The 144,179-nt window shown below is 40.9% G+C and overlaps 2 protein-coding genes, 1 long non-coding RNA gene, 1 other non-coding gene and 2 pseudogenes across 4 annotated transcripts; 4 read left to right on the top strand and 2 right to left on the bottom strand.

Annotated features, from left to right (window-relative positions):
• Positions 1-28,179: 28,179 nt before the first annotated feature.
• Nap1l2 (nucleosome assembly protein 1 like 2) lies at positions 28,180-30,499 on the top strand. Its single transcript, XM_051140873.1, has one exon. It carries the CDS (start codon positions 28,337-28,339, stop codon positions 29,723-29,725), a length of 1,389 nt encoding a protein of 462 aa, XP_050996830.1. The 5' UTR covers positions 28,180-28,336; the 3' UTR covers positions 29,726-30,499.
• An 11,220-nt stretch (positions 30,500-41,719) lies between these two features.
• Positions 41,720-41,820, bottom strand: LOC127186104 (small nucleolar RNA U13). The gene has a single exon (XR_007830338.1). It is a non-coding gene; the product is annotated as a small nucleolar RNA U13 (small nucleolar RNA).
• An 18,801-nt stretch (positions 41,821-60,621) lies between these two features.
• On the top strand, positions 60,622-97,399 carry LOC127185281 (nicotinamide phosphoribosyltransferase-like; annotated as a pseudogene).
• A 3,685-nt stretch (positions 97,400-101,084) lies between these two features.
• LOC127184550 (60S ribosomal protein L19-like) lies at positions 101,085-101,658 on the top strand (annotated as a pseudogene).
• A 3,974-nt stretch (positions 101,659-105,632) lies between these two features.
• On the bottom strand, positions 105,633-118,887 carry LOC127184553 (uncharacterized). Its single transcript, XR_007830160.1, has 3 exons — positions 117,984-118,887; positions 105,861-106,017; positions 105,633-105,771 (listed from the first exon to the last, which is right to left on the bottom strand). It is a non-coding gene; the product is annotated as an uncharacterized LOC127184553 (long non-coding RNA).
• Positions 118,888-129,637: 10,750 nt separating this feature from the next.
• LOC127184549 (polyadenylate-binding protein 1-like 2) lies at positions 129,638-130,468 on the top strand. Its single transcript, XM_051140876.1, has one exon. It carries the CDS (start codon positions 129,755-129,757, stop codon positions 130,442-130,444), a length of 690 nt encoding a protein of 229 aa, XP_050996833.1. The 5' UTR covers positions 129,638-129,754; the 3' UTR covers positions 130,445-130,468.
• Positions 130,469-144,179: the final 13,711 nt, after the last annotated feature.

The following is a 144,179-nucleotide window of genomic DNA, read 5'->3' as shown; positions in this document are numbered from 1 at the left end:
TGTTGAAAATGAAAAATGATATACCATACCACACAACAATCCAAACAGAAGTAGAACATTTTTTATAGCATTAATCAAAGAGGAGTTTAAGAGCAAATATTGTCACTAGAGATAAATTTTAAAATTACTTTTGACATAATAAAATTACATTTCTCTTTTTCCTTTCTGTACTCCAAGTCCTCTTATATACCCTTCCTTGCTCTCTTTCATATTCATGGCCTCCTTTTCACTAACTGTTAACACACACACACACACACACACACACACACACACACACACACACACACACATTCCTAAATAGAACCTGCTTAATCTGTATAATGTTACTTGTATGCATGTTTTCAGGAAGAACCACTTGGTATTTGATAACCTGTTAGTGTGCTCTTCACCAAGGAAGAGCATTTCTCCTCTTCTCAGCATTCCTTAGCTGCCTTTAGATCTTTGCTGAGGGTTGAGCCTTTTTGGGATTTTTCTCATCCAGAAGCACATCTGTTGGTGTTATCCCTGTATAGCACATACTCAGGAAGTCTTGTTAGTGAGACTTTATGGATTTAGCGTCTAACATTACTAAGAAACAAAACCTCCCAGCAAATGCCCTGATCCTCTGGCTCTTATAATCTTTTCTTTTCCTCTTCTGTAATATTCTCTGAGACTTAGGTGTGGAGATTATATTATAGATGTATTTATCCTTTGGGACTGGTCACAACTCTGCATTTTGGTTGGTTGTAGTTTTCTTTCATGGTCTCCATCTGTTGTAAAGAGAAGATTCCTTGATGAGGGGTAAAGACTACACCTACCAGTGGGTATGAGGATAAATGTTTAGATTGTTGTTAGGAATTATGATGGTCTATTAAAGCAGTGATTGTTGGTTCTTCTCCAGTATCCATGACTTCACCAGCATTGACTAGTTAACTAGGTTTCCAGTCCTAATCATGGTTCTCCTTTTGTTGAGTAGGTCTTGAGTCCAATTACAGAGCTATTGGCTACCACCAAAGAATGTGTGCCATGGTTGCACCCTTAGGGTGATTGTGCCATTTCCTTGATGTGGTTCATAGGTGTCATAGCTGAGTGGGACTACTGGTTGCTTCCCTCTTTTAGAAGGTTGCATAGCACCTTCTGGTATGGTGAAAGCTAGTCCTCATGGAGGGGGCATACAGGTAAATTCCTGTTCAGGGGTCTCTGGGCCCTGTTTTTGAAATGCATGGCGTCTTCAGCCATAGGGACTTATTTTTGACCTCTGAAGGGTAACCAAGGGCAACAGCAATAGGGTGTATGCTTTAGTAATTTTTTTGAACAGTCCTAGTTAACAACTCAAAAGAGGTCTTCTTTTGTCTGGGTATTGGGGTTTTTCTTATGTCATCTTTGTCTCCTGAAGGGCATTCTATCAAGCAAAAAAGAAAACTTCATTTAACTATATATGTATATTCATACACAAAATTACGTGTATTATAGTTTTTTAGGGAAATAGTTAATAGTATTATTCCCTGTGGCCTTTTCAGATATCTTTACTGTTATTTTACCCATCTCCTGCCTTCTCACATATTTACCACCTTCCTCCTTTCCTGCAGTCCCTCCCATTTCCCATTTTTAAAAATTAGATCATTTGTGTCCTGCTATTCCCCTTTATCCACCTCCAATTTTCCTCTGTATTTCCTCCCCAGCCCATCCCTAAGAAGCCATCTTGCCATTTCCCCAATCATATCACTTGTACCCTACTATTACCCTCTCTACTGCTCCCCAGGCTATTCACCTTGGCAATAGTTCTATTTAATTTTTCTGGTTTCTGTACTTATTGTAGGCTATGTATGTACTCCCATCTAAAGATTTGAATCTAGCAACCTCTAATAGAGAACATGTGATTTTTGTCTTTCTGGGTCTACATTACCTCACTCAATATGATCTTTTTTAGTTTCATCCATTCACTTGCAAAGTATAATTTCATTTCTTTTTACAACTAAATACTATTTCACAATGATGTACCACATTTTTATTATCCATTTGTTGGCTGTAGAGCATTTAGGCTGTTTCCATTTCTTAACTATTATGAAAAGAGCAGCAATGGATATGGCCAAGCAGGTATCTGTGGAGTAGGATGACAAGTCTTTTGAGCATATGGCAAGGGGTGGTACATCTGGGTCATATGGTAGATCTATTTTTTAGCTTTTTGAGAGTCCTCCACGCTGATTTCCACAGTGGCTGTACCAGTTTGCAATCCCAGCAACAGTGAATGAGGTTTCTCTTTTCCCCACATCCCTTCCAACATTTGTTGTCAGTTGTTCAATTGATCTTTGACTTTGACCTGGGAAAGATGAGATCCCAAGGTTATTTTGATTTGTATTTACCTAACTGCTAGGGATGATGAACATCTTTGAGATATTTCTTAACCATTTTCCCTTCTTTTTAAAACTCTCTCTTAACTCAGGCCCCAAGTCAATTTTTCAAATGGTTCATCAATTTTTTTGACTCTGATTTTTAAGTTCTCTGTAGATTCTGGATATTAAACCTCTGTCAAGTATATAGCTGACAGAGATTCTCTCTCATTCTGTGGGCTTCCTCTTCACCTAGTTTAATTGTTTCTTTAGCTGTGCAGAAGCTTTTTAATTTTATGAAGTCTCAGTTAACAATTGTTGGCCTTAATTCCTGAGATAATGGAGTCCTAGTCATGCAGTTTTTTCCTACATCTATAAAATGTGGGGGTACTGCCCATGCTGTTGTTTTTAGTAGTTTTAGCTTTTCAGGTTTCATATTTAGATCTTTGATCTATTTTGAGTTAGTTTTTGGGCAAGGTGATAGATACAGGTCTAATTTCGTTCTCTTGCACATGGGCATCCAGTTTTCCCAGAAATATTTGTTGGAGATTCTTTTTTTTTCTGCAGCATATATTTTTTGAAATTTGGTCAAATATTAAGTGCCTGGAGTTATGTGTGCTCATGTTTGGGTCTTTGATTTTGTTTCATTGATCTCTGTCTATTTTTGTGCCAATAACATACTGTGTTTATTACCATGGGGCTGTAATATATCTTAAGATCTGTAATTGTAATCCCTCCAGCATCATATTTCTTTTCCTTCAGGATTGTCTTGGCTATCTGGGGTCTTTTGTGGTCTATATGAAATTTAGGACAGTTTTTCTATTTTTGTGAAGAACAGGATGGGGATTTTGATTGCAATTGCTTTGACTCGATTGTTTTTGGTAGAATTGTCATTTTCACAATGTTAATTCTACCAATCCATGAACATGTAATGTCTTTCCATCTTCAAGTGTCTTTCTCTATCTCTTTTTCAGAGGTTTAAAGTTTTCATTGCAGATGACCTTTGCTTTCTTGATTAGGCTCATTCCTAGATATTTTATTTTCTTTGCAGCTATTGTGAACGGGAATGTTCTCATGATCTCCTTCTCTGTATGCTTGTTGGTGGTTTGCTGTTAATGTTTTTGCAAGTTGATTTTGTATACTGCCTCAGTACTGAACTTGCTTATTATTTTTAAAAGTTTTCTGATAGAATTATTGGGATCTCTAATGCATAATATGATACCATCTGCAAATAAGGATAGTCTAACCTTTTCCTTCCCTATTTCTATCTTTTTAATTTTTTTTAAATCTTGCTTCATTGCTCCTGCAAGCACTTTGAACATAATGTTGAAAAAGAGTGGGGATAGTGGACATTCCTGTCTCATTCCTGACTTCACTTGGATTTCTTTAAGCTTTTCCCCACTTACGATGATGTTGGCTGTGGGTTTCTTGTATATAGTTTTTATTGTACTCCCTCTAGCCCTAAGTTCTCCAGGGCTTTAATGATGAAGGCATGATTGATTTTATCAAAGGCTTTCTCTGCATCTATTGAGATGATCATATGATTTCATCTTTAACTCCATTTGTGTGGCTTATTATATTTATTGACTTGTCAATTTGGTCAAGGTGTATAATATTTTTTAATATACATCTTCATTGTTTGCAAGTATTTTATTGAGTATTTTTGACTCTATGTTCATCAGGGATATTGGCCTGTAGTTTTCCTTTTGTTATTTTGTATTTTGGGTGTTAGAGTGGTACTGGTTTCATAAAAGTGTTCCTTTTGTTTCTATTAAAAAACAGTTTAAGAAAGATTGGCTGTAGCTCTTCTTTGACTGTTTGGTAGAATTCTGCTGTGAACCCATCTGACCTTGGAATGTTTTAATGTTTCCCTGATTATTTCTGATTATGTTAATTTGAGTCCCCTTTCTCCTTTGGTTAGTTGGGCCAAGACTGGGTCTATTAATCTTGTTTATTTTTCAAAGAACAAGCTCTTAGATTTGTTAATTGTTTGTAGTGTTTTCTTCGTTTCTATTTTATTGATAACTGCTCTAATTTTTAATATTTCTTGTTGACAAGGTTTAAATTTGGCTTCTTTTTAGTTTTCCAACTTTTTGAATTGCATCATTAAGCCATTTATTTGTGCTCTTTCTGATTTTTAAAATGTAGTCACTTAGAGCTATAAATATCCTAAGTAAAACTGCCTTCTGTGTGTCCCAGAGGTTTTGTATTCATCGTTTAGTAAAGAGTTGTTCAATCTCCCTGAGTTTGTGCATTTACTAAAATTTCTATCAATTTTAAGTTTTGTTGTATTGGGAGATACTAGGACATAAGAAATGACTTCAATCTTTTTTAATTTGTAAAGATTCTTTTCTTGTGTATTCCAAGATGCAGTCTATTTTAGAAAAGCTTCTGTGTGCTGCTGTATGGAATGTGTAGTATTTTGTATTTTGTGGAACATTCTATAGATATCTTTTAAGTTCATTTGATCTCTGATGTCATTTATATGATGTTTCTATTTTTTTTATTCAAATACCATATTTATTGGAGAAAGTGGGGTAATGAAGTAATTTACTATTAATGATTGTTGTTAATCTATGTCTTTAAATCCATTAGTAGACCTTTTTCTTTTTTATATATTTTATTAATTTATTCATATTACATCTCAATTGTTATCCCATCCCTTGTATCCTCCCATTCCTCCCTCCCTCCCGCTTTCCCCCTACTCCCCTCCCCTATGACTGTGACTGAGAAGGGCCTCCTCCACCTGTATATGCTCATAGGGTATCAAATCTCTTCTTGGTAGCCTGCTATCCTTCCTCTGAGTGCCACCAGGCCTCCCCATCCAGGGAACGTGGTCAAATATGGGGCACCAGAGTTCCTGTGAAAGTCAGACCCCACTCTCCACTCAATGGTGGAGAATGTCCTGTCCATTGCGTAGATCTGGGTAGGGATGTGAAATTTACTACATGTATTGTCCTTGGCTGGTGCCATAATTTGAGCAGAACCCCTGGGCCCAGATCTGCCCATCATAATGTTCTTCTTGTAGGTTTCTAGGACCCTCTGGATCCTTCTATTTCCCCATTCTCTGGTGCTTCTCTCACCTAAAGTCCCAATAGGATGTCCTTCCCTCTGTCCCACTTTCCTGGTAAATGAAGACTTTCATGGGACATGCCCCTTGGGCTAGTGTCCAGATATAAGTGAATATATATCATTTGAGTCTTTCTGCTTCTGGGCTAACTCACTCATTATGATCCTTTCTAGTTCAATCCATTTGGCCACAAATTTCGGGAATTCTTTGTTTTTAATAGCTGAGTAGTATTCCATAGTGTAAATGTACCACAGTTTCTTTATCTATTCTTCTACTGAGGGACACTTAGGCCATTTCCATGTTCTGGCTATTATGAATAAGGCTGCTATGAACATGGTTGAGCAAATGTCCTTGTTGTGTGCTAGAGCATCTTCTGGGTATATTCCAAGGAGTGGAATAGTTGGATCTTGAGGAAGCCTTATTCTCAATTTTCTGAGATAGTGCCAGATAGATTTCCAAAGTGGCTGTATTAGTTTGCATTCCTACCAGCAATGAAGCAGTGTTCCTCTCTCTCCACATCCTCGCCAGCATGTGATGTCACTTGAATTTTTTATCTTAGCCATTCTGATGGGTGTAAGATGGAATCTCAGAGTCGTTTTGATTTGCATTTCCCTGATGACTAAGGAGATTGAGCCCTTATTATGTTGAGGTATGTGCCCTGTATCCCTGATCTTTCCAAAGCTTTAAACATGAACATTGGATTTTATCAAATGCTTTCTCTGCATCTAAGGAGGTGATCATGTGGTTTTTAATTTTCAGTTTGTTTATATGGTGGATTACATTGAAGGATTTCCATATATTAAACCATCCCTGCATGCCTAGAATGAAGCCTACCTGGTCGTGCTGAATGAAATCTTTGATGTGTTCTCGTATTTGTTTTGCAAGTATTTTATTGAGTATTTTTGCATCAATGTTCATAAGAGAAATTGGTCTGAAATTCTCTTTCTTTGTTGGGTCTTTGTGAGGTTTAGGTATCAATGTGACTATAGCCTCATAGAATGAATGTGGTAAAGTTTCATCCATTTCAACCTTTAGGAGTAGCTTGAAGAGTATTGGTATTAGCACATCCTTGAAGGTCTGGTAGAATTCTGCACTGAACCCATCTGGCCCTGGGCTTTTTTTTTTTTGGATGGGAGACTATTGATGATTCCCTCTATTTCTATAGAGGAAATGGGATTATTTAGCTTGTTTATCTGTTCTTCATTCAATTTTAGCAAGTGGAATTGATCAAGAAAATTGTTCATTTCCCTTAGATTTTCAAATTTTGTGGCATATATGCCTTCAAAGCAGGACCTTATGATTCTTTGTATTTCTTCAGTGTCTGTTGTTATGTCTCCCTTTTCATTTCTGATTTTGTTGATTTGGATATTGTCTCTCTGCCTTTTAGTTAGTTTGGCTAATGGTTTATCTATCTTGCTGATTTTCTCAAAGAACCAGCTCTTGGTTTTGTTGATTCTTTGGACTGTTCTCTTTGCTTCTAATTTATTAATTTCAGCCCTGAGTTTGATTATTTCCAGTCATCTACTCCTCTTGGGTGTTTCTGCTTCTTTATTTCCTTGGGCTTCCAGCTGTGTCATTAAGTTGCTTATGTGGAATGTTTCCACTTTCTTCTTAAAGGCACTTAGTGCTGTGAATTTTCCTCTTAGCACTGCTTTCAATGTGTCCCACAAAGTTGGGTATGTTGTTCCTTCATTTTCATTGAATTTCAGGAAGTCTTCAATTTCTTTATTTCTTCCCTGACCCAGGTGTCATTAAGTAGAGAGTTGTTTAGCTTTCATGTGTGTGCAGGCTTTTGTTATTTCTGTTGTTGTTGAAGTGCAGCCTAGGACCATGGTGATCAGATATGATACAAGGTATTATTTCAATCCTTTTGTATCTTTTGAGACTTGCTTTGTGACCTACTATGTGATCAATTTGTAGAAGGTTCCATGGGGTGCAGAGAAGAAGGTATATTCCTTTTTGTTTGGGTGGAAAGTTCTGTAGATATCTGTTAAATTCATTTGATTCATGGCATTGGTTAATGATGTTATTTCTTGGCTTAGTTTGTTTCAGTGACCAATTCTTCAGTGAGAGTGGGGTGTTGAAGTCTCCCATTATTATTGTGCAGGAATCGATGTGTGGTTTAAGCTTCATTAATAGATCTTTTACAAATGTGGGTGCCCTTGTATTGGGAGCATAGATGCTCAGAATTGTGATGTCATCTTGGTTGACTTTACCTTTGCTGAGTATGAAGTGTCCTTTCTCATCCCTTTTGATTAATTTTGGTTGAAAGTCTATTGTTAGATATTAAAATGGCTACACCTGCTTGCTTCTTGTGACCATTTGCTTGGAATATTTTTCCACCCTTTTACCCTGAGGTAATATCTATATTTATGGGTGAGATGTGTTTCTTGAATGCAGAAGATTGTTGGATCTTGTTTATTTATCCATTCAGTTAGTCTATGTCTTTTTATTGGAGCATTGAGACCATTGATGTTGAGAGATATTAATGACCAGTGACTGTTAGGAGTCTTAATTTTGATGTTGGTTTCAGTAGAGTGTTTGTGTGGTTGTGTTTTTGCGATGGTGTAGTTATCTATTTCCTGTGTAGTTTTGGTTGTAGCTTGTCCCTCTGGGGTGGAGTTTTCCTTCTAGTACCTTCTGTAAAGCCAGATTTGTGGATGGGTACTGTTTGAATTTGTTTTTGTCATGGAGTATTTTGTTTTCTCCTTCAATGGTTATTGATAGTTTTGCTGGATAAAGTAGTCTGGCCTGGCATCTGTGGTCTCTAAGGGTTTGCACGACCTCTGTCAGGGCCTTCTGGCTTTTATGGTCTCTGCTGAGAAGTCGAGTGTAATTCTGATAGGTTTGACATTACATGTTATTTGGCCCTTTTCCCTTACCACTTTTAATATTTTTCTTTGCTCTGTATGTTTTGTGTTTTGGTTATTATGTGATGAGAAGTTTTTCTTTTCTGGTCTATTCTATTTCGTGTTCTGTAGGCCTCTTGTGTTTATAGGCATCTCTTTCTTTAGATTAGGGAAGTTTTCTTCTATGATTGTGTTGAGACTATTTTCTTCTATGATTTTGTTGAGAATATTTTCTGGGCCTTGGAGGCTGGCATCTTCTCTTTCCTTAATGCCTATTATCCTCAGTGTCCTTGATTTCTTGGATGTTTTGTGTCAGGATATTTTCCAGACTTAGCGTTTCCTTAAATGGTTGCTTCAAGATCTATAATTGTATCTTCTAGACCTGAAATTCATTCCTCTATCTCTTGGATTCTGTTAGAAAAGCTCGCCTTTGTGTTACTCGTCTTCTTCTCTGAGCTCTCACATTCCCGCTTTTCTTCTCTCTGTGTGTTTATCATTGAATCCATTTTCATCTACAGATCTTGAACTGTTTTATTTATTTCTTTCATCAGATTATTTGTATATTCCTGAGTTTCTTTCATTGCCTTTTTATAGGCCTTCAGAGCTTGAATAGTTTTATTGATTTTCTTTGTCTGGTTGTTTGTATTTTCCTGAATTTTTCCAGTGCCTCTCTATAGCCCTCTTTTATGTTTTCCACCTGTTTTGCTGTGTCTCCCTGCATTTGATCATGAATTTTATTTGTTTCCTCCATTATCATCCTCATTACTAAGGATTTGAGGTCATTTTCTTGTATTTTTGTTGCATTTGAGTTCTCTGGTATAGCTGGGATCTGGAGATGCCATATTGTTTTTTTTGTTTTTGTTTTTGTTTTTTTTTTTGCATATGATTTTACGCTGTCCTCTAGTCATCTTGCTGTCTCTGTTTTTGGGAGGTAGCTTCCGGAGTTGGGTGGAGGAGTCTGAGGATAGATTCACCTGTTTTCTCACAATTTCCCTAGGCTGGAAGTTCTGGTGCTTCACTGGTCTGGATGTCCGGAGGTCAGCCCCATAGTTTAGGTCTCTCACAGCCAGTGATCCCCAGCTCCCTTGTAAGGTGGGTCCTGTAACTGACCTGGGACTCAGAATGTGGCTGGGTCAGGCCAAAGTGTCCACAGCCTTCCAGGTCCCCTTGTGGCACCGGAGCTCTCAAGAGACTCATGCAGTTTGGGCAGATGGGGTCTGATGGCCACTCTACTCCATGTCTCCCCGAGATTTCCTTAGTCTAGGAGCTCCACTGGTCTGTGGTCCCGGTAGCAGAGTCCAGGTTAGTGTCACGGGGCACAAACCACACACACACTGACTCTAGCTCCCATCTCTGGACTCAAACAGGTCTTGGGGCCCAACCCACACACTTAGTCCAGTTAGTGTTGAGTTCAACCAGGGTCTCAGGCCCAACGTGCACACTGAGCTCACCGAGTTCATCTAGAGTCTCAGGGCCCGGATCACACTCCAAGCTCAGCTAGAGCCTCTGGACCTGAACCATGTGCCAAGTTTAGCCAGGCACTCTGGGCCCAAGCCGCGCACTGAGCTCTGCTAGGGACTCGAGGCCTGAACTGCGTGCCAAGTTCAGTTAGAGTCTCAGGACCGAAGCACGCACCGAGCTCAGTCAGGGTCTCTGGGCCCAAACCCTGCACTGAGTTCTGCTAGAATCTTAGGGCCCAGACCGCATGGCAAGCTCAGCTAGAGTCTCTGGGTCCAAACTGACAGCCAAGTTCAGTTGGGCTCTCTGGGCCCAAACCACGCTCTGAATTCAGCTGGAGACTCAGGGCCCAAGCGCACTGAGCTCAGATAGAGTCTCAGGGGCAGAACCATGTGCCAAGCTCAGTTAGGGTGTCAGGGGCCAAACCATGTGACGAGCTCAGCTAGGATGTCAGGGGCTGAACCATGTACCGAGTCCAGTTTGGGTCTCAGGGTGCCGAGGTGAGCTTGGGTCATGGGGTCCAACCGTGCACTGAGCTCAGCTAGGATTGCAGGGCCCAAATCTTGCACTGAGTCCCCTGTCCCACAGGAATTCCCACTGGTTACCATGCCAATCACCTGTGCTGGAGAGTTCCCAGCAGCAAACCTCAGCTGCCACCACTGCTGCTCTGGTCTGAGAACATCCGCATTCCTTCCATGTGCAGGGGTATGCAGGTTCTCTGTATTTTGTTCCTTACAAACTGTGGAGTACTCCCGCTGTAATGGGGCAGAGAGCTTGGTGTTCCTGGTCAAGAATTCCATGCAATTCACTGAATCATTTACTGGAGCTTCTAAACATGGTCTATGCTGCTTGCCGTCATCTTGGAGTCTCTCCCAGTAGAAGATTTTTAAAAGTGAAGTTGGGCACCCCAAAATTTTGTCCATATATGTTAAGACAGTAATGTTTTCTTGGTTACCTGTTTCCTTGATTAGAATAAGATATCACTGTGTCTTTTAATTGGTTTTAGTTTGAAGCCTATTTTGTCAGATATTAGGATAGTGACACCTGCTTGCTTCCTGGTCTCATTCGATTGGAGTGCTTTTGTTTACAGAATAATAGCTGAATGGATCAAGAAACAAAGTCCATCTATATGTAGTCTTCAAGAAACACATCTTGGTTTTAAAGATGTGCACTGCCTTAGACAAGAAGAATAAACAAAAGTGCTCATCTTTAAAACCAAGATGTGTTTCTTGAAGACTACATATAGATGGACTTTGTTTCTTGATCCATTCAGCTATTATTCTGATAGGTTTGGTTTTTTTTTCTTGCAAATTTCAATATGATTTTTTTGTTATGTATACTTAGCAATTTAACAATGATATGCAGTGAAGATTTTCTTTTCTGATCTTGTCTATTTTTGTGTTCTGTGTGCTTCTTGTATTTGTATGGACGAGCCTTTCCTTAATTTATGGAAGGGTTTTAAATTATGATTTTGTTGAAGATATGGTGGGTCTGTGCCATTGACCTGGGATTCTTTTCCCTCATCTATGCCTTTTAAAAAGATTTATTTACAATGTTCTGCCTGCATGTACACCTGCCCGCCAGAAGGGCATCAGATCACATTATAGATGGTTGTGAGCCACCATGTGGTTTCTGGGAATTGGACTCAGGACCTCTGGAAGAGCAGACAGTGCTCTTAAGCTCTGAGCCATCTCTCCAGCCCAGAAAGTTTGTTTTTAAAGTAGTATCACACAGTTTCTGTCTGCTCCTTTCCTGTTTTTGTTTTGTGTGTGTATTTTTTTGTTTGTTTTTGATTTTTTGATACAGGGTTTCTCTGTGTAATAGAGATTGTTTTTGTCATCTCCAAAGCCTTATGTTTCTTGCGCATCACTCAGGTATTAACTTTACTTAAACTCTTCCTCCTTAATTTCACTGAAATGTTTCTTTGTGTCTTCTTTTAACTTCTTGGATTCTTTGATGAAGTTTATGATTGTTCTTTTAAAGTCTGTATCCTTGGATTTATGTTGGTAATTCTCATTGGCAAATATTTCTATAGAAACATTTTAGAGAAAAGGTACCGGCTTAATTTTTACATTGTTAGCATTTTTGCAATGAGATTTTGTCATGTGGATTCTTTTATTAGTTCTGAGTCTGTTGTGGACAGGGCAAGTTGGGGCAGAAGAAAAGATGTTAGGGCAGGTTGGACCTAGAGTTTAGAAATGGAATTAGTGGAACAAGTGTCAGATGGACAGAGAGGCTGGGCTGATATTGATATGTTTCCTGGTCTAAGCCTGGAGTGTAAGGATAGATCTGGCTTGGTGCAAAGTTTAGATATGGCATGGAGCGTGTCATGTGGGTTGGAGATAGGTAGCAAGGCTCTTGCTCAAAGCCTGGAGCTCCTTGGTACAATCTAAGGAGATCAGACTAGGCCAGGGTACTGGAAGTGGTGCCCAGGTTTGATATGATGGATTGTGGAAAAGATCAGGGAGACTCAATGGGCTAGACACAGGAGGAGATTGTGGAAAGTCTGGGTACTGAGTGGAGTAGTTGGAGACCTTTGAAACTGGGAGTTAAAAAAACAAAATAAAATTCACTCCCGGAGAATTAAAACGAAAGGGAAAGCCAAACAAAACAAAACAAAACAAAACAAAACAAACAAACAAACAAAAAACAAAATAAAATATACTAGGATAAAACAAAAACCATCACATCAGAGTTGGACAAGGAAATACAACAGAAGAAAAAGAGGCCCAAGAAAAGGCCCAAGAATCAGAGATTCACTCACCCACACACACATAAATCCTATAAAAACACTAAACTGAAAGCCATAATATATACACAGAGGATCCAGTGCAGACCTGTGCAGGCCCTGTGCTTGGTCTTCAGTCTCTGTGAGTTCATGTGAGCTTTTCTCAGTTGATTTGGACAGCCTTGTTCTCCTGGTGTCCTCCATCCCCTCTAGTTCCCACACTCCTGCCTCTTCTTCCAAGGAACTCCTGATGCTCTGAGGGAAGGGATTTGATGGAGACATTTAGAGCTGTGTGTTCTAAGGTCTCTCTCTCTCTCTCTCTCTCTCTCTCTCTCTCTCTCTCTCTCTCTCTCTCCCTCTCTCTCCCTGTGGATCTCTATATTTGTTCTCATCTGCTGCAGGAGGAAGATTCTTTGCTAATGGGTGAATAAGGCACTGTTCTATGAGTACAGCTGAATATCATGAGGAATTTTATTACTATTCTTTTTAAAAGACCAGTAGTCTGATCCAATGTCAGTGTCTGGTTCTTTTGTTCTGAAAGCATATAATTTCTCACAAGCATTATATAGTCCTAAAATAATAACTGTATAAAAGGTGTTCACAATGCATGGGACAATTAAGGCTGGATTTCTGCTCATTGTGTGAGCAGGAAAGGAAGACATCTGTAAATCTTCATTCATGCCATATGAAGAATGGCCGCTAATAGTAATTCATAGGGGTTCTTTACTCTATGCCCAGACATTTGCGTTTCAGTCAGTCTCAGAGCTAGTTCCATATGGTGGGATTAACAATATAAGTTACCTGCTTGTTCTGCAGTTTAAATTCCTCACATCCTGATTGTAGCCCCCTCCCTCATTCCCTCCTGATCCCCCTCTCTCCCTCATCCCCTCTCCCTCCCTCCCTTAGTACTCAGACAGGGGAGTCCTCTTCCCCTAATATCTGACCTCAGCCTATCAAGTCTCATCTGTATTAGCTGTAACCTCTTCCTCTGTAGCCTGGCATGGCTGTCTTGCCAGGGGAAAGTGATCTAAGTTCGATGGCCAGAGCACATGCCTGAAGTAGTCCCTACTGTCCAGATGTGGGATTCACAAGGAGACTGTGCTACTGCATCCAAGCAGTGGATCTAGGTCCACATCATACATGGTCCTTGGTTGATGTTTCTTACTTTGTTTTATAGTGTAGCTATCCTGTATTATGTGACTAATGTCTGATTATGAGTATATACCATGCAGGTCTTTATGGATCTAGGTTACCTCACTCAGGATGATCTTTTCTAGTTCCATCCATTTGACTGCAAATTTCAAGATTTCCCTGTTTTTAATAGCTGAATGGTATTCCATTGTATAGATGTACCACAATTTCTTTATCCATTCTTTGGTTGAGGGACATCTAGGTTGTTTTCAGATTCTGGCTATTACATATAAAACTGCTGTGAACATTGTCGAGCAAATGTTGTATGGTAGAGCATCATTTGGATATATTCCCAAGAGTGGTATGGCTGGGTCCTGAGGTAGAGTTATTCCCAATTTCCTGAGAAAGGACAAGATTGATTTCCAAAGCAGTTGTATAGAGAAGGTGGTGGAAAATAAATAAGGGAGAATATAGAAATGTACAGGGAAGTTAGAACAAAAAGTAGATTAGTGAATCTATTCTTCAACTTAATGCCTCAATTGTCACTCACAAGATACTTTTAATTCACTGATATAGAATTTTGTATATAATGAAAAATGAGTTCCAGATACAGTGGTATAGAATTCAAATGTAAGATTATTCTTCACACAAACACACACACACTATATATATGTATATATATACATATATATGTATATATATACTCTAATATGAGTTATTGTACCCATAAAACTCAATTACTCAATTATAATACAAGGTTTACTTCCAATGCTTTGAAAGTGCTATCAAGCTGTTTAGGAGAAATAATTTATACAAATTATATGTTAGTAGATCAAACCATGTCCATATCAATTGCTAGTCTACTTTCATCATGAGAATATACATCTTAGGTACAGCAGATAGATATGACTCTATAGAAAGACAGGGTCTTCAAAAACCCCAGAGACATGCATAATATGGCATTTAAAATATTTTTATTACTTTAAAGGTTCATTGACAATGAGACAGGTTAACTCCTGGCAACACTCAGCCTAACTCAAAGAAGATGATGAACATCAAAGAGCCTCCTTATGGAGATAGCTTCAAATGTGGCAAACAAGCCACAAAAGGTCCTCATTTCTACCACAGACAGAATTCTACCAAAAGGGGGGGGTAGGTTTGGATGCAGGCAGAGTCAACAGCCAAACTCTGCTAAGACAGGGTAAGCAAGTCCTCAATAGTCCCTGCTTCACAAATATGTCTGTCAGATATATTGGGTCAGAAGGCTGATGCTCCAACTTTATAGAGAGTTTTGAGTGACTATTCAGGTAGCAAACTGTCTCTGTCATCTTCTCATTTGGAAAGATACTAACCTGCACTCCAGGAATACTCAGATAATCAAGTTTACTCCCCCTCAAGTCTCTGATGGAGTTGAAGACCAGGTAGCTTAGTTTTACAATGAAGCTTAATTGTTTAGGGGTTAAGATGTTTTTAGGTCTAGATAGGTGTTCTAAGTTGATAATGACAATATGTGATGGAGATTGATTTACATTCAGAAATTTAGATGCACCAAGATAGAAAAGATGTCTTCTTTAAGGCTGTCAAATAAATAACCAAAACACTAAGAATGTAACATAATTCCTGATTGTGTCATGGTTCTTCTTTCCATAGGTAATCTATTGTATATGTGTGTAATAATATTAATGTATATGTACAAAAATAAAATAATTAAAAACTAAATAACTTAAAAAAAAAAGACCAGTAGTGTTCAGTTTAACCCTAGGGTCTCTGGGACATCTAGTCTCTTGTCTTGGTTACCCAAACACTGTATGATTCCATCTTGTTGAGTGGTCCTTACATCATATCAGACGTTGGTTGGTTACTCCCACAAATTTGAGTCACAATTGCCCTAGCATATTTTGCAGACAGAACAGAATGTAGATCAAAGGGTTTTTGATTGGGTTGGTGTTTATATTTCTCTTTTGGTAGCCTGTAGAGTACCTTTGCATAACAAAGACATTAGAACATGGAGGGGGTTAAGGGTCTGTGTAGACACTAGCTTAACCTTTCCATGTTCAATGAGTTGTATGGGTGTTGTTTTCAGCAATGTGGTCTTGATGTCAGTTTGTAGAGAGCCACTTAATGTCATAGCAATAGCTTAGGTCATTGGGGCCAACAACTCAATTTATTGTATCCTAGTGCTGGTACTGGAAGCTTTGTTTGGTGACAAAAGATGGCCATTTGGAACTCCATCTCCCTGGTTCTGTGGAGACTTCATTAGAATCACCTTCATATATTTCAATAAGTTTTCACCATACTAGGTTTCAATAACACTCCTCAAATACCCATTAATTCTAGCTGTCTTGCCTCACAATCTCCCCCAACCTCAATTCCCATTCCCCCCACCTGATCCTTCTGTTCTAGTTCTCCACTTCATTTTTAGTCCATCAATCAAATCTATTTTATTTCCTTCTCTCAGGGAGATCCACATATTCCTCCTAGTCACTTTCTCTACTCCCACTCTTTCTGGGTCTATGGGTTGCAGCTTGGTTATCATTTATTTAATGGCTAATATCCAGACAAAGTGAATAACACCATATTTATCTTTTCTGTGTCTGGGTTACCTCACTCAGAATGATTTTTCCAGGTTCATTTATTTGTGAATTTCATGATGACATTTTAAAAACAGATGAGTAATACTTTCATTGTGTAAATGTACCACGGTTTCTTTATTCATTTTTCTGTTGAGGGACATCTAGACTGTTTCCAGTTTCTAGCTGTTATGAGTAGAACAGCAATGAACACGGTTGAGCAAATGTCCTTGTGATAGGATGAAATGTCCTTTGGGCATATGTCCAAAAGAGTGGTATAACTGGACCTTGAGGTAGATCAATTACCATCTTTCTACAGAACTGCCACACTGATTTTCATAACAGCTATACAAGTTTTCACTTTCACCAGCAATGGAGTAGTATTCCCCTAGCTTCCCATTCTCACCAGTATGAGCTGTTACTTGTGCTATTGAACTTAGCCATACTGACAGATAAGAGATGGAATTTCAAAGTAGATTTGATCTGCAGTTCTCAGATGGCTAAGGATTTTGAATATTTTAAAAAGTGTTTCTCATGCATTTGAATTTCCCCTATTGAGAATTCTCTGTTTAGATCTGCTCCCAATTTAGTTTCTTGAGTTCTTTATATATTTTGGATATTTGCCCTCTATTGGATGCTGATACCTCTGGACATTCTTTTATTGTGCAGGATTGTTTTAGATTTTCTGGGCTTTTTCTTTTCCAAAAGAAGGTGATACTTGCCCTTTCAAGGTCTGTAAAGAATTGTGTTGGAATTTTGATGGGGATTGCATTGACTCTGCAGATTGCTTTTGCAGGACAGCCATTTTTACTATGTTAATCCTACCAGTGCATAAGCACAAAAGATCTTGCCATCTTCTGATGTCTTCTTTAATTTCTTCAAATACTTGAAGTTTTTGTCACACAAGTCTTTCATTTGCTTGGTAAGAGTTACCTAGGATATTTCATATTATTTGTGGCTGTTATCTAGGCATCTGGGTTTGGGGTGATTATAGGTCTAGGTGCTGATTTCTGGGTTTCTCTTCGTTGGGTGGGTGTTTTGTTCCTTGGTTTCTGTTTTCTCTCTGGTCTTCTGGCCAGTGTGGCCTGTAGTTGAGCAGGTGGTCTCTACCCAAGTTGGACTGGACTTCTTTCTGATAGCCAGGATGGCCTCTTGTTGAGAGTGGGCTCTTTATATGGTGAGTAGGTACCCTGAGAATGGGGGATATCCACCGATGTCAGCGGTCTACTTGAATTTCTGGTGGCCAACATGGTTGGGCAGGGGGATCTTGGCTTGAGTTGGGGACTAGGACATGGTTTTAAAGTATGGGAAGGGGTATTGAGGGTAGGGTGGGTGGGCACTGAGAGAGTGGGGAAGGCCAATGGGCAAGTGGCCTGGCTTCTGATTGAGCAGGGATCTCTGCCCGTGATTTATGCTGGCATCTGGTGTTGGGGTGACTATAGGTGTAGGCACTGATTTTGTCTTTGTTAAGCAATTGTTTTGCTCCTTGGTTTTTGCTTCCTCCATGGACGGTAGCGGAGTGTGATGGTTATCTGTTGCCTGGCAAACCTGTTTCCCTGTCCTGCTAAGCTGGTTTGTTCACAGAGAAAGCCTGCTTTCTAGTTCAAACAGTTCAAATGAATAAAACAGTGTTGGAGGCTGGGATGAATTGGGGGAGGGAAGGTTGGAGAAGATGTTTGTGATCTCTTGAGGAGCAGAGGGAGAGCACAGCAGGCACAGCAGGTGTTCTGCTACATAGCTGGCTGTGAGACTGGAAGGATTAGCTCTGGAAGAGCTGAAGGAGAGATGATCTCTAGTCACCCTACCTGCTTCTCTGGCAAGAGTGGCCTTTAGATTAGCACAGAGTGCCTGCTGTTGTTGGGGGTTGGGATAAAGCAATGAATGGGAGAAGGGAGGCTAGAAGGGGTAATATCTGTGGAATCCACAGCCTATGCGTGTGGGTGGGGGCAGTCAACCTACCTGGTTTCCTGACAAGAGTCAAGATATGGGGTTTTTAAATGGTAATTTCGTCAAGAAGATATTACAAAAGTACACTTAACATCAGGTGTAATAACATAGCTTTTTTTTTTTTTTTTCAGAACTAGAAAATTAGATCCAAACCTTTCTTCTTCGCATTGCTTTTGGTCATGGTGTTCACCAATAGTAGAAAACAAACTAAAACAATCACCATAAGAAGAAATGAAGTGTTTACTCTTACTTCAATGTGGATGACCTATGAAAGCATAAGTGAAATAATACATGCAAGAGCCACACATTATATAATGCAATTATTTCAAAAGTTTTAGACTAGGAAAAGTCACAGAGATAGTAAGCAGATGAGTGCTTGCAAGTAGCCCACAAAAAGGGAAAGTGGTATAACCAATCATTAGTAGGTACACATGTTCTTTTGAGGTTAATGGAAATGTTCCAGAACTAGAGAGCAGTAATGGCTGCATAGCCTAACAAATTCATTAAAAGTGAATTATAGAAAAAAAAGTGAATTATAGACCTTAAAGTAAATTTTGTTATGTAAGTTATATTTCAATTAAAAATGAGCTGAATTACTGATATGTATAAAATGGATTATACAAAGCTAAAGAAGCCAGTACATTTATAGACTCACAAAGGAGTCTGATAAAGTTGGAGTGGGGAAAGGTATAAGGAATGATTGCAAATGATTGAAGGCTTTCTTTTGTAATAATGAAATATTTTAGTATTGATTGCAGTCTTTGTTGTACAACTCTAAAAATCATTTTATGGTATATATTCAACTCAATAAATTATTTAAAATTAAGTAAGGCAACACCATATTATATTGGACTACCTAGTCAATATTAACAGCTTGACAATTACTAAGATTGAGATAGGAGAGTTATTAGTGACTTTTGGAAAGACTAGTAATATTATTCAATACATTATAATAGGGCTTATTTTGCATCATGTCTTGCATGTTAAGGCAAAAGCATTCAAATAACTCAACTAAGAGATGATGTTGCAGGCCAGAGAGGTGGCTCAGAGGTTAAGAGCACTAGCTGTTCTTCCAAAGGTCCTGAGTTCGATTCCCAGGAACCACATGCTGGCTCACAATCATCTATAATGAGATCTGGTGCCCTCTTTTGGCCTGCTGGCTCACATGCAGGCAGAACACTGTATACTTAATAAATAAATACTTAAAAAATTTAAAAATATTTTAAAAAGAAATGATGTGCTTGGTGTTAAAATGGATATGTGAAAAGGAAGAAACAGAAATTCTCTGGGAAAAATTCTTTCTTTGGGTAATAGTCACTGTTAGTTCTCACCCAAGTTTAATCTTATATTTAAAAAGCCCCCTGCAACAGGTAATCTATTAGTTACATTTTAGATAGTTAAGCCTGTAACTTGAATTAATGAAAACATTTCCTGGGCATAAATTTCAATTAAATAAATGGAAAGACAAGTATATTAAACTTTGAAAAGTTCTGATACAGTGGGTGGTGGTGGTACATGCCTTTAACCACAGCACTCAGGAGCAGAAGCAGGTGGAGGATCTCTGAGTTCCAGTCCAGCCAGGGCTACACAGAGAAACCCTGTCTCAGAAAAACCAACCAACCCACCAACCAACCAAAACAGAAAAGTTCTGATACAATGCTAAGGGATTTAGAAACCTACACTCATGTAGAACAGTAATTATATGACCAGGAAAGAACTAGGAAAGGAGTAGCTTTTAGTCACTCACCTTAATTGAGGCTCTGTATTACAAGGAAATGAAAGTGTGGGATAATTTGTAAAGTATCTGAAATTGAAGTCATACATTCACAAGTAGATCTTTTTGTTAAAAGGTGGAGGCATAGACCAAGGAATTTATATGTTTGATAAATTTTGGTTGACCAATAAGTTGGACTGAAATAGGGGTGAATCCTAGGAACTCATAATTAAACTGTAAACTAAATTAGCTGACAGAAAATTCAGTATTTGTATACTTAAGGGAATACAGAATCTACTGAACGAATTCAAGAAAATTACTAAATAAGCAAGAAACAACAAGAAAAGCAACAATAATAAAATGGTGACAAGAAAAAATGTGATAGATACAGCATTTTGATAAATCTATTAACATATCGATTCTAACATGTCCAATTTGTAACCAGAAACTAAGAAGTGTAGCAAAACATAGCATTAAGTCACATATTAATAGAGTCTTCATATAGAGAAAAATGTCCTTGGTGAAATCTAGATATTGGATTTAGTAGAAAAATATTTTAAAGAACAAATAATAATATACTCAAACTATTGAGCTACATTTAATTTAATGAAAGCAACACAAGCATTATCTAATTTAATATATATAATTTTGAAGTAAAGAAGGAAATTATGAAGTTGGTAATATCACTAGATGATCTTAACTATCTGATTCAGCAGAAAAAATAATCAGTGAACTCAAAGATGGATCAGTTGGGACAACCAGAGCTATCAAAGAATCCTGTAGGATATCATGAAATGGGCAAAAGCTCCATAATGAGAATTCCAATATGGAGGAGAAATAAAAATTCATAGAAAAATAATTGAAAAAACAAAGACTGAAAAGTTCCCCAACACTTTGCTGAGAAACATTGATCCATATTTTTGAGTTCAACTAACATTTACTTGAGAGAGCTTAAAATGATCCAAAATATTACACACACACACACACACACACACACACACACACACACACACACACACACAGATACATACACACACACACACACACACACCCCAATCTGCAAAATTCAAAGACAAAAAGAAGAGTTATGAAGGCAGCAAGGGAGGGGGCACACCACGTAAAAGGGATTACCATATTGAGACCCTGTGTCAAAAAAACCAAATAAGACCATCAAGATCTTTCTACAAATGAAAGCAGGAACAATTGATAAGAGTTTTTATAGAAATATAGTTTATGAAAACAATGAATATCTGCATTCCAAAAAATTGGGTAACTGAGATGAAATAGGTAAATTCCTGCACACACTTAATTTGTACAGACTGAGTTATGTAGAAATGCAAACAGTATAGGACTTATAACTCCTAAGAAGGTTGGAACAGTAATCAGATCCTCCCCCAAAGAGAAAAAGTCATCTTTATTTGATGACTTCACTGGTCAAAACAACAAGAACCTTTAAAGAATCAACAATAATCCTGCTAATGATTCTACTATTTGAAGATAAAGAAAATACTTCTTACCTCATTCTAGGATGTTCAGTATCACTATTATACTAAAAGTGAGCAAGAAGAAAAATAAACTGAAGACCTTTATCTCCAAATTATTGGATGCTGTGAAAATAACCATGACAAGATGTGTGTGGGGTGTGTGTATATGTGTGTGTGTGTGTGTGTTGTTGTTGTTTTTTGAGACAAGATTTCTCTGTGTAGCTTTGGCTGTCCTGAAACTCACTTTGTACACTAGGCTGGCCTTGAACTCAGAGATTTGCCTGCCTCTGCCTCCCAAGTGCTGAGAGTAAAGGCATGCAGTAGCATGCCCAGTTGACAGGACATTTATATGGCTATAAGCACAGTACAATAGAAGAAAAACCCCTCAAATGATCAGTATAACTTTACAAATTAATTGCAAAAGAAAAGCAAACTCAAAGCTGTTGGAGGTTGGTCTGATGTATTTTGATGCTAATAACTCCTTGCTATCTCTGCCCCACCTGTATTCTGCCTAACGGCCTAACCTGTTTGACCAATAAAAGGCCATCACACCTGGACAGGGCAAATGGGATAAGCTAAGGTTCCAGGGCTTGGGGAGACAGAGAGACTCTTGAGAGGAGAAGAGATAGGAGGAGGGGAGGAAGAAGAAATCTGCACCATAGGTTAGGTGGAGGAGGAGCACAAGGCGAGCGTGGTTGGAGATTTGGCCCAGATGAAGAACATTAGCAAGTATTTGGAATTATGGATGGGAGGTAGCTTGACAGAAATTATTTGAAGCAGATGGCATGGGATTGGGACAGGTACCCCATACCTGCCCCACTATGGGAAGTGGTTTAGGGGATTAATATCTGCCCTGTCCCAGGTTAATTAATGCTATTTAAAAATATAACAGGTGTCTGGGTCTTGATTGATTGCTAGCAGGTTAGAAAATACTGCCGTAATAATAATTATAGGCCCACTAATAAACATTATTAGGCTATACTGGTAAATTAACTGCAACAAATTGGTGCCCAACATCGGGGCTATAAATGAAATTACAAAGAAATTATTGAAATACAGTAAATAAAGCTTAAGGTTGGTTCTAAGAAAATAGCAACAAAATGTTGAAATTTTAGCTAGACTAAGAAAAAAGAGAAACTTAAATTACTAACAGTATAAAAAGAAACAGATTCAAATATCTAATCTACAGAAATAAAAATGAGCATAACACTGTGCTATGAACAATTATACATTAAGATTTATAATCTTGATTCATTCAGTTTTAACATGGCAGTTTCTACCATGAAGGGGGTAATGGTGCCGCATTAGAGTGCTGGTCTGTTTATTGCCTTTATCAGAAAAATTCCTTGGTCCGTGGTGGTGAGTGAGCTGCAAGAACATTTTGCTCAGTTTGGCCATAGGAGAAAGTGTATTGTATGCTTTCACAAAGAGACTGGCTTTCACAAAGGCATAGGTTGGCTTCAGTTTTCTTCACAGGAAGAACTTCAGAATGCATTACAACAAGAAAGTCATATTATTGATGGAGCAAAGCTCAGTCTTCAATCTTAGAAACCAATGGTTTTGCAAGGGGTCAAACATCTGATGAAGAAAAATATTTCTGAGATGACTAATGTACTACTCACTAAATAAACATAACAGACTTTAAAAAAAGATTTATAATCTTGATAAACTGAATGAATGACTGGGAATGCAAATACATCAAGACTGAATTATGAAGGAATAGAAAGTTGCTATAGATCTATAATTCATCAGGACATTAAGTTGGTATTCAAAAATCTTGTGATAAGTATTCAAACTGGTGAGTTGCACAAACATCCAAAACAGAAGTAACATTTGTAAGTCTCGAATTCTGTTGGAAAGTTGAACATGAAGGGCTACATCTTAACTCATTTTACCTCTTAACCATTGCCCTGGTATATACCAATGGCAGTAAATTCAGTGTAAAAGAAATTAGAAATCCACAGTACAATGTGCCCTATAAACATGGACAAATCACACAACAAATGACTAATAAACATTAAGAAGCCTATTAAAGGAGCTTATATCCATTACAAGTCAAAATGATATAACAAAGTAACAGAATGTGGAGGGGGAAAGTCCACATGAAAACATATTTGATGAAATTCAATAATTAATCATGATGAAAACATACAATAAACTGAGAGTAGAAGGAGAAACTACTTGAGCACAATAAAATCACAAATGGAAAGTAAACACCACATCAATGGTGAAAAGCAAACATTTTTTCTCTCAGGTCATAGATAACGCAAGGATATTCACTTTCTACTTCCAGTTAACATAATACCAGTAGTTTTAGCTTGGATTCCGAGGTAAGAAAAAGATGTAAAAGTTATTCAGATTTGAAAGGAAGAAGTGAAATGATCTAATCCTATAATGTGACTTATAAACTGTGAAGAGTAAATATTACACAACATCTCTTAGAACTAATTCAGTCAAGAAGTGAGATACAAAATCAACCATCCTTGAAAGCATACAATATTACCAAGAAATTTAAAAAGCATTCTATTTATGAGAGCACCAAATAGAATAAATTAGGTGCTAATTTCATAAAGTAGATGAAGGAAATCTACAATGTAGACTTTAAATATATCTGGAATAAAATTTAACATTTAAAAAAGTCATAAACAGAAAATACAAATTCTTTGTTTTTTTTTTATTGTAATCTGATTCTAGACTTTAAAATGTTCTACAGTGTTTTTATTTTTGTCTATACCATTTTGGAATGAAGTCTGTGTAATATTTTCTGCCAGGTGCCTCAGAGGCCTTGGCACAAGTTCTGGAATACTCACTGACACACTTGTTTGCAGCCTCAGAAAACACAAGCACATTTTCCATGCAGTGACTCAGACTCCAGTTGTTTCTACTGGTCAAACGAGGCTTACGCGTCATAACCACATAACATTTGTCTTTTATGAGGAGGCAAGATCATAGGTGAAGAATATATGCTTGGCGTGTTTGGAGGGAAAAGCTTTCTTGTAAAGTATTTAAACTTGTAGTATGAAATGCTTGAAAAAAAAAAGGGGGGCATGAGAGTGTATGCAAAATCTGCTTTATTGAATGTGCAGGTATGTGAATATAACCTGCCACGACCATTGTTGTTGGTTGTATGTGTATGGTTTCAGGGCTGACCACTTTGTAATTTGGGGGCTGATTCTTTTCCCTCTCATCAGTCATTAGTTGCCTGTAGGTCTCTGTCTAGAGGTGGAACCCCATGAGATTTCTCTCCTTCTGAGTTAGCATATCTATTTATGATGTTAGTGTTCTGGTCTCATTTATTCAGCCGTTTCCATAAGCCACAGTTTCTCAGCACACTTCTCGGTCCTCTAGCTCTTAGAATCTTTCTGTCCCTTTTATCTGCCCCTAGCATCTGTTGGAGCTGGCCTTCCGAGGATCCATTGATCTCAGTATGGTGTGTGGTTGTGGTTTTCTTTAGTTGTCTCCATTTTCTAAGCCAACCTGGGTGGAGAGTGTTTATTACATCTTGCAGGACTGCAGTCAGTCATCAAGTAGGCCAGAGTATGAGGTCAAGCAGCAACCCAGAGGCTGAAGTTGTTAAGCTGTTCTCTGCCTGGTTCTTATTTAGGGGAATGAGTAAAGTCCAACTCCCAGGACTGGCTTTGAGGATGGAATGCAATGCTGCACAAACATTTGCATGAAGCAAAATGGGTCACTGGGCCAAAGCCTCCCCCACTGTCATCCCACAGAGATCTGTCTCTCCTCAAGGGTCACTCCATAGAAACATGTTGTTTCTTGAAATATGCATTCCGAGGCTTCTGCCACTCTTATTTCCCTGACTTTTTGTGAGACCAATTGTCCTATGGCGGCCATCCATGCATTTCTAGCATGCGAGCTGCTGTTGCCCCTAATACTCTTACTCTATATAACTAAGCTCTTCATTCTTCAATATCAACTATGCTTTTCTTGAAAGATATTTTATATGATGCTTGTTGGTGAAATGAAACCCCAGATAAGCCCAAAGTGGAGAGAGCTGTAGGGCAGGGAGGTTAAAAATGCGCACGAAAGTTTTATTGAAAATATACATTAAAAAAAAAAAACCCCTATCACTTCCCCAAAGGGAAAGAAAACAGGATCTAAATAATGGTTGCTTTCCCATTCTCATGCAATGTTGTTTACAATTTACATGGAGTAACTTAAGCCCTTTTTAACTGGCGAATGCTAAAGAAAGCTAGGTATATACATACAATGATTTTTTCATCTTTAAAATAGAAGAAAACACTGCTAATGGTGACAGCATGAATGAACCTTCAGAGCATTGTGCTTTAGAGAAATGATAGCTTTAAAGAAATTAAAAAGAGACTGAAAGAATTTACTTTTGTGCATGTAAAACTTGGTATTGTTGAAATGTGAATTCTCTATTATTGATCTATTGACTCAATGCAACCTTATTACATTTTTAAGTTTCCCCTCCCCCAAACTGACAAACCAAACATAAATATATATGGTGAATTACATATGTTAATGCAAGCTTGTAATCTCAGCACTCAGGGAGCAAAGGCAGAAGTGCTGCAAATTCAATATTGTCCTGGAGTCTATATAGTTCAATACCAGCCTGGAATATGCTATGTAGTGTAACCTAATCTCAGACGTCAAGCAAGTAAATATGTATAGAATTACAAAAGTCTCATTAATAGGAAAAGTCGTTTTGAAAAAAAATTGATGAAGTACTTGTACTTTACTTTTCAGTAAAAGTTAGTTCACTATGTGGTAATCAAGACAGTGATGATAGAGTAATAAGGACAGGCACGTGCAGATTGATGGACCAGAAGGTCTAGAGAAATTCCTTATAGTTATGGGTCTACTGAGTTGGAAGATTTTGGCACTGATCAAGAGAAAAGAAATGAATACAACTCAGGCTCTAAGGTCAACAATTAATAAATGGGACCTCATGAGGCTGAGAAGCTTCTGTAAGGCCAGAGACACTGTCAACAGAACAAAGCGACAGTCTACAGACTGGGAAAAGATCTTCACCAACCCTACATCTGACAAAGGTCTAATATCCAAAATATATGAAGAGATCAAAAAATTAAAATCACCAAACTAAATAACCCAATTAAGAAATGGGGTATAGAATTAAACAGAGGATTCTCAACAGAGGAATAGCAAATGGCTAAGAAACACTTAAATGTTCAACGTCCTTAGTCATCAGGGAAATGCAAATCAAAATGACTCTGAGATTCCATCTTATACGCATCAGAAAGGGCAAGATCAAAACTTCAAGTGGCAGCACATGCTGGCAAGGATGTGGAGAAAGGGGAAATCTCCTTCACTGCTGGTGGGAGTGCAAACTTGTACAACCACTTTGGAAATCAATCTGGCCTTTTCTCAGAAAATTGGGAATAGTGCTACCTCAAGACCTAGCTATTCCACTCCTTGGCATAAACACAGAAGATGCTCTACCATACAACAAGGACATTTGCTCAACTATGTTCATAGCAGCTTTATTTGTAAGGACCAGAATCTGGAAACAACCTAGATGTCCCTCAACTGAAAAATGGATAAAGAAACTGGTACATTTACACAATGGAATACTACTCAGCTATTAAAAATAAGGAAATTGTGAAACTTATAGACAAATGGATGGATCAAGAAATGATCATCCCGAGTGTGTTAATCCAGACCCAGAAAGACATACATGGTATATACTCACTTATAATTGGATACTAGCCCAACGTGGATGTCCTCTGAGAGTCTTCACTCAGTGGGGGAATGGGACATATGCTGGGACTTGCTATTGGGAATGGGGAAATAGAAGGACCCAAAGGATCCTGAAAACCTACACAAACTGATGCACCAACCAAGGACAATGTATGCAGTAAACCTAGACCCCCTGTTCAGATCCAGCCAATGGACAGCTCATTCTCCAAAGTCATTTGTTACATAGCTGGCTTCTCTACACAGGCTTTTAGACACACACACACACACACACACACACACACACACACACACACACACACACACGACCAACATTTCACCTTTACTCATTTGTCATCAGGAAATATTAACGAGAATTTTCCAATCAGTCTGTATTTTTCTCAGTCCTGTATGGGTTTAAATTAGAAAATTGGAAAAAAATCACACAGGCTGTAAAAAAAAAAAAAAAAAAAAAAAACCCACAGAAAATCAGAATGCAGGACATTTAAACCGTGGTCAGTTACATCATTCAAAGGCCACCTATGCTTATTTGCAGTACTTTTAAACTCCAAAGAATCACTTTATAGGCTCCTCCACCACCCTCCTCTCTTCCCCAGAACCTCAGGTTATAACTAAAGGGATAGACTGAAGATGGCATCTTGCCCAGTTTTTTATTCCCTGTCACTATTTCCATATAGCTCCTTTGAAATTATGAAAGTATAGTATCAGTTGCAAACTGAATGAATGATATTGCATCTCTACAAAATTCTACAGAGTATAGGGTGGAAGATGAGCCATAAGTGAACAAATCAGCCATATTAGAGAATCTGGGAAGGTATGTGGAAGTCGAAAACTTGATTCATCTATTTATTAATTTACTGGCTCAGGATTTGTCAATCACTACAGCCTGGCAAATGAGATTAGAGAAGAGTTCTGGGAGGGAAGGGGTGACGCAGCAAACTGCATGCTCTTAAAAAAAAAAAAAGCCAAGAGACAACTGCGTAATCATACTGCGGCACTAGTTTTTTTTTTAACTCCCCACCCCCACCCCACCCCCGCAGGAGCAGGAGCAGCTGCTTGCGCAGGTCTGCCCACTGCGGCTCTCTGCAGTCTCCAGCCTGCTTCTTCAGGGTCCATCGCAGCAGCCATCGCAGCAGCCATCGGCAGCCCGGCGTCTCCGCCCAGACCGCTCGGCTTTAATACTGCGATTCCAGTTTCAGCATCGCTTTTCATCATCACCGCTTGCTGCCTGTCAACACTCCGGCAGTCCGGCCGCAGCTGCCTCTTGGTCCATCTCCACCCGGCCACCGTGCGCCTGCTATATTGGTGAGTCTTCCTGCGGAGGTCAGGTCTCCTGATCTGCGGGCGTAGCCACCGTAAGTGCAGGCGATCTTTTGAAAACAATGGCTGAGTCAGCCGAACAGACGGAACTGTCTGAATTCAACCAAGAAGAGCTTGGTAGCCAGGTAATGGCGGAAGGGCCCGGGGAAAGTCAGGACCGCAGTGAAGGTGCCTCCACTGAGCCTGGAGATGGCGGGGAACGCGGTGAAGAAGCCGCGGCTGCTGGAGTCGGGGAAGAGGGAAAGGGTGCTGAAGCTGCTGCAGGGTCTGGGGAAGATGGTGGGAAAAGCGGAGCTACTGATGAGGACTCAGACTCAGACCGTCCAAAAGGACTTATCGGTTATCTTTTAGATACCGACTTCGTTGAAAGTCTCCCGGTGAAAGTTAAGTACCGGGTGTTAGCTCTTAAAAAGCTTCAAACAAGAGCTGCCCATTTGGAATCCAAATTCCTGAGGGAATTTCATGACATTGAAAGGAAGTTTGCTGAAATGTATCAGCCCTTATTGGAAAAAAGACGTCAGATCATCAATGCAGTCTATGAACCCACAGAAGAGGAATGTGAGTATAAGTCAGACTGTGAGGACTATTTTGAGGAGGAGATGGATGAGGAGGAAGAGACAAACGGTAACGAAGAGGGCATGGTGCATGAATATGTGGATGAAGATGATGGTTATGAGGACTGTTATTATGATTATGATGACGAGGATGAAGAGGAGGAGGAGGAGGAAGAGGAGAGCGCCGGAGCCACGGGAGGAGAAGAGACTAACGAAGAAGATCCTAAGGGAATTCCAGATTTTTGGTTGACTGTTTTAAAAAACGTTGAAGCACTCACTCCTTTGATTAAGAAGTACGACGAGCCTATTCTGAAGCTGCTGACCGATATTAAAGTGAAGCTCTCGGATCCCGGTGAGCCTCTCAGCTTCACACTCGAATTTCACTTCAAGCCCAATGAATATTTTAAAAACGAGCTGTTGACAAAGACTTACGTGCTGAAATCAAAGCTTGCATACTATGATCCCCACCCCTACAGGGGAACTGCCATTGAGTATGCCACTGGCTGCGACATAGATTGGAACGAAGGGAAGAATGTCACTATGAGAACCATCAAGAAAAAACAGAGACATCGCGTCTGGGGAACAGTCCGAACTGTGACTGAAGATTTTCCCAAGGACTCTTTCTTCAATTTCTTCTCTCCTCATGGGATCAACTTAAACGGAGGGGATGAAAACGATGATTTTTTACTTGGTCATAATTTGCGTACTTACATAATTCCAAGATCAGTGTTATTTTTCTCAGGAGATGCACTTGAATCTCAGCAGGAGGGTGTAGTTAGGGAAGTTAATGATGAAATTTATGACAAAATTATTTATGATGATTGGATGGCTGCAATCGAGGAGGTTAAAGCCTGTTGTAAAAATCTCGAGGCATTAGTAGAAGATATTGATCGCTAAAACAGAGTAGATGCTTCTGAAATTAGCTGACCTACATGCAGTTACTGAAAATATAAGCAGTTAATTATAGTCTTGTGGTCTGTAATTTTTTCCTGTCATGCCTGTTTAAAATTCAAGCACTAATTAATCTGACCTTGCATTGTAGTGATTTGATGTTTTCAAGACACGTAGACTGATAAATGATTAAAGTTATTAATATAGTATGTAGTATAATTCTTCTGAAGTCTTTGTGCCATGTAACTATTAATCTGTGGCTGTGAATATTATTAGATGTGCTAAATGAGATTATTTGTTTGTTTACAAAGAAAATATTGGTAACCCCACCTAAGAGTGTTTCGCTATTTTTTCCCTTATTTTCTTAGTGCTTTAGCCAATGGGCTCAACTTTATTGTATTGTGCCTGCTTCATTTTGCAGTAAATATACAGTAGAATTAAAAATTTTAATGCCTAAGAGGCTTGCATATTGTTGAGAACTTCCAGCAAAAATTGTATTTATTATGGAAAACAGCTTGTGCAAGGCTCCTGATTGTATGTGACTGTGAGAAATAATAAAACTCAGTTATATTTGAAATTAGTATTTATCATTGAAATGTGAGTTACAGTATTTTCAAAAGTTGCAAATATTGTTCTGTGTAATTGTGTAAACTGTGATTGTTGTGTATATTTTTCTTTTATAGTGTATTGAATCATTCATTGAAATGGACACATCACCATTTCTGAACATGTATTTCATATTCTGTTAATTCACTGAAAAAATAAAATGAATAAAAATTTCATGGTGTTTTATATTTTAAAAATTAAACTTTTTAACTATAGAGGCAGTATATTCATTCAAGGAAAATATTAAAAATACACATTAAATAAAATCAAAAGCCATACACTTACTTTGTCAAAGATAAAGACTGTTGATTTTTTATTTATTTTCTACAGTTATTTTTGTATGTGTTTATATATGTATGCAAATTTATCAACACTGTCTAACAGGTATATGCTAAAATCATTTATAACTTATCTAATTTTAATCTCCAGATTGGGTTGCAGAGAAACAAGCCCCATACTTTTAATCAATCTGGTCAATTCATTGCTACCTAATCATATAAGTACTCTTTACAAATAACAGGTTCCTATGTGCTAGTCTATATTTTACATTTCTTATCAATCCTTCTACAATGTCATTTGTATATATCACCTTATGACACTGGACAGAAGCACTGATGAGGAACAGTGAGATCCAGCTGGTCAGATGTTTGACTTCTCCTTTTATAAACTCTATGAAAAAATTACATCTATCCTCCTGGGATAATGGACCCTCTTGATCACTTTTGTGTAACATAGAAGCTGTGAGTGGCAATGAAATGTTAACTCGGTTTTGTTATTGCTGCCTATCCTCCCTTCCATCCCAAATATTTAGGATGTGATCCCACTGAACTATAACCGAAATGGAACAAAAGGTCTGCTGTGACGTAGTCTTCTACTATTCACTATTGAACATGTCTCCTTCTTTAAACTGTGGCCCAGAGAGGTAAGTTTCTAGCACTGCCTATTTTTCAACTAAGGAAGAAAATAAAAGCTGCCTTTTCTAGTCCATTCCAGGCAGGGCTTTCAAAGTCAAGTTCTTCTCCCAGATATGATAATAGATGTTCTGGTGCTTTTCTTTGGAACTGCAATAAGTGGAAGCAGGGAAACAGACAACCTACTACTATAAGGAAACAGGAGATTCTGCCAATGTGCATCTTGTAAATGCAGACAGCTGCACACTTGACACAATGATTAATATTGGCCTTTGAAACTCACAGTTACCCCTAAACTTATCCCACTAATATTGGTTCTTTTTTTTTTTCTTGTGTCGATGTTAGTATCCACTTAAATTAAAAAAAAAAAAAAAAAAGAGGAACATAAACATTTTTAAAGCTGAAGGTGGTGGTGCACACCTGTAATCCCAGCACTTGGCAGGTGGATATTCACAGGAGGACGAGGAGTCCAAGGTCAGCTTCAGCTATATAAGGTGTTTGGTATCGACTTGGGCTATGTGAGACATTGTTGTAAAAACAAACAGACGAACGAATATCAGGAATGTGGGTGACTCTCCTGCTGTTTTACAGAGAATGCCTAGCACCTTGCAGCTTTCCGTGGCGTTTTTCTGCTGTCTCAGTGAATTAATGTGTTTCTTCTGGATTTACCCTGATGCCAGTGCCCTCTATCAAAGGTATGCAAGGAATGCATGGCTTACCAAGACCTTTTCAGTCCTCACTGCAGAGAAAGACAATACATATTACAGAGGACCATAGAATGGATTTGTAAGTGTTAGAACACAATGCAGAATTTGGTCTTTGTGTGCTTTGGTGAAATATTTAAAGAAGAGAGGGGATCAGGTGTGGGGAGAGTAGGGCAAGGGTGTGGGTGGGGAGGACCAGGAGAGAGAACAGAAATCAGAGAGTGGGGGCATCTCTGGGACAGGGGAGGCTCCTGGGAGTCTATGGGAGTGACCTTAGCTGATACTCCTAGCAGTAGGGGTGTTAAAGAGCCTGAAGCCACCACCTCCTGTAGCCAGGGGGGACTTCCAGTGGAGGGAGGGGGACACCAACTCATCCATAAAACCTTCGACCTAAAATTTGTCTTGCATACAAGAAGTGCAGCGATGAAGATGGAGCAGAGACTGAGGAATGTCCAACCAATGACTGGCCAAACTTGAGACCCACCCCATGGGAGAGAGCCAAGCCCTGTCACTATTAATGATACTCTGATATGCTTACAAACATAACTGTCCTCTGAGAGGCTCCACCCAGCAGCTGATGAAAACAGGTACAGAGACCCACAACCAAACAATAGGCAAAACTTGGGGAGTCCTATGGAAAATTGGGAGGAAGGATTGTGGGAGCCAAAGGGGTCAATGACACCACAAGAGCACCTACAGAGTCAACTAATCTGGGCCCAGAGAGAGGTACACAGAGACTGAACAACCAACCAAAGGACATGCATAGGCTGGATGTAGACCCTATATACAAAAGTAGCAGATGTGAAGCTTGGTCATCGCGGGGGGCCCCCTAACAATGGGAATGAGGCTGTCTCTGACTGTTGCCGCCACTGGATCCCTTTCCCCTGGCTGGGCTGCCTTGTCTGGCCTCAGAGGGAGAGGATGCACTTAGTTCTGCTGTGATATGTGGTGTAAGGGTAGGTTGGCATCCCTTGGAGGCCTCCTCTTCTCTGAGAAAAAGAAGAGTGGGGGGCATGGGGAGAGGGGCACATGAGGGTGGGACTGGAAGAAGAGGAGGAAAGAGGTTGGGATCAGGCTGTAAATTGATTAACTAAAGAAATAAATGAAAAAAAAATAATATTTAAAGAAAACAAGTAGGAGGTTGCTCTAGATTGGATGCTGCCAAAAACTGAAACTATTTATAAGTAATAGCTCAATAAATCTTAGCCATGCTGCATCTGGGAAGACTAGAACAATGATCAAGCTATGTTCAGTAAAGCAGTTGAAGCCTGGCTGGCAAGATTGCTGAGCAGGGAAAGGCACTTGACACTGAGCCCAATAACATGAGTTTGATCCTCAGAACCCACAGGGTCAGGGAGATAATGCACTCTTGCAAGCTGTGTTCTGACCGCCACAGGTGCATGTGTGTGCATGCATCAAGTGGCTTACAATGGCCTGCAGCTCTGCTTCCAGGGAAATTTATCACTGTTTGTTGAGCTCCGTTGACATTGTACAAACGATATACAGACATACATGCATTAAAATACCCACACACGTAAAATAAAAATAAATACATCTTTAAAACATTAAAAAAGCTAAAAATATATATTTTCACCTTAATTTTATTTATTTTTGCATTTTAAAAATTGCATGAGATTACTCATATGATACTGGACTCCAGAGGTTGTTTGAGGAAGAACTTCTGAGAACTTTGTCTTCCTAAGGAATAGTATGAAAAACATAAATACAACAAAGTTCCATTTTAATACATGATAATAAGTAAATTAAGGTACTTCATATTATATATCAGAGGTCAGGCAATCTGAATTCCAATCTCATTTCTGTAATTTACCAGTTAGATAGCCAAGGTGTATAAATACCATATGTATCTGTTTTTGTTATGGTGTTAATGTTTATATTTGTGAAATATTAAAAACTACACATTATTAAATTATTATTAATAATCATAATCCCCATAGTTACTTTCCAAAGTAAATAAAGTAAAAGTACATATTTTAAATTTCAATAATAGTCTCCAAGTTATCTGCAGTTAGTATCAGATGGACTAGGTGGCAAGTTGAGCAGCAGTACTTAAATTCTTCACAAGACCAGTGGATAATTTTCTGTTGTTAAGACAATACACAGCAATCCAAAGCAATTTGTGAAAGAAAGAGTTTACTTTGGCTTATGGTTTCAAACACATAAGAGTCCATCATGGCAGGGTAGCATGGAAGCAAGAGACAGTCATGACAGAGACAGGAAGCTGATGGATCACATACTCACCTGCAAGCAGGAAGCAGAGGGAGGTAGCTACAAGTGAAGCTTTGCTAGAAACTTTCAAAGCCCAGTCTAATAATTTACTTCCTTCAATAAGGCTACACGTCCTATCTATAACAGTTTAAACCACTGTCACCAACTTGCGCCCAAATTTTTAAATACCTGAGTCTATGGAGGCCTTTTCTCATTCAAACCACCACATTTGGCTCATAAAAAAGGTCAAGTCAGTTACTATTGAGGTACTTCCATATTGCCAAGTATATTTACAGATTTTGGGTTGTTGTTTATTAAGCCCAATATTCACTTGAGGCCGTTTGTTCAGTGGCTGTCATGGTTTGAATAAGAAAGGCCCCCATAGGCTCATATATTTGAATTCTTAGTCATCAGGAAGTAGTGTGGTTCTGCATTCTGCTTCCTCTCTTGGGGTGTCCGGGCACCTCTGCACACAAAGACAGAAAGGATGAAGCAGAGTCCGGAACCTGTAGGGTCTGAAGGATCCTGGTCCAGCTGCTGGCCGGCAAGGGGAGGGGAGGGAAAAACCTTCTTGGTTTTTAGTGCTATAGTTCTTTGGGGGAAATTATAGCCCTTTGCCAAGAGAGACTAGAAGAAAAAGGAATGGGGCAGTCAGGCAGCAGTTTGGAGGTGGGCACCAGGCTGGGCTCCCTTGGTAGCTTAGGCCTCCTGCAAGGTCAGGTAAATATCCTGAGAAAGTCTTCTCGGAAACATCTCTGAAAGTGTTACAGCCCAATAACCAGCAATTCTTAAACTATCTTCAGTGAAACAACTTGTACCCCTTCTTTCTTTGGGGTGGACTAGTGCCCCGGCCCACCAGGGTTTGACTAACGCTCGGGAGGAGAATTTTCCTGTATAGGGACAGAACACAAGACACAAAAAAGAGGGCAAGTCTGCATTCTGATCAAACCCCGTTTATTGAAAAATTTCACAGAGTTTATATAGGCACAGAGGCATGGGTATTTGCGTAAGCAAGGGTTGCTATGGATACCTAACTCTGGAATGCTCCAGCAGGTATCTACCTTTACAGCTGCTATAATTGCAGGAGAGAAATTCCAGGAAAGTCCTGAAGGATCTGGTTAGTCAGGAAAAAGCTCCCAGAACTGCTGCTCACAGGCAGCTGGCCTTTAATCTGATCTTATCAGTAGTCTTACTGGAAAAGGAGTAGCTCAGGGGTCTAGAATGACCATCCCCCACAATAAACCACAACAGGTGTCTAACTGCCGACCTACGACAAGGTCAGCTGGTTTCTGGTGAATGGCAGACTGCTGGAGAAATAGGAACCTAGGCTCTGACAAGATGGCTGAACATTGGCCATGTAGCCCGTCCCCTACAGACTAGGATTGTATAAACCTTGGGGCGTGGGAAGGGATTCCAAGGTAGGTGCATATTGTTGGTTGTGGTTGGGATGCTGGTGATGCTCTCTTTGTATCTAGGTGCCAGACTACGTGACTTCCTTTGACTACCTTGACTGCTGGGTTGGTGGTCACCAGGCTACGTGCCCCGGGGAATGCAGGCACGGAAGCAGGGAGGGATCCCTCCTACTCCGACTGGTCTCAGGATGATGGGCACGTCATGTCTGCCTGCACACTGCCATGATGATCATGGACTAAATCTCTATCTCTGAAACTGTAAGCTAGCCCCTATGAAATGCTTTGTTTTATAAGAGTTGCAGTGGTCATGGTGTCTCTTTACATTAATAGAACACGGACTTAAATAGTGATCAACTGTTTATCATGAATTTTATTTTAAATACGTGGAAACTTGGGGCTGGAGAGGTGGCTCAGCAGTTAAGAGCACTGAGTTCCTGAGTTCAATTCCCAGCAACCACATGGTGGCTCACAAACCATCTGTAATGAGATCTGGTGCCCTCTTCTGGCGAGCAGGTGTACATGCAAGCAGAACACTGTGTATGTGATAAATAAATCATTAAAAAATATGTGGTAACCAGAGACAAATAGAATATAGAAAATAAAAATTAGGTCAAGTTACATGTAATCCCCAGGTATATAACATTTGAACTTTTAGTTAGCATGCATATGTGTACAATACGAAGTCTGCTATTTATAAAGCAGAAGCTATTTTAAAAAGAAACAGAGCACATATGTGAGATATATTTTCTTCAAATTATTTGCTAAGTGATACATCTTAAAAAGAGAAATGAATGTTCAAAATGAATCAGTTTCTGTGTGCCATTTAAAAATAGACACTATTAATTATCTATGGCTTGTCTATTTTATGTGTTCAAAGACAATAAAAGTGGAGTTCAAGCAGACAATACGTATCCTAATTCCTCCACAGTCGCCTTGCTCATACACTGTCAAGCTCCCACTGATTCTGCATACATGGGGTTTTGTGTGCCTGCCCATTTCTCTGTGTGTGTACAGATATGCCTGAGATGAAACATGAAGTGTAATAGTACTGTGAGAGGAGGGGCATGGCCACTCCACGTAAGGGATCCCAGCCCTTCTCTAGCTTTGCCCTTTTGGGAGTAGGAAGACTAGTTTAGCCTGCCTTTGGCCTCTGACTGTGAAAGCATGGAAGCTTGTCTGCAAGTATGCCACTGAGCATGTATGGGAGCTCATGCACGCTGGCCAAACAGAATGGGTGAAATAGCACTGTTCAGGTCCAGGTGCTTTATGAAACCATGTTTTGTGTGTACGAGTACACGTGGTCTATGACTGGTGAGAAAAAAAGATAGTCCTGGTGTAAGCAGGTAGGTACCTTGAGGGGCTTTGTGGAAGTTGAGGAATGTGTATGTGTTTCTTGGCTTTGAAGGCCAGTGTCTTCTTTTGTGTCTACTAAAGTTACCATAGGTAGTGAACAGAAATATTGATGATCATTTCTTGGCTTTTGTCTAAGTTTAAGTGGAGAGGTACAGGTGGCGAATTAGATTATGCTTTGTCAGAAGTTAACCTGTCTTATTGTCAGAGAATCTTTAATAAAAACATCTTTAATGCCATATTCTGTAGGTCTCTGAGGTTTTTGAAGACCTTATCTATTTTACCTTATCTATCTATAGAATCATAACAATCTGTTGCACCTAAGATGTATATTCTTGTGATAAAAGTAGACTAGTAATTGACATAACCATGATTTGCTCAACTAACAATTAACTTGTATTTCTTAATTATCCTAAACAGCCTGCAATAGCACTTTCAAGGTATTGGCAGTAAACCTTGTATTATAATTGAATTTTATGGGCACAATACCTCATATTAGGGTAGAAATATATAGAATGTGTGTGAAAAATAATATTAAATTTGAATTATATACTAATGTATCAAAATTAAACTTATTTTGCATCAATATACAAAATTCTATACCAATGAATTAAAAATAACCCTATTTGTGAGTAACAATTAAGGCCTTAAATTGATGGAGTAGATTTAATAATCTACTTTTTGTTCTATCATCCCTATATACTTCTAGATCCCTCTTTCTTTCTTTTTTTTTAAGCTCCTATCTCCTTACTTATGAAAGGAAGATAAAGGAAAAGAGACATCCCTGTGTCCAACCTAGTTTTCTCTCTGTATAAGACTAATAATAACTTATAACCAATTCCTGATGAAAATAAACATCTGTAGACCAAGAGAGCAAACAGAAACCTGCCCAATCCCCCCGCCCCTTAGAGGAAATGGGACGTCGTTCTCTTAAGGTTTCTTCAGGCTGATTTAGGGGAAATAATACCTTTGAAGGGGCCAAATAAAATTAGGGAAAATGGTTAAACAAGCCAGGGATAACATTTGTGATCCAGTTTCTACATGTTGGGAAATTCCAGGCTTAATAGGAGTCCTATGTGGTGCAGTCTGAAATGATGGATCAATTGCGATCAGAATCTTTCTATGAAGCTGTCCTAGAAGCTGTCCTGCTCTGATGGGTAACAGCAATTGAAGCGCCTGGGGCTGGTACATGAAGGATGCAGGATGTCAGTGTCCAGCATGCTGAGAGGAATGAATCTTGTCAGGTCTGATCCAGTGTCAGAGTCTGGCTCTTCTGTTCTGAAAACATATAATTTCTCCCAAGCATTAAACAGTTCTAAAATTGTAAGTGTATGAGGTGTGTGGGATGCACAGAACAATTAAGGATGATTCTCTGCTCTTTGTATGAGCAGAAGTAAGACATCTACAAATTTTCGTTCTTGCCATACAAAGAATGGCATTTAATAATAAGTCACAGGGATTCTGTGACCAGCACAAAGCCTTGTCTATGAATACACACTTGTCTCGGAGCCTCCCATGTAGTGGGATTAGCAATGTAAGTTACCTGCTTGTCCTGCAGTTAGAATTCTTTACATGCTGATTGTAGCCCTCCCCCTCATCACCTCCCAATCCCACCCTCTCTCTCATCCCCTCTCCCTCTCTCCTCTAATCCTGAAAAAGGGGAGCCCTCCTCCCCTAACATCTGACCTCAGCCTATCCAGTGTCATATGTACTACCTGTCCTGCCAGGGGGGAGGTGATGAACATTAGGAGATCCGAGTCCATGTCAGAAGTAGTTCTTATTCCTCATATTGTGGGACCCACAAGGAGACTATACTGCCTATTTACTACATCTGAGCAGAGGGTCTAGGTCCACAACCTACATAGACTTTGGTTGGCGCATCAGTTTCTGTGTAATGTGGTTATCCTGAATTAAGTGGCTAACATCCACTTATGAGTGAGTATATGCCATCCATGTCTTTCTGGGTCTGGGTTACCTCAATCAGGATGATAGTCTCCAGTTCCATCCATTTGCTTGCAAATTTCAAGATTTCCTTGTTTTTGATACCTGAATAGTATTCCGTTGTGTAAATGAACCATAGTTTCTTTATCCATTCTTCAGTGGAAGGGCATATAGGTTGTTTCCAGAGTCTGGCTATTACGAACAAGGCTGCTATGAACATAGCTGAGCAAATGTCCTTGTTATATGGTAGAGCATCTTTCTGGTATATGCCCAGGAGTGGTATGGCTGGGTCTTGAGGTAGACTTATCCCCAATTCACCAAGATAGCACCAAATTGATTCCCAGAGTGGTTGTACAAGTTTGCACAGCAATGGAGGAGTGTTCCCCTTTCTCTACATCCTTGCCAGCATGTGCTGTCACTTGAATTTTTGATCTTAGCCATTTGGATAGGTGTAAGATGGAATCTCAGAGCTGTTTTGATTTGCATTTCCCTGATGACTACGGATGTTGAACATTTCTTTAAGTGTTTCTCAGCCATTCTACAGTCCTCTGTTGAGAATTCTCTGTTTAGCTCTGTATCCCATTTTTAAATGGGATATTTGGCTTGGTGCTGTTTAATTTCTTGAGTTCTTTATATATTTTAGATATTAGCCCTTTGTCAGATGTAGGGTTGGTGAAGATCTCCCAGTCTATAGGTGGTCATTTTGTTTTCTTGACACTGTTCTTTGCTTTACAGAAGCTTTTCAGTTTCATGAGGTCCTATTTATTAATTGTTGACCATAGAGCTTTGAGCTGTTGGTGTTCTGACAGAAGTTGTCTCCTGTGCCAATGAATTCAAGGTTCTTCTCCACTTTTTCTTCTAACAGATTTAGTGTCTCTGGTTTTATGTTGAGAACTTTAGTTCACTTGGACTTAAGTTTTGTGCACAGTGATAAATATGAGTCTATTTGCCTTTTTCTACGTGTTGTCATCCAGTTAGACCAGTACCATTTGTTGAAGATGCTATCTTTTTTCCATTGCATGGATTTGGTTTCTTTGTCAAAACTCAAATGCCCATAGCTGTGTGTGAGTTTATTTTTAGGTCTTCTATTCAATTCTATTGATCAATCAGACTATTTCCATGCCAGCACCATGATGTTTTTATTACTGTTGCTCTATAGTACAGCTTGAGATCCAGGATGGAGATTCCTCCAGAAGATCTTTTATTGTGCAGGATTGTTTTATCTTTTTTGGATTTTTAAAATTTTTGCATATGAAGTTGAGAATTGATCTTTCAATGTCTGTAAAGAATCATCTTGGAATTTTGATGGGAATTACATTTAATCTATAAATTGCCTTTGGTACAATGGGCATTTTTACTATGTTGATTTTCCCAATCCACAAACATGGGAGGTCTTTCCACCTTCTAATGTCCTCTTCTATTTCTTTCTTTAGAGATTTGAAATTTTTTTTCATATAAGTCTTTCACTTGCTTGGTTAGAGTTACACTAAGACACTTTATAGTCTTTGTGTCTATTGTGAAGGATGTAGTTTCCTTAATTTCTTTCTCACCCCTTTTGTCATTTGTATACAGCAGGGCTACTGATTTTTTGGAGTTAATTTTGTATTCAGCCACTTTTCTGAAGGTGTATCAGCTGCAAAAGTTCCTTGGTAGAATTTTTAGGGTCACTTATGTATACTACCATCTGCAAATAGTGATAGTTTGACTTCTTCCTTTCCTATCTGTATCCCCTTGATCTCCATTAGTTGTCTTATTGCTTTATCCAGGACTTCAAGTACCATATTGAAGAGATCTAGAGAGAGTGGACAGCCTTGTTGTGTCTTTGATTTCAGTGGAAATATTTAAGTTTCTCTCCATTTAGTTTAGTGTTAGCTATAGGCTTGTTGTATATTGCCTTTATTATGTTGAGGTATGTGCCTTGTATCCCTATCTCCAAGACTTTAAACACGAATGGGTATTGGATTTTGTCAAATGCTTTTTCAGCATCTAAGGACATGATCATGTGGTTTTTTTTCTTTCAGTTTACTTATATGATGGATTACATTGATGGATTTCTGTATACTCTTATATCCTGTATGCCTAGAATGAAGCTTTCTTGGTCATGGTGGATGATATTTTTGATGTGTTATTGGATTTGGTTTGTAAGTATTTTATTAAGTATTTTTACATCAATGTTCATAAGCAAAATTGGTCTGAAATTCTCTTTCTTTGTTGGTCTTTGTGTGGCCTATGTATCAAGTTGACTATGGCCTCACAGAATGAGTTTGGTAATGTTCCTTTTGTTTCTATTTTGTGGAATAGCTTGAAGAGTTTTAGTATTACCTCTTCTTTGAAGGTATGGTAGAATTTTGCACTGAATCCACCTGGTCCTGGGATTTTCTTTGATTGAGAGACTTTTGGTGACTGCCTCAATTTCCTTAGGAGATATAGGACTATTTAATTTGTTTACCTGATCTTGATTCAATTTTGGTAGTTGGTATCTACCAAGAAAAATTTCCATTCCATTTAGGTTTTCAAATTTTGTGGCATATAGGCTTTTGAAGTAAGACTTAATGAATCTTTGGATTTTTTCACTGTCGTTATGTCTCACTTTCCATTTCTAATTTTGTGGATTTGGTTACTCCCCCTATGCCTTTTAGTTAGTTTGGCTAGGGGTTTGTCTATCTTGTTGATTCTTTGAATTGTTCTCTTAGTTTCTATTTTATTGATTTCAGCCCTGAGTATGTTGCTTTCCAGCTGTCTACTCCTCTTTGGTGAGTCTGCTTCTTTTTGTTCTAGAGCTTTCAGGTATGTTGTTAAGTTAGTAGTATGGGATTTCTCTAATTTCTTTTCTTTTCTTTTTTTTCATATCAGATGGGTAATGTGCCCATGTCATAACAAGGTTTAATGGGCGGTGCATATCACACAAAGGAATGAATACTAGATCATGCTTATGAACCAAAAAATATCTCTAATTTATATATAAAGGCATTTATTGCTATGAACTTTCCTCTTAGCACTGCTTCCATTGTGTCCCATAAATTTGGGTATACTTGGATTCAATGAAGCCTTGGGATTCATTGAATTCTAGGAAGTTTTAAATTTCTTTTTTCATTTTGTTCCTTGCCCAGATATCATTGAATTGTCCAGTTTCCATGAGTTTGTAGGCTTTCTGTTGTTTTTCTTGTTATTGAGTTCCAGCTTTAATCCATGGTGGTCTGGAAAGAGGCAAGGGATTATTTCGATCTTCTTGTATCTGTTGTGGGTTTGCTTTGTGACCAACTATATAGTCGATTTTGGAGAAAGTTCCATGAGGTGCTGAGAAGAAGGTGAATTCTTTCATGTTTGGGTGACAAGTTCTGTATATATCAGTTAGGTCTATTTGGTTCATGATGTCTATTAGTTTCATTGTTTCTCCATTTAATTTCCAGTGCAATGATCTATCTATTGGTGAGAATGGAGTGTTGAAGTCTCCCACTATTAAAGTGTGGAGTTCAATGTGCTATTTAAGCATTAGTAATGTTTCTTTTATGAATGTGGGTGCTCCTGTATTTGGGGGGCATACATGTTCAGAACTGAGACATTATTTTAGTGTAATTTTCCTTTGATGAATATGATGTGTCTTTCTCCATCTCTTTTGATTAGTTTTGGCTGAAAGTCTATTTTATTAGATACAAGAATGGCTAATCCAGCTTGTTTCTTTGGTCTGTTTGCTTGGAATACCTTTTTCCAGCCCTTTACTCTAAGGTAATGTTCATCTTCATTGCTGAGGTCTGTTTCCTGTATGCAGCAGATTGATGGGTCCTGTTTTTGTATCTATTCTGTTAACCTGTGTCTCTTCATTGGGGAGTTGAGGCTACTAATGTTGAGAGATATTAATGACCAGTGGTTAATGTTTCCTATTTTGATGTTGGTAGTGGTAGAATGTTTGTGTTTGTGTGTGTGTGTGTGTATGTATGTGTTTGTCTGTGAGCTTCCTTTCTCTTGTTTTTTTGTGCATGGGGGTTATTCATCTCCTTTGTTTTCCTGTGTAAAATTACTCACCTTGGGTTGGAGTTTTCCTTCTAGTAACTTCTGTAGGGCTGGATTTGTGGTTATGTACTGTTTGAACTTGGTTTTGTCATGGAGTATTTTGTTTTCTCTATCTATAGTGATTGAAAGCTTTTCTGGGCATTTCAGGCTCAATTTTCTTAACAATTATTTTTCATTACAAACTTATTAAGTGAGAGTACCTGACTTATAACATGACTAGCCTAAACAATAAGAAAAGGAGATTAAAGAATACAATAATGAAAAAAAAAAGGAATACAATAATGAAACCATAAGGATATCAGTTCCGAGGAACAATTCTAGTGTAATCAGCAGGATTCTTCTGCTAGAACCTGGAGCAACCAGAACCCGGAGCCTCAGCCAGAGCCTGTGCCCTGAAGCCTTTGCTCAAGTGGTTCTCTCTAGGAGCATCTCAAAGTGGAGCGATGAACAGCCAAAACTATCCCAAGTCTCCAAAGACCCTGCCTCCTGTTTTTGGCTCACATTTATATCTCCTCTCAGAATTTGTTCAAGGATGTTTTTCAGCTGGTTAACAACCAATCTCTCCCACACTGTGGTTCGACTTCTAAGGGGATAAATATCACCTGCTCTCTTACAAGCCTTTTTTTCATGCCACACACTTGTGATCTAAACAAAGTATATGCTTATATCTCCTTCAGGGTATAGTAAATGGGTTGGCATCTATGATCTCTTAGTGTCTGCATGACTTTCCTCCTAGCCCTTCTGGCTTTCATGGTCTCTGCTGAGAAGTTAGGTGTAATCTGATAGGTTTGCCTTTATATGAGACTTGGCCTTTTTCTCTTGCAGCTTTAACCATTCTTTCTCTGTTCTGTACATTTAGTGTTTTGCTCATTATGTGGTGGGAGGATTTTCTTTTCTGGTCCAATCTATTTGGAGTTCTGTAGGCTTCTTGTATATTTATGGACATTTCTTTCTTTTGGTTAGGGAAGTTGTCTTCCATGATTTTGTTGAAACTATTTTCTGGGCCTTGAAGTTGGGAGTCTTCTTTTTCTTCTATCCCTATGATTCTTCGGTTTGGTCTTTTCATAGTATCCCAGATTTCTTATATATTCTGTGTCAGGAACTTTTTAGTTTTAACATTTTCTTTGACTGCTCTATCCATTTCTTCAGTCATAGCTTCTATCTGATATTCTTTGTTCCATCACTTGAATTCTATTGGTCATGCTTGTGCCTATAGATCCTGTCCTCTTCTCTAGAGTTTCAATTTTCTGTATTATCTCAGATTGTGTTTTCTTCATATATTCTATGTCCATTTTTAGGTCTTGAAACCTTTTATTCATTTCCTTCTCCTGTTTGATTGTAGTTTATTCAAGTGATTTTCTCAATTGTTTTGTCTCTTTCTTTGTGTATTCAAGTTCTAGTTTGAGGGATTTATTTTCCTCCTTGAAGGCCTCTATCATTTTCATAACCTTAGATTTGAAATACTTCTCTTGTGCTCTGGCTAAAATAGAATCTCTTTGGCTTGTTGTTGTGGTGGGACTTTCGGTTTCCTGTGATATCAAATGGTCCTGGGGATTGTTGCTTGTGTTATTAACATGATCTCTTCCCATTCTGATGACTCTGGGTCGAGTGTATTCCCAGTGTGTGGTGGTCGCGTGGGCATGCAGTGGCTGCTTAGAAACCCAGGAGCTCTCTCGGTTGCTTTTCTGGGTGTCCTGAGATCAGATCTACTTGTGATCCCTACTGTGGAGTCTTCTCAGTGCTAGAACCCATAGACACTGGTGATTTTGCAGTTCCCAGCTAGTTCTGTGCCCCAGGGAGATCAGGAGCTACCCACCAGCAGGCGTGTGGTGCTTGCCTTTGGAGGCTGTGTGCCCGTTTCTGTGGGGACTGGGGACTTTGTTGTTTTGCTGGGTGGCCAGAGGCTGGCCCCAACCATGCTCCACAAAATGTGAGCCCCTCTCACTTGTGGGTCACCAATGTGTTGGTGTTTTGTGCTCCTCAGATAGGTCCTTAGGCTGCTGAATAGTCACTGCTGATCAAAGTGTGTATTAGGCTCCGTGATCTTGGATCCCCCCTCCCAGAATAAGTATTCTTTTGGTGAATGAAATATGGCTGTGCCTTGGTCCTAGGACAGAATGGGAGCTCAGGTGTATAGCAAGTATGTACATATGCCAAGAAATGGTACATAAAAAGGATTACTGCCGTGACACTTGCTGAGCACTCTCATGTCAGTCTTTATCTGGGTGCATTTAGAAGAAGATATAGATAATATGTAATTATCTAGTTATATTTCACTAGCACAGTAAAGTGAAGTTATGGATCTATTAATGTAAACTTTGTACCAAATGTTCTGTATCTCTTTTTTATTACAATTTATTCACATAATATCATAATTGTTATTGCCTCACTTGTATCTTCCTATTCCTACCCTTGCTACCTTTTATGCCCTATTCCCCTCCCCTAGACCTCTGACAGGGCCCCTCTTCCCACACTGTCTGACTATGGCCTATCAACTACATTGTCAGGAGCCATAATTCAGGACTGTGGCTCAGTGAGTGCAAAGGCAGCCTTCTGCTAGCCAGAACCTGCTGGGAGGATCCTTTGTGTTGCTTCAGAAGGTGCTATACCTGATTGTGTGAACTACCTACTGCTGAGATAAGACAAAGGAACTTGGGCAGAGAGTCTCTCCGGGCTCTGCTCTCTTTCCAGCCCCCACCTGAGGACTTGTAACAAGTTTCTGTAACAGGAGAATTTAGTAGGAAAATACTTCCTTTACAGCCTTCCCTGAGGGCAAAGTGGGATGGAGTATGCAGGCAGGTGTCTGATGTCTATATAAACCTTGCATTGTGTTTTAATAAATGGAGGTCTGTTAAGGCATTACTGCTGAAATAATTTCATGAAGCAACTTCATGAAAATGATAACATTCATGCTCTCTTTTGATTCTGTTGCTGTTAAACCACTCTTACCAAAAGCAAATTAGAGAGGGAAGGAGTTTATTTGGTTTACATTTCCAAGTCACAGTCTGTCACTGCTCTAGAGGTGGTGGGACCTGGGAGAAAGGAGCCAAGAAATGATGCAGACTAAAGTCTCATGCACTAGCCAACTTTATTCAGAGCATCAGACAATTTATACTCTGAGGCCTAAGAAGAGTTATGTGAGTAAAGTGTACAATTACAAGGGCAAGTTGTACATGGCAGGCATGCCACACACTACAAAAACTTGTTTTTCCATAGAGCCATAGAAACCAAAACAATAGCCAATTGGAATGAACAATCTGAAGTAAACTCACTCCTATCCCCTACACCTGAGGGGCACAAAAACACAGTCCAAGAAACACTGTGTGTTTTTGAAGAAACTGAGATCACTTGCCTTGGTTTCTTGGAGTTTTCCCACAAGCACTCAGAATACTCCTTGCACGACTTCATTCTTGTACTGGGTTCTGACAACAGTCCATCATTGAGAGAATTCAGGGCAGGAACTCAGTCAAGAACTGAAGAAGAACTAGATCACCCTCTGGATTGAGAGATACCAGAAAAACTAAAATTAGATTTCAGGGTAACTGGGACAAAGGTTAAGAAATAGGCCTATAGGAGATAATCTGGTCAGCTGCAAAGAGCAGCCCCCACTAGAGATAACATTGCTTAGTGACTGACCTGAAGGGTCCTACCGGAAATAGAGTTGATAAGAGACCCAGTTTTATGGCCACATTCCTTCCTGTTCACCAGAGCCAGCGTTACCTAACAACCGACTCATCCCGTCGGGGAGAACAAAAGAAGTTGAGCCAGGGTCTTGGCACCCTTTTCTGCTTAAAGGGCATTGAGAGGATAAAAGGGCCAGAGATCAAGGCTGTGGGACACTCCTGAGACCTAGCGTTTGGAGGATAGGGTGCGACCCAGCTCGGAGCTGAATTAAAGATTCCTCTTGTATTTTACAGAGGTTTCATGTATTTTCTGGTTCTTTTTGGGGGATCAATCTGGGTGCAACAATTGCACTCTGGATCACTATCCAACTCATGATCAGCAATCCAGGTCCACTTCCTTAGGATGGTGCTGCCAACAGTGGGCTGGACCCTCTCACTTCAACCAGTTATTACTCAAGATAATTCTTCACAGAAACGGCCACAGCTGAACCTCAACCAAGCAATCCCACAGCTGAGGCTCCCTTAGGAGACTTTAGGCTATTTCAGGCTGATAGCTGAAGCTACCTAGGACTCCCTACCACTTGTCAACTTGACACACAAATACATCACTTAAAGCTACCACTTTTCAATTCTTGACTGCAAGACCTCATGTTAATAGCACAATATAAAACAGTTTAACGTTTAGATTTTAATTTTTTACAGATTTATTTATTAATTATTATGCATCCAGTTCTCTACCTGCAGGTACAACTGCAGGCCAGAAGAGGGCATCATATCACATTATAGGTGGCTGTGGGCCACATTGTGGTTGCTGGAGAATCAATTCAGGACCTCTGGAAGAGCAGTCAGTGCTTAGCCTCTAAGCCATCTTTCCATCCCTTAGATTTTAATTCTATGTTTTGAGTTTTTACTTGTATGTATGTCTGTGTACCACATGCATGCCTGAGTGTGACGGTTGTGAGCCACTACATTGCTGCTGGGGACTAATGTCAAATCATCTGCGAGAACAACTCGTGCTCTTAACCCTTGAGCCAATATCCAGGTCCCCAAGAGTCTAAAATTTGTAGGTCTCACAGCTTAAACATTTCAAGACTTTAAAAGTCCAAGGTCTATTTAAATACCCAAAGTCTCCTAAGTGTGGAATACTGTAAAATAAAAAAGTTACAGACTTTGTTATTCCAAAAGGGAACAGTGTGTAGTTACAAACAGATCAAAGCAACCCCCAAAATTCAGTAGTGCAAATCAGATCTATCAGTTCAATATCTTATGTTTGGAAACCACTAGTGGTCACCTGGGCTCTAAATCATTGCTCATGCTCTGCCATCTCCAGCACACATAGCTTGTTTCAAACAAACTCAGGCTGGCTCTATTCCACATCCGCCACTGTCCTTGGTGAAAAAGCCATGGGCCTGGCATCTCCAGTATACTGGGGCCTCTCCACTGCCACTGAGGCTCCATCTTCACCAGAGATCACTCAGGGTGTCTTTGCAGAGATCCCAACTCTGCCACAAGGTCACAAAGTGCCAAGCCTCAGCTGCTCTCCATGACTCTTTCATGCGTTCAAAACCAGTCCCATGTGGGAGACTCTTATACATTAATCTCTTTCTGTGGGCTTGTTGTATAGTCTTGCTTCCTTTAGGTCACAGCTTCTATATGCTGACCCTACAAAATACTGCCCAGATTTCACCTTAATGATGCTGACCTCTTATTAACCTCAACTGATCCTGACTCAAGTGGTCCTGAGAGAGTCTTTGCATCCTTCTGAAGTTTTACGAGCCAGGCCTCAATTATCTACATTTCTCTCAACACTCTTATCTAGCAAGTTCACCCAGCACTCCATTAAGCTCCGAGTACTTACCAGCGTTTCTAGTTCAACATTCTGACACTTTCCACAACCTTTCCCCTTAAACAACATGGTCATGCCCATTACAGAAACACTACACTCCCAGGAACAATTTCTATTCTGCTTTCATTCTGTTGCTGGGAACAACCACTCATACAAAAAAAAAAAAAAAAAAAAAAGCAGCTTACAGAAAGAAAGGGTTTATCGAGCTTATACTTACAAGTCCATCCTTGAGGGACGTCAGGACAGCAACACAAGCAAAAATTGAGGCAGAAACTATGAAGCAGCACTGTCCACTGACTCATTTTCTGAACTGCTTTCTGCTTTATTCTTTGATTCGTGTTCAGGTAGACTTGTTTTTTTCTTCTTTAAAAATTTTTAAATTTATTAAAATTTATTCATATTACATCTAAATTGTTATCCCCTCCCTTGCATCTTCCCTTTCTTCCCTCCCTCCCTCGTCTACCCTATTCCCCTCCCCTAGGTCTGTAACAGAAGGGAACCTACTCCCCTACCATACGATTACAGCCTATCAGGTCTCATCCTGGTAACCTGCTTCCTCTTCACCAGGCCTCCCCACCAAGGGGAAGTGGTCAAATTGAGGACACCAGGGTTCATGTCAGAGTTAGTCCCCGCTCCCCCCACAAGTGGTTTCTTATATAGCCCAGGGCCACTTGACTGGGTATGGTATCATCCAGCCATAGTGAGCCGGTTCTTCCCAAATGAATCATGAATCAAGACAATCTCCCCCAGACATGGCCACAAGCCAATCTGCTCTGATCAGTCCCTCACCTGAGACTTCCTTCAGTGACTCAGGTTGTGTCAAGCTGATAGCAGAAGTTAATCAGGGCAAGAAACTATATTTTCATTGAATTTCCTATTTCAGACTTAAATTGCTTTTATATGATCACATTCTCTCTCTACCACCCAACCCCACACATCTGGACTGGATGATCCAGAATGAGAAGCTCATAGCTTCTCAGAAGCAGCCAGTGTCAATGAGTGCATTGGCATTGAATACTTCTTCCTCAGCTGTCAAGGTATGCATTAGGGATAAAATGTGATGTTTTGTGTATGTGTACATGTTTGCATCTGTGCAAATGTGCTTATGTCATTGAAGAGTACATCAGTAATAAGTGAAAATAATCAGATAATTTTTTCTATTCCAAATATTGCCTAGACTTTGCCATGATCCTATGGATAAGGGAAGAATGAGTAGTAATCTGTGATGCTTTTTTCTCCCTTTTTTTTTCTCTCCCTGGGATAGGGTTTCTCTGTTTAACAGCCCCGGCTGTCCTAACTAGGCTGGCCTTGAACTCACAGAGGTCTGTCTGCCTCTGCCTCCCAAATGCTGGGATTAAAGGCTTACTGTATTTCCCTCAGTACTGTTTTGGAATCCATAGTGTACAAGTTTCCTGCTTTGTTAATTAAATTAATTCTCAAATATTTTATTCCTAGCCAGGTGCCATGGCATACACTTTTAAGCCTAGCACTCAGGAGGCAGAGGCGGGAGGATCTCTGTGATTTTGAGGCCAGCCTGGTCTACAAAGTGAGTCCAGGACAGCAAAAGCTACATAGAGAAACCCTATCAAAACAAAAAAACAAAAACAAAAACAAAAACAAAAACAAAAAAACCCAAACCAAACCAAACCAAAGTTTAAAAAAAACTCTTTCTAATGCTATTATAAATTGAACTGTGGATTTTTTTGGTTGATTTACTGTTTAAATTTTTCATTGTCAGTGCATGGAAATGGAACTGTTTGGCTGTATATTGAAACTTTACTGAATTCTGTATTATTTTGTGTAATATTTAGGAGTTTCCATATGTGTTCTATCATTTATAATTTACTTTTTCCTTTGTAATATGGATGCCTTCAATTTCAGTTTTTGGCTAATTATTTTCTCATCTATTTTATTTTATTTCCGTCTTTTATTAAAAATAGATTCCTTTCTCAAACAATATATCCTGATTACAGTTTTTCTTCCCTCTTCTCCCATCTGGATCCATTCCCTTTCTGTCTCTCATTAGAAAAGCATGGGTTTCTAAGAGATAGCAACAAAGCATAGCAAAATGAAACATTATAAGATTAACACAAAACCCATCACATTGAAGTTGGACAAGGCAAATCAACAGAAGGAAAAGAGATCAGGAGAAGGCACGAGGATCAGAGACCCACTCATTCATACACTCAGGAGTCCCATAAAAACACTGAACTGGAAACCATAATGCACACAGAGAGGACTGACCTGATGCTGATCCATGCAGGCCCTGTGCTTGCTCCTTCAGTCTCTGTTCAGTCTCTGAACTTTGCTCAATTGATTTAGAGGGCCCTGTTTACTTGGCGTTCTCCATCCCCTCTGGCTCTTACACTCTTCACATATCCTCTTCCTCAGGGTTTGCTGAGCTCTGAGGGGAAGGGATTTGAGGGAGACATCCCATTTAGGGCTGAGTGTTGCAAGCACTCTCTCTCTCTCTCTCTCTCTCTCTCTCTCTCTCTCTCTCTCTCTCTCTCTCTCTCTCTCTCCATAATGTTTGGCTGTGGGTCTCGGTATTTGTTCCCATCTGTTGTTGAAGGAGGCTTCTTTGATAATTTCCTTAACTATTTTAACTGAAATTCTAATATCGCCTTGACTTAAAATGGTGAAGTGAACATAACCATCCTTTCTGATGTTAGAGGAAAAGCTTGTAGTCTTTCACTGTTGCACCTGATGTTAGCTATATGCTGTTTACAATGTCTTTAATATAGTCATAGTGGTTTCTCCCTAGTTTACTGGCGTTTTTATTATGAAAACATGTTATGTCTTGTTAAAGACTCTATTTCTACTGAGATGATATAATCTTTGTTTTTCACTGTTCATCTGATATCCCATATTGACTACAGATCACTGCATATCAAATCATATGTTTATTACAAGAATAAATTCCATTGGTTTATAATGTATAATGTATAATGAATAATTTTCCTTCATTTGTGTGTGTGTGTCTGTGTGTGATTTGTGTGTGATTTGTGTGCAAGTGATTACATGGAGTCCAGAAGAGTATCCTCTTTTACCACTCCCCAAGCAATCTTTTGAGGCTGGTCCCTCCCAAACCCATGGCTCACATTTTGTTGGTAGTCTAGAAGCTGGTGAGTGCCTGAAGTGCTTTGTCTGTCTGCTTCAATGCAGGTTACAGGCATGCACAGTATGCTTGTCTTGTGATGTGAGTGCTGAGATCCGAGCTCCAGTCTTTATGACTGCTCAGTAAGGGCTCCTAACCTGAGTCACCTATCTAATCCATGCATAATCTTTTAGTGGACACTGAATTTAATTTGCTGCTACTTGATGAAGATTTTAATGCCAACAGTGTTTAAGTCCGTGTTCTATTAATGTGAAGTGGCACCATGACCATGGCAACTCTTATAGGAGAAAGCATTTAATACAAAAGCTTGCTTACAGTTTCAGAGATTTGGTCCATGCTCATCATGGCAGGAAGCATGGCAGTGTGCAGGCACACATGGTCCTGGAGAAGTAGCTGAGAGTTCCACATCTGGATCAAAATATGTGCACTATGCCATAAGTTCATATTCAGAATTCCCATGGGCTTTTGCCTTAAATTCTGGAGAGCATGATTCTAACGTTACATGTTTGTTAGGGATGGTGACTGTCTTGGAGATGCCTTTGCTAATTGGGACTGATGGTGCTTCAGCGTGTGTATCCATTGGAATACAACAATTTTTTAGACATTATGACATGAAACCATAGATCCCACACCTAATACCCCAGTATGGTCTCCCCTACTTGCATTGCCCGAAACCTACATGTCTTTGTCCACTACTCATGCTGCCTTCCCACAGCCTAAAGGCCCCTTGCATGCCCATCCAACCACTTTGCCCAACCAGGTCCTGCACACCTTGTGCCAGGGTTTAGGCAGATGAATCCACCTAATCCTCCCTTTCAGGCACCATCTTAAAACTCCAGATCTATGTCCAAACTCCATGCTTGGATCGGGATGCACTCCAATCCAGCCCCCTTTTTGCCTGACTTCATTTTCTCTTAGCCATACACAGCCTTCAGGCCTAACCTGGCCCACAGACCCTAGCATCTGGTTCAGCCTAGTGTGTCTATATCCAACAAAAACTAATAAAAAGAGAGTGCTCTAGACCAATTTGCATTTCAAAAATACAATGTGAAAGATCAAGTCAATATTTTCCCACCTTAAACCCAGAATTCCTATCAAAATGTTCTCTAATGGGAATTACTTAGATGGAAGCCAGAATTTCTGTTTTTCCAACAGAATATTTTTATTGATTATTTGGAAAGTTCATACTGTGTGCCCCAATCACACTTATGTTTCATTCTTCTCAACCCACCATCCCACTTCTGTACGCTCCTCCCACGCAAAAAGAAAAATAATTTCAACAAGTCCAATATTTATTGCCCATTTACTCTTTGGAGCATGGTCAAACTCCCAGTGGCCATTCCCTTAAAGATAACTATCCTTCCCTACCCACTCCCCTGCTAGAAGCTATCAACTGTGAAGAGCTACACTTCAGCATCTTTACCATAATTTTAAGGTCTTTTTAAAAAATAGGCTCTTGTCTAGACTGTTTCTCTGGGGTGGGGGTTGTTACAGAAGCCTTCTATGTCTCACATTCTTAGTTATGTCTGCAGTCATCGATACAACTGTAAAAGAAGTGGAACCATGGATAGTGAACTTCCACATGGTTTTCGGCGGCAGCACGGACCACAGGCTTCAACATGGCTTCCAGCCGCAACATGGAGAACAGACATTCACATGGCCTCCAGTGGCAGTACAGATCATGGGCCTCAACATGGTCTCCTGAGGCAGCCACGATCACGGACATAAACATGGCCTCCGGTGGGAGCATGAGTTCTGTACACCAACATGGCCTCTGGTGGCCGCACATACCACACACATCAACATAGCCTACAGCAGGGACTATGGACCTCAACATGGTCTCTAGAGGGAGCATGAACCACAGACATCAATGTAGCCTCTGGCAGTAACGTGGCCTCAGGAGGCAGCCCAGGTCACAGATGTAGACATGTCCTCTGGTGGCAACAAGTACCATTAGGAGCAACATTGTCTCAGGTGGCAGTACAGACTATGGACATGCATATGGCCTCTGGCAGTAAATTGGACTATGGGCATCAACAGACTTTGGTGTCAGCACAGACATCAGAATGCCTTCCCTGCCACAGCATGGACTTAATAGCAAACAAAATACAGGAAGCAGTACTTCAGGATGAAGAGAGGAATGAGCATAGCCAAGAGACTCTAAAGATAATACACAAACTGAATTGTTGAAAGACAAAGGGCCACCAAGGACAAGGAAACAACAGCAGAATGATTACAATCAAGACATATCTTTTAAAGATTAGTGGCCTCACAAACCTGGACCCAGGGGGCCTGCACAAACTTATGCACCAATCAAGGACAATGCAGGCAGAGAAACTAGGCCCCCTGTTCAGATGTAGTCAGTGGACAGCTCATTCTCCATGTGGATCCCCTAGTGAGGAGAAGCAGAGACTGCCTCTGACATGGACTCTGATGCCCGAGATTTGATCACTGTCCTTTGGTGGGGTGGCCTTGTGGACACACAGAGGAAGAGGATGCAGGCTATCCTAATGAGACCTGATAGGCTGGAGTCAGATGGTCAGGGAGGATGCCCCCACGTACTCCCCCCTAATCACAGGACTAGAGGAAGGGAATGGGGGAAAGCAGGAGTGTGGGAACAGGAGGATACAAACAAGAGGGTAAAAATCCGGATGTAATGGGATTAATTTATAAAAAGTTAAAAATTAGTGGCCTCCATGATATGGATCAAGAAACGAAAGTCTATCTATTGATTGTCTACAAGAAACTCATCTTACCTTTAAAGATACCACAGAATGTACCCTAGAGTGAAAAGGTGGAAAAAGTACCTCAATCAAAAGGGACCAGGAAGCAAGCAGCCATTGCTATCCTAATATCTGATATAATAGACTTCAAAGTAGAAGTAATCAGAAGAAATAAAGAATAACACCTCATTTTAATCAAGGGAGCAATTAGCCACGAAGACATTACTACCCTAAAGATTTATGCACCAAACTATAGTGCATCTTGAAAAGCATACTACTGGAACTAAAGGCAGAGATAACATCAATTTACTATAGGTAATTACAATACCCTTACTTTGTCCAATATTCAGGTCACCGAAGGCCCAAGCATGGCAAACATGGTGCCGACAGGTTTTGCACTTTACCCTTCTCCCCACTGCTAAAGCGTTAGATTACATTCCTAAAGCTAGCTCCTACAGTCTATTCCCTTATTTGGCCACTGAGTCACTCCTGAGATGAAACACCAAGGCCCAACAATCAAAATTCATTATTTGGCTAACATGTCCAATCAGGGCTTACCAACTTACCCCAGCACAGATTCTTTCCCTTTCTCCTTAAAAAACCCACTCCTGCAAAACAAAACAAAACAAAACAAAACAAAACACCACTACCTGATGCTGCTGCTGTCTGCCTTTGCTTGATCTAGAGGCAGCCTCTCTCTCTTCCTTTGCCCCTCCAGGATAATAAATCTCCTTTGTGCTGAGAACCTGGTGTCTAAGTGTGTCTTGTATTGACTGGGTGGGTGGGGAGATGGGCATTTCAACCTCTTACAGTCATCTGTACAAAAAACAAGCAGAGCGATAACAGAATTAAATGCTATCATACATCAACTGGACTTAACAGATAGATATAGGGTATTTTCCTTAAACACCAATGACTATACATTCTGCCTAACAGGTCACGGAAGCTTCTCTAAAACAGACCACATTATAGGACACAAAACAACCTTTAAGCAAACACAGACAAACTGAAATAACTCTGCATAGCCTATCTGATCACAATACTATAAAACATAAAATGACAGCAAATGATTCTCTAGTAAATATAAAACGTCATGATTTTGTGGATCATGGAGATTAAACAGCCCATTACTGAAAGATGGATGGGTCAAAGAGGAAATCAAGAAAGCAATAAAAAAATTCCGAGAATTAAATGAATATGAAAACACAACACAACACAACACACACACACACACATATACACACAGAAACAGAAAACACAACACAATAAAATCTGCAGAACACATTTAAAGAAGTCCTACAAGGGAAATCTATAGCTCTAAATGACTACATTAAAAAAATCAGAAAGAGAACAAATAAATGAATTAATAATGCAATTCAAGATTTTGAAAAAGGAAAAAAAAAAAACCCACCAATTCCAAATCCAGTAGATGGAATGGAAGAATAAAAATTGGAGCTAACATTAACTAGAAACAAAGAAAGCAATACAAAGAATCAGTGAATCTAAGAGTTGGCTCTTTCAGAAGGTAAATAAGATTAATAGATTCTTGTCCCAACTAACCAAAAGAAAGCGATGACTCAAATTAACAGAATTAGAAATGGAGAGGGAACTATCACAACAGACACTAAAGAAACATAGAATATTATAAGGGAATACTTTAAAAATTGTACTATGCTACATTGTAAAACCTTTAAAAAAAAAGTAGATGAATCTCTAGATTTAGCCAGACCACAAATTTTAATTCATTAATTAACTTTCCATGCTGGTCATAGCCCCATTCCTCCTCACCTCCTAGTCCTACCATCCCTCCCTGTCCCCCATCCCTCTCCCTATTCCTCCTCAATCCACCTCAGCTCATCAAGTTGCATCAGGGCTAAGAGAGTTCTCTTCCCCCTGTGATCTGGCCAGGCAGCCCCACCAGGGCGAACTGATCAAAAAGCTGGCAGCAGAGTCCATGTCAGAGACAGCCCCACTCCCATTACTAGAGGACCCACATGAAGCCTGAGATGCACATTGGTTACATCTGTGTAGGGGCCTAGTTCTACTCCATGCATGGTCCTTGATAGGTGCTTTAGTCTCTGAAAGACTCTCTGGGCCCCAGTTAGTTGGCTCTGTTGGTCTTCTTGTGGAGCTTCTGGAGCAGTCCAGGTCCTTTTTTCCTTCCTCCCCACCTTTTTCTTTAAAACGACACTCTCTATGCATCGTCAAATGTTTGGCTGTGAGTCTCAGCATCTGTTTTGAAGCACTGCTGGGTGGAGCCCCTCAGAGGACAGCTCTGCTGGGCTCCTGTCTTCAAGCATAGCAGCATATTGTTAATAGTGTCAAGGGTTGGCTCTCTCCCATGGGGTGGATCTCAGGTTGGGCCAGACATTGGTTGGACATTCCCTCAATCTCTGCTCTATCTTTATCCCTGCACATTTGTAGGCAGGGTAAATTTTGGGTTGAAGGTTTTGTGGGTGGGTTGGTGTTCCCTTCCCTCTGCTAGGAGTTCCATGTAGTTAAGAGGGTATCCAATTCAGTCTCCATGACTCCTGCTACTAGGAGTCTCAGAGTCATTCCCGTACCCCCCCCCCCGAAGCCTACCCTATCATAGTTCTCTTGTCACAGAGATGCTCCCCCACCCACAGTTTGTCTTCTCTCTTTAGGCCCTCTGCTCTCCTGCCGCTGCTCTGCCCAGGTTTGATCTCCTCCTTCATTTCTCTTCACACTCCCTTTCCTGCCTTGCTCCCTCTCTTCAACCACTTCCTCTGTCTATTCTATTTCCTCTTCTGAGTGAAATTTAACCATCCTCCCTTGTGTCCTCCTTGTTACTTATCTTCTTTGGGTCTGTGAATCGTAGTATGTTTATCCTATATTATATGGCTAATATCCACTTATAAGTGAGTACATCCCAAGTGAGAGAATCCAGACCCAGAAAGACATGCATGGTATTTACTCTGTATTAGTCCAACATAGATGTCCTCTGAGAGACTCCACCCAGCGAGAGATCAGGACAGATGCTGGGACTAGCTGCTGGACTCCGGGTGAGAGTGATATGGAAGAATTGGGGGATGGAAGGATCCACAGGGTTCAGGAACCCCACAAGGAGACCATCAAAGCTGGCAGATCTGGACTCAGGGGGTCTGCACAAACTGTTGCACCAACGATGCAGTAAACCTAGACCCCCCTGTTCAGATAAATAGCCAATGGACAGCTCACATGTCCACAGTTGTAGGCAGAGTGACATGAACTTTGGTGCCCACAATTTGATCACTTCTCCTTGGTGGGGAGGCCCGGAGGGTGGCACACAGAGGAAGGAGATGCAAGTTATCTGGATGAGACCTGACAGGCTGTGCTCATATGGTGGAGGGAGGAGGTCCCCTTCTGTCAGAGGTCTAGGAGGGGGGAATAAGGTGAAAGAAGGAGGGAGGGGGAACGGGAAGATACAAGTGAGGGGATAACAATCGGATGTAATCAGAATAAATTATAATAAATTAATATTACAAACTATAGCTTCATTTGTTTTCTTTCTACAGTCTTCTTGGCTATCCCTAGTTTTCTCTTAGATTCAAAGTATTTCTTCCAGCACTCTCTGTCAGGTTGTTTTGGTGGGCAGTAGTCTTTTAGCCCTTTTGTTATAAAACAGAGGTGTCAGCAGTTGTCTAGGGGATTGCTGAGTTTGTTTCCTGGCACTAACAAAGAACTGATTGATCAGGAAAGACAAATGGCCAAGGTATGGAGAAAGCAAAGACAACAGCTTTATACACTCAGGATGGGAGAAGCCTCAGTCTGGAAATCCATTAAACAGACACCAACTCTAGTATTTTATAGAGCCCCTGTATTCATTCCTTTCCTTATTAGTACTCTTTAGATATCCAAGCCCATGTCTTCCCATAGTTTCTCCTCACAATATATATTTTTTTAAAGATTTATTTATTTATTATGTATACAGTGCTCTGCTTGCATGTACCCCTGAAAGCCAGAAGAGGGCGTGATATCACATTACAGATGGTCATGAGCCACCATGTGGTTGCTGGGAATTGAACTCAGGACCTTTGGAAGAGCAGGCGGTACTCTTAACCACTGAGCCATCTCTCCAGCCCCCTCACAATATATTTTGGGAACAAGAAGAATCCATCTCAGGAAGCCTGCTCTTGTTTTCCTAATCTACCTATACCCCCTAGCTGCCCTTTACTTCCTCCTCTCAAAGATTGAAATAGACTGCTGTCAGAAGAAGGGGGCAGGGACTTCTCTAGCTGCTTCTTGGTGATAGGGAACCAAGAGAGAGGGGGCGCTTATGAAGCAGGCTCCTGGGGCTGGTCCTGGTGTTCTGGTAAAATTCTGGCATGCAGTGCATCTGGGGCTCCATCTTTAGGGCTATCTATAGAAGCAGAATGGCAAAGGAGTGGAAAGGAGAATGCTAGAGGCCGCTTCACTATATACCCCAGAGTATGGTGACTATTCTCTGGAAAGTCCCATACAGTGGCAATTGTTCCAAGGCTGGTTAGGAGATTAATGAAGCCACGATCTGCTTTCAAGTGCTTTGATAGCTGTTCAAGTGGCTAGAATCAGTGTGATGCTATTCCAACATTGATTCCAGAGAGGGAGAAAAAAAATTAACCACAATTTGATTATTAGGTTAAAAAATAGTGTGCCTGTTTCTCTTGACTACAGGTAGGTGTTACAATGTTTAATTGAGGCAGGGCCATGATGTCCTATACTTGGGCAGAATTTTTCTTATCAAACAGAAAAACTTTGATGAGAAATAGTTATCTAAACATCACATATACATTTAAGCCTAATGTCTAGGGAATGTAGTCTCTTTAACAATTAAGTGAACATAGCAAGAATTTTATTCCCTGGCTATACTTTTCTGCTGGAGTTTAAGACCACACAAGTGATGAAAATTAATCTGTCAATGTCACTTTAGGATCTGGTCTTCAGGGGTCACCTAAGTTCAAGAGGAATCTCTGTTCCTCTAGCCTTTCTTTTCATCATAGGTCTCCATAGCTTCCCTGAACAAGAGAACAGGTAACTCCTCCAAGTTATAGGACATTTTTTTGAGACAATTCCAGGTCTTACTTGACCTTGAATGGTAAGAGGGAAAACGTTCTTATTTTTAATTCCTCTGACCACATTAGTATAGCCTCCATGTGTGGATATTGAACACCAGGAAGGTCAGTTACACCAGTCTGGTATTTTTAATTTCTTGGGCAAAAACTAAACACTTAAATAAGCTTTGATTGCACGTACATTTTTGTTTGTTAATCCAGCCCTTGTAATTAGTATGAAGGATGGACCAATAACCACACTGATTTATTTCTTTAACTTTTTAAAAATAAAAATTATTTATTATAATTTATTCACATTATATCTCGATTGTTATCCCCTTGCTCTTATCTTCCTGTTCTTACTTCCCTCCTTCTTCTGCCTTATTCCCCTCCCCTAGACCTCTGATGGGGAAGGGCTCTTCTCCCACTATCTGGCCACAGCCTATCAGGTCTCATTAGGGTATCCTGCATCCCCTTCTTCTGTGTGCCTGCAAAACTGCCCTGCCAAGGGGGCAGTGATCAAATCTCAGGCACCAGAGTTTGCACCACACTGATTTAAACAGAGACTTTTCAGGGTACTGAACTTTGACTTTTTGCATATCTTATTTGCTCAGATCTTTGCGAGTTTCTTAAGTTTTCTAGCTTTCTTTTCCATTCTGGAAAAACATCTAGCCATCTTATGAAATATCAAAACATTACCACTACCTTAATAAGAGAAAGTTGAACCTAAACTGCATACATAATGAGTTAGTATTACCTGTGTACATACTATTAAGCTATCAGTCTTGCCAAGTTCCCAGGTACACCTTATAGAAAACACAAGTTTGTCTTTATATAGTACATAGTAACTGTGCTTTTGGTTTTTGCTGCTTCATGTCCACTTCTCTTCCTTAGGATAGCCAATCACATACATGGTCTTTGGTGTCAGCACATATCACAGGCCACGGACATCAACATGGCTTTCTGCTGCAGCACGGGCCAAGGATATTAACTGTTCAGAGCCTCCATGGGTCTCCCAGGCTCCCCAGAGATTCATGGTGGGTGCCAGCAACTGCCACCATTGTTTTCTCCTACTTGCTCATTTTCAACAGCATACCCACTTTCCTTCATTAATAACCATGAGGCTAGTGGTTCAAGGTTGCAACAAGTAACACTTGTAGCATCCAAGGCAGTCAGAGTGGGTGGCTTCTCAATGGGAAAAGGTTTAAAGTTATTCCTGGTATGGCACAAAAAAATATCTAATTGGAACAAAAGTAGTAATAGTCCCAAGGATCATCAGGACAGAAAGGTTCATGGCACAACTGGTGGGTACCTGCAAGGACAACCTTGAGCACTGTCATAAAAGTATCATTTTTCCCTCCTGGAAATCCTTAGACATAAAGACCAGGCAAAGGGATGATGTCTGGTGTGAAAAAGCAGCACGAGAAGCATCGAGACAAGATGGCACAAACCCTCTTCACCATCGAACGTGAGGCCCTAGAAGGAGAATCATCCAGAGTGTTCAGAACATGGCAGTCTGACCTCAGATTTCCGGAGCTTAATCCATTCTTGTTCTCCTGATCATCCAGCAATGAAGGGTCTCCAATGCACCAAATACACTCCTCTGTTGCCTCTGGGGGATTTTTTTTCGTGAAGTTGATTCCTTTTTTGACAGCAATCACTAGACATTACGAAGTATGTAGGAAACACGAAAGCTTTTAACAACCGGTCAGACATTACCCAGTAAAAAACCAGTCCATTTAACTCTCAACTCATGCCCAGAGCTGCCCACAGCTGTGGAGACATCCTACCTTATTGATGTACTCATTAAGTATTTCCCAGTAGATGCCACTTCTTGCCCTCCAGTTTATTTTTAGAACAGGACAGTATAAAGAAAAACCAGGTATTTCTTCCTTAAGGCCAACGGGTCAAAGTGATACCAATGGGTAAGAATATGGTCTAGCGCAGCCACTGCTGGTTATTCAGTGTGCTGGCTGGTCTTACGTCAACTTTACACACAAACTAGAGTTATCTAAAAGGAGGGAACCTCAACCGAGAACATAACTTCACAAGATCTAGCTGAAAGTCATTTTCTTAAGTATTGATTGATAGGGGAGGGCCCAGTTTATTTTGGGCGGTTTTATCCCTGGGCTGTTTCTATAATAAAGCAGGCTGAGAAAGCCAGGTGAAGCAACCTAGTAATCAGCACTCCTCCATAGTCTTTTCATCAGCTTCTGCCTGAAGGTTCCTCATCTGTTTGAGTTTCTGTCCTTTGATAATGAACAGCAATTTGTAAGTATAAGACAAGTAAATCCTTTCCTCCCCAACTTGCTTTTTCGTTTTGGTGTTTTGTTGCTGCAACAGAAACCATAACTAAAACATGTTAGTACCAGGATAATGGGTTATTAGTGTGACAGACCTAACCATGTTTTGGGTGAATTGTGGAAGGACTTTGGAACTTTGGGCTAGAGAAGTAATTGGCTGTTGAGAGCTCAGTGGGATGTTCTGTGGGAGCTTGGAAGGTAAGAATGTTGAGAGCAGTGCAGAAGATGAAGGGATTGTGAAGTTCCAGAGGGGAAGTTTAATGATTCAAACAGGGGCTTTTACTATTTTCAATTGAGATTGTCATTCTGGTTAGCTGTGGCTGAAGAGTCACCCATCTTTAATATGAGACCAGCAACACTGAAGGGAAACTTTTGAGTTGTTGGCACAATTGATGCCGATTAACTGGAACTAAGAAGTTAGCAGTGATTGAGAAGAGACCAGCATCATTGAGGGGAGATCTTCCGGGAAAGTGTTTGCTCAAACTGTGTTCCAGAAGTGGCAGAGGTTGTATCTCATGCTGGCAGCCAACCTTGGCAGTGTAAGAGTCACCCAGGCAGTACTGGATTTGAAGGCATAAAGGGGTCAAGAACTGAGGCTTGGCACTGTGAGAGGCTGATACGAGCTATTGGTGAAGGTGCAGCCTCAGTTATACTTAAAAGTCCAGGACTGAAGGGGTCATGCAAACAAGTTGAGGCTTGACAGAAGGAAGAGAATGTAGAAGAGGCTACTGGTGAATGTGCAGCTTGGTTGCAGCAAAGGACTGAAGCAGTTTTGGAGATGCCAGTACCATGGCATGACAACCAAGAGCAGCAGCAGCAGCAGTGGAGTGGAGCCAGCTGGAGCCTAGAAAACAAGCTGTGTGTACTACAGTGGGCAGAGCTGGGGAAGTGACTCAGGCTCCTTAGAGGAGCCCAGAAGATCATGTGTGGATCCCAGACATTGGTCGCTGAGTTATTTATACTGTTGGGGCTTAGTTTTGTTCGATTCAGATTGTGATTGTGCCCTGTTCTTCACTCTTGAAAAAGGTATTTGTAGCCAGTATTTGCTACTTTGTGGGTTCCTTACTCTCTTCTCTTATTCCACCCTTTTCTCCCCAACTTGCTTTTTGATCAATGTGTTTTGTTACAGCAATAAAAACCCTAACTAAGACAGTCAGGGTATGTGTATATATCCATATCCTCCTAAACCTGTGGTCCAGCTCACAGGTTGTGATCCAGCTAGTCCAACAATGGCTGTCTACTAACAGAAGGTCTATGAATCCAATAGTTGTTCAGTTCACAAGGCTGGATGTCTCAGCTGTGTGTATGCCCGAATCCAGAAGAAGTAGGCTCTAGTGTCAGTGAAGGACTTCCCAACCAGAACAAGAACAGGTAGGCAGAGAAACTTCCTTCATGCAAGTTCTTTATATAGGCAGCCACCAGAAGGTGTGGCTCAGAGAAAAGTTAGGTCTTCCCATCTCAGAAGATTCAGATTGAAAGTGGGACTTTCCACTTGCAGTGATTTAGTTAAGAAAAGACAAATCCCACAAGGTGTGCCCAGCCACTTGGGTTTTAGTTTATTTCAGATGTAGCCAAGCAGATAACCAGAGTAGCCATCACACTACCTACAAAAAAAAAAAAAAAAAAAAAGATATATTGGACTGTGTTCCAAATCTTTGTCTTCCTCTATAGAGAGTCCTCTGGAGATTTTACAGATAGGGCATGGGTTCCTGTATACTCTCTTTCCTTATTAGTGCCCATGAAATGAAGGGGACGCTGTTCAAAATATTTCTTCTTATCAATGTAAGATGTGATCCTTTAATACCCTGTGACTTTAATGAATTCCTAGTCTGATCTTCCTTATGTATGTTAGAACCACCATTCAAAAAAAAAAAAACCTGCTGGAGTAAATGTTTCCTCTGACATCTGCCCCCTCCTCCATTTATAAGCAAGCATAATAAGTACTTACAGTGAATAATTTACCACTTGCACCCATAATCTAGAGAATATGGAATGCTATTTTTCCTTAATCCATTTATGTCAAAGCAACTAGAAAGTGAAAACAAAAGTAGGAGTTCCAGGGTAAAATGGGACAGAAACAAAAGCAGAGGCAAGGCGGAGAGAATAGAGAGGAGCAAACATGTAGATGCTGGGAAGAAATATCAGGTATTAAGACACAGCAGAGCCATCATCTCCAGCCTCCCACCCAAGCAAGATAACCCTTTGCCTGTACCTGCTAGGAGCATCTGTGCAAACTATGATGCCGACACAAAGGATCCTCTCTATTTTCCCCACTGACCAGTGTTACAGTGCTGGGAATTGATCACTGAGTCTAGTGCATGGTTCATTTTACAGCTGAGCTCTACTCAAAGCTCTATAGCCAGTGCTTCCACAATGTTCTTTTCAGCTTTCCTATTAGGCCGAGGGACCTTCATAACCCAGTGTCTCTTTCAAGGCTCCCAGAAAGCACACACAGCAGGAACATAGGAGAGCCTATGGTGGAGAAAAAGTATGTGTAGAGGGTGCATTTCTCATTCACCCCACAGTCCAGCTAGAGAGACCCCGTTCTTGCCACCCTAAATCCCTGCCTGAGTTCACATGTATAGTGACAATTCTTTGAGGTAGTACATTCAGACCTCTATTGAGAGCTCCAGGGAAAAGTAAGGACAAATGACCAGTAGCCATGTAGGCTCCAGACAAACAGACAAAACCCCTTCGGGATGCTAGCACCCAAGGAAGTTTTCCTACACAGAGACAGAACTTTTTTTTTCTAGGTCAGTCATAGCTGCCTCAGTTTGAATTTAAGCAAGTTGGAAAGTTTCAAGATTACATCAGGTTTTACCCAGAGGTTCCAGAGCAGCTCAAGAAACAAAAGATAAAATTGAGTTTTCCCTTCCCTCATGCAGCCTACCTCCATGCACCTCCCCTTAGCTATTCACAGCTCATAGACTTAAGGGCCAAGTGTGGGGTAAGGAAGCTATTCTGCAAATATGTCATTTTCCCATTGATCTCTCTGTCCCAAAGGAAGACGATGGGTTCCTTAGGGACTGTTCCTTGAGAGTCTGGTCTTCCCTGTTTCTTTGCTTACAGTGGCAGCCTAAGTTTCTACCCTAGTTATTAAGGGGGAAATTTCCTTCCAGCCACTAAAGATCAAAGCACATCACTCAGTCAGATCCCAAACCACTACCCATGTTTCTCTAACTCATTCATTGTTGTAGAAAGTTTTTCTTTTTCCTTCAATTGTGGCAGATAGTTTTTCTGAGTACAGTAGACTGTATTAGCATCCATAGTTTTAGAAAACTTAGAGTGCATTACTCCAAGCTCTCCTGACTTTCAAAGTTTCCATTGAGAAATCAGCTGCTATTCTGATGGGTTTCCTGTATATGTAACTTGACTATTCTTCTCTTGCAGCTTTTAATACTCTGCTCATGTATATTTAGTGTTCTAACTATGATATGCCATGGGGAGTTTATTTTCTAGTCTATCTTGTTGGGGTTCTGTATGGTTTTTGTATCTGTATGGGTATTTCCCAGTATTATTATACTGGGAAGTTTCAAAAAATATATTTTATTAATTTATTCATATTACATCTCAATTGTTATCCCATCCCTTGTATCCTCCCATTCCTCCCTTCCTCCCATTTCCCCCTTAGTCCCCTCCCCTATGACTATGAATGAGGAGGACTTCTTCCCCCTGTATATGCTCATAGGGTGTCCCATGAAAGTCTTCACTTACCAGGAAAATGGGTCACAGGAGAGGACATCTTATTGGGACTCTAGGTGAGAGAAGCAAGGGAGAATGGGGCACTCAGAGGAAGGATATCAGGCTACCAAGAAAAGACATGATACCCTATGGGAAGTTTTCTTTTATGATTTTGTTGAAGATCTTCTCTGTGCCATTGACCTAGAATTTTCCTCCGTCATCTATGCCTATAATTTGAAGTTTGGTCTTTTCATGGTGTCCCACAATTTCTTCTTATTCCTTTTCTGTGGCTTTCTCCCCATATTCTTTGCCTGTGTGGTCTAGTTCCTATGTTTTATTCTCGAGTCTGGATAGTCTATCTTCTATTGCTTCATTCTACCTGAGAGGTTTTCTCCTCAGTTTTCTAATTGAGTTATTAAGTTTTAATTACATATTCATTTAAACTTGAGTTCTCGTCAATATTTTCATATTCTTGTTGGCCTGTCTTGACCTGGAGGCTGGCTACGACTCAAGTGGAATGAAGTCAGGGGATTGGGCTAGCATGCAGGATGTGGGGCCTGGCCCAAGCCTAGAGTTTAGGGACAATGTGGGCATGGTTCACAAGACCAGGCTGGACACTGGAAGTAGGACCTGAACTAGATGGGAAGACTGGGGAACATGGAGGCAGGAGGGGGACTCACAAGGTTGGGGAAGGTGACACAAGCTATGGGGCCTGGCTGGACTCAGGATATTTTTTCTTCATCTTTGTGGTGGCTAATAAATATTTTATGTCAACTAATCTCTTATTGATCTCAATTTCCTAGAGATACCTGACCAATATAAAAACATATTATTAAGCTGATAAGAGGTCTAAATATTTTTAGAATGCTTGGTGTTTAGAAATTAGATAATGACAGATAAGATTTTGTAAATGCCTGGGCATTCAGGCACATGTTTACAATAAATATGACCAAGTATATTGAAATTCTCTGTAAAATTAAGCTCCTTCTGCAGGGTGGCAATTCTTTTGTTTGTTCCTTGCAGTACTGGGAATTGATCTAATGGCCTCAAGCATGTAAGACATGTGATCTAGGTTCAAGTTATATCTTCAGCCCTGGAGAGTTGTTTACTTTTGGAAAGACTAGCTCTTCTCTCTTTTTTCTCTAATTCACTCAGTCATGCATTCATTCATGTGCTAAATCTGAAACCTATGAATATGGCTAGTAAAAATAATATATAGAAAATGCCCACAAATATTAAAAAGAAAGAAAGAAAAGAAAAGCATCGAAATTGTCCCAAGCTCCACATTCCCAGCTGTAACAACTATAGACTTTGTGGAGCTTACACTTTGCAATAATACTGAATAAAGTCTCCCTACTTTATCAAGTATTATACTGATTTCTTTCTTTTTTTATATTTTTTTTATTAATTTATTCTTGTTACATCTCAAACGCATCCCTGGTATCCTCCCATTCTTCCCTCCCTCCCATTTCCCCTTATTCCCCTTCCCTATGACTGTTCCTGAGGGGGATTACCTCCCCCTGTATATGCTCATAGGGTATCAAGTCTATTCTTGGCAACCTGCTATCCTTCCTCTGAGTGCCACCAGGTCTCCTCCTCCAGGGGACATGGTCAAATGTGAGGCACCAGAGTACGTGTAAAAGTCATACCCCACTCTCCACTCAACTGTGGAGAATATTCTGACCATTGGATAGGTCTGGGTAGGGGTTTAAAGTTTACCGCCTGTATTGCCCTTGGCTGGTGCCTTAGTTTGAGCGGGACTCCTGGGCCCAAATCTGCCTATCATAATGTTCTACTTGTAGGTTTCTAGGACCCTCTGGATCCTTCTACTTTGCTATTCTCCCATGCTTCTCTCATTTAGAGTCCCAATAGGATGCCCTCCCCTCTGTCCCAGTTTCCTGGTAAGTGAAGGCTTTCGTGGGACATGCCCCTTGGGCTAGTATACAGATATAAGTGAGTATATACCATTTGATTCTTTTTGCTTCTGGGTTAACTCACTCATTATGATCATTTCTAGCTCAATCCATTTATCCACAAATTTCGGGAATTCCTTGTTTTTAATAGCTGAGTAGTATTCCATAGTGTATATGTACCACAGTTTCTTTATCCATTCTTCTACTGATGGACACTTAGGCTGTTTCCATGTTCTGGCTATAATGAATAAGGCTGCTATGACCATGGTTGAGCAAATTTTCTTGTTGTGTGCTGGAGCATCTTCTGGGTATATTCCAAGGAGTGGAATAGCTGGGTCTTGAGGAAGCCTATTCCCATTTTTCTGAGATAGCACCAGATAGATTTCCAAAGTGGCTGTACTAGTTTGCATTCCCACCAGCAATGAAGGAGTGTTCCTCTCTCCCTCCATCCTCGCCAGCATGTGGTGTCACTTGAGTTTTTGATCTTAGCCATTCTGATGGGTGTAAGATGGAATCTCAGAGTTGTTTTGATTTGCATTTCCCTGATGACTAAGGAGGTTGAGCATTTCTTTAAGTGTTTCTCAGCCATTTGATATTCCTCTGTTGAGAATTCTCTGTTTAGTTCCAAGCCCCATTTCTCATTGGGTTATTTGGTTTGGTGGTGTTTAATTTCTTGAGTTCTTATATATTTTGGATATTAGACCTTTGTCAGATGTAGGGTTGGTGAAGAATCTTTTCCCAGTCCTGTAGGCTGTTACTTTGTTCTCTTGAAGTGTCTCCTGCCTTACAGAAGCTTCTCAGCCTCATGAGGTCCCATTTATTAATGGTTGACATTAAGGCCTGGGCTGTTGGTGTTCTGTTCAGGAAGTTGTCTCCTGTGCCAATATGTTCCAGGCTGTTCCCCACTTTTTCCTCTAAGTGACTTAGTGTCTCTGGTTTTATGTTGAGGTCTTTAATCCACTTGTAATTCTAATATTCTTAAAATCCACATATAAACCAATACTTTGCTAGTCTGATGACTCATGGGGTGGATTTTCTTCCCTCAGTCTCTTTTTTCTGCCACTTGCTCCACCATCCTCTTTGTGCTTCTCCCCAGAAACTCCTCCCTTCCACTTCCTGTCCAGCTGATTGGCCAAACAGCTCTTAATTCACAACTGCTACACCCACTCAAGGCATTCCTCCACACAGATCCTCCCCACCCACCCAAATCTACACCCTTTCTTGTTTTCTTTCATTAGAAAGCAAACAGGCATTTAAAAAGATAACTAATAATAAAAACAAGTTAAAATAAAACAAATCAGAATAGCAAAAACAGAGAAAAATATTCAAAGGAAAGGCACAAAAATACATATAGGCACAGAGTAACACATTTACACACAGAGAAATCCCATGAAAACACAAAACTGGAAATTATAATATATAAGCAAAAGATCTGTGAGTTAAAAAATTTTTCTCAGCAGCTTTGAAGAAAACCCACCAGCTCCTTTCTGAAACCCATGGATGAGCCCCACTGTAGCCACTCAGTTGAGTCAAGTGCTCAGTACTGATGTTAGTGTGCAGCTGGAACTTCAACTCCAAAGCCACACTGTGTAGCCACTTACTAAGATCGTAAGATCATAAGATCACTCAGCCGCTCACCTTACAGTCCCCACCACCTCAAAAGGTTGGCTTTGTCTATCTGTTTTTTTTTAAATGTATGAATATATGGTGTGTTCTGACTGGTCTTCCTTGAATGTGTGAACTTTGTAATTTTGATGTCTGTTTTGTGTGATTGGTCTTCCTTGAATGTGTAAGCTTACTCTTTTACTGCCTTAGCAACTAGATGTAATGTAATAGGCATTTAAACATCATTTGAGTATGGTTAAAAATCTGGGATATTTGTAGCAAAAGAAGTTAACTTAAAACTGGAAACATGGGTTTATAATTAAAAGTCTTAGGTATTCTTAAAGGAACCATATGGTATTTATAAGATGTGGCCTGCAGCTATTCTTACGCAGCCACGTGACTGGCAGAAATCTTTGATAAGTTTAGAAAGGATGTCCTATGCTTTCATCCCCATCTTGATTAAGGGCAACCACATGGTGTGGGTCAACCAAGGATACAACAAGAAGTCCTCAAGATATTTTGGATTGGGATGGATTTTTGTATGATGATTCCTGTCCTGTCCTGAAAACAAGGTTTATAAAAGAATGCAAAACCACTGCGTGTTTAGTAATGTATTAAAAATGTATTTTCATGTGTTCATATACAAGAGTGTACCTTTCTGGCAGCCAAACTGTATAACATAAGAATCACCCAGGTGATATTGGTTTTAGAGGTATTGAATTGTTTGCATTTTTGGAGCTTCGTTTTATCTTGTGCAGATTATGGTTGTGCCCTGTGTCTTCACTCTTGAAATAAAGAAAAAATGTACTTTATTTTGATATTACGAGAACGCACAGTTGAGAGATTTTAAACTTCTTTAAAAAGAAATTTTTGAGTTTTACAGAAAACTTAAGTGGAAAAAACTGGATATTTTAAAGGAATAGCTTTAACAATATTTAAATTTATAAATCTATGGGACATTTAAATTTTATAATAATTTATATTATATTAATATGTGATAATGATAAACAAACAAACCAACAAATAAATAAATACAAGTCCAAAAATTAGGGTCACAGCTATGAGTACCAAATATTAAACACCAGAGACTGAGTTACTCCTATCTTATGATGCATCAATACAATGACCTAAGCAATTTGGCACAGGATTTGGTGCAGTGGTTCTCAACCCTATGGGGGTGGTGTCAAAAGACCATTTCATAGGAGTAGTCTAGATCCATCTGCATGTTGGATGTTTGCATTGCAATTTAAAACAGTGGCAAAAGTGCAGTTATGAGCAATGAGAATGATTTTATAGTTAGGGGTCACCACAACATGGGGAACTGTGTCAAAGGTTCGCAGCTATCGAAGTCCAGTTTCGACGACATCCTGGGGAAAACTGAGGTGGGACGTGAATCCTGTGGCTGGCTGGCTGGTGACCCTGTCGACTTTCTGTTGGAGGGCAACCTTCAAGGCTGGAACTGATAGCTTCCACTGATGGTGGCAAGCTGGGGCTAGGGCTGATGGCTCCTATCAGGGGCTAGAGCTGATGATGGCAAGTGTCTAAAAAGGAAAGGGAAAGAAGGAGAGAAAAAGAACCATGCACACACACACACACACACACACACACACACACACACACACACACACACACTGACACTAGATGATGAAGTAAGACAGACTCCAGCAGATAGGTTTCAAGAAGCTGTTTCTTCTTTTTATTATTCTCTTCTTGTTTTCATCCTTATCCTTATTCTTATCTGCTTTCTTCTTCTTCTTCTTCTTCTTCTTCTTCTTCTTCTTCTTCTTCTTCTTCTTCTTCTTCTTCTTCTTCTTCTTCTTCTCCTTTTCCGTTCTTCTTAGCCTTCTTCTTTTCCTTCTTCCTCTTCTTCTCCTTCTTCTCACAGTTTATATACCCCAACAAAATCTTTCAAGCAGTATAAAAATCACAATGTGTTTACATTCTATCTCTCTATAAATAAATGTTTACAATGGATATACGTAAGAAAATCATGTTCCCCAATACCTTCACATGGTCAAGTGTTTTACATATTATGGGTAAGGAAAAATATGAATAACAAGTTATTTCTAAGAACCCACATACATTTGTACATAGCAGCTTGTTACATATTAACAGAGTATAGGCAAGCAAGGGAATTTCTCAGCCAGCTTTTCTTTACCGCAGGCTACAGTTTGCGGTTACAAAGAAGGAATCAATTATCTTAAGAAGTAATCTTATGAAGGTCTTAAAGGAGTCACAAATCTAAACTCCTATATAAAAATGATCAGCCTTTTCTACTTTAAGTCCTAAAGGTGCTCATCTACTCATCAATATGTTTTGTTAAATCGTATCAAGAAGCAGAAGGCAGAAAAATAGAATAAGGAAATCAATCATCATCTCAGTCACCCACACATCTTGAAAGAGTCACCTCAGCTCGTGCTGCTATGGGCCATTGTTCTTGCTTTGCCAACCTCAAAAAGTCTCTAGCTTTACTAACAGGAGTGTACTTTCTCTTAACTTCAATTGTCCCCTGAGATTTCCTGCGTCAGGGCCACTAGCAAAAACATCTTTACCTTACTTTGCTAAACAATCTATTTTTCCCCAAGACTTTCTAATTCAGAGCCACTAGCATAAACATCTTTACCTAGCCTTGTTGAACAATCTATTTTTCCAAATCCTTTCTAAGGGTAGTGATCATTGTTAGTAATCTTGTTTTCAGAGATGGTGGTTGAATCATTAATCTGCACCAGCAACAATGCCTGAAAGAGATCAAGCATTGTTATTGTGTATGCTAATGATACTGCCCAGTGAGGGGCTGGGAGCCCCCTTTATAGTACTCACACAATTCACATATTAAGGGATTATAAGGACTGCAAAGGTAACAAACAGAGCTATGCTCCATAACACCATAAAGTCCTCGGGACACGCAGTTCTTGGGGTTATGCTTTGCCGAGACACAACCATCGTGGGTTTGCTAACCAGTGGGCTGCATTCTATGAGTTCTAGAGCTGTTTTGCTGTTCCTCTTGCACAGACCCGAACATGCAGCATTGGGAAAATTGAGAACCACTAGCTTAGAGAATGTCTCTCTGTACATAAGGTCTGTTCAGGCTTAAAATATATCTAGCCTTCTTGTCTTGGAGAGATTTGTTAAGCTTTAGCTATTTTGATAAACGAAGTCATTTATAAAACTGTTATACTCTGTAATGGTGTACTATAAAAGAAACAGAAATGTTCCCAGTCTCTTTGGGGGCTCTGTTTATGAGTTAAAAGTCTTATCTTTATGCTAAAAGAGGTTCAATTCAGAAATTATTATTTTTTTTAAGGCTAAACGTAACAGAAATAAAGTTATACAATCCTAATTGTGTAAAAGCTATTAACTTATTGTAAACTGACAAAGATAATAGGGACACACAAGTTAATAGTGAGTGACCTTATAAAGGCTCACAGTTTTAATATGTCCAGGACTATACTTGTAGTCATGCTAAGTTCTAATGTAATTAATTACAGAACAAAACCCTTATTCAGCTTACTGTGTATGTTTTCAAGATATAGTCTAAAACAAATAAAAACCAAGCATGTGTTGTTTAGCTCATATATACTTAATAGATAATGGTCCTCAAACTTGTTAGAGATCTGGTGAATAGGGCATTTAAGAAGTTTAAATTCACTATGATATAGATATAGATTCCAGCTCCTAGCAGTACCCCTCCCCCAAGATCTCCTAGAAGATGATGGGGCTATGGAAACAATTATTCCACATAGATTGTGGTAATGCTAGCCACTGGGTGAGCTGCCCCAATGTCTCACCTGCCACCATGATCCAGCCCAAACTGTGGACAAGCAGGACACTGAAAAGTTGATTGCCCCACTTTGCCTAGGCAATGTAAGGTCGGTCCCTTCATATTCTTCCTCTACAGGAAAGCCTCTCATCTTCTGTTCCTAATGCCATGGAGATCCAGGAGCCTGGGATGACCATCTAGTTAATGGACTAGGCTCTGTTATTTGCATTGATATACATAAGCCGTTTGGGGTGTACTTTCTGCTATAATGTATCCTCATATTTCTGATGACATTGATGGCTAGGCTACTGTAGCTTTGTCAGCTTGGCAGCAGCAGGCAACCAGCTCCTTCCCCCAAGACCGCAGCCACCTTGTTAGTTCATTAGTCAGTTCATTAGGTAGTTAAAGTGTCTAGGTCTCTTGTTAGGAAAAGGAAGACAGTTCTGCTCTGCTTCACATTAAAGAACAAATAGGTACCAGGGTAACTTTTCACTAAAGGAACATATCTTGCAATGACGGTTCTTAATAGTAACAACTAATGTCTCTCATAAATGACTAGATGGAAAGAAAATGTTGTAAGATATATAAAGGTCTGAAGATACGAAAACTTAAGTTTTGATGGTGTAAGAAAATGATTTAATAATATAAAATGGCTTCTTGCTGTAGGTAGTTTATTGTGTAATAATATATATGTGTGTAATAATATAAATATATGTAAAATATTTAGTAATTTTTTTAAATCAGAAAAAAAATAAAAATGGGAATTGCTTTAAATTTCTCTCCCCCTCCCATGCTTTTGTTATGCTAAGATTTCAAATGCTCAGAGTTTTAACAATCATCAATGGAGTTCTGATAAACTGGTAGAGCACTGACTACTTATTATTCGGTCACAAGCTCAAGATTTTAAATTTCCTTTGGTTGTTTTCTAAATAGAGACTTAAAGATACTTCTCACTGGGCTAAAAACATATAAGCGTTTTTTTGGACAAAGGAAAAATGTTCATGCTTTTTTTTTTTTTTTTTTTGCCTGAAACTTAAGTTTTTGCAAGGACTCAACGGTATACATCTATTCCAGCTATTTTACAATGTGGCTTTCAATACAGATTAAGGCTAATCTATCTAGAAACTTTACCTCTTTTTGTAACTAAAAATTCATGTAAGTTTCAAGGAGTGAAAGAACTAATAAGTCTTGATTGGATCCACCTGTCACAGGTCAAATGGACTCTTGGTAAGTACAGCCTACCTTTTCCCACCTGTCTATTCCTGAGAATAAGTGCGTTCCTTTGATCTTGAAACTCCTCCCTTCTCTAATTGCTAGAACTGTGGGCCCAAAAGTTCCAAATCTAAGATAAGTCCCTAAATTTTAACTTCTGCCCCTAGTCTATATAGTCTCAGCAGATTTCTACTTGGCCGACAGACACCATTCATGGAGCGCCTGCGCACTGCAAACTGCTGAGCTCTGGATTTGCTGAAAGCTGATGTAAACCAATCCAGCTGATGCTGTTGCTCTCTATCTCTTCAGCTGTGTTAGCTAATCAGATGCTTCTGATGAATGCCCCATTACCCAGCCTTTCAGCCTTACTGGGCCCTGACAGCAATACTCTAGTTTCAGCTGTAAGTAGTTACAGAAGAGAACACATCATATCTTACCCCCTAACATGCTGAAATGCTAAGTCAAAAGGAAACTCCCTGGCATAGGGGACAAAATGGCTGCATATAATGCCAATTGACATACCAGGTAGATACATTAACTTAAATTGTTCTACAATATGATAGGGCACTTGGCCTTCTTTATGCAGAACAAAGAGGTATAATATGGTTTTAAGAGACAATTACTGTTTCTATACAAAGCATTTGGGATTATAATATGGCTGCACTTACAGAACAGTACAAAAGGGGACCTGAGATGAAATAACTATGACTGGTGTCCTGTCCATTTTCAGAATCCTTCTAGGTAGTAACTCTGATGTCAGCCATCACAAGGCCTTTGGCCATTCTGCTTCTGCTAATTACTGTTGGCTCTTATGTCATTGGTGCCTTAACTAGATGATAATTTCTGTCTGGGAATCCATGGACCTAGTCTAGTTGACTCTGTTAGTCTTTTCGTGAAGTTCTTGTCTCCTCTGGGTCCTTCTATTCTTCCTCCCACTCTCCAAGCTCCACCTAATGTTTGGCTGTGAGTTCCTGCATCGGTTTCAATCCACTGCTGGGTGGAGTCTCAGAGGACAGTTATGCTAGGCTCTTGTCTGTAAGCATAGCAGAGTATTGTTAATAGTGTCAGGTGTTGTCCTCTCTCACCAGGTGAGTCTCAAGTTGGGCCAGGCATTGGTTGGCCATTCCCTCAAGTTCTGCTCCATTTTATCTCTGCATACCTTGTCGGCAAGGTAAAGTTTGGGCTGAAAGTTTTGTGTGTGTGGGTTGGTGTTCCATTCCCTCCACTGAAAGTCTTGCCCTTGGTATAGGAGGTAGCAATTTCAGTCTACATATCCCGCCTGTTAGAAGTTTCAGCTAGAGTCACCCCCATATCCTCCCAAAAGCCTACCCCATCTCCTGTCTCAGAGATTTCCCAGGCTTTGATTTCCCTTCTCTTTCCCAGCCTTCTCACCTCTAACTCTTGCTCTTACCTCACTTGATCCCCACCTTTGTTGCCGTTCCACACCTTCTCCCACCCAGTTCTCTCTCTTCATCCTACTTCTGATATCTATTTTATTTCCCCTTCTAAGGGAGATCCTCCCTTGGGCCCTCCTTTTTAATTAGCTTCTTTGGGTCTGTGGAAAGTAGTATGTTTATCCTGTACCATAATGTCTAATATCCATTTATAAGTGAGTATATGCTATGTGTCTTTCTGGGTCTGGGTTACTTCACTCAGAATATTTTCTTTTTTTGTATTTAACAGACTTAGAACATTTTTCACAGAAATTACTACTTTATTTTTAAATACACAAGCATTTAGAAACCTTTAAGTCAAAGTTTGATATCCATATGTAGAAAGGAAAATCATAACCTTTTCCCTCTTTTAAAAAAATTTAAGTCCATTAGACTCTGTTACTTTTATTAGTTTTTATTTATTTATTTTAAATTTATATATTCACTTTACATCTTTCTTCTCCATCCAGTCCCACCCTCCCACCCTCTTTCTCCACCCCCTTTCCTTCTCTTCATAAAAGGAGAGCCCCCAACCCACCTCAGCACATCAAGTCACATCAGGACAGAGCTCATCCTCATCCTTGAGGCCAGGCAAGACAGCTCAGTTAGGGAGAAGTGATGGAAAAGTAGGCAACAGAATCCATGTCATAACACCTGCTCACCTTACTAGTGGACCTACATGAAGATCAAACTGCCCACTGTTACATATGTGTAGGGACCCTAGGTCCAGTCCATGCATACCCTGTGGTTGACGCTTCTGTCTCTGTCAGCTCCCATGGGTCTATGTTAGTTGATTCTGTTGGTCTTCTTGCAGTGTTGTTATCCCCTCTGGGTCCTTCTATCCTTCCCCCCACTCTTCCACAGTACTCCCGAGCTCTGCCTAATGCTTGGCTGTGAGTCTTAGCATCTGATTTGATCAGTTGTTGGGTGGGAGCCTCTCAGAGGACGGTTATGCTAGGCTCCTGTCTGTAAACATAGCAGACATCATTAATGGTGTCAGGGGTTGGCTCTCTCCCATAAGGTGGGGTCTGAGGTTAGGCCAGACATTGGTTGGAGAGATCCTCAGTCGCTATCTTTATCTTTGCACATCTTGTAGGTGGGGTACATTTTGGGTTAAAGGTTTTGTTGGTGGATTAGTGTTCCCCTCCCACCACTATAGGTCCTGCCTGCCTAGGTCTCCATGTCCTCCACTGCTAGGAGGCTCAGCTAGAGAAATCCCCATATAATCCCTGGAGCCTAGCCTGTCACAAATCTCCAGCTTATCTCAAAGATGCCCCTATCCTCGGTTTCCCTTTTCTCTCCAAGCCCTCTCACCTCTCTTCCCCCTTGTTTGCTTCCCCTCGCCCTCTTTTACCCAATTCCCTGTTCATCCACTTCTGCTGTATATTCTATTTCCCCACCTCAGTGAGATTCGAGGAGACCTCCCTTGTTCCCCTCTTCATCCCCTTTCCTACATAGTTCTTTCTCTTTATCACATTTCCAATGTCCATTTGATTTCCCCTTCTGAGAGATATTCAAGCATCCTCCCTTGGCCTTCCCTTGTTATTTAGTTTCTTTAGTCTGTGAATTGTCTTATGGTTATCCTGTAGTATATGGCTAATATCTGCTTATAACTGAGTGCATACCATGTGTGTCTTTCTGGGTCTGGGTTACCTCACTCAGGATGATCCTTTCTAGTTCCATCCATTTGCCTGCAAATTTCATGATTTCCTTATTTTTAATAGCTGAGTAGTATTTCATTATGTAAATGTATCGCAGTTTCTTTATCCATTCTTCTGTTGAGGGATATCTAGGTTGTTTCCAGATTCTGGCTATTATGAATAAAGGTCCTATGAACATAGTTGAACAAGTGTCCTTGTGGTATGGTGGAGCATCTTTTGGGTATATGCCCAGGAGCGGTATAGCTGGGTCTTGAGGTAGCACTATTACCAATTTTCGGAGAAAGCGCCAAATTGATTCCCAAAGTGGTTATACAAGTTTCCACTCCCACCAGCAATGGAGGAGTGTTCCCCTTCCTCCACATCCTCGCCAGCATGTGATGTCACTTGAGTTTTTGATCTTAGCTATTCTGATCGGTGTAAGATGGAATCTCAGGGTCGTTTTGATATGCATTTCACTAATGGCTAAGGAAGTTGACCATTTCTTTAAGTGCTTCTCGGCCATTAGAGATTCCTTTGTAGAGAATACTTGGTTTAGCTTTGTACCCCATTTTTAAATTGGATTATTTGATTTCTTGGCGTTTAATTTCTTGAGTTCTTTATATAGTTTGGATATCAGCCCTTTATTAGTCAGATGTAAGATTGGTGAAGATCTTTTCCCAATCTGTGGGCTGCTGTTTTGTTCTGTTGACAGTGTCCTTTGCATTACAGAAACTTTGCAGTTTCATGAGGTCTCATTCATTTATTTTTGAAACAGGGTTTCACTGTGTAGCCTTGGTTGTCCTGGACTCACTTTGTAGACCAGGATGGCCTCAAACTCACAACAATCTGCTTTCCCCTGCCTCTGGAGTGTTGGGATTAAAGATGTGAGCCCTCACACCTGACTGAGGTCACATTTAGTAATTGTGGATCTTAGAGCCTGAGCTGCTGGCATTCCATTCAGGAAGTTGTCTCCTATGCCAATGAGTTCAAAGATATCCCCCATTTTTCTTCTATTGGGTTTAGTGTATCAAGTTTTATGCTGAGGTTTTGCTTCACTAGGACTTAAGTTTTGTGCAGGATAAATATGGATTTATCTACATTTTTCTACATGTAGACATCCAGTTAGACCAGCACCATCTGTTGAAGATTCTTTCTTTTTTCCATTGTACGGTTTTTGCTTCTTTGTTAAAAATCAACTGTCCATAGGTGTGTGGGTTTATTTCGGGGTTCTTGATTTAATTATATTGATTAACCCATCTGTTTTTATGCCAATACCATGTGGTTTTTATTACTATTGCTTTGTAGTACAAATTGAAATCAGGGATGGTGATACCTCCAGAAGTTCTTTTATTGTACAGATTTGTTTTAGCTATTCTGTTTTTTTTTTAATATGAAATTGAGTTTTGTTCTTTCAAGGTCTGTAAAGAATTGTGTTGGTATTTTAATGAGATTTGCATTAAATCTGTAGTTTGCTTTTGTTAAGATGTATAAAGGAGGGATACTAATTTTTTTTGGAGTTAATTCTGTATCCAGCCACTTTGCTGACAGTGTTTATCAGTTGTGGGAGCTCTGTGGTAGAGTTTTGTGGTTCACTTATGTATACTATCATACCATTCTCAAATAGTGATACTTTGACTTCTTCATTTCCAATTTGTATCCCCTTGATCTTCTTTAGTTGTCTTATTGCTCTAGCTAGGACTTCTAGTACTAAATTGAGATATGGAGAGAGTGGGCAGCCATGCCTTGTCTCTGATTTTAGTGGAATTGTTTTCAGTTTCTCTCTATTTAGTGTAATGTTGGCTATAAGCTTGATGTATATTGCCTCATTTTGTTTAGGTATAGGCCTTATATCCCTTTCTGGTTGAATCTTTGTGTGGTTTAAGTATCAGGGTGACTGTAATTTCATTGAATGAGTTTTTGCAATGTTCCTCTGTTTCTATTTTGTGAAATAGTTTGAGAAATATTGGTATTAGCTCTTTTTTGAAAGTCTGTAGAATTCTGTGCTAAAATCATCTGGTCCTGGGATTTTTTTTTTTTTTTGGTTTGGAGACTTTTAATAACTGCTACTATTTCGTTAGGGGCTATAGAAGTATTTAGATTGTTAACCTAATCTTGATTTAACTTTGGTAAGTTGAATCTATCAAGAAAACCATCCAATTTGTTTAATTTTTCTTGTTTTGTGGAGTAGAGGCTTTTGAAGTAAAACCCAATGATTCTTAGGGTTTCCTCAGTGTCTGTTGTTATGCCCCTGTTTTCACTTTTGATTTTGTTAATTTGGATACTATCTCTTTGCCTTTTAATTAGTTTGGCTAAGGGTTTGTCTATCTTGTTGATTTTCTCAAAGAAGCAACTTTTTGTTCCATCGATTCTTTGTATCGTTCTCTTTGTTTCTGTTATTGTTCTGCCCTGAGTTTGATTATTTCCTGCCATCTATCCTTCTTTGGTGTGTTTGCTTCTTTTTGTTCTAGAGCTTTCTGATGTGCTCTTAAGTTGCTGGTATGATACTTCTCTAATTACTTTATGAAGGCACTTAGTGCTAGGAACTTTGCACTTAGAACAGCTTTCATTGTGTCCTGTGAGTTTGGGTATGTTGTACCTTCATTTTCATTGAATTCTAGAGAGTATTTAATTAATTAACTTATTTCTTCTGGCTCAGTGGTCATAGAGTAGAGAGTTGTTCAGTTTCCATGAAGTTTGTAGGATTTCTGTTGTTTCTGTTGTTGTTGAGGTCTAGCTTTAGTCTACGATGGTCTGATAAGATATGAGGGATTCTTTCAATATTCTTGTATCTGTTGAAGCTTGTTTTGTGACTGAGTATATGGTCAATTTTGGAGAAGGTTCTGTGAGGTACTGAGAAGAAGATATATTCTTTTGTGTTTGGGTGAAATGTTCTGTAGATATCTGTTAGATCCATTTGATTCATGATGTCTATTAGTGTCATCATTTCTCCATTTAGTTTCTGTCTCGATGATCCATTGGTGAGAGTGAGGTGTTGAAATCTCCCAATGTGTGATTTAAGCTTTATTATGTTTCTTTTACAGATGTGGGTGCTCTTGCATTTGAGGCATAGATGTTCAAAATTGAGATGTCTTCTTGGTGGATTTTTCCTTTGATAAACTTGAAGTGTTCTTCATCTCTTTTGATTAATTTTGGTTGAATGTCTATTTTACTGGGTATTAGAACAAGCTCCTGCTTGTTTCTTGGGTTTGTTTGCTTGGTAAAATTTTTTCCAGCCCTTTGCTCAGTGGTAATGTCTATCTTTGTTGCTAAGGTGTGTCTTGTAGGCAGCAGAAGTCAGGAAGTCTTCTCCTGTATCAATGTGATCAAGGACATTCCCCTCTGTCTCTATTATCAGGTTCAGTGTACCTGGTTTTATGTTGAGGTATTGCATCCACTTGGAGTTGCATTTTGTGCAGGGTAATAGATATAGATCTATTTGTATTCTTCTGCATGCAAACATCCAGTTAAATAAGCACCATTTGTTGAAGATGTTTTCTTTTTTCCATTGTGTATTCCAGGCTACTTTATCAACAATCAGGTGTCCATAGGTGTGTGAATTTATATATGGGTCTTCAATTCAATTCCATTGATCACTGTGCCTGTTTTTATGCCAATACCATGTAGTTTTTATTACTACAAATCTGTGGTACAGCTTGAAATCAGAGATGGTGATGCCTCCAGAAGCTCTTTTATTGTACAGGGTTTGGGGTGATTATAGGTCTCAGTGACAATTTCTGGGTTTGTCTTTGTTGGATGGGTGTTTCGTTCCTTGGTTTTTGTTTCCTCTTTGGTATTCTGTTCTGTATGGCCTGAGTTTCTGGTGGCCAATGTGACCTCTGATCAAGTAGGGAGTCTCTGACCAGATTGGGGGCTGGTCTTCTAGTGAGTAACTTAGCCTTTGGTGCAGCAGAGGTCTCTGTTCTTTTGACCTGTTGTGGCCTGCATCTGAGCAGCATGCTTTGCCGGAACTGGGAGCAGGATTTGGGCTGAAGGGCAGGTGGTGAGGTGGAGAGGGGGACAGTAGAATGAGTCTCTGGAGTCTGAGGCTAGGAGTGGGGCAATTCAGCTGGCAGGCATGTCACTCACTTGTTCTTCTAAAAGTTGTGGCTTGCACCTGAGCAGCAGGAGTCTATAGTAATTGGGGGCAGGGGCCTGGCCACTGGGTAGGTGGGAAGATGGGAGTGGGAATGGTAGAATATATCTTTGGGAACCAAGTCTAAGAAGTGGGGTTTAGAGGTAGGAATCTGTGAGATTTCCTCCTTCCACAGTATATATATTACCAAAAATGAAAAACAGATTTTATGATTATAGACATTGCTTTATAAAGAAGCAAATTGGGGCTGTGGTGTTTGTTCAGTCAGTATAGTCCTTGCTGCACAAGCATGAGAACTGGGGTTCAAATTGAACACCTGTGTTTTTTTAAGGCATGGTGAGACAGAGACAGGAAGGTCCTTGGGACTTTCTGGCTATCCAGTCTAGCCAAACTGGCAAGCTCTAGTTTCAGTGAGAGTGCTTGATTCCACATACAATTTGGAAAGTGATAGAGAAAGCTATCTACCATGAATGCCTGACCTACACTCACATGTGTACTTCATGTACCCATACACACATGTTGAAGCATTGTAGGGCTCAGTGGAGGAAATATAAGACCAATTCTTGAACTTTGAGTGGTTGACTGTTCACTTTGATTTGAGTCTTTTGTTCCCAATTGATTTTAAATGAGATGTATTTAAAATTTTTTTTTTATTATTAATTTATTCTTGTTACATCTCAATGGTTATCCCATCCCTTGTGTCCTCCCATTCTTCCCTCTCTCCCCTTTTCCCCTTATTCCCCCCCCCCAAGACTGTTCCTGAGGGGGATTACCTCCCCCTGTATATGCTCATAGGGTAAATGAGATGTATTTTATTCAGATACACACAAGCACAATAGGAATAATTAACCATGGAGATGATATTCACTAAGGAAAAACACCAGATCTATTTCATCTTTTTTTCTATAACCCCTTCACAAGATGGTCTGAGGAACCTACCTACTTTGTGATTACCTAACATGAGCCTCTTTTAAAAATTTACTCACTTTACATCTCAATCATAGCCCCATCCCTCCTTACCTCCCAGTCCTCCCTCCCTTCATCCCCCTCCCTGCTCCTCAGAAAAGAGGAGCCCCCTTTCTACCCACTCCGGCTCATCAATTTGGCCTGGAAAGGCACCTCCACTAGGGAGAAGTGATCAAAAAGCAGGCAACAGAGTCCATATCAGAGACAGCCCACACTCCCCTTACTAGGGGACCCATGTGAAGCCTGTTCTGGCCATTGCCCACATCTGTGTAGGGGGCCTAGATCCAGTCCCTGCATAATTTTCTTTCTTTTCTTTTCCTTTTGTTTTGTTTTTATTTTTGTTTTTCGAGACAGGTTTTTTTTTTTCTGTGTAGCCTTGGCTGTTCTGGGCTAACTTGGTAGATCAGGTTGGCCTCGAACTCATAGAGATCCACCTGCCTCTGCCTACTGAGTGTTGGGATTACAGGCATGTGCCACCACAGCTGGCTAACACAAGCCTCTTAATCTAGGAAGAAGACTTTGGCTTCTCTTTCCTCTGCTCTCATTTCTTATCCTCTGCCCTCCTCCTTTCTCATCGCCTGAGATGAGATTTAGTGGAAATCTGCATTAGCAGATCACACTTAAAAGTATCACACTTAAAAGAAGCCGGCACTGGCACCACATCAAAGATAATGCCACCAGTCTCTAGAAACCTGTCATCTAAAAGGGAAGCTACGAGGTAAAATGAGGAGAATCCCTGAACTAAAACTATATTCATCATTTTCTAAAGCTAAAAATATACTTCTACATATATGAAAAGCTGGAAAGCATGCATTAGAATCTTAACTAAGAATTTCTGTGGTTTAAAAGTGAATCATAAACTGTTAGATATGAAATACCATAAACCTTCTCTTCAAATGAACAGCTTTTATTTTTTAAAAGTCTATACTGAACTATCCTGTTTTTCTTATCTTAAGAAGCTTGTAATGCAGCACAGAATGCCACCTTCTGAATACATTGTCTTAATCTGTTCCCTAGTGCCGGGCCATTAAATATTTACAATGTGTTCAGGATTTTAAAGTAAATGTTTTTCTTTCCAGCAATGTCACACCTGAGCATCTCCATATTTGGACTTCAAAAGAGCTAAAATAGACAAGGAATAATTGGCAACTTAGCAACAGTACTGTGATTGATCATCTGATGTAACTGATTACCTAGTCAGACACATGAGTAGGGGCGCCAATTACCATAGGTTTTCTCCCCCCCGCCCCCCCCCCCCGCCGCCCCGCTCCATTTTACCTCATCCCAGTCCCCCTCAAAAGAATGCGTACTTGTCATAGAAATTCTGAAAAGCCAGTAGTAGAAAATAAAAACTGCCTGGGAATTTTTATCTCTTAAAGATGCTTATTGTCATTATTTGGAGTTCTCCCCTTTCTGTCCATGTGAACATAAAGCTTTTGAGCTATACTCCTGGCCTCTCAAAACTCCTCTCGCCTTCTTCCTTCAGTTGTCTGCTTAAGGGTTTCCGGGATTATTTAAGACCTACATTAGAGCAGTTTGAAGTGGTTCCTCCTGATCAGGTTTTTCTCAACAAACTCCATGGGTCTAGAAATTTGTGGAACTAGTACCATGGAAGTTAAACTACATGAATGAAGCTTTCAAGTTAGATTCAGCTCAAAAAAATCTGAGCCCTGTGTCCCAAATGCTCAGTGTCCTCAATAATAGAGACTTACCTTTAATTTCTGAGAGGCAACCAAGGGTGATGGCCATGGTTAATATTGTTTGGGGAGTCACTTGGTTTATGGTTCTTGTGTGGAACATTGTCAGGCCTATGCTGTAAGTTCCTTACATGCATTGTGTATGAGTTTTTAGGTAAATATTAAAGATTCCTTGAGGCTTTATCAAACAACCTTGACATTATTTGTCCCTCCTTTTCATTAAGTATCAACCTCCATCACTCCCAGTTGGAGCACCGCCCTTGTTATTCCATTGCCCACTTAATATCACCTGTATCCTGCTCCCCACCACCTATGGACCCATTATACTTTCCTGGTTTCTGTGATTACTCCACGTTTTATACTCACATTCTCTCAGCACAGCTGAGAGAAAACATCAGGCATTTGTATTTTGAGATCTGGGTTACTCACTCATTATAAACTTTCCTAGGTCCATCCATGTACCTGCAAATTTCATTTTTCTTTATAGATGAACAGGATTCCACTGTTATATGTACCACAGTTTCATTATCCATTTATTATTGTAATGATGTTTATGGAGACAATTAATAGTCCTGCTCGTCTGTGACATTTATGAACCACAGTAAATAGTGACCAATATGGCAAGATATCCTTTAATGTGCGGAAAGTGGCACTCTTCAGGATGAAAACAGTGTCAGGTACTAGAAACCTAGCCAATTTCCTGGTGTTAGTGAAACCACTGATCCCAGAAGATAATTTATTACTAGCATAATTATTTTAAAATAACTTTGTATTAATTTATTCAGATTACATCTCAATTGTTATCCCCTTGCTTATCTCCTTCCGTTCCTCCTTCCCTCCCTCCCTCCCTCCCTCCCTCCCTCCTTCCCTCTTTCACCCTATTATCCTCCCCTAGGTCTGTGACAGAAGGGGACCTCCTCCCCCACCATATGGTCACAGCCTATCAAGTCTCATCTTGGTAGCTTTCCTATCCTTCCTCTGAGTGCCACCAGGCCTCCCCACCCAGGGGAAGTGGTCAAATATGGGGCACCAGAGTGAGTCAGTCCCTGCTCTCCACACAACTGTGGATAATGTCCTGTCCCTTGGCTAGATCTGAGTAGGTGTTCAAAATTTACTGCATGTATTATCCTTGGTTGGCACAGTAGTTTGAGCAGAGCCCCCTGGGCCCAGATCCACCCATCATGATGTTCTTCTTGTAGGTTTCTAGGACCCTCTGGATCCTTCTATTTCCCCATTCTCCCATACTTCTCTCACTACTAGCATAATTCTTAACTACCTCCTAAATCTTATCTCTATACCCACAGATATGTGTAGCTATTGCCCCTCATCAAATTCTCTTTACAGTAAATGGAAGCCATCACAGAAAAACACAAAAGGATTGTGATGGTTGTTCTTGCTTGTCAACTTGACTACATCTGGAATTAACTAAAGGCCAAGCATCTGGGCACACCTATGAGGTTTTAAAATTTATTTTATTTTATTTTTTTATTTTGGATTGGATCATTTGAGGTTGGAAGATGCAACTTAACTCCAGATCATTTGAGGTTAAAAGACCCACTCTAAATCTGGGCCACACTTTCTAGTGGCAGCCTATATAAAAGACATGGAAGAAGGAAAATTTTTCCTCTTTGCCTGCTAGCCCTCTTCTCACTGGCCAGTTCATTCCTTCACCAGCATAGAAGAACCTACTTCTTAAAGATTCTAGTATATACTGAAGACCATCTCAGACATCTAGCCTCATAGACCAAACAACTATTAGATTCTTGGCTTTCTGTCAGGAGACAGCCATTGTTGGAATAGCTAGACCACAGCCTGCAAGGTAGTCTAATAAATCTTGGTTTTATGTATATAGATTCAGTCTCTCCAGTCTAGGAACCCTTACTAATACATGAATACAATGCAGAGATCAATAGGAAGTCATAGGAAGTCCAGCCGCAATGGATAGAACATCTATAATACTGTTCCTGCATCTATGACTAGGGAAACACTGAGAAAGAGAAGTCAGGAAGATTGTAAAAGCCAGAATAACCAGAAAGCATGTTGTGAAACAGTTCTCATACAAATGACTATGTACACAAGAGCAGAAGAGTGACAATATCAATGTAAATACTAATTAAGGAAGGTGAAAAATCTCACAGGGTCATAGCCCTGGACAAGGTAGTACAGGCAACTGATAACTGCTGAGAGTGAGAGTGAGAGTTAGCCTCTCCCAGGAATAAGTCCCCTACTTGGTTCTCCAGTATAGGTGGCCAGCTCCCACACCATACATACATGAAGAAAATAGACTCAGCAGGTTATATTTATGTCTTCATGCATATATGTCTATATGTAGTGATGATAATCTAAGAAGAATCAGCTAAAATTGGAAGTGGGAAATATGGACAGAGTTTAAAGGAAGGGACTTAGGAGGAGCTGGAGGGAGTAAAGTAAAAAAAAAAAGCAGGTGATGTAATTATATTTCAAGAAAAATATGTCAAACAACCATAAATTCAACAACACAGGCATAAAGATGAAAAGAATTTGGGGAGCTGCAACTGCCAAGAAGGTGAGTGGCCGTAGAGATGTAATGTATTTGCTTACTTGCTGAATGAAGTTTTGCTGATTATAGCTGTTGTGGGAATCTTTTTCGAATAAGCACTTTGACACCAATGAAAGTGGGAGAGAGGTGATGTCACCGCTGGACCAAAACCCAGACAGTTCTTGAAAGGTTTCAATCCCAGGTCCAATTTGCATTTATACTCTATAACCACAAGGTGGGGCAAGCCAGCCAGCAAAATTTTGTAGATACTTACTTGGTAGTCAGCAGGTTGTTAAGGGCGGCAGTCAGCATGTTGTTAAGGGCAACAATCTGCAAGTTGTTAAGCGCAGTAACCTATTGTTTCAGCTGTTTCTCCAGGTTCTTCTCCAGGTCATCCTGTTTCGGGTGGCAAGGGAAGTCACCCTTGGTAAATAGGCAGTGCAAGCAATGTAAATCACAAAGTAAATCAATAAATCAGAATCTAATTGGTCTTTTCTACCTTACTCTATTTCAAAGCTACTTAGCAAACAGAGTGATGTGTGAAGAAATGAAAAGTCCCCTGTTTGCTGCCTGTAGATCAAGATATAGAACTCCTCCATCACCTTGTCTGCCTGAACATTGCCATGCTCCCCACCATGATGATAAATAATGGACTAAACCTCTGAAACTGTCTTTTAAATGTCCTTTATAAGAGTCGCCTCAGTCATGGTGTTTCTTCACAGCAATGGAAACCCTAACTAAGACCATGGCCAAGACACACAATAGGAGGCTTGCTTACAGAAGTAGCCGAGCTATTGCATGTTGAGATATCAACCATGAAACAGATAGAATGGTATTGTGAACTCTTTCTTGTTCCTGTCAACATGTCTTTGTTCCACCACTATGGACTGTAAAACCCTGAAGACACAAGTTCAAGGCAACTTACAAAAGCAAGTATTTAATTGGGCTTATATTTTCACATTTTGATCCACCAGTATGAGGCAGAGATGAGGAGACACACTGGGAATGGACTGAGTCTTTTGAAACCTCAAAGCCCATCCCCAGTGACACATCTTCTTCATGAAAGTACACATCTTTATCCTTCCGAAACAGTTCCACCAACTGCAGACCAAGTATTCAAACATATGAGCCTATGAGGATCACTCTTATTAAAAATGCTACAAACATAATTATGTAAATAAAAAAGTAATAACTTTATTAAAATACTGTTTAAATTGTGCTCCCATATGTTGGACTTCTATATGATTGCTAATTATACTTTTTAAATGTAATGATACTGAATCCGGTTAATCCCATCTGCTGTTGCCAACAGAGTCTGGCTAGTTCTGCCTGTGCTCTTCCCAGTCTGGAAGCTTGGTCCAAGCTGCACATCCTGCATTCCAGCCCAGTCTAGTCAACTTGCCTGACTTTAGCCTGCCCAAGTGTGCTGGCTAATTTTTATGTCAACTTCACATGGATTAGGGAGCCTCATTTGAGAACCAGATTGCCTAGAGGCAAGCCTAATTAATTAGTAACTGTGAGCAGGCCCATCCCATTATGCACAGTGACACCCCTGGGCAGATGGTCCTTGGGTATATTGGAAAGTGCTGCCACATTTGTGTTTCTTCCCTTGAAGTATCTAGGTTCATTGTGCACAGAGATGGACTGGAAGGAGGAAAGCTTAGCCAGGGTGGGTGGATGCAATGCATACTCTCTGTCAGTGGTAAGTACATAAGGCTACATGTGCCAGGACATGCAGGCCCAGGGCAGGAAGGAATTGCTCCTACTCCTGCTGGTCTCAAGACAAGCTTTTCGGGTTTTGGACATGCCTTAGCATCACTCTTGCTCCAGGCTGGCTTCCCAAGTTGCATGGCTCCCTGGCCCCATACATATGGCTCCCTTTTTGTTTTTATAAAAGGAAGGTATCTCATAGTCACCAGCCTCTAGGGTGGGAATGGTTTGATATTGAACCAGAAGCTGGTTGATAGTGACTCTGGCAATGTTGCTTACTTGCTGTTTTAGAAAGTGGATGAAACAGGGGCAGGAGGAGGAAAGTCCCAATGGCCAGTACGGGGCCAAGGAGGGGAAGAAGTCACGGTATCAGAGGGTTTGAGAACCGTGGGGTAGGGGTGTTGGGCACATAGCATGCCCGAGATCGCACAGCAGATCTCTGAGCATTTGTATGTTTGGTTCCATCAGTCTAGACTCATTGACATAGCAGCAGCATGCCTCCCAGGACAGATCATTGGCTACTACAGAGACATCAAGGTCTCGGGCAGGCTCCTGAGCCATTTCCGTGTGAGAAAATCACCATTTACATCCCCTGTTCTGTGGCTCTTCTGGGTCCCTCTTTTCCATGTCTGCAGTCAAGATTTTCAGGGGGTCTTTCCTGGCCAAATCTAGTTTTTATTAACTATGAAGGAATCCACAGCCTTTTGCTTCCTATTGAAACAAGAGCAAAACCTTTTACCAAACACAGCACATCTCCTGACTTTTACTGTGGTTAACACATCCTTATGGTATATAAGCTGATTTAATTCAGCAGTCCTTTCTAAAATCCAGTGTTTTTTTTTTTCAGCTGTGCTACCTGGCTCATTGACATTTAAAATTTTTTTTAAGTCAATAAAGTATCATTAATCTATGTCTGGGAGACCTTATTCCCCCCTTTGTTTTGTGAACTTTTACTTTAAGGTGCCGTTAGATCCTTTTATGATTGCTTGACCTGTAGGATTTAAGTATACCAGTAACATGCTTTATGTTATCATTGGGCACATATGATGGAATATTATCAGTTTTAATCTATATAGGTATTCCTGTGACAGGCATTACTTGTAATAAATGTGTAATAACAGAATCAGTCTTTTTAGAACTCAAGGCAGAAGCCCATTAAAATTTTGACTAGGTATCAAGGGCAGAGTGCTTAGGGGCATTGGGGTCGCATGTGGGAAAGGCCTTCTTTATTTCCCATTTCTCCTGACACCTCCACCCAAGCATCATCTCCTCCTTGCATCCCACCATTGCTGCTCCAGTCACTGCTGCTCCAGCAGCTGGCCCAGGTAGGGTCAGGGGTGGTGGCGTGCTGTCTCCCACCTCCTGAGGCTGGCGACTAACCGCCATCAGGCACATTTCCAACATGGCAGTACATTGCACTGCAATAGGCTCTGGCACCGCTGGGGTGGCTGGGGTGGGAGTTCGGCTTCACCGTGGGGCCAAACCACCCCACCCCAAGTGTTACAGCTCCCCCCTATACCACAGCAGCGCCTGCCCAATCCTGGGATGGAATGGGTGGGGCTAGAGGGTTTATGGGGGAGGAGAGGCTTTTATTTTCTTTTATGAGGTCAAGGAGAAGCTGGAGAGGGCTTGTGAGAAGGGAAAGCCAGAGTCGAAGCAAGCTAAGGCTATGCAAAAAGCTCCAGAGGGAGGCGAGAGTTTCATCTCTGTATAGCTCCTCCCATTGTTAAAAAAAAAATCCGAGCTGGACAGGGAAGAGCGACATCTGTCCTGCCAATCCTGGGGCCTGTTTAAAGTGGCAACCTGACCCTGGAGAAAGAATTTAGTTCAGGGGGTGTGAATATCATCTTCGTTGACTGTCTGAATTATTTTAAATCTGTAGCCCGACTGGGATATCAATTAAGCGGTTCAGCTTGAGTGGGGTGAACATTGACTGGGAATGCGGGAAATGTCAGGCTCTTGTCATGAGGTTTATTGCCAGCAGAGGGAGAAGCCGAGTTAGCCAGAAGCTTAAGCGATGTTTTCTCTGCCTATGTGGTGGAATTATGGAGATTACAAAGTAATTGTGTGACAGAGGGGTGGGGGAAGGGGGCTGAGGGTTTATGCGGTCCTCCCTCCATTTTCTTGGCAGGGTCCTGGAGTGTGTAGGGGAAGCCACGGCTGGCGTAGGGGATCATTCACCTTCATGATGGAGTCCTGGAGAGTGCGGGGTTGGTGGGCACTGGGACGGGGAGGGGTAAGGGGAGGGGGAAGCTGTGGAGTTTTTGTTTGCTTGTTTTGGTGAGTTTTATTATCCAGTTGTTTTTTAAAAGATGTATTTATTTATTATTTTGTATACAGTGCTCTGTCTGCATGTATACCTGCATCAGATTATATTATAGATGGTCTGAGCCATCCTGTGGTTGCTGGGAATTAAACTCAGGACCTGTGGAAGAGCAGACAGTACTCTTGAAAGGACCAGACAAACGCCATTTTGAAAAAGAAACTCCATTTTGTGTTAAACCTAGCCAAGGGCTGAATCCAGATTCCAGAAAAACTACAAACTAGTCTAAACAGAAAAATATTCCCTAGTAACACAATCAGCTCACCTTGGGAAAGTCCAAATATACTCTCTGCTGGTCAAGCTGACCAGCAGGTGGTCCGGCACATAGCAACAACCAATTAGGAGAATCCAGGCCAAAGTTCCTAATGCCCCCATGACTGCTTCAACCAATCTTTTCTATGGGCCAGCTTGCCCCTACACCTATTACCCAACCATGAAACGGCAAGGCTCATAACTCCCTGCTTGCAGCTTTTCTGCCCAAATAGCATCCAATCATATATTGTAAAACAATACTGGAAGAATTACCATTCCAGATTTCAAGCTGTATTAGAGTGATAGTAAAAATTAAGAAAACTAATAAAAATCAAACAGCAGCAAAACAAAAACAAACAAAACAAAACAAAACCAGTGTGACAGTGACACAGACACACAAATCAATGAAAAAATAAAAAAGACCCAAACATAAGTGCACATAACTACAACTATCTGGTATTTAATGAGACGCCAAAACAATTAGCAGAGGAAAGAGCATCTTCAGCAAATGGTGCTGGGAAAATTGGGTGTCCATATGTAAAACACTGAAGTTAAACCTGTATCTATCACTCTGTCCAAAAATCAACTTCAAATCAAAGACCTCTGTGTGAAACTTGAATGCTAAAACAGCTAGAAGAAATCATAAAGTGGTACCCTACAAGATACAGGAAAGGAAAGGACTTTCTGAATAGGACTCCATTGCCTAGCAATTAAGAACAGCAGTTGATAAATGGTACATCATAAATCTAAAAAGTTTATGTACAGCAAAGGAAACAGTCAATCACATAAATAGAAAGCCCGCAGAATAGGAGAGAGTCTTTGCAACTTATATAGCTTATAAAGCATGAATATTTAGAATATACAAGAAAACCCTGAAAGCACAAAGAATCTAGAAAACAAATGACTCAATTAACAGTTGTCTACATATATGAACAGAGTTTTCAAAGGAGAAATAAAAATAGCTGAGAAGCTGGGTGTGGTAGTACACCCTTGAAATCCCAGCGCTCAGGGAGGCAAAGTCAGGAGGATTGCTGTGAGTTTGAGGCCAGCCTAGTCTACAAAGTAGGCGCTCTTACTACCATGGCTCTCACTAAGCAGACTGCATGCAAATCCACCGGTGGTAAAGCACTCAGGAAACAACAGGCTACAAAAGCGGTTCACAGGAGTTCATTCTCTACTGGAGGGGTGAAGAAACCTCATTGTTACTGACCTAACACTGTGGCACTCTGTGAAATCAGACGCTATCAGAAGTCCACTGAACTAATTTGTAAGCTCCACTTCAATCATCTGTGTCTAGTGCGAGAAATTGGTCAGGACTTCAAACCAGATCTGTGGTTTTCCAGAGTGCAGCTATCGGTGCTCTGCAGGAGGCAAGTGAGGCCTATCTGGTTAGCCCTTTTGAAGATACTAACCTGTGTGCTATTCATACTAAACGTGTAACAATTATGCCAAAAGATACCCAGAATGCCGCACACCCGGGGACTGTGCTTAAGAGTCCACTATGAGGGGAAACATTTCATTCTCAAAAAATTTTTCCTCTCCTTCCTGTCATCAGTAGTTCTGAATGCTATATATTTTTTCTATGGGGTCAAAGGGTACCTAAGTATATGATTGCGAGTGGAAAAATAGAGGACAGAAATCAGGTATTAACAGTTTTCCCATTTTCATTTGTGTGTAAAATTTTAATATAAATGCAAAATGTAAAGCATTAATGCAAGCAAAATGTTTCCGTGAACACATCTCAACAGTTCAACTTTATAACAATTATAAATAAACATGTTAAAAGTTTCTGGACAATGGCAGCCTTTGGATTTTTAAAAAAATAAGCAAATTTCTTTCTTTCCTTTTTTTTTTTTAAATTGACAGCAAAAAAATGCTGTTGAGGATGTGGAGAAAGGGGAACTCTCATTTATTGTTAGTGGGATTACAAAGTAGTACATCCATTATAGAAATCAGTGTAAAGGACATCCAAAGATCTAAAACAAAACAAAACAAAAACAAGTCTACTATAGGACCCAGCTCTATCATTCATTGGCATATGCTCAAAAGGCTCTACATCCGACTCCACAAATACTTGCTCAGCCATGTTTATTGCTTCTCTACTCACAACAGCTAGGAAATGGGAACAACCTAAATATCCTTCAAGTAAGAACGGGATAATGAAAATGTGGTACATATACACTATGGAATACTATTCAGCTATGAAGAGCAAAGAAATCATGAAGTTTAAGTGAGACAACTCAGACCCAGAAAGACAAATGCTGCATGTGAACATTCAGAAGTGAGTATATTAGCTGGAGTAACTGCAGAAACTAGAAGGGCAAAAGGGCATGGGGAAGCTCTACAAAGGGATTTAGTAGGACACAAGTGCTGTGAAAGTGGAAACGGGACAAACAAGTGGGAGAATTTAATAGGGATGTGGAGAAAAGAGAACACTCCGTCATTGCTGGTGGGAATGCAAACTTGCACAACCACTTTGCAAATCAATCTGGCACTTTCTTGAAAAACTGAGAATAGTGATACCTCAAGACCCAGCTATAGGACCCCTGGGCATATACCTAAAAGATGCTCCACCATACAGCAAGGACATTTGCTCAACTATGTTCATAGCAGCTTTATTCACAATAGCCAGAAACTGGAAAGAACCTATATGCCCTTCAACTGAAGAATGGATAAAGAAAATGTGATATATTTACACAATGAAGTACTATACAGCTGTTAAAAAATGACACTATGAAATCTGCAGGCAAATGGATGGAACAAAAAAATTATCCTAACTGTGGCAACCCACCCCCAGAAAGACAAACATGGTATGTACTCACTTATAAGTGCATACATATTATCTGTAAAGTGAAGGATAATCATACTACAATCCACAGACCCAGAGGCTAAATACCAAGGAGGGTTCATGGATCTCCTTGGGAAGGGGAAATATTTTGTGGGTGGACTGGGGTAGGTGGGAATGAAAACAGGAGGGATCAGGTGGGAAGGAATGGAATCGAGCCATGAGTACTGGCAGAAATGACTGGAACTGGGGAGCATTTTAGGGGCAATGTGGAAACCTAGTGCAGTGGAAACTTCCTGGAACCTAAGAGGTTGACCCTATTGAGGACGACTAGTAATGGGTGATATTGAGTCTGAACTAGCCGTCTTATGTAACCAGGCTAGGCTCCCAGCAATGGGACTAGGACACCAACTGAGCTACAAAATTTATGACTCATAACTTGCCCTGCCTGCAAGATATGCTTGGGTAAAAGGTGGTCCAGTATTTGTGAGGATGACCAAGCGATTTGAGGCCCAAACCACAAGAGGGAGCCAATGCCCCACACTGCCTGGATGAACAGGATGGTCCAGACTGGATGATCCAGAGACCCTTGATAGAAAAAAAAAATCAACAAAAATGATTCCTAATGATATTCTTACTATACTCATAGATTAGTGCCTAGCCAAATCTTCATCAGAAAGGCTTTACCCAGAAACTAATGGAAACAGATATAGAGACCCACAGCCAAACATCTCTTTGTTCATGAGAAACGCACTGGTCATGTCCCATCAAAGTTCCTGAGGGGTAGGTCATTCCCCAAAGAAACCTCTCCACAGTAGAAAGCACAGCCCCAGAGTACTAGCTGCTTATACATCTAATTGAGACTATTCTTGTTCAGTCCTGGTATCCAGTCATAGTGGCCACACAGTCTAGACAGGAGAAGAAAATCCTGGCAAAATATTTGCTAGAAACTTCTGGTAATTTAAATTGTTCAGAATACAAGTTACATGGATTTGGCTACAGAGGAATCTCTCTACAAAAGACTGATAGGGAAAGGGTACCTGCTCATTTGGTTAACTTCAAAGGAACAGCTACAGTATTAGGAATTGCTCCAATACTATGCAACATAAGATCTGTTCCAGACTATTTTGTTCCGACTTGAGGGAATGATTTTGGAAAAGAAGTTTTTGAACACATAACATGTAACACAGCCTATGTCTGTGGTCAGCAGAGTTATAACACTTGTAAAAGTGCAAGGAAATATTGAGTAAAGACCTGACACAATTAAAAGTATCAAAACTACAGAGAAACCACTAATAATTAGACCTGATTCTGGATTCTTTTCACACTGTATTTAAAGGTTTCTGATTTTAGGTAAGAAGTTTCTTGTTACTGAGGATTCAAAAAGCTACAAGTTGTTGCCTCTTTATCTCAGACGTATTTGAGGAGATGCAGTGGATATTAATATTTTATAGGAGATTGTAGAGGGAGTGAAATTTTTTAAAAAATGGAGTACGGAGAATGTTTCCTTCCATTCAGGTGGAGCTTTGCTGCAAAAGTTAATAAGAAAATAGTTACAGCTATACTGTAACCACTGGCTTTTGGTTAATGTCTTTAGGAACCTAATTGTCTATTCAAACAAAAGGTCAAAAGGGGGCCAATTATCTTTGCAAAGGTCACCAGCAGGGGATTTTGTAACACCTGAAGAGGAAAAGGAGACCCTGAAGAATATAGTCACAATCTTCTCCATACTGTTTTCAAGAGTAGAAAGATGGCAAAAAACTACTCATTTGATGAAATCAGAAAAACTACACAGCTTGGTTGGTCCTACAATTTGTGCAGTGCCCCCACCCCCCACCCCACTCTGGTCCAGATCTGCCAGCCTTGATGGTCTCCTTGTGGGGCTCCTGAACTATCTGGGTCCTCCCATCCCCCAATTCTTTCATACCACTCTTAGCACTCCACTCAGAATCCAGCAGCAAGTCTCAGCATCTGTCCTGATACCCCATTGGATGGAGTCTCTCAGAGAACATCTATGTTGAGCTAATATTTACTTATAAGTGAGTATATACTATGCATGCCTTTCTGGGTCTGGATTACCTCACTCGGAATGATCATTTCTAGTTCTATCCATTTGCCTGCAAATTTCAAGATTTCCTTGTTTTTAATAGCTGAGTAGTATTCCATTGTGTAAATGTACCAGTTTCTTTATCCATTCTTCTGCTGAGGGATATCTAGGTTGTTTCCAGATTCTGGCTATTATGAATAAGGCTGCTATGAACATATTTGAGCAAATGACCCCCTGTTCAGATACAGCCAATGGACAGCTCATTCTCCAAGGTTGTGGGAGAGCAGGGACTGCCTCTGATACCCCCGATTCGATCACTTCACCTTGGTGGGGAAGCCTGGAGACATACAGAAGAAGAGGAAGCAGGCTATCTGGATGAGAGCTGACAGGCTGTGTTTATATGGTGGGGGAAGAGGTACCTTTCTGTCAGAGGTCTAGGGGAGGGAGGGTGGGAATGTGAAGATACAAGCAAGGAGATAACATTCAGGATTTAATATGAATAAATTACAACAAATTAAAAAAATTTTAAAGAAATATTTACTAACTAGTGCTTACAAAGAAAGGTTGCAAACTATTATTCTATTACACAGAATATATTTTGAATAAATAAAATTAACAAGATGCCATCCTTGTCTTTGAAAGATTTACAGACACACGTTTATTCAAATTTGTCTGATTAAGTCCTTAAGCCCCAAAGAAAACTACAAGATCTCAGTGTCACCTATTAAAAAAAGACAGACAGACAGAAAGAAAGAAAGAAAGAAAGAAAGAAAGAAAGAAAGAAAGCCACACAGCCAAATATTGAACTGTATGCAGCATCTCATTAGGCTTTATTCAGCCTGGTTACTGTGCATGGAATGTGTGCATACATGCATGCGTGGAATGTGTGCACTTGTGTGTATGTAATATATGTTCTTGTGCAGATTTGTGGATTTCTTTGTATTTTATGATATACTCTAGACAGATTGTTGGTTTATAGAATACTGTCCTTTCAATTTTCTCTTCCTCAATGTTTAGATGATCTCAAAATAGGAAACACTTTTAATCACATGCATGATAAATGCTAAAGAAAGCTTTTTAGGACCTTTTGGTAATAGATAGTAACTTCATCTGGTGTTTATCTTTTCACAACAGAACCAAGAAGTTTTAATATGTAACTATAGAGCACAGAAAACAGACTTGCACAAAATTACCATGACTCCTTTATGTTTATATTTAACTCATATTTTTGTACAAATGACATTTTGTATTATATATTTAAAATTTCAGTGATTTAACAGTCTCTTTTCAAAGTTTCATAATTCTTATAAGCACAGACCTTCATAAAATACTTGCAATTAAATTATATTGCCATTTGTACATTAACCAGCAAATCAAACATGACCGTAACAAAGTTGTGTTATTGAACACCGGGAAATTATGTCAGGACACATTCCCTATAGACTACTAACCTCACTGCCATTGGAGAATATGCATTAGCCAGTCTATGTTGAAGAGAATGATGGTTCTTACTCGAATGTCAAGGCATTGTACAGTTCTATATCTTGATCAACTGTATTATACTAGTGAAATGCCTAATTTAAAAGGCTGGTGGCTCTACTATGAACCTCAAGATTTTAAGAAGATAATGTTTTGATTCTGTTTTATCTTCATTAAGTTTCTTTTTAAAAATCGAATTGGATATTAATTTGCATGGATGTTATTTATTAATTTAAGAATAAACCCTTAGTAAATAATACTTAAACAAGTTCTTGATGTTACCCCATGACTCTTAAAAGATGAATCTTAATACACAGAGTTGGCTAAATCTAAAGCATTAAAAATATTTATAGCGATTTTCTGCTATATCCTCAGTGGGCCATTGCATTTGACTAGACACTAGTTTCTTCAAGGTGACCCATAACATTAGGTTAGTTCTAATTGACCAGCTGCCCTGCAGGCTGACTTTGGACTGTCCTCTTATTTTTAATTACATACTGTATAAGGCTACTTTCCAGCTCAGTAGCAGAAATTGAGAAGCTGTAATAAAGACTAAACACCCTGAAAGGCCTGGAATGTTCATTCTATGTCTTAAACACAAACACACAAGAGCTGGCTAGTTCTGTTTTAAGAAAAACAGCATGCCCTTCCATTTTAAGAGAGATGTTGGTTTTGCTGAGAGTGGAGGAAGTTAAATTTTATGGAGTTTATCTCTTGTTCCTTTTCATTTAAGAATTTGGTACTAGAAAGCTGATTTAGAGAAATTTTAATAACTTGCAATTAAAAGTAAAAAATTAAAAGCCATAAATCATCTAAAGAAGTTACATGAGAAATCATTTTATCACTAGACTAATCTAATGAGATGAATTATTCAATATTTTACAAGTGGATTTGGACAGAATAGTCATTTTAACAGGTGATACTAATCACCAAGGAAAACAGTATGCATTATTCACTTTTAGTAATCCTCAGCCTGTGGAGAATGTCCTGTCCCTTGGCTAGATCTGGGTTGGGGTTTGATGTTTACTGCACATATAGTCCTTGGCTGGTGCCATAGTTTGAGCAGGACCCCTGGGCCCAGATCCGCCCATCATAATGCTCTTCTTGTAGGTTTCTAGGACCCTCTGGATCCTTCTATTTCCCCATTCTCCCATGCTTCTCTCACCTAGAGTTCCAATAGGATGTCCTCTCGTCTGTCCCAGTTTCCTGGTAAGTGAAGGCTTTCGTGGGACATGCCCCTTGGGCTAGTATGCAGATATAAGTGAGTATATACCATTTGATTCTTTCTGCTTCTGGGTTAACTCACTCATTATGATCATTTCTAGTTCAATCCATTTATCCACAAATTTCAGAAATTCCTTGTTTTTAATAGCTGAGTAGTATTCCATAGTGTATATGTACCACAGTTTCTTTATCCAATCTACAGTTGAGTGGAGAGTGGGGACTGACTTTCACACGAACTCTGGTGCCCCATATTTGACCACATCCCCTGGATGGGGAGGCCTGGTGGCACTCATAGGAAGGGTAGCAGGCTACCAAGAAGAGACTTGATACCCTATGAGCACATACAGGGGGAGGAGGTCCCCCTTGGTCACAGTCATAGGGGAGGAGAGTAAGGGGAAAATGGGAGGAAGGGAGGAATGGGAGGATACAAGGGATAGGATAACTATTGAGATGTAATAGGAATAAATTAATTTAAAAAATTAAAAAATAAATTTTAAAAATTCACAGTTTAAAAAAGTAATCCTCAGCCTGTAATCCATGCTAAAATTATTATAAATTGACATTTTCAAAAATGTATCTTAATTGTGAAAGAAACAAACTTATATCTGACTTAACTTAAGGCCCATTCCATGAGATGGAATCCCTACCCTATACTGCTTAGATGGCCAAGAACCTATGACTAGATAGCCCAGGAACCTAGGGTTAAGCCAAATAATAATGGTATAAAACAGAAAAAATATGTGATCAGTGGCTCATAATGATATCCAGCTATACTCATAGATCAGCTCAGCCATCATCAGAGAAGCTTCCTCCTGCAGCAGACAGAAACAAGTACAGAGACCCACAGCCAGAAAGTGAGAGACCTTGGAACACCCAGCCCTAAATACAATGTTTCCATCAAATGCCTCTCCTCAGAGCTCAGGGAGCTTCTGGGAAGAGGAAATGGAAAGAATCTAAGAGCCAATGCCATTGCGGTGGTTTGAATAAGAATGATGCTCATAGGCCCATATATTTGAATGCTTAATTACCAGGGGGCATAGCACTGTTTTAACAGATTAGAAATATTAGGAGGTGTGGCCTTGTTGGAGAAGTGTATCACTAGAGGTGGGAATTGAGGTTTCAGAAACTCATACCAAGCTCAGTCTCTCTCTCTCTCTCTCTCTCTCTCTCTCTCTCTCTCTCTCTCTCTCTCTCTCTCCTCCCTCCCTCCCTCCCTGCTGATCAAAATGTAGCTCTTAGTTACTGTTCTAGAACCATGAGTGCTGTCAGAGTCCTTCTATGCCCCTTCCAGGATAGACTAAACCACCAAAACTGTAAGCAAGCCCAGAATTAAATTTTTTCTTTTATAAGTATTGTGATGGTCTTGGTATCTTCACAGCAATATAACAGTGACTAAGACAGAAGTTGGTAACAGGAGTAGGTTATTGCTGTGACTGGCTTGGCTTTGCTGTATACTGGTGAGATGTGGACTTTGTGACTTTGGATCAGGGGAAATTTAAAGACTACCTAGTAATGACCATGCCATGTGTTTATTAGTAATCACTTATATGAAGATTTATAATAAAAATGAGTAGGCTAGACAAAGAGAAATGTAAAAATGTACAGTTTGAGGAGAAAAGGGGGCATCAAGAAGTATAATGGAATCAAGTCCAGTGCTCAAGGAGATAAAAAAGTTTAATGAAAAGCCTGATGCTAAGTGGAATAAAGGGAGTGGTGACTTCAGGGAAATGCTTCATACACCTAAGCTTCTAACCTGTGTGAAAAGAATAAAAAAAGCTTAAAGAGTGAAGAAAACTGTCCACAACAGAAAAGTGACACAAATGTAATTGAGCAAGGGTACCAAGTTCCAGTCCCAGCAAGCAGCAGAACTTGGCAGTTTTGCCCATGTGGTCTGGGCTTTAAAGTCAAGGGTACAAGGAAGGGGTTACGGAATCTCCCTCCACAGCTAAAGAAAGCCACACTGAGGCTAGGCCTGTGTCAGTGGTGTACCTACATGGAAGCCCAGAGAGTCCATCATGCGATTCTGTGAAGTTTGTGAAGCTTAGATTGTATTGGAGACCCCAAGATGTTGGAGATGCCAGAGACATGATATACCTTGACAAAGAGTTGCTAACTGGGTGTGAGACTAGCTCAGTAGAGAGAACTGTATTACAGTCAAGAAAGACATTCTTCACCAGGGATATTCAAGTTAGTCCTGCCTTCCCGATACCTGCTACACTAGGAATATCCAGGGACAACCAGATGGCTAAAGACTAGCATAAGAACACATCAACAAGAGTCAGGGCAATACGGCACCTTCAGAGCACAGCTACCCTACTACAACAAGCATTAAATATTTTCACACAACCGAACCACAAGGAAATTACATTAAATCCAATCTTATAAAGATGATAGAGGCCTTTAAAGAGGAAATGAATGAATCCCTTAAAGAAATACAGAAAAATATAATAAAACATATGAAGGAAATGAATAAAATTGTTCAAGACCTGAAAATTGAAATAGAAACAATAAAGAAAGCACAAAAAGAGAGATTCCTGGAGATGGAAAACCTAGGGAAGAGAACAGCAACTACAGATGCACGTATCACCAAGGAATACAAGAGCTACAGTAGAATATCTCAGACATAAAAGATACAGTTGAAGAAATTAAAACATCAGTCAAAGAAATGTTAAATCTAAAAATTTTCTGACAAGAAACATCCAGGAAATCTGGGACAGTATGAAAAGACCAAACCTAAGAATAATGGGAATAGAAAAAGGAGAAGAGTTCTAGGTCAAAGGTGTAGAAAAATACTTTCAACAAAATTATAGAAGAAAAATTTCCTAACCCTTAAGGAAATAGAGGCAGTTATCAAAAGTTGCCCAGCCCCTCCAAAAGTCCAGTGCCAGATGGTTTTAGTGCAGAATTCTACCAGATAGTCAAAGAAATGCTAATACTAATATTCTTCAAACTATTCCACAAAATAGAAACAGAAGGAACATTACCAAACACAATCTATGAGGCCATGGTCACCTTGATATGTAAACCACACAAAAACTCAACAAAGAAAGACAATTTCAGGCCAATCTCCCTTATGAACACTGATGCAAAATTATTCAACAAAATACTTGCAAATCAAATCCAAGAATTCATCAAAAACATCGTGCACCATGATCAAGTAAGCCTCATCCCAGAAACGCAGGGGTGGTTCAATACATGAAAATTCATCAATGTGGTAGCCATGAGTATGCTCAGGGTACAGAAGAAGCTTGCCTCTAGTTTTCTCCACTGGTTGGACCCCAATGAGTCCAACGAAATCACCAATGCCAACTCCTGTCAGCAAATCAGGAAGCTGATAAAAGATGGACTAGTCATCTGGAAACCTGTGACTGTTCATTCCCAGGCTTGATGCTAGAAAAATACCTTGGCTCTACATAAGGGCAGGCATATAGGCATAGGGAAGCAGAAGTGTACTGCCAACACCCACAGGCCTGAGAAGGTGACCTGGATGAGAAGGATGAGGATCCTGTGCCTCCTCAGGAGATATCTTGAATCTAAGAAGATTGACCGCCATATGTCCCACACCTTGTACCTGAAGGTCAAAGGGAATGTGTTAAAAAAACAAGTGGCTCCTCATGGAGCACATACACAAGCTGAAGGTGGACAAGGCCCGCAAGAAGCTCCTAGCTGACCAGGCTGAGGCTCGCAGGTCTAAGACCAAGGAAGCACACAAGTACCAGGAGGAGCAGCGCCTCCAGGCCAAGAAGGAGAAGATCATCAAGACACTGTCCAAAGAGGAAAAGATCAAGAAATGAAGATTCCCTTTTGTCTGTACATAGTGGCCTGGCTATGGCCTCACGTGGATCAGTCATTAAAATAAAACAAACCTTGGTCTGTTGTCCTCTTTATGAAGAAAAAGAAAAAGAAAAAGGAAATCCATAAATGTAATCTACCATATAAACAAATTGAAAGAAAATAACCCCACATGAACACTTCATTAGATGGTGAAAAGCCTTTGACAAAATCCTATGCTCCTTCATGATAAAAGTCTTGGAGAGATCTGGGATACAAGGCACACAATAAAGGCAATATACAGCAAGCCAATAGCCAACACCAAATTAAATGGAGAGAAACTTAAAGCAATTCCACTAAAATCAGGGACAAGAAAATGTTGTCTACTCTCTCTATATCTACTCAATATAGTAGTTGAGGTTTTAGTCAGAGCAATAATACAACTAAAGAAGATCAAGGGAATACAAATTGGAAAGGAAGAAGCAAAAAAAATGTCTTGATTTGCAGATGATATGATATTCTACATCAGTGACTCTAAAAATTCAACCAGGGAACGTCTAAAGCTGATTAACATCTTCAGCAAAGTGGCTAGATACAATATTAACTAAAAAAACAAAACAAAGCAGTAGTTGTCCTATCTACAAATAACAAATTATCTGAGTAAGAAATCAGAGAAACAACACCCTTCACAATAGCCACAGATAATATAAAATATTTTGATGTTCCTCTAACCAAGCAAGTGGAAGACACTTGTATGACAAGAACTTTGAGTCTCTGAAGAAAGAAATTGAGGAAGGTATCAGAAGATGAAAAAATCTCCCGTGCTCACAGATCAGTAGGAGTAACATAATAAAAATTTCCATCTTACCAAAAGCAATCCACAGATTCAACAAATCCCTATTAAAATTCCAACACAATTCTTTATAGACCCTGAAGGAGTAATAGTCAATTTCATATGGAAAAACAAGACACCCTAGATAGTTATAACCATCTTGTATAATAAAAGAATTTCAGAAGATATCACCTCACTGATTTCAAGCTGTACTACAGAAAATAGTAATGAAAACTGCATGCTACTGGCATACAGACTGGTTGTTCAATGTAATCAAATCAAAGACTTAGAAGTAAACCCACACACATAGGACACTTAATTTTTGATAAAGAAGATAAAACTAAACAATAGAAAACAGAAAGTATCTTTAACACATGGTGCTGGTCTAACTGGATATTTGCATGTAGAAGAATGCAAGTAGATCCATATTTATCACCATGCACAAAACTAAAGTTCAAGTGGATTAAAGACCTCAACATAAATCCAGATACACTAAATCTGTTAGAAGAAAAAGTGGGGAAGAGCTTTGAACTCCGGCAGAGGAGACAACTTCTTAAACAGAACGCCAACAGCTCAGGCTCTAAGGTCAACAATTAATAAATGGGACCTTGTGAAACTGAAAAACTTTTGTAAGGCAAAGAACACTGTCAACAGAACAAAGGACTACCTACAGCCTGGGAAAAAATCTTCACTAACCCTACATATGACAGAGGGCTAATATCCAAAATATTTAAGGAACTCAAGTAACTAGAAATCTACATACCAAATAACCCCAATTAAAATGGGGGTACAGATCTAAACAGAGAATTCTAAACAGAGGAATCTCTAATGGATGAGAAACACTTAAAAATGTTCAACATCCTTAGTCATCAGTGAAATCCAAATCAAACTACTTCAAGATTCCACCTTTACATCTATCAGAATGACTAGGATAAAAAACCGAGGTGATGACACATGTTGGCAAGGATGTAGATCAAGGGAAACACTCCTCCATTGCTGGTCAATGTGCAAACTTGTACAGCCACTATGGCAAACAATATTTCAGGTTCTCAAAAAATTGGGAATTTGTCTACCTCAAGACCCAACTACACCACTCCTGGGCATATACCCAAAGCACACTACATCGTACCATCAGGACTCTTGCTCAACTATGTTCATAGAAGCTTTAATATTCATAATACCCAGAAACTAGAAACAACTGAGATGTCCCTCAACTGAAGAATAGAAAAAGAAAATGTAGCTGTTAAAAATGACATCATGAAATTTTCAAGCAAATGGATGGAACTGAAAAAAATCATTCTGAGTGAGGTAGCCCAGACCTAGAAAGACAAACATGGTATGCATTCACTTATAAATGAATATTCTCTGTAAAGTAAAAGACAATCATGCTACAGTTCACAGACCCAGAAAGGCTAGGTAACAAGGAGGGCTCAAGTGGGGATGCATGGGTCTCTCTGGGAGGGGAAAATAGAATAAATTTTGTGGGTTGACTGAGGTTAGATGGGAATGGGAATAGGAGGGATCAGGTTGTAAGATGGTGGGAAAGAGTACTGGAAGAGACACCTGGAGTTGGGGGCTATTTTTGCGCAATGTAGTAACCTAGCACAGTGGAAACTCCCTGGAATCTATGAGAGTGATCCTATCAAAGATTCCTAGTAATGAGAGATACCAAGCCTGAACTGGTCATCTCCTATAACCAGGCAAGGCTTCTAGTGGTGGGACTTCAACCCACCACAAGTAAGGAAGGGGATTAAAGACACCTGAAGAACACAGTTCACAGAATCAATTAACATGGCCCACTAGGCCCTCACAGAAACTGAACTGCTAATCAGGAAGCCTGTTAGGGTCTGAGCTAGGTCCTCTGCATATATTTTACAATTGTGTAGCTGGATGTTCTTTGAGGACTCTAAGCAGTGGCAATGAGGGTATTTCTGACTCTTTTGCCTGCTTTTGGGACCCTTTTCCTCCTACTGGGTTGCCTTGTCCAGCCTTAATATGAGGATAGGTGCCTAGGCATATTGGTAGGCCATGTTTAGTTGCTATTACTGGGAGGCCTGCTCTCTTCTGAAGGGAAACAGAAGAAGTGGATTGGGGGAGAAGGAAAGTAGGAGGGGGATGCTGGAAGGAGTGGAGGGAGGGGAAACTGTAGTTGGGATGTAATGAATGAGAGAAGATTTTTTTAAAGGCCAGAAAATAAACTCCCCATGTTCTGTCTTAGTGTAATGCCTCAAGTATAAAGAAAAACAGAGTGTTGAAAGCAGAAAGAGAAAAAACACAAGTTACAAATAAAGGAAAAATCCATCAAAGAACAGCTAATTTCTCAGTGGAAACTTTGAAAGCCAGAAAAGCCTGGAGCAATGCATTCTCCCAAGTTCTAAAAGACTGAAGATGGCAACAGAGATTGCTATACCCAGCACAAATATCTGCTGTTGTTTCAAGAGAAAGAAAAACTGAACATAGTATAAGCAACCTATAAAAATTCATGACTACCAAACCAAGCCTAAAGAGAGTACTAGAAGCCCAACACAGCTCCTCCAACAAAGCCAAATCTCTTTGATTAGGTTTATTACAAAATATTTTATTTTCTGAGAGTATTGTGGATAGGAGTGTGTCCACAATCTCTTTCTCTACATTTTTGTTGGTGTATAGAATGACTACTGATTTTATAAGATTATACTTGTAAACTGCCACTTTGCTAAACTGTCGATCATTGAAGCTGCCTTTGTTCAAGAAACGAATGACCTCTACAATGAAAACTTCCAATCTCTGAAGAATGGCATTGAGGGAGACACTAGAAAATGGAAAAACTCCCCATCCACATGGATTAGTAGAGTCAATATTGTGAAAATGATCATTCTTGCAAAAAAGAAACACAATCTAGGAAAGAAAAACAACATACTCTTTAAGAAAGAACATAAATAGAATTAGCCTGATAGCATGCTCATTATTAAAATCCATAACTTTTGTGAGGACCATGCCCAGCTCAGGAGGGCATTTGCACCATAGCTACAGGTCTAGGGAACAGTCTTCAGTCCTTGCCACTGCACTCCCTTTTCTATGCTTCTGGAATAGGCTGAAATCAGATCTCCCTCTCATACTACAGAAGAATAGGATAAAAATGTGCTGACATTTTCCTTAAAAGAAAAAGTTGAACATACACATACAGAAAAGAGGGCAAAGGGCTTCAATATTTTGGCTCATCATTTTCTGCCTGTAGAATAAGAGGTCATTCTTTGATCATGAACATGATGCCAACTCTTCAGGTGACACAGGCTTTCCACAACAGGATAATATAGGAAGCAAACTCAGAAAAAAGTAAGAGGTAGAAAAAATAGTTATTCAGTATCAAGTCAGTTTCCTTCCCAGCTATACACCTACTAACTGCACACTTACCTATGTCTTGATCTGAGGATAGACATCACTGTAGTTTTTCAACCCCTCTTTCTCAAAGTTATTTTCAGTTCTCTTAGTCTCTTTCCATGATCAAATCCACATCTTCAAAGTTAAAATAGTCTCACAGTTCTCTCGACATGATAAGCAAAATGATGAGCTGGAGGAAATAAATGATATCTTTACTACAGAGTCAATATATGTATTTATTTCCCAGGATTGCTTTCATGAAGTACCCTAAGCCATAAAGATACTTATTTACAAACAAGTCTGGATACTAGAATTCCAAAATCAAAGCTTCAACAAGGCCATGCTTTGGCAAAATTTGTCCTTGCTTCACCCAGCTCCTGACTTTTCTTTAGTTTCAATTTTATTTATTTATTTTAAAGTTTTGTTGTTATTTTATTATTTTATGTGTATGGGCATTTTTCCTATATTATGTTTTGCACAACTTGCATACCTGGTGCCTAAAGAGACCAAAGAGGATGTCAGATCACCTGGAACTAGGGTTATAGGTGGTTATGAGCTACCATGTGGTTTCTGGAAATAGAACCAACATCTTCTGGAAGAGAAGCCAGTGCTCTTAAATACTGAACCACCTCTCTAGCCGTAAATGCTACTTGGTTTTGTTTTTAACAGTCTTTAGTGCTCCTTGGAGTAGTTTTAGAGAAATAGTTATTCAACTCTGTTTATTAAGTCACAGCCAGATTGCTTTGCAAGAGATTCTTAAAGTTGGGAAGTGACATTTGAAAGGAACATTGGGGAGATCCAAGATGGTGGCACCGAACGCACATGGTATCTGATCTGCAGGACAGAGACTAGGGACTGGGCTGGGAGCTACAGATCACAAGACCTGGAGAGCCCTAGGTGAGAGGGGTCCGCACAGTGCAGAGCACTGGTGGGTCCAGCCTTGGGCCATCCAACTGGCCCACGGAGGACCAGTTCCCATTCCCCAGAGTCTGGATCTGTACCCGTCTGTGAGCTGCAGCTGTGCTGTATAACATGGACTCGGTATCTAGGACTGAACGTGGGCAGTGAAGCACCAGAGTTTGGAGCTGCTGGCCTGGGGAAAACTCAGGAACACAGGTGGATCTGACCTCAGACGCCCCCGCCCCGCCCGGCCAGTGCACAGAAAGCCCCAGAGGCCAGAGACGATGCAGGTACAATATCCAAAGCCCAGGGCACCCTACCATGCGTGCCTTACCTGTGCTCTTTCTCTCTCCCTCTCTGACTGATCTGTGGGCCACACAGAAACAGCATCAGTGCCTGCTGGCCCAGGTGGAGCCGAGAGTGTGAATCTGGGATAGATCTTACCTCAGATCATGCCGCCAGTCTACGGAGGGACCCAGGGCCCACACAGGGGCCCAGGCTGCTGTGGACACGTTTTCCAGCTACAGCTCCATAGCCGCACTCTAGAGTTGACTGATGTAAGGTGGCATGGTCTGAATGGGGTGGAAACCTAGCCAGCTGCCACAGCCCAGCAGGGGCTCCCATGCTCTAGGGAGGGACTGAACCGGCTTGAGGGCATATAATGGCAGAAACCTAGCCAGCTTCCTCAACCCAGGGAGCCATTCCCGTAAGCTCAGGTGGAGACTAACCAGCTGCTACATCCCAGTGGGAGTTCCCACATGCTCAGACAAGACTGAACCAGTCTGAAGCTTAGCTAACCACCACAAGACAGAGGGCAGTATCTGCTCTCAGGCAGAACCAAACCTAGGCTCCACACCCTGGATGGATCAGGCAGAAGCCTTAGCCAACTGCCACAAGCCAGCAGGGGTTCCAGCATGCTAGGGTGGACTAAGCCTGGGCCCCCAAATCCCCAGTTCCTGAGGGCAGGGTTTTCAAAGCCCAGCCAAAGGCAGGATAACCAGCTTTATCTACACTACCTCAAACTGATCCTTGGGCTGCAGAGCACTAGCACCGGCAGTGGGGTGCTTATCCAGTGGGGTGCCCAGGGTGTTGAGCAAAGTCCCTTGGGCTGAAACCAGGTCACCTGCCTGATCCAGGGAAGGATTCCCTAATACCCACAGGTGAGGGCCCTGGACCTATAGACATTCACCAACGAACTGCTCTCAACGACCAGTGAAGGACACCAGAAAACTACCTCCCAATATTTGAGACAGCAAGATGACTAAAGGCCAGCATAAAAAACACAAACAACAAAACAAAACAATATGGCAACTCCAGATCCCAGCTATTCCAAAGAATTCAACTATGAGAACTCAAACACAAATGAAGCACAAGAAAATGACCTCAAATCCTTAGTAATGAAGATGCTAATGGAGGAAATGAATAAAATACATAAACAAATGCAGGAAGATGCACCCAAATAGATTGAAGACATTAAAGAGGCCTATAGAGAGGCACTGGAAGAAATTAAGAAAAATACAATCAGATGAAGAAAATCAATAAAATAGTTCAAGATCCGAAGATGAAAATGGAAACAATGATAAACGTATAGACAGAAGAAAGCTGGGAATGAGGGAACTTAGAGAAGGAAGCAGGAATTGCAGAGGTAAACTTCTCTAAATGAATTCAAGAGATGGAGGAAAGAATTTCGAGAGTAGAAGATACAATCGTAGAACTTGATGCAACCATCAAAGAAAATGTTAAATCTGAAAAATTCCTGACTCAAAACACCCAAGAAATCCAGCACAATAGGCATTGACAAAAGAGAAGATGCCCAGCTCCAAGGCCCAGAAAATATTTTCAACAAAATCATAGAAGAAAAATTCTCCAATTTAAGGAAGGAGATGCATATAAACATACAAGAGGCTCACACAACACCAAATAGAATATACCAGAAAAGAAAATTCTCCTTCCACATAATAATCAAAGCACAAAATGTACAGAACAAAGAAAAAATATTAAAAGTGGCAAGGGAAAAAGGCCAAGTAACATATAATGGCAAACCTATCAGAATTACACACAACTTCTCAGCAGAGACCATAAAATCCAGAAGGGCCTGAGCAGAGGTCCTGCAAACACTAAGAGACGACAGACGCCAGTCCAGACTACTATACCCATCAAAACTTTCAATAACCATTGATGGAGAAAACAAGATATTCCATGACAAAAAATTCAAACAGTACCTGTCCACAAATCCAGCCCTACAAAGTTACTAGAAGGAAAACTCCAACTCAATGTGACAAACTACAACCACTGTTGCAAAATATAACCATACAAACACTCTACTGCAACCAACATCAAAATCAAGGGACTTAACAGTCACTGGTCACTAATATCTCTCAACATCAATGGTCTTAATTGTCTAATAAAAAGACACAGTCTAACTGAATGGATGCAAAATAAGACCCAACATTCTTCTGCATTAAGAAACACATCTCAGCCACAAGGATAGACATTACCTCAGGGTAAAAGGCTGGAAAAAATATTCCAAGTAAATGGTCACAAGAAGCAAGCTGGTGTAGCCATTTTAATATCTAGTAAAATAGACTTTCAACAATAATTAATCAAAAGAGATGAGGAAGGACTCTTCATCCTCATCAAAGGTAAAGTCAACCAAGATGACATCACAATTCTGAACATCTATGCTCCCAATACAATAGCACCCACATTTGTAAAAGAAATATTAACAAAGCTTAAACCATACATTGATCCCCACACATTAATAGTGGGAGACTTCAACACCCCACTTTCACCAAAGGATAGGTCAATGAAACAGAAACTAAACCAAGAAATAGTGACACTAACCAACATCATGAATCAAATGTATCTAACAGATATCTACAGAAATTTTCACCTAAACACAAAAGATTATACCTTCTTCTCAGCACCTTGTGGAACCTTCTCCAAAATTGATCATCTAGTAGGTCACAAAGCATGCCTCAACAGATACAAGAAGATTGAAATAATATCTTGTATCATATAAGATCACCATGGTCTTAGGCTGGACTTTAACAACAACAGAAAAAACAAAAAGCCTACACATACATGGAAACTAAACAACTCTCCACTTAATGATACCTGGGTCAGGGAAGAAATAAAGAAAGAAATTAAGGACTTCCCATACACCAATTTCTGGGACACATTGAAAGCAGTGCTGAGAGGAAAATTCATAGCACTAAGCACCTTCATAAAGAAATTCGAAACATCTCATATAGGCAACTTAATGACACATCTGGAAGCCCTACCAAAAAAAAAAAAAAAAAAAAAAAAAAAAAAAAAAAAGAAGGAGAAGAAGAAGAAGAAGAAGAAGAAGAAGAAGAAGAAGAAGAAGAAACACCCGAGGAGTAGACTGCTGGAAATAATCAAACTCTGGGCTGAAATCAATAAATTAGAAACGAAGAGAACAATTCAAAGAATCAACAAAACTAAGATCTGGTTCTTTGATAAAATCAACAAGATAGACAAACTGTTAGCCAAACTAACTAAAAGGCAGAGAGACACTATCCAAATCAACAAAATGAGATATGAAAACAGAGACATAACAACAGACACTGAAGAAATACAAAGAATCATAAGGTCCTACTTCAAAGGCTTATATGCTACAAAATATGAAAATCTAAGGGAAATGGACAATTGTCTTTATCAATTCCATTTGCCAAAGTTGAATCAAGATCAGATAAACAAATTAAATAGTTCTATTTCTCCTATAGAAATAGAAGCAGTCTGGGCTAGAGAGATGACTCAGTCATTAAAGGCTAGGCTCACAACCAAAACTATAAGAAATAGAAGCAGTCATTAAAACAGCCCAGGGCCAGATGGTCTCAGCCCAGAATTCTATCAGACCTTCAAAGAAGAGCTAATACAGACACTCTTCAAGCTACTCCACAAAATAGAAATGGATGGAACATTAACAAACTCATTCTATGAGGCCACAGTCACTTTGATACCTAACCTCACAAAGACCTAACTAAGAAAGAGAATTTCAGACCAATTTATCTTATGAACATTGATGCAAAAATGCTCAATAAAATATTCACAAACCGAATCCAAGAATACATCAAAGATATCATTACCTATGACCAAGTAGGCTTCATTCCAGGTATGAAGGGTTGGTTTAATAAATGGAAATCCATCAAAGTAATCCACCATATAAACAAACTGGAAGAAAAAAAAAGCCACATGATCATCTCCTTAGATGCCGAAAAAGCATTTGCCAAAATCCATCATACATTCATGTTTAAAGTTTTGGAGATATCAGGGATACAAGGCACATACCTAAACATAATAAAGGCTATATACAGCAAGCCAATAGCCAACATCAAATTAAATGGAGACAAACTCAAGGAAATTACTTTAAAATCAGGGATCAGACAAGGTTGTCCACTTTCTCCATATCTCTTCAATATAGTTCTTGAAGTTCTAGCCAGAGCAATAAGACAACAAAAGGAGATCAAGGGTATCCAAATGGGAAAGGAGGAAGTTAAATTATCCCTGTTCACAGATGATATGATAGTGTACAAAATGACCCCCAAAATTCCACCAGAGAACTCCTACAGCTGATAAACACCTTCAGCAAAGTGGCTGGATACAAAATTAACTTTAAAAAGTCAGTAGCCTCCCTGTATACAAAGGACAATCATGCTGAGAAAGAAACAAGGGAAACTACACCCTTCACTATAGCCACAAGCAATATAAAGTATCTAGGAGTAACTCTAATCAAGCAAGTGAAAGACTTGTTTGAAAAAAAAAAACTTCAAATATCTGAAGAAGGAGGTTGGAGATGACATCAGAAGATGGAAAGATCTCCCTTGTTCGTGCATTGGGAGAATTAACATAGTAAAAATGGCCATCTTACCAAAAGCAATTTACTGATTCAATGCAATCCCTGTCAAAATACCTACACAATTTTTAAAGACATTGAAAGATCAGCTCTTAACTTCATATGAAAAAACAAAAAATGCAGAATATCTAAAACAATCCTGTAAAATAAGAGATTCTCCAGAGGAATCTCTATACCTCATCTCAATCTGTACTATAGAGCAACAGTAATTAAAACAGCATGGTACTGGCATAGCAATAGGCTGGTTGATGAATGGAATTGAATCAAAAACCCAGAAATAAATCCACACACATATGGTCACTTGATTTTTGACAAAGAAGCCAAATCTATTCAATGGAAAAAGGATAGCATCTTCAACAAATGGTGCTGCTGGTCTAACTGGAGGTCTATATGTAGAAAAATGCAAGTAGACCCATATTTATCACCCTTCACAAAATTCAAGTCCAAGTGGACTAAAGACCTCAACATAAAACCAGGGACACTAAATATGTTAGAAGAAAAAGTGGAGAAGAGTCTAGAACCCATTGGCACAGGAGACAACTTTCTGAACAGAACACCAACAGCCCAGGCTCTAAGAGCAACAATTAATAAATGGGACCTCAGGAGGCTGAGAAGCTTCCGTAAGGGAGAAGACACAGTCAACAGAACAAAGCAACAGCCTACAGACTGGGAAAAGATCTTCCTCAACCCTACATCTGACAAAGGACTAATATCCAAAATATATAAAGAGCTCAAGAAAATTAACTCCACCAAACCAAATAACCCAATTAAGAAATGGGGTTCAGAGCTAAACAGAGAATTCTCAACAAAGGAATATCAAATGGCTGAGAAACACTTAAACACTCAATGTCCTTAGTCATCAGAGAAATTAAAATCAAAACTATTGTGAGAGAGTCCATCTTACACACATCATAATGGCTAAGATAAAAAACTCAAGTGACAACACATGCTGGTAAGAATCTGGAGAAAGGAGAACACTCCTTCATTGCTAGTAGGAGTGCAAACTTGTACAAATACTTTGGAAATCAATCTGGCGCTTTCTCAGAAAACTGGGAATAGGGCTACCTCAAGACCGAGCTATTCCATTATTTGGAATATACCTAAAAGATGTTCCACCACAAAACAAGGACATATGTGCAACCATGTTCATAGCAGCCTTATTCATAATAGTCAGAACCTGGAAACAATGCAAATGTTCCTTAGTCCCAGAATGGATAAAGAAACTGTGGTACATTTACACTATGGAATACTACTCAGCTATTAAAAACAAGAAAATCCTGAAATTTGTGGACAAATGGATGGAACTAGAAATGATCATCCTGAGTGAGTTAACCCAGACACAGAAAGATACAGATGGTATATACTCACTTATAATTGGACACTGCCCAACAGAGATGTCCTATGAAAGTCTTCACTTAGCAGGAGATTGGGATAGTTACTGGGACTTCCTATTGGGACTTCAGGTGAGAGAGGTAAGGAAGAAGTGGGAAATAGAAGGATCTAGAGGGCCCTAGAAACCTACAAGAAGACCATTAAGGTTGGCAGATCTGGACCCAGGGTGCTCTTCTCAAACTACTGTACCAACCAACGACACAATGCATGCACTGAACCTAGAACCCCTATCCAGATCTAGCCAATGGACAGCACATTCTCTACAGTTGTGTGGAGAGTGGGGACTGATAGTGACATGAACTCTGGTGTCCCCTATTTGACCACTTCCCCTTGGTGGGGAGGGAGGCCTCGTGGCACTCAGAGAAAGGGGAAGCAGGCTATTGGGATGAGACCTGATAGACTGTGATCATATGGTGGGGGAAGAGGTCCTCTTTGGTCTCAGACCTAGGAGAGGGGGAATAGGGTGAAAGAGAGAGGGAGGGGGATGGGAAGATACAAGTGAGAAGATAACAAATGAGACATAATCTGAATTAATTACTTGAATAAAAAGATAAAAAAGAAAGGAACATTGGACTCAGCCTCAAACACAGCTTGGGTGAAATGGAGTTCATAGCTAAGGCACATGTTGAGGTATATCCACAGATGGGAAATGACTAGGAAGAAACATGGGTAATACAGGTGATTACTGCTAAACCTCTCTAACATGTTTCTCATTTAAAAAGAACAGGGCAGGATTCTCAGATGTCACCTAAGTTATGGTAGAGGAAGAAGAACCTAATCTGATGTTGAGGATGACTAGACACTGCAAAGTGGAGAGGAGTTGATAACCTGACTTAGCAAGGGTTCTTTGTTAACCTTACATTTCTAGATGAACCTAAGAAAGGTACAGGAGCCTAGATAAAGTTTGATTAAACAGAGAACCTTTGTTTCTGATTTTGTTCAAGAAATGAAGAGATCATATTGGTATAGGTCTGAAATCCCAGCTATTTCAGAGGATGAGGATCACAAGTTCAAAGACTGTCTTTGCTATGAACTGAGTTCAAGGCCAGCCAGCCTGAGGAACTTAGTGAGACTCTGCCACCCCGAAAGAATTAAAAGGTTGGGTATATGGATTAGTTATAGAGTGGTTTACTTGGCCTGTGGATGGTCCCTGGGTTTGAGCCCCAGCACTGAAAAAAATTAAAAATTAAGAAGAGACATTCTTTTCTCCTTTGAACAATTTAAGTCAGCTTTCTCATTTGATCAGCTTTTATTAGAAACTGGACGAATCATGCATTAAGGCTTAGTAGTAGGGAATCTCTGCTGGGTGATGCCCATGGTCAAACATTTTATAAAAGAAATTTCTATGAAGATGAAGAAAACAAAGATTATTGCTGTGCTGGGAAAGTCAGGTAACATTTCTCAGCATTAGGCTTAAGTATGGCAGTTCTAACCTCACAGATTTCCTGCCTAGCAGTTTGAATATCTCTGATGATTCTGATAATGTTCTGTCTCTGAGTGTTCTGATAATGTAATTCATAACCTGGCCATCAAGACCACCACTCCATGGAGGACAGGGTGGTATTGATGAGGAACACCTTACCATGTCTTTCTCATAGGTACCACAACCCAAGTGATGTGGGAGCATGTCTACTGGAAGCCTTCCTCCTTCACACAGACAAAACTATGAGCCCAGACACGGTATTTTCATACGCAGTGTGGAACCCTGTTTCCTCCTTTGCTGCATTTTAGAGACTCAGATCCATAACTCGGAGTGTTTCTCTATGCTTTTCCTCACCAGGAGCCTTCATGACACATTTCATAAAGCCATTTCCTGGTCTTAAGTTTGCTTAAGTGTTGTTCTGCAGTGTCTGAGTCATCCTCATTCCCATCTGCCACACTGCCCAAAGGCTGGACATGGTTGCCATGGTGATCTCTCCAGTACAGGGTTCTGAGGCTAGGTCTTTGGCCCCACATGCTGCATTATTCTGCTCAGGCTTCATGAGCACACTTCAAGGGGTTTTTAGAGACCAGGTGCAATGAAAACATTGGGAGAAGCTTAAAAATAAATCAGCTATTGCAGAGTTATTTGATTAAAAAATATGACTCACTTTCTCATTGAAAACAGAAGCTGTTTGTTCAAAAGTAATGGAGGGATACCAGCCCTGCTTCCACTGCAAGATAAGCTCTAGAAGTCCAGGATATATACTCTGGTCTGTGTGGGCAAAAGAAAGGGTCATGGCAGCAAGGGCTCAGACTAGGTAAGTTGCCTTGGTAAATCTCACAGGAACACAGAGAACAGACAGACTGATTGGGAGCCTTCTACAGTGTTCCAGAATCCTAGGGCTGTGCAAATATATATGTGGCATTGCCAGCATGGAAGTTCATAGTATATCATCATATGATAAGGGCCTCTGCAGCTCCAGAACAAGCCTTGGGGGATCTGTAGGGTTGCAGAAGAGAAAGAACAGGACTAAGAACTGGGAAGGAGTCTGGCTCCAGGCACAAATACTGCATGTAGTGTTTCAGACTGAAACATTCCACAGGGGTTCCCAGGGTTGTTCTGCTATGCACTGCAGTTAGCAGTCCTTTTGCTCACATCCTCAGCCCAGGTGCCTACCTCCTCTTGAGGCCTCTATTTAGTGGACAACTGGACAACTTCAGGGTTCATATTTTCATGGTATTATCTTTGTGGACCTCCTGGTAATGATATCATTTCCATGTGTTGAGTCATCTGATACTAGTCCCAAACACTTTGCCAGGGAAAAAGGGTGGTTAGAGTGGACCTCAATGTAGAACCATTCATGTGAAGAATTGCCCTCAACTACAGAGTAGACGCTCTGAAATTCTCTGCCAGCAAATGCCCTACTAAACAAAAATTCACCTAAACATCATACTTTGCAGAAGCATCATCCATTTGATCTCAGAAATTTTCTGAATCTTAGAAAAGAAGGTGATAGTCAAGGAACTATGAGGACAGGGGAATCTCTGAATGTTTAAGACTGACCAGGCATCCCTAGAAGAAGGAAGGGTGGGTGCTACTTAGCCCTGCGATTACCTAGAAACCTGGGGCCTGTCTATAAGCTTCACATTCTGACTATAGGCAAGGGGTTATATATGTGGCCTATCCCTTGGTTGGCTCACAAATTTTATGTCTAGTAATTCCTGGCTAGAAGAGAAGGCAGGATCTCCAAATAGGCAGCTCTAGACCTTGTCATCATCATTATCAACAAGCTGGATTTATGTTGCATTTACACCTCCACAAGATTTTGGGAAGTATTTCAGGATTTGAAGAAGTCTGAGACATACAGGACATATGAGCAAATGGGACAAAGGGGGTACTAGGTAAGGGGACATAAAGGGAAAGGAGGCTACCTAAATTACTCTTCTAGTGTTATGACAAAAACAAACAAAACATGACCAGAGCAACCTATAAAATAAGCATCTAATTGGACTTACACTTTGAGAGGGTTATAGTCCACAGTGATAGAGCAAAGGCATGGCATGAGCAACTCACATTTTAAACCACAAGTAGGAGGAAGAGAGACACACTAGAAATCACATGGGTTTTTGAAACCTAGAAACCTGCCGGCCACACCTCCTAATCCTTTCCAAACAGTTCCACCAGCTGAAAAAAACAAGGATTGATACATATGAGGATATGGGGGCCATTCTTACTCAAACCACTACAGATGCCTTGGGTGAACACTGAAGAAACTGAAATTTAGGAGTAGAGGAATGGGTTCCTAGAAAAAGAGGAAAATAGATAGGATTACGATCTTGGAGAATCATTAGGATCTTGGGATTAAGGTGAGCAAAGATCCTGCAGAGCTTTCTGGACAGAGTAGCAATGGATTCAGGGACTCACATTGGGGCTACACACTGGTGGTCCTTTCAGGAGACCAACAGAGGTGTCACTCCAGTGATATTGCTGTTTGATATACAGGTAAAGCATATAGATGAATTATGGACTTAAGCAATCATATTCTAGTTTGTTTCCTGTTGCTGTGACAAACACTATGACTAAAAGTAATTTGGGAGGAGGTTTATTTGGTTTACAGGTTACACAGTCCATCATCAAGGCAAGAAACCAAGGCAGGAACTCACGGAAGAAACCAGGAGGCAAGAACGGAAGCAGAAACCAGGGAGGAATGTTGTGAATGGCTTGCTTCTTCAGCTTGCTCAGCTACCATTCTTACCTAACCCAGGACCACTTAACCAATGCTGGCAGCATTCAAAGTGGGCTAAGGCCTCCCACATCAACCAGCAATATAGAAAATAGCCCACAGACATGCCCATTAACAATTTCTCAGTTGAGGTTTTTCCTTTTAAGGTGACTCTAATTTGTGTCAAATTGACAGGACCTGATTAGCACACTTGCCATTATGTCAATTTGACACAAAACACATCACCATTACACCGTAGCCTTTCGTTGCTTGCTTGTCCTGAAAATCTCATGTTAATATCACAATGTAAGAAGGATAGCAGGCTACCAAGAAGAGGCTTGATACCCTACGAGCATATACAGGGGGAGGAGGTCCCCCTCATACACAGTCATAGGGGAGGGGAATAGGGTGAAAGCGGGAGGGAGGGAGGAAGAGGAGGATACAAGGGATGGGATAACAACTGAGATGTAATATGAATAAATTAATAAAACATTTAAAAAAGAAAAATATCACAATGTAAACACAGTATCACTTTAAAAGCTCCACAGTCTTTTAAAACACAACACTTTAAAAGTACAAGTTCTCTTTAAAAATCTGAAGTATTATAACTGTGGGCCTATGTAAAACAAAAAATAAGTTATGTATTTCTCTACCAACAAAGGGAAGAACCAGGGACTAAGAACAATCATACATAAGCAAAATCAAACTCCAGTAATACAGCTATGAAATCCAGTAACTCTATTTCTGACATCTGGAACTCACTCACAATATTCTGGACTCTAAAAGTAGGAGTTGGGCAGTCCTACCTCTCCAGCTCTACCATGTGCAGAGATAGCTCACCTGTGACTTTCTTTGGTAGTTGTCCTAGGGTCCCGGAATCTCCAGTATTCCAGGGTATTCACTGCAACCGAAGCAAACCTTTCACCAGTGGCCTTCTCCAGTGCCAAGTCTCAGCTGCTGTTCATCATGGCTCATTTGTGCTTCAAAACTAGTACCACATAGGAGACTCTTGACACATTCTCAGACATGATTTCCAGTCTGAGATGCAGCTTTAGCCCCCTCTGGACCACATCTCTGTGTGCTGACCCTGGGGGAACATTTCTCAGGTGACTGCACCCCAGTGATGCTGGTCTCTTATTAATTGCAACAGCTTTTTCAACCCCACCTAACAAGTATCGAGTGTCACAGTAAAGCAAACATTTCGCTTCAATGGGGCTGGGCTCTTGCTAATCACAGCTGATTCTTTAGCTACAGCTGAGGTCCAGAAACCACAGGTTTTTAATTCAAATGTATCACACAAATGTTCCATGAATAGTCTTTGAGGGACTCACAAACTTCCATCTGACATTTCTAATCACTTCTCCCCATCTCTCCGTATGTATGGATATGGATATATACATATTCATATTCCTATGCCTTTTGTAATCTCCATTCCACTAGAGAACCCTGACTAATACAGAAGGATTAGGAGGTAAGGTCTTGTTAGAAGGGTGTCACTGGGGGAAGGTAGGGCTTTGAGTTTCAAAAGCCATGCCAGTCCCAGTCTTCTCTCTGCCATGTGCTTGTGGATCAGATGAAAGCTCCTAGCTACTTCTCTAGTGCCATGCCTGCTTGTCCCCTGCCATGCTCCATGCCATGATGGTCATGGACTCATCCTCTGAAGCTGTATGCAGGCTTCCAATTAAATACTTTCTTTTATAAGTTACCTCATCACAGCAATAGAACAGTAACTAAGACAGGTGCTAACCTAGTATATGTGAGGCCCTGGGTTCAAAAATCCCCAGTAACACACACACACACACACACACACACACACACACACACAGACGGAGAGAGTGAGTGAGAGAGAGAGAGAGAGAGAGAGAGAGAGAGAGAGCAGATGGAGAGCCGACGCAGGAGGGAGAGAGAGAGAGGAATGGAGAGATGAGGGCGATGAAGAGAGAGACTGAATGGATGGCGGAGAGAGAGAGAGAGAGAGAGAGAGAGAACAAAATCTGAATTAGCTGACCATAAAGTTAACAGAACATAGCTTCACAATTAAGAAAAAAAGCTTCCAGTGCTCCCTCTTCCCTTTTGGAGGTGCTTTTCCTATGAAATAACTGAAATTTACTTCTGTGTTCAGATTATCCAGTGTCACTACTGGACATGTAAACTGAATCAGAGCCTGCTACCATGCACATCTCAATTGGAAAAGTCAAGCCCACCATTAGAAATTTTGTTGCCTAAAATTAAAACTTAAGATTATATACTAATGATATTTGAAGTTGGGAATAATTCCTTCCCCTCTTTGGCACTCACCTTTTTATATACTTCCCATTGTGGCTACCTTTGACAGCTGGCCTTGGGAGATGATAAGGGTTTACTAAAAAGATGGCTGATTTTGGATAGCTAACGTCAGGAAGAAACTTAGGTTCCTGCTGGTTCTTCAATTTGGAATCACATGCTCCATCACATTTGCCACTGCATGACAGAAACAAATTGGTTCAGAGGCAAGCTGGTGAAAAAGGAAAGACCTTGTTAGTAAGAGCTAGCTCTGCTGAAGAAAGCAACCATAGACACCTTTTAGGTTTATTCAGGACAGTTTGCAACATGAACAGGCACAGACAAGTGAGGAATTTATGGAAAAATGACATGACCTCTTGAGCACAAGATGTTTTTGAGTTCAGCAAATTTTAAGACGAAAGATCATTACTTCCTGGGTTTATTCTTGTAACTGACTAGTTTACATACTGACCATTTTTGTCATATTAGAAAAGCAGTAGCTCTTAACCTTCCTGATGCTACAACCATTTAAAACACTTCCTTGTGTTGTTATTTTCATTGCTATTTCATAACTGTAACTTTGCTACTGTTATGAGTCACTATGTAGATTTCTATGTTTTCCAAAGGTCTTAGGCCACTGAGCTAAGGGGACAGTTGTTCTTAGATCTGCTTGCTAATCATCAAATCTATGGCAATAAAAGCATACATATTCATCTGATTAATATAGATAACTAGGGTCAGGGGAGGCTAAATGAAGAGTCATCAATGCTGAGCTTCCACACCATATTGGGAAATAGCTTGGCACAATACTAAGGGCTTCAATATATACCCAGGATAGAAATCAACAACTCTATATACAAGTGCCCTCCAAAGCCAAGTTAAACTACACATCCAGAAACTGTGTATGTAGGTGTTTAATGCACATCAAAGCCAGATTTATAATAACCATAGCTTAGAAACTTCCAAACGCCCATCAGAAGCTCAGCACAGACACAAGCTAGTGGGTAACTATGCAGGAAAACACTAGACAGCAACGAGTGCAGGCAGAACCTTGACCATGGCAACAAAAGAAGAGAATCTGAAAATAATTACTCTTAGGATTGAAAGAAGCCAGACGCATCAAAGGGTCCATACCGTGGTATGTGTGTGTCTGCGAGGAATGGACAGTCACCATTTGTGCGTAACTCCAGAAGATACAAAGAAGCCCTCATTTCCAGAAAGCATATCTGTGTTTGCCTACAGACAGAGAGGAGAAGGTCAGGGTGAGGGAGAGGGAAGCGTTGCTAAGGGCTCCAGAACATGTTTTCAGCTGTGGTGAATAGTCTCTGGGTCACGTGTCAAACCTACCCATCGCATACTTGAAGTAGGAGCACTTTGTTTTGTGTCAGAAACATCTCAATACGGCCTCAAAAAGTCAAGAGAAGAAAACCCATGAAGAACCTCATTAAGCTGTGGGGAAACAAGAACTCACGGGATCTGCTTGCTTGTTGTCTCTGAATAGGGGGAGAAAAAGGAGGCGGGGGATGGGGGGACTGAGGGCTGCAATACCAGCAGAAGAGACAGTGTTAGAAATGGCACAATCCTCAGGCTAAATGAGAAAAGCACAGCTCTGGGAAGCAAACAAAGCTGCAAGCAAACCTACACAAAGGACTGGCAAAGAGAAAATGGCTTCCAAATGGGAAGTACAGAGAGACTACTAAAGGCGGGTGTGTGTGTGTGTGTGTGTGTGTGTGTGTCTCAGTTGCTTTTCTATTGCTGTGATGAAATACCATGACCAAGGCAGATTAGAGAAGAGTTTACTAGAGCTTGCTTGCTCTTCCAGGGGATTAGGCCATGGCGATCACAGCGGGGAGCATGGCAGCAGGCAGGCATGGTGCTGGAGCCACACAGTTGAGCTCCCATAGCTCAGAACTTGATCCATAAGCATGAGGCATAGAGAGGGCCAAGTGGGAATTTGTATGAGCTCGGAAAACCCATACAAAGCCACAGATTCCTGCATTCTCTGTAACTTCAAGTAGCTGGGCTCTGTGGGGACTGCTAATCATTAACTAGCTGTGTAGCTATGGCCTTTGTGGTGACAGCAGGGGTTTAGCTCAGAGCAGGAGAACATGGCGCCTTCCATGGGCAGCAGTGGAACAAGAGCGCCTTGTGATGAATATTCTATACATACCAGCGTCTGCACTCAGGCCAGGGGTTGAAGTGCACAGCACCAGAGTCTTGTCAAAAGTAGAGTGGAGATGTTGTGAACTCCAATGCCCTAGGCTCTTACAAGCCAAGTAGTTTAGTGATCTTTGGCCTGCCTGCCTGCCTGCCTGCCTGCCTTTGAGGACCTCTATAGGTAGGAGGCAGACACAGGAAGTGTATTTGGTGACTCAGACATTGATTGCAAATTAAACTCGCAGATTTCAAACTGGAAGATGATCACGGGATAAGGAAAAGATACAAACTACGAGGGCAGTTCACCTCCTGTGTGCCTTTTGGACACTACAAATGTAGGGAGACCTGACTGAATGAGACCTTCTCTCACTGGGGGAGGGAGAGTCAAGGGCCTGTCTGTTAGGCAAACTGGAACCTGAACTGCAGGACAGCCTGCAGTAGCCACACTTTAGGAAGCCATGAACTGCCCCTTCACAGCCTTAAGCATGGGCAATACTGTCCCCAAGATGCCATGGCAGCATCGAAAAGGCACCCAGTACATTGCGCTGCAGCAGCACAGCAGTAGCTTTTGTGAAGTGTGCCCAGATGGGTGCCAGAAAGATTCTGAAGGTGAGTACAGAAAACACTCCTAGCCCAGAGAGGGTTTTGGTTTTGTTGAACAGGGAGGTAGTTTCACACCTCTTGGGAGGATAGAAGTGCCAGGCATTCACATGCTAATGTGCAAAGCCCTTAGCCCCCACCCTCCCCCACCCCACCACCCAGAAAAAAAGTCAATGGATCCTAAAGGTGCTCTGCTTGGAGGAAGACCTACAGAGGGTGTAATCTAGGGAGTTGAGGCCAGAGAATCAATCAGGTAGCAGCATGGAGTGAACCATGGCCTTTATCCAAGTACTGAAGGCAGGAGGTCAGATGCCACCTGTCCTGACCCTTTGATCCTGGCCAGAGGGAATATTCCAGGCTTCCAAGGGCAGCAGAAGGAAAAGTCACTGGCTTCTACAACCAGACAAACAAGCAATCCTCTGGAAAGAGGGAGATGAGACTAATAAGGAGCCTATTGTACTGGGCATTGAATGCATGCCAGGCATTGGCGAAGAAAACATTGGCCATACGTGACCACTTTTCGTGCTCATAAATATCTTTTTGTCCAGCCCAGGACTCCAAATCTAAGGCAAAGATGAGAGCTTACAGTTCCGTGTCCAAGGTAAGCACCGCTCCTCAGCCTTGGCCTTTGCGGCACCTTAGGTACACTGTTGTCTGACCACTCCTGGAAACTGCCCGAGATTGTGGCAGGCAGGGCCAGTGAGCCCTCGAAGCACATGTTAGGAAGGTGGACTGGTAGCCAAAGAAACAGAGAACCCTGGGAAGCTGTGACACAAGCTCCAGTCCCGGTCACTCTCTCCTGTTGGTTTCAAAGCAAGCTTTGGGCACAGCGAACACCCTGAAGGAAACTGCCAGGATCCTTCAAGAGAGTCTCAAACCTACCAACTGCCAGTGGCTGCTAAAGCACAGAGTGGTTGCATAAGAGTCTCTAGGATTCTGCATCCCAGCCAGTTTTGTTCCAAGGCCCATCTTCTACATGCTCCAAGGGAGCAGGTGGCCGGCCATGCGTGAGAGCTGCCAGAACGACATGCTTCTATACATCTTCTGCCCATCCTGAGGTCAAATGGCATCCCACCTCCTGCACTGTGGCTGCTCAGGCAGGACCAAGAGCAAAGAGTCATGGGGATTCCCAAATTCGTGGGGGAAGGAGGGGCACAGATCAGGGGACACAGAGAGGAAGTGAGTGAGGAGGGCCAGAAGGAGGGAGAGGATTCAGATGGTTAGACAGACCAAGATCTTACTTCTTCTGTCTTTAGATGCACTCTGAAGACACCTAGTGTCCTCTCTATGAACAGAGAGGCACAGGCGAAGGAATTGCAAAGAGTCACAAGGCAGGTAGTAATCTCATCGCTTATCTCTTATCAAAATACCTGCAATATTAAAAACACAGACTATGCGGTTGTTGTTGTTGTTGTAGTGTCCTGAATGGCAGGTATCTGAGCATGGGTTATGAGAACAGCTGTAGCAATCTAATTTAAACACTTGCCCACTATTTAGAAAGGATCCAGAAATTGCAAGAAGGTGGGAGCCCTCAGCAAGAGTAGAGGTCACAGGTGAGAGGTGTGTCAGGGGCTCTCAGAGGACTCCAGTTGGCCAGGGCACAGAGAGGACAGAAGAGGGTCTCTTGGCCAGAGCTCATCATATATCGTCCCTGCCAAGAAGTCTTGCCTTGCACCAAAGCGAAACAGGCAGGCAATCTGACCATTTAGGTCAGTCCACGGATGTCATAATTCACCTTATAGAGGAGTCTGGCCACTGAGTAGAGCTGGGTGTTTGGAGGATAGGAGTGAGCAGTGAGGAAAGTATGGTGGGAATGCAGGGAACACGATGGCAGTAGAGTGTAAGAGCTTCCATTCACATTTGGTAGCCTGTGTCCACAGAGTCAGCCTATAGAGAGATGGGTGTTTCCAGGTTCATATGGAGTGAGAGGGCCATAGGGTGTCTCCCTGACACTGTTTCATCATCATCCCTGGATGGACACTACTTATCCATTATCCTTCGGAGAAGACTTCTGGGGGAGGGGCAGCGTTGGGAGTTGACTGTCTCTCATTCATACACTAACTGGCGTTTCAGAGCCTTGGACAGTAAATGCCATCTCCTACTTTGCAAAATGCCTTGGGAATCTATGCATTGGCCTGTAGACTCCAGCTTAAGTCTGAAAGAGGACATTGCAGTCTCCCGGATGAATGACGGTCGGGTGGTAGGGGCTTAGCATGTTGTCTCCCTGCTTATCTCTGTGCCCTTCTCTCATCAGCAATACTTGCCACAGAGCAAGCAATCAGAGAGAGAAGTGAGTCAGTGTAGATGCTGCCACTTGCCAGGCTCAGCGCTCTCCTGATAGCCCACAGCAAACTGACCAAGGCCAGACCTTGATCTGGGCAGCTGCCCACCCCTCCACCCGCCTCCCTAGTCCCTTTCTTCTTCCTCCTGTCACACCAATTTCTGATCTCCATGGATGGCAGGCACCCCAGAGGTTCCCCCCTCCCCGAGCACCTGGGACTTCTGCCCTAGAGACTGGGGACATTGCAGCTCTGTCTGCGAGGTGTTTTCCATGCAAGACTGGCAGTTCATCATTATCTACAGAGAGGCCTTCAACTGGGCTCCATGGTCCTTCTTTGCAGCCTCCTGGACTGTAGGGAAATGTGCAACCAACCATCATCTTCATGCCCCGAAGAGTTTTGTCTCTGCTTTCATGTTTCCTGACAAGTGTGTTGCCTCGTTCCCGGTGGAAGATAAGCTCCCCGAGTACAGCCTGGCTAGGAGAAGACACGGTATCCCGCTCGCCCCTCCAGGAACACTGGTGCGTCATGAAATGAGGGGCAGCAGTAGCAGCGCGCCCTGCCATTTGAAAGTCCCCCCTCCATCCAGGGATACTGGACAGTCTTTACCTCTGTCACAGGCCTTAGAGCTCAGAACAATTTTGATGACAGGTGGGATAAACTCACCCCAAACTAACTGTAAAAGCAGACACAGGACCTTCATGGAGGCTGCCGAGAAAGGACATGGGCAGCACCCAGCTGCTGCCTCAGTCACTTTACTTGTCTCATTACTGCGACTGGGAGATCTTGAGGGCTGTCGCCAGGACAGATTCTAAGACTTTGGCCCTACCCCCCACAGCCATTTCTCCAGCGTGCCCCTGACGTCTGTGGACTCAGTGGGCATATCGAAGACAGGGGCAGTGGAATCTGTCTGGTTGAGCCCTAGCCCTGGAGTTGTCCTCTCAATCTTTCCCCGTGTCTTTTGTCTCCTTCTCCTGCCAAGAGAAGCTCCTCTGCTGGGCCCCATGGGTCATCATATCACCCAGCCCCACACAGTGGTCCTGGCTTCTCTCTTGCCCTCCATCTTGGGTAGGCACCTGAATGGTGAGGCACAGCTCATCTATCCCCTCTGTCTGCAAGCATTCCATCTCAGACCACTAGAGGATGGCATCATGCACCCGAGCCCTAGGTCCCTGCTCCATGCCTCTGATGACCATATAGGTAGGCCCTGTCTAGGCACAGAGAGCTGAGCTTTTCCAGAGGGCAAGGTCCATACCCTTCCACAAGCTTCTCTGGCAGAGACGCAGAGTCCTGCCTCCCGCCCCGCGGGGTCATGTTGTCCTATCCTAGGTGGCTTCTGTCATGAGAGAAAGCAGTGATACTTATATATATGGAAGGTGGGCCGGAGTGCTATGACAGGAACATGCATGTGCTGGCATGTGAAATCCCAGGGCCTCTGTAATGTGGATCCCCAGACCTGATGGGATACTATGTTTGAAGGGCCAATACATACCCGAAAAAGGCTTCAACCTCTCCAGCCATAGGTAAACCACATACGGAGTCTGCTGCAGTCCCTCTGACACAAGTAGAACAGCCCCGGAAGGACGCTGAGGACAACAAGCGGTCATGAGGATGGGAAAAGGGGGAAAACGTGCTCACTGCTGGCTAGAGTGTGAACTTGGGCAACCATGGTGGGAATGAGTATGCCGACTCCTCGCAGATCTGAAATACATCTATCCTATGAGCCAGCTTTGCCGCAGTGGGTCCTAAGGGCACTAAGCACTCATAGCACAAGGACATTTGTGCATTCCACAGGTATGGCTGTTCCACGCAAAATAGCCACAAATTAGAAGGAGCCCAGGCTCCTAGGCTAGAGCTGAGCGCATGAGAAAAAAGGGCCTGCACACACCTGATGGAATTTTAACGGAAGGAGGGTCCTTGCGAACACACACACACACACACACACACACACACACACACACACACACACACACACACACACGATGAAATTTAAAGGTGCCATAAAGAGGAATGAAATATTGGCATTTGCAGGAAAAGGGATGCTACTGGGGATCCAGTTTCAGAAAAGTGAGTGACTTCAGTTGTGTGCATGTGTGTGCATGCATGCGTGCTTCTGTGTGTGTGTGTGTGTGTGTGTGTGTGTGTGAGAGAGAGAGAGAGAGAGAGTGACTTAAGAGGAGAGTTATGAGTGGGGAGGAAGAGATCTTCAAAAGGTGGCACCCAGAGTCTAGGAAGACAAAGGAAAGGCAGGGGTTAACAGGAGAATGAAGGGATAACCTGGAGTGGGACTGGGCATGGCAGGAGGCAGGGTCATGGTGAAGGACATCAAAGTGTAATGACACCTGTTAGATGAAACCCATTACTTAATGTTTTCCAACACATTTCACCTCTTTAAAAAAAAGGATTATAAAGACACAATTCAGTCTTCTTGATGGGGGGGGGGCAATTCTGTTGTGGGAAGGGGCAGCCTGAGCTACTGTAGTGCAGTCAAGAAGTCTTGAGGAAAGGCACCCTGGTTCGGGTATTTTTACTGTCTTTTCTCTTTGCCATATCCTGTGCCACTGGCTCATGGTAAGAGGGAGACCCCTATTTCAGAAGTGGCAGTGCAGACAGAGGGAAAGTTTGTTCTGACTCTTTTGGAGCCAGTTCCGTCTGACAGTTTTCTTTATGTTCTGCCACAGATTTGTGTGTGGGCACCCACACTTGTACGCACACACTGATGTTCAAATAACTCTCTGCTATTTTGATCGCACCACCCCTCTCCTTGCTCATGCTGACTTGTGAGCAAGCTCATTGATACAGAGAGCCACCTTCCGCTCTGCAGCCCTGGAGACTTTCTCCACACTCGGCCATGTGGTATGAGCCCCAGTGACCAAGGGGCTGAGGGGTGCCATTGCTGTCATATCCCGGGGCACAGAGTGCTCCCTTTGCCTGCATGCCTCCCCTCCTTCCTCAGGATGGAGCACCACTACTTCCCCTTCACAACCTACTTGGGCATTTTCTCTTCAGCACAGCTGCCCTTGACTCCTGCCAGAACTCTTAACATCTGGTCCTCCTTTCTGGAGGACTTGGGACGCGAGTCCCTGGTTTGATCTCTACTCTGAAGGTTGTCAGCTGGCCTGTCCCCTCAGCATGTGGCTCCCTGTGCTCCCGTTGCTCTCTCCACACCAGCAGCACACCAGTACCCACCTGTTCCCTTTCCACACTGTGTCCTTACACTCCTGGTCCCCAGGGCCAGGAGGAGCACTAGCTGCTGACCAGGGACACTGCCTGTCATTCTAAAGAGAGATTCCAGGTCCTGTTCCCATCTGCCTCCTGGGCAGAGATGTGTGGCTTCTTTTCTAGGTTGGGGACCCCAGAGCCTCAAGGGCATAGCCCAAAGTAAAGGAGCAGCTGGCTCTGGACCAGGCCCTTCTCAGCCCCTGCCCAACCTGCCCAGCCCCTGCTTGGCTTTCTTTAACTTACCATTGGGGGCTGCCCTAGAGACTAGGTGCTCTTGATTTTCACTTCCCAGGTGGCAGTGGGAGTTGAGGCTGTGTAGAACCCCAGGTTCACAGTAGTCCAGGAGCTGGGGCAGAATCCCGGAGAGGCTGAGGGTGGAGTGGGGTGCAGTTTCCAGTCCAGGTTGTCTGCTCCTCAGGAGAAGCTCGAAGGCTTCCAGACCTCTGCATCCCCAGGGACTGGCACAGGCTCTATGTAGAGTATTTGTGGCAGGGCATTATGAATGAGGAAGCATTCTTTCTTCTCTCTTTTGGAAATGTTGCTGAGTGTGTGTGTGTGTGGTGGGTGGGAAGGGGGAGCAGGCTGAGAAAATGGCTCAGCAGGCTGCGTGGGGAGCTGGGAAGACTCATGCTTTCCTGGGTGTCAGTGGTGGTGGTGACGTGTGTGTGTGTGTGTGTGCGTGTGTGTGTGTGTGTGTGTGTGTGTGAGAGAGAGAGAGAGAGAGACAGAGAGAGAGACAGAGAGAATTAGAGAAAGAGAGTGCATGCTCTTGAGGCTCTATCAGTTTGAGAGACACACAAATGGAGAGAGAGAGAGAGAGAGAGAGAGAGAGAGAGAGAGAGAGAGAGAGAGAGAGAGAGAATGCACATGCTGCTTGTGTGTGTGTGTGTGTGTGTGTGTGTGTGTGTGTGTGTGTGTGTGTGCAGATGAGCATGCGCCTCTTTAGAGGGGGAAGACATCACCCCCACCCCCCTACCCCCATCTTGGAACACTGCTTCTAGGCTTCTTTGGGCAGGGCTAGCCTAGCTTCAAGGCCACCCCACCCACTCTTGCAAGGTTCTCACTGGCATCATGGCAACCTTCCCTTATGGGGGAAGGGGCCGAAAAGTGCCCCCTGCAGCAGCAGCAGCACCACCCACCCACTCAGACAGCCACCCCCGCCACAGACATGGCACCCGAACTCCTTTGGTCCAGCGCGCAGTCCTGTCCCTGGCATCCTCTTCCCCAGCGCGTGGGCGCCCAGCGCACTGTTACCCCCACCCCACCTTCACCCCGCCCTCACCCCCGCGCCCGCGCCCGCCCTAGAGCCCGCGCCAGCCCCGCAGCCCCGCAGCCCCGCAGCCCCGCAGCAGCCACAGGGGGAACCAAAGAGACAGAAGCCTTCCCAGCTGCCCGGACCACAGACGCCAACACCCCCCGCCCCCCACCACACGCCGCCCTCCCGCCCGCGCCCCGCACGCCAGCCCACGACCAAGCGGCAGCAGGCTGCGGGCTGCGGAGACTGCGGGGCTCTGCGAGCTAGCGGCCCGCGCTCGGCTCGCCACCCCAGGGGACTCGGTCCCGCCTGCTCGGCCAGACCACCGGGTGCCTGTCGGTCCGCAGCTGCCGCCGCGCGAGCCCCCGGCCCGGCATCCGGCGCCCACCGGCTCTCGCCGCCTCTCCGCCCCCTCAGTTCGCGGGAAGGGAGGTCGCGGCAGCGGCCTGGTGGCAGCGGTGACCGTGGCGACCGCGGCGACAGTGGCGGCGGAGGTCGCCGCAGCGGCGGCGGCGGCGGCGGCAGCGGCAGAGGCTGCGGCGGCGACCGTGGCGGAGGCGGTGGCGGAGGCCTCCGTGGCGGAGGCGGAAGCAGAGGTGGAGGCTGAGGTGGAGGCCGAGGCCGCGGCGGCCGAGGCCAGCCTCGGGGAGGCGGCGGCGGCGGCGGCGGCCCTGGCCGGGGAGAAGGCAGAGGCGGCGGCGGCGGCGGCGGCGGCGGCGGCGGTGGCAGCCACGGAGGCCAGCTTGGCGGAGGCCAGCCTGGAGGAGGCCGGCCTGGCGGAGGCCACGGGGGCCGCTGCGGAGGCTGCTGCGTCGCCTTCCTACGGGAGGGTGGATATGGATGAAGAGCTGGCGGCGGCCCTGGCTGCAGAGGAGGAAGAGGCGGCGGCCGGGGGCTCGGATGATGGGAACCCAGACTTTCCCACGGCCTCGCTGTACGTGGGCGACCTGCACCCCGAGGTGACCGAGTCCATGCTGTATGAGAAGTTCAGCCCGGCCGGGCCCATCCTGTCCATCCGCATTTGCAGGGACAAGGTCACCCGGCGCTCCCTGGGCTACGCATATGTCAACTACCAGCAACCGGTGGACGCCAAGCGGGCCCTAGAGACCATGAACTTTGACGTTATCAATGGCAGGCCGGTGCGCATCATGTGGTCCCAGAGGGACCCGTCGCTCCGCAAGAGCGGCGTGGGCAACGTCTTCATCAAGAACCTGGGCAAGACCATCGACAACAAGGCTCTGTACAACATCTTCTCTGCCTTTGGCAACATCCTGTCCTGCAAGGTGGCCTGTGACGAAAAGGGGCCCAAAGGCTATGGGTTCGTGCACTTCCAGAAGCAGGAGTCGGCAGAGCGGGCCATAGATGCGCTGAATGGCATGTTCCTGAACTACCGCAAGATTTTCGTGGGGAGGTTCAAGTCCCACAAGGAGAGAGAGGCCGAAAGGGGCGCCTGGGCCCGCCAGTCCACCAGCGCCGACTTCAAGGATTTCGACGATGACTCCGATGACGAGGCCACCTTTCGATGAAGACATCCCAGGACCCAGCCAGTAGAGCCAGAGCTTGGCTCCCACCCCGTTTACAGCCCCCACCCCACCCCCAACCCACCAGCAGTGTATTGTATTGGGAGTGCAGGTTTCTCTCTCTCTCTCCCTTCCCCCTCTCACCCTCCCTCCTTCACCTCCTCTTCCCCCTCCCTCCCTTGGCCCCTCTCCCTCTCTCTTCCCTCCCCTCTCCTCGCTTCCCCTCCGCCCTCCCCGCCTCCCCCCCCCACACCCCCCCCCGCAGCGCCAGCTAGCGTCCCCATCCCATCTCTGCCCCTGCCTTCTCCTGTCCTCGACTCCCCCCTCCCTTTCTCCTCAACCACAGGAAGGGACCCCTCCGCCCCCGCCCCGGGAATAATCCCACTGATCTGTGCCATTTGAGAGGTTAAAGGCAGCCTCTTCTCCAGGTGGTTGGTCTGATTCTTAAAAGCGTTTTTTTCTGTCTCTTTGTTTACTGCACAGGTGATGCAATTCATGGTAGAACTGTCTGGAAGGAGAAGGAAGTCTGATGTGGGAGAAAGAACCAAGAGTGTAATTGCTTCCCACCATCCTAATACCCAGAGAGAACCTCTTTTATCTTCTTTGGTGTGCTGTTTTTCCAGGCTCTCTGCTCCCTCTTTCTCTCCCTCTCACCCCAGACCCACCTTCCCTTTTAACATTCTTGTAGAGTGGTTCATGTGTGTGGTGTTTCTTAGCCTGCTTTTTTCAGCGACTAAAACCAAACAGAAATCAGCGCATTGAACTTCTTTCCATGCTATTCAACAGGCTTATGGAACGTCATCTTCAGTGCCTGCAGAGTGCTCCTGCGTATCCATGGACCTTAACATTTCTGTAATCATTCCCGCATTGTTGGACATTCAGGTGGTGCCTAGTTCTTTCCCTGTGTTTAAAACCAACACTGCGTGCCCTGATGAGTGAGTCCCTCCTTGTCAAGACAAATCTAGGCTAGCATCCTGGATGGTCTCCCTTTAGCTGTGGACTTGCAGGATCCACATATAGATGTTTCAAAGACTTTCCCTGTGTGATGCCAAAAGGCTCCCTTTCATAAGCATTGTACCAGTTTGTATTTGTGCCAGCCAGCCAGTGCAGCTAGTAAAAAGAAAAAGAAAAAAACAAAACAAAACAAAACAAAAACCCATGAGTATCCACATGTCATCTGCACAGTCTCATGGTTCCCTCCCTCCCCCCCCCCGTGTGTGTTTGTGTGTGTGTGTGTCTGTGTGTGGGTGGGTGCGCGCTAGCGCATGCAGTGTCATGAGCTGCAAATGGCATTTTCACTGTTGTGGTTATTTCACTGGAATTGAATGCTGTTAATTACCCTTTTCTGCATTCCTGCTTTCCTTCCTTTTCCCCTTTGCCAGAAAAATAAATCAGCTAGGCTGCAGGAAAAAGCAAAAAGCACTAAGCAGATGATTTAACAGGAGAAATTGAATGCTATCAGCTACCAATCCTAATGACTCCCTTGCCTTCTGGAATTGTACTCATCTGTATGTGCCAGTGTTTTTCAAGAACCTCTGAGACATTTTTCTTGTTGCTCTAGTGTTGTTCTTATGCATTGTCATATATGTATATTATAATGTATATACTGTTTTTATATCCGCTTTTCACGTGTGTATATGCACACAGACTGCTGAGCTTCATTTCCTGTCATTAAAGATACTTTTAAAATATTTTCTTTGGCTGCTGCTACTTAATTTGTGTCTTGGCTAATGTGATAAACATTTAGATAGAGGTAGATAGGTTGGTTAATAAATGTGCATATGTATTTATGTCTGTAGCCATCTGTTTTGTGTTTGTGTACATTTTAACTCTTAATTTTTTACATCATTCTTAGTGACGTTCAAGATTATTTTCCCAGAAAGTGCATAGAAGAAATTTCAAATTTTACAAATATATATAACTGCTTTGTTGGGCAAGAAATGTGCATTATTTAACAGCTATACTTATTGATACTATAATTTACCTCCTTAAGCTGATCTAAGCCTGTGAGTGCCCCAGAACTATTATAGTCATCTCTGTGTTTCTGTATATGGTTTATCTTTAATAGGTGGAAACACTGTGTGTTTTCATATACTTTTACATTTGTTTTAAATAAATTATACATAATTATAATTGGAAATACATATTAAAGTTTTTTCCAATATAAAATTATCAGTAAAACAAACCCTACAACATTTCTGAATACCACTACTTGCAAACAAAAACATTTACTATATCTCTGACAATTTATATGTAATATATATTGTTTTAATGAAGGATATATTCAGCATAACACTTAAGAACCATCATCCTGTAAATAACACGACATACCCATATATTTCAGTTAAACATTCTCCTCACAGTGATAACCAGCCATATATATAACAAAACCATCTGAGTGCATGTTTAAAGTATTTCCCCATACAAGAGCAATTCTTTTTTCTTCCTTTCAACTGCTTTTCAGACTACGTGATGTAGATGTGTCAAATATTTTGGCTTAAGTTTTTCACATAGAAATTTCCACCTGTAGTGGTGCAGGAGAGTGTACATATCTACTCACTTCAGTTCTTTCAGTTGCTCAAGGTGCTTTTCCACCTTTCGCAGAACAAACTCATACACTTTTCTTCATAAAATTTCATTTAAAAAGTGAAAATTTTGCATAGTGGTTCTTAACCTGTGAGATGAGACCCCTTTGGGGGTCACATATCAGATACCATGCATATCAGATATTTATATTACAATTCATAACTAGCAGAATTACAATAATTAAGTAGCAACAAAAATAATGTTATGGTTGGGGTGACCACAACATGAGAGACTGTATTAAAGGGCTGCAGCATTAGGAAGGTTGAAAACTACTGCACTGACACATTAAAAGACAGAAAAGTAACTTCACGTTCTTTTCTCAATAGCCTTTTCTACATGTGTATAAGAATTTCCAAACAAACGTAATAAAAATGTATAAAAGTCAGGACTTTTAAGAATTTTCTTATTTTGGGTATTAAAGCTCTTTGTGTTTATTTCTCTCTTACTTCCACAATCATAGTTAATTGTTTTGTAGTTGCATTGCTCCTTCTTTTTTATCCCAGGGGAAATTATTTAACAGTCTTTTTCCTCATCCTGGCTGTTAAAAGTCAATATACTTGTCAGAAATGTTGACTAGAAAGAAGAAAAAGACTATGTTTAATAAACCACTTGAAATGTTTCAACAAACCATATAATGCAAATAAAACAAAGTTGGCCTCAGTAGTAGTGACTAATTTATGTCATCTAAAACTCATTTGTTAGACCCTTCTTGTAGGTCAAGACAACTTTGACAATTTTGCATAAAAATACCAGAATTTTTTGTTTTAAGACTTATTTTTGTAGGCTATAGAGTGCTGTTATCTTTATAGAAATAATACTCTAAAATATATCTGTTGTATTATTTGTTTAGCTCATCCTACAAGAGGTTCAGAAAACCTCTCATTAAGTGCATACGGGTAACCATATGACATGAAAGATCCATGCTAAGCCAGGTGTCATGGTGCACAACTGTAATCTACGAACCCAGTTGTCTAAGGCAGGAGAATCCTGAGTTTAAGGCCAGCCTGTATACATGGCTAGACAGTGTATGAAGAGGAAGTATTTAATTATCCATGTTCACTATCAGGATGGATATTGCCTTAACCTTTACTTACTCCAGATAAAATCCATTTCATATCTACCAGCAAAATAATCTGAATGCACTAAGATGAAATAAAATTGTCAGTTTCTACAAAGAAGCCCGTTAGGTTGCTGATCAGGTTGTGTAAAACATATAGATTGATTATCGTATCTTACAGTGTTAATATTTCTAATCCATTAACTTTCCTTTTACATATGTCTTTGAATAAAGTTTTGTTGCTTTCAGAGTAGCAGTTTACACTTACTATATTAAATTTCTTAACTATAACTTTTTGTTGTTGTTGTTTTTCGAGACAGGGTTTCACTGTGTTAGCCTTGGCTGTCCTAGACTCTCTTTGTAGACCAGGCTGGCCTTGAACTCATGGCAACCCCCTTGCCTCTGCCTCTCAAGTGCTGGGATTACAGGCGTGCACCACTGCTCCCATCTAACTATGACTCTTTATGATAATATTGTAAATAGAATTTATTCCCAAATTTCCTCAAGATTAGCTTATTGATACTGAATAGAATCGATTTTTGTTTATTGGTCTAGTAGTCTATAATTTTTCTTTTATTTTGATTCTTGTATTTTGTAAATAAGAGATTATATCACTGAAAACTAAAGTAATCAAAGAAGTAATGTAGCATCATTAAAAATAAGCACTTTGACCCCTGAAAAGTGAGCTAACAAGAATGCCAATAATGAACATCCCAAAGGGCACAGGGAAAAGCCCACAAGGACTTAATCCTACACAAAGAATGAACTATAGACAAACTAAGAAATGGTAGGCACAGGAAAAGGGTCTTCCTCGGGGAAGAGCACACCAATTGGTTGTCCAGTGACAAATGATCAGCTCTGGAAGTATACATGTAAGAAACATTATATGTATTCAATAGGTTATATTTAGGAATATATATGTATACACAAATACATATATGCATGCAGTAACAATGAGAAAAAAGAGGCCATGAGTTTATAGGAGAGAAGGGAGTAAATGGGAAGGTTTGGAGGGAGGAAAAAGGAGAGGAAATATAACTAAATTATAATCTCAAGAAAAAACTGCAAGCACTTACAGTGGGGAGATAAGTTTGAGCAAAGTATGTATAAATAAATAAATAAATATACTTGCATAATGAAACTGATTATTTTGTATAGTAAAATCATTTAAAGGTTACATCAGTAGGACAGACATAAATACTAGAAATGAACTCAATATGCAGTCCAATTATCTACAACAAAAATATAGAGAATATGCAATAGAAAAAGGATTATTTTTTCCAAAAATGATGTTGAGAATACCAGATATCCTAATACTGCCTCATGTAGTTTATACTTACATCACATCACACACAAAACTGACTAAACTTGGATAAAATGGACTAGTGTTCTAAAAATGTGACCTGAATACATAAAACTCCAAGAAAACTTTATTCCATTGATATTAGCAATATTTTAATAGATATGATTCCAAAGCAGGGACAACAACAACAATAATAAATAGCTAAGCTTACAAAAAAGAAAATATTTCTTCATAGCAGACAAATAAAAATAAAAATCAATAATCAGAAAGGAAGAAAATATTTTCAAGTTATATATTAAATAATGGATTAATATTCAGAATATATGAAGAAACATTACAACTAAAAACCAAAAAGAAAACTGGCTTAAAATAAGCACAAAATGTAAACAAATATTTTCAAAGGAAGCCATATAAAATGCTAAACATGTACATGAAAAGGTGTTCAACATAACTGAAATTTAAGTTGAAGCCACAATGAAGTATTAATTCTTGCATGCTACATTGAAAGTAAAATGAAAAAATATGGTGAGAATGTGAATAAAAGAGAACATCAGATATTACTGTTGGAAATGAATGCTAGTATAGATATTTTGACAAACAGTGTGGAAGGGCCTCAACAACTAAAATGTAGGCCTGTATCCACCCTCAGGACTCTTTGTGCAGCTTCTAGCACCCTATTCTACACCGAGACATTCCACCTTCTCCTCCCTCAGGGTCTATCCTGGTGAAAAACTCTCACCATCCAATATTTGGGTTTTTTCCCTGAAACCCACAAGATCTAGCCTTGGTTCCACAGCCGGTGCCATGGTCTAGCTGGTCACCTGCACTGTGTAGCAACCAACTTCTAGGCTTCCACTAGGTACCACATGCCCCAGCTTAGTCATATCACTTCTTCCTGGGCCTCAACTATTATCCACATTTCTTCCAGGACCTACCCTACCTGAATCCACCCACAAGACCTTTTGTGCCACTTCCACCACTACACTCCACATTCAGCCTTCCTATGTCCTCCTCCAAGGTCTATCCTGGTGGGTACCCTTGATCTCCTCATGCATACCTTCTCCATAATCTACCAGATAGATTTAGCCTGACTCCCACAACCACTGTACCATTACAGTCTGGCCTTCCTCAAGAGGGTGCTGCAGAGGAGCTCTAGGCTTCTGTAAGTATCCTCACTATCTATCCATCAAATCACAGGATGTTTTCACATCATTTCCAACTCAGACTGACTTACCCCCACATTCCCAGCTTAGAATAGGTAGCACATCCTGTATACCAGCCCAGGCCCTTCTGACAACCTGACTTCATTCTGCCTAAAACATTTCCTACCTCTTGACCCAACCTATCCACACATCTCTTTCTCCCAGACTTGCTCCTCTATTCACAACAAACTTAGACATTACAAATGAAGTCCATATGCCAATATTTCATTGTGGAAATATCAACAATATGAAAGATCAAGCCAGTATCTTCACTCCAAAACCTACCAGTCCTGTACAAATGCTTGCCAATGGGAATTACCTAGATAAATGAACAGCCCACATTATATTAAATAGGGAGATGTTTGAAGCAATCCAACTGAAGTCAAAAATAAAACAGGGATGGCCACTATCCCCATTCCTTTTCAACATTGTGTTTAAAGTACTTGTTGGAGAAATAAGGCAAGAGAAGGAATTTGAAGGGATCAAAATAGGGAAAAAACTCAAATTATCTCTACTTGCAAATGACATGATAGTATACATTAGAACCCCCAAAAATTACCAAAAAAATTCTATAAACAAATGGAGCAATGTGGCAGGAAACAGAATCAACTCGCAAAACTCAATAGTTTTTCTATATACTACAAGCAAACATACAGATAAGGGAAGGAGATCATGGGAACACTCCCATTCACAATAGCTATAAAGAAGATAAAATACCTAGGAATGAACTTGAACAAGGAAGTTAATGACCTCTACAATGAAGGCTTTAAATCTCTAAAAAGGAGAGAGAAAGATACTAGAAAATGGAAAGACATTCCACGCTCATAGTTCAGTAGAATTAACATTCTGAAAATGATAATTCAACCAAAAGCTATTTACTGATTCAATGTAATCCCAGTCAAAAGTCCGTCTCATTCTTCACCAAAATAGATTTTAAAAACTGTTCTAAATTTCATATGGAAATATAAAAGATCCCAAATAGCCAAGACAATCCTGAAGGAAAATAAACATGATGCTAGGTGGTTTACAATTCCAGATCTTAAGATATATTACAGACCCATGGTAATAAACACAGTATGTCATTGGCACAAAAATAGACACAGGGATCAATGGAGCAAAATCAAAGACCCAAATATGAGCACACATAACTCCAGCCACTTAATATTTCTCAAAGATGCAAAAAACATATGCCTCGGAAAAGAATCTCCAACAAATACTTTTTGGGGAAACTGGATACCCACATGCAAGAGAATGAAATGAGACTTTGCACAAAAACTAACTCAAAATGGATAAAGGATCTAAACCTGAAACCTGAAAAACTGAAACTACTAAAAACAACAGCATGGACAGAGGATTAATATCCATAAGCTACAAAGAACTCAAAAAACAGAGTTAAAAAATAAATGACCCATTTGAAAAATGAGCCTGGGGCCTCAGTTAAGAATGACTTCTCAAAAGAAGAAAAAAATGGCTAAGAAATATCTCAAAGATGTTCATATCCCTAGCAGTTAGGGAAATACAAATCAAAACATCTTTGAGAGCTCATATTTCCCAAGTCAAAGTGTCAATTGAACAACTGACAACAAATCTTGGAAGGTATGAGGGGAAAAGAGAAGCCTCATTCACTGGTGGTGGGATTCCAAACTGATACAGCCACTGTGGAAATCAGTGTGGAGGACTCTCAAAAAGCTAAAAATAAATCTACCATATGACCCAGCTGTACCACCCTTTGGCATATGCTCAAAGGACTTGACATCCTACTCCACAGATATTTTCTCACTGCTCTATTTACAATGGCTATGAAATGGAAACAATCTAAATGCATGTGTTGGTGAGTTTATGTCAACTTGACACAAGCTAGAGTCTTGAAGAGAAGGAGCCACAACTGATAAAAAGCCTCCATGAGATTGGGCTGTAGGCATGCCTGTAAAGCATTTTCCTAATTAGTGATTGATGGAGGGCACAAGCCATTATGGGTGGTTCCATTCCTGTGCTGATGGTTCTGAGTTCTATAAGAAAGCAGCCTGAGGCCTGGCCCCAAGAGCTTCCAGGTTAGCTACTCCAACTCTATGCAACTAGTCTCCTCCCTGCCGGATCCACCTAGGGCACATCTAGCATAGGAGAGCTTCATACCTTCCTCTGACCCCCATTGCCCACATTCCCAAGGAGACCTGCAGGGCCCCAGGAATATCCAGGTTAGACACCCCCACTCTACCCCTCCAGCCCTTTCTCTGTGGAGCCCACTTGGGGCACATCCAGCAAAGGTGAGCTGCTTACTGTTTTCCAAGCTCTATTGAGGAGACTTGCAGGGCCCCAGGAATATCCAGCTCCATTGTCAGCAAGCACCAGGCTTGCTGCACCAGGAACATTCAACCCAAGGTTACCCAGTGATGACCTGTTATACCAGGGACATCTAGGTTAGGCCAGCCTTCCTGATACTTGCTACATCAGGAACATCCAAAGACAACCAGGTGGCTAAAGGTCAGCTTAAGAACACAATCAAAAAAAGCCAGGGCAATATGACACCTTCAGAGCACAGCTATCCTACCACAGCAAGCCTGCATATCCCAACAACTAAACCACAAGAAAATGACCTTAAATCCAAGCTTAGGAATATGATAGAGGTCTTTAAAGAGGAAATGAATAAATCCCTTAAAGAAAAACAGAAAACATAATTAAACAGGGGAAGGAAATGAATAAAACTGTTTAAGACCTGAAAATGGAAGTAGAAGCAATAAAGAAAACACAAGCTGAGGGAATCCTGGAGATGGAAAACCTAGAAAAGAGAACAGAACAACAGACACCAGCATCATCAACAGAATACAAGATATGTAAAAGAGAATCTCAGTCTTTGAAGATACTATTGAAGAAATTGACGCATCAGTCAAAGAAAATGTTGAATTTAAAAATTCCTGACACAAAACATCCAGGAAATTTGAGATATGAGGAAAATAACTAACCTAAGAATAATAGGAATAGAAGAAGATGAAGAGTCCCAGCTCCAAGGACCAGAAAATATTTTCAACAAAATCATAGAAGAAAATGTAGATTTTGATCTTTTTAAAACTTAATTTATTTAGGGTTTCTTAATGCCTCTACTTCCCTTCTAAGTCACTAACCCTAGGTAGAGGAGAAAGGAGATTAGTAGTGACAGGGGATGTAAACCATTTTAGACTCAATTCCTTGGGGCAATTCCACTTTTTGTTGTCAGGATTACAGCAGTCCAGTCAATCAGCAAACAGTGGCAGCAAATGGCAAACAGCAAACAGAAACAGTAACAGCAACAACAAAACAAATCAGCGGCAGCCTCTTCAAAATTTTCTCTGGAGCATTTCTCTCTAGTCGCATCTTGAAGTGAAGCTAAACCAGGCAAAGTGATATGAAGCCAAGTGATATAAAGTGATCTCTCTCTGTTTTGGGGATTCTATTTTATACCCTTCCAGAGTCTGCATAGGATGTTCTGCAGGTGGCAAAAACTATACCCCTTGCATGAGGCAGTCTCACATCCTATACTTGGGATCAAAACAACATGTTTACATAACCAAAACTTTCACTACGAGAAATATTCCCCAACCTAAAGAAAGAGATGCCTATAAACATATAAGAAGCCTACAGAAGATTAATTAGTTAAGACCAGAAAGAAAAATCCTCCTGCAGCATACAAATCAAGACACTAAATCTACAGAACAAAGAAAGAATATAAAATTGTTTTAATATTAGAAAGAATGTTAGAATATTAAATTATTAAATATAAAACTTACAAAGGCAGGACTATCAGAATTACACTTGACTTCTCAATAAAGACTCAAAGCTAGAAGAATTTGGACAGATGCCTTGTAGCCTCTAAGAGACCACAGATACCAACATAGACTACTATGCCTTGCAAAATTCTCAATCATCATATATGGAGGAAACAAGAAATTCTGAATCAAAACCAAATTTAAATAATATTTACCCACAAATGCAGGACTACAAAAAATACTAGAGGGAAAATGCAAACACAAGGAGGTTAACAACATCCAAGAGAACACAAGAAATAAATAATTCCACACTAGCAAAAACAAAAGAACTGAAGCACACGCAAACACATATAAACACACTAATACCACCAACATCAAAATAACAGGAATTAAAAATCATTGGTCACTAATACTTCTCAAGATCAATGAACTCAATTCCCTAACAACAACAACAACAAACAACAACCCAAAAAACAGGCTACCAGAATGGATGTGAAAACAGGATCAATCATTCTGCCGCATACAAGAAATAAAGCTCAGCAACAAAGATAGACATTACATCAGAATAAAGGACTAGAAAAAGGTTTTCCAGGAAAAGTGACTGAAGAAGCAATCTGAAGTAGCCATTACAATATCCAATAAAATAGACTTTCAACTAAAATTAACCAAAAGAGATGGGGAAGGGTACATCATGCTTATCAAAGGAAAAATCTACCAAGATGACATCTCAATTCTAAACATATGTCCCTGAATGCAAGAGTACCCACATTTGTAAAAGAAGCATTACTTAAACTTAAATCACACATCGATCTCCACACATTAATAGTGGGAGACTTCAACACCCTAGTCTTACCAATGGATAGAGCATCAAAACAGAAACTAAATAGAGAAATAATGAAAGTAACTAATGTTATTAATCAAATGGACTTAGCAGATATTTATAGAACATATCATCCAACATAAATGAATATATCTTCCTCTCAGAACCTCATGAAACCTTCTCAAAACAGACCATGTAGTTGGTCAGAAAGGAAGCCTCAACAGATACAAGAAAGTAGAAAGAACTCCTTGTATTTTATTGGACCACCATGGATTAAAGTTGGACTTTAACCCAACAGAAAGACCAGAAAGACCACAAACTCATAGAAACTGAACAACTCTTTACTCAAGTACTATTGCATCAAGGAAGAAATAAAGAAACTAAAGACATTACAGTATTCAATGAAAATAAAGGCACAACGTACTCAAAGTTATGGAATGTAATGAAAGCAGAACGAAGAGAAAAAGTCATAGCACCAAGTGCCTTCCTAAACAACTGGGAGAGATCCCATACTAGCAACCTGAAAACTCTAGAACAAAAGTAAGCAAATGCACCCAAAAGAGTAGGTGGCAAGAAATAACCAATCTCAGTGCTAAAACCAAGAAATTAGAAACAAAGAAAACAATACCAAGAGTCAATGAAAGCAAGAGCTGGTTCTTTGTGAAAATCAACAAGATAGACAAACCCTTAGCCAAACTAATTAAAAGACAGACAAACAGTATCTAAATTAACAACATCAGAAATGAAAAGGGGGATATTAACAACAGACACTGAGGAAATCCAAAGAATCATTAGGTCTTACTTCAAAAGCCTATACTCCAGAAAATTGGAAAATCTAAATGAAATGGACAATTTTCTTGATAGATTCCATTTACCAAAGGTTAATCAAGATCAGGTAAGCAAGTTAAATAGCCCTATAATTAATCCCTAAGGAAATAGAAGAAGCCATTAAAAGTCTCAATTCCTCCCCCCAAAAAAAGATGGTTTCAGCACATAATTCTACCAGACTTTCAACAAAAAGCTAATTCCAATACTCCTCAAACTGTCCCACAAAATAGAAACAGAAGGGACATTGCCAAACTCATTCTATGAAGCTACAGCCACCCTGATACCTAATCTATACAAAGATCCAACCAAGAAAGGGAATTTCAGACCAATTTCCCTTATGAACATGAATGCAAAAATATTCAATAAAATACTTGCAAATCTAATCCAAGAACACATCAAAAGCTTCATCCACCATGATCAAGTAGGCTTCACCCGAGGCATGCAGGGGTGGTTCAACATATAAAAATCCATCAATGTAATCCACCATATAAACAAACTGTAAGAAAAAATCCCATGTGATCACCTCATTAATTGCGGAAATCATTAGATTTTCAACAAAATCTAACACCTCTTCATGTTAAAAGTCTTGGAGAAGTCAGGGATACAAGGCACATACCTAAGCATAATAAAGGCTATCTATATACTGCAAGCCAGTAGCCAATATTAAATTAAATAGAGAGAAACTTAAAGCAATTCCACTAAAATCAGGGACAAGACAAGGCTGCCCATTCTTTCCATATCTGTTCTCGCTAGAGCAATAAGACAACTAAGGGCAATCAAGGGGAAACAAATTGGTAATGAAGAGCTCAAAGTATCACTATTCACAGATGATATGAAAGTATACATAAGTGACCCCCAAACTCTACCAGGGAACTCCTACAGTTGATTAACACCTTCATCAAAATGACTGGGTACAAAATTAACTCAAAAAATTAGTAGCTCTCCTTTTTACATGTGATAAATGGACTGAGAAAGAAATTAGGGAAACAACACCCTACACAATAGCCACAAATAATATAAATTATCTTGGGGGTAACTATAACCCAGCAAGTGAAAGATCTGTATGGCACAAACTTCAAGTCTTTGAAGAAAGTGTGAAGAAGAGATCTGAAAATAGAAAGATCTCCCATGCTCATAGATCGGTAGGATTAACATAGTAAAAATGAATGTTTTACCAAAAACAATCTACACATTAAATGTAATTCCCATCAAAATGTTAACACAATTCTTTATAGACCTTAAAAGAGCAATCCTAAACTTCATATGGAAAAATAAAAAAACCTAGGATAGCTAAACCAATTCTGTACAATAAAAGAACTTCTGGAGCTATCTCCCATCCTGATCTCAAGCAGTACTACAGAGCAACAGTGATTTTAAAAACCTCAAGGTATTGGCATAAAAATAGAGAGGTCTATCAATAAAATTGAATCAAAGACTCAGAAATAAACCCACATACCTATGGACACTTGATTTTTGACAAAGAAGCCAAATCCATACAATGCAAAAAAGAAAAAAAAAAAAAAAAAAGATAACATCTTCAACAAATGGTGCTGGTTAACTGGATGGCTACATGTAGAAAAATGCAAATAGATCCATATCTATCACCCTGCACAAACTTGAAATCCAAATCAATTAAAGACATCAACATAAAACCAGATGTACTAAATCTGTTAGAAGAAAAAGTGGAGAAGAGTCTTGAGTTCATTAGCAAGAGGGTACAACTTGCTGGACAGAACACCAACAGCTGAGGCCCTAAGATCAAGCATTAATAAATGGGACCTTCACCTATTGGGACTCTAAATGAGAGACGCATGGGAGAATAGCAAAATAAAAGGATACAGAGGGTCATAGAAATCTACAAGTTGAACAATATGATAGGCAGATTTGGGCCCAGGGGTCCCGCTCAAACTAAGGCACCAGCCAAGGACAATACAGGAGGTAAACTTTAAACCCCTTCCCAGATCTAGCCAATGGTCAGAATATTCTCCACAGTTGAGTGGAGAGTGGGATATGACTTTCTCACGTACTCTGGTGCCTCACATTTGACCATGTCCCCTGGAGGGGGAGACCTGGTGGCACTCAGAGGAAGGACAGCTGGTAGCCAAGAAGAGACTTGATACCCTATGAGAATATACAGGGGGAGGTAATCCCCCTCAAGAACAGTCATAGGGGAGGGGAATAATGGGGAAATGGGGGGGGGAGGAA

The sequence above is a fragment of the Acomys russatus genome, chromosome X (genome assembly GCF_903995435.1).
Source record: "Acomys russatus chromosome X, mAcoRus1.1, whole genome shotgun sequence".
Lineage (NCBI taxonomy): Eukaryota > Metazoa > Chordata > Mammalia > Rodentia > Muridae > Acomys > Acomys russatus.
This window is presented reverse-complemented; position numbering and strand designations above follow the sequence as displayed.

Excerpts from the sequence above, each read along its gene's own strand:
- Nap1l2 (XM_051140873.1), top strand. The coding sequence starts at position 28,337 with ATGGCTGAGTCAGCCGAACAGACGGAACTGTCTGAATTCAACCAAGAA.
- LOC127184549 (XM_051140876.1), top strand. The coding sequence starts at position 129,755 with ATGGATGAAGAGCTGGCGGCGGCCCTGGCTGCAGAGGAGGAAGAGGCG.